This window comes from Mchenga conophoros, linkage group LG15, assembly GCF_057382185.1.
Source record: "Mchenga conophoros isolate Kocher_MC1m ecotype Shallow Benthic linkage group LG15, M_conophoros_male_GT1.1, whole genome shotgun sequence".
NCBI classification, from domain to species: Eukaryota; Metazoa; Chordata; class Actinopteri; order Cichliformes; family Cichlidae; genus Mchenga; species Mchenga conophoros.
This window is the reverse complement of record NC_140540.1, coordinates 34,054,935-34,176,830: the sequence shown is the minus strand read 5'-3', so window position 1 is coordinate 34,176,830 and position 121,896 is coordinate 34,054,935. Positions and strand designations below refer to the sequence as shown.

The 121,896-nt window shown below is 40.4% G+C and overlaps 3 protein-coding genes and 1 long non-coding RNA gene across 9 annotated transcripts; 2 read left to right on the top strand and 2 right to left on the bottom strand.

Moving 5' to 3' along the window:
- Positions 1–472: 472 nt before the first annotated feature.
- On the bottom strand, positions 473–7,104 carry LOC146558720 (uncharacterized). Its single transcript, XR_014888726.1, has 4 exons — positions 6,982–7,104; positions 5,225–5,257; positions 1,020–1,179; positions 473–800 (listed from the first exon to the last, which is right to left on the bottom strand). It is a non-coding gene; the product is annotated as an uncharacterized LOC146558720 (long non-coding RNA).
- Positions 7,105–25,852: 18,748 nt separating this feature from the next.
- Positions 25,853–49,010, top strand: gopc (golgi-associated PDZ and coiled-coil motif containing). Of its 3 annotated transcripts, XM_085246428.1 has the most exons (9): positions 25,853–26,113; positions 29,388–29,552; positions 33,921–33,944; positions 41,779–41,954; positions 44,362–44,527; positions 44,610–44,705; positions 46,586–46,750; positions 46,824–46,989; positions 47,509–49,010. In XM_085246428.1, the coding sequence occupies exons 1-9, from the start codon at positions 25,853–25,855 to the stop codon at positions 47,622–47,624; spliced, it is 1,335 nt and encodes a 444-aa protein (XP_085102554.1). In that variant the 3' UTR covers positions 47,625–49,010. The 3 variants fall into 3 exon arrangements, with proteins under 3 accessions (XP_085102554.1, XP_085102556.1, XP_085102555.1); XM_085246430.1 differs by lacking the exon at positions 33,921–33,944 and having other exon boundaries at positions 41,785–41,954; XM_085246429.1 differs by lacking the exon at positions 33,921–33,944.
- A 4,267-nt stretch (positions 49,011–53,277) lies between these two features.
- On the bottom strand, positions 53,278–72,704 carry cep85l (centrosomal protein 85L). 4 transcript variants are annotated; one of them, XM_085247291.1, is made up of 13 exons: positions 72,284–72,704; positions 70,369–70,457; positions 69,643–70,278; positions 67,465–67,550; positions 65,365–65,482; positions 65,107–65,274; positions 64,843–64,995; positions 63,751–63,905; positions 62,299–62,416; positions 62,169–62,219; positions 61,264–61,371; positions 57,567–57,744; positions 53,278–54,585 (listed from the first exon to the last, which is right to left on the bottom strand). In XM_085247291.1, the coding sequence occupies exons 1-13, from the start codon at positions 72,327–72,329 to the stop codon at positions 54,419–54,421; spliced, it is 2,073 nt and encodes a 690-aa protein (XP_085103417.1). In that variant the 5' UTR covers positions 72,330–72,704; the 3' UTR covers positions 53,278–54,418. The 4 variants fall into 4 exon arrangements, with proteins under 4 accessions (XP_085103417.1, XP_085103418.1, XP_085103416.1 ...); XM_085247292.1 differs by having other exon boundaries at positions 69,643–70,275; XM_085247290.1 differs by having other exon boundaries at positions 69,643–70,457.
- Positions 72,705–78,816: 6,112 nt separating this feature from the next.
- On the top strand, positions 78,817–84,194 carry LOC146558717 (uncharacterized). The gene is made up of 5 exons (XM_085247731.1): positions 78,817–79,348; positions 79,430–79,489; positions 82,693–82,773; positions 83,361–83,426; positions 83,742–84,194. Exons 1-5 carry the CDS (start codon positions 78,817–78,819, stop codon positions 83,993–83,995), a joined length of 993 nt encoding a protein of 330 aa, XP_085103857.1. The 3' UTR covers positions 83,996–84,194.
- The last annotated feature ends 37,702 nt before the right edge of the window (positions 84,195–121,896 follow it).

Here is a 121,896-nt window from a genome sequence, read left to right as displayed (position 1 = left end):
GCCCCACCTTTCAAGTTGTTTTGTGGGTACCATGTGAGTACCACATAGGCTAAAAAGTGGGTTTTAAGTGGGATTGTCCGCGGGTTCCATAATGGCCCCATTTTATAAGCCCATCTCGGTGTTATATAGGTAAAATCTGGGAACTAAATGGACCCCAACTGGGCAAAGTACACTGAAACCCACCTAGGCCCCATTTTTCAAGTTCTTAGTGGGTACAACATGAGGAAAACATGAGCTAAAAAGTTGGAATGGCATTAGCAGTGGGTTCTGTATTTGCATCTTATTTCTAGTTTGAATTGACTAAGTTCTGGCACTGAGTGGGCCCCATGTAGTAAAACAGTCACAAAATCAATTTTTCAGACGGCTAATACGGGTTCTGTGACACAAAGACACCAAATATATTAAAGCTGACCGCAAACAAAATCTAGTTTGTAAATAAAACCATTTCAAAAATCACGAGGGTACACAAAACAACATTTTTCACATTTATTTTGTCCAACAACTGTGATTTTACGTAACTGTATTCCAAAGTGCGTAAACGTTTAAAAACTAGAAATGTCAAACTACAGCAAAATTCCTTAGATATTTGGAACTGTAGCAACATGGGGAAAAAGTCAGATGGAAAACTCAAAAGCTTATCTTGAATCAGCAGGGTTTGTTTTTTTACAGAGCCGTAAGTCTATTTTGTACCCTTGCAGCCCTCGGTCCTCCTCTGTCTTTAGCTCCACTGAACCACTTGGACAGAGCCTTCTCTGCTTCTTGCAAGTTGACTTTTGATGTTAAATAATTCTTCAGTGCCTCTGCAAATGAAGAAGAAGAAAAACGGGCAAGCCAAAGTAAAGTTAATCTTAGCTTACTTCATTTGGTGATGATTTTCAAAGAACAATGTTTATTTCACTTTATTGCCTCAAAAAATATATACAAATTGCATGATAACCAATCTCAGTTACACTTTCAAACACTTTATTAAAAAAGTTTAGTTTTCTAAAGTTCAAATGTCTCAAGTGAAACTAACTTACCATACACAACATTAAAAAGACGCAAATCTCTGAACTTTTTTTCCCCATGTCGGCCAAGCATGTTGTACTCCACAGCCAGCTCAGGTGATATGAGGAATTTCATCATCCTTCTTGTGGCATCGTCTACACTTGTTTCCCCTGTATCTGCTACCATGGCAACCTGAGGGGAACATACAAAAAGGACAGATTAGATACTGGCATCTGGTTAGGATGCCTCCCTGGTGAGGTGTTTTGGGCACGTCCCACCAGGAAGAGACCCAGAACACCCAGGACATGCTGGAGGGACTATGTTTTTCGGCTGGCCTGGGAATGCCTTGGGATTCCCCCGGAAGAGCTGGGCCAAGTGCCTGGAGAGAGCGAAGTCTGGGCCTCTCTACTTAGTACCGGACTGGGTCGAGGGGCAGCAGCCTAAGCTTAAGATAATGGACCGGAATGGAGGATAAATGGACACTTTACATATTACTTAATGTTTACTGTGTGGTGATAAAAAAAAAATGGTAGTAAACACAAGCTAAACTAAAAAAATTAATTGCGCTTCCTTAACCCTTTATCCCCAATAATGTTACGCAGGATAACTGGTAGGTCTGGTAGGTTTTTTCCTCTACTGTATACTATATGAATGTAATCAAGGATTAATAACAGAAAGAAAAAAGAAATTGAAATTTTGCCATTTTTACTAAAGGCAATCAAAATGTACATGAATAAAATATTTAAATTAGTCAATTCAAATTAATAACTCTAAAACACTGAACAAAATTAAGTATTTGACCCTGTGGTTTATTTTCGGACATCTCTTTTCTTCTAAAAGTCCAGGCGTGTTGGGCCCCTGGCAGAGCTCAGGTTTGACGAGACAGGTTTGGAAAAACCTGTCGCTGGCGACTTTTTGGGGGCTAAAGGGTTAAAATAAATAGGAATTGGCCAAAATTTGTATAAACTATGAAATAGCAGAACAAAAGTAAAAAAAAAAATCTTTATCTGTTATCAGAATCAAATATTTGATTAGAATAAAAAATTTAACTTTCTGGAAGATTTCTCGTTACATCTGTCATAAAAGTAACAACATCTCAGAAAAGAAACATGATAGCAACAGAAAAATATGATAGCAGTGTGATGTGATGGTCCCTGGCCAGATTTTTACACATATTATAAGCCCTGTGACACAAAAACCACAGAACTCTGACACGCACAGACTGTTTTCCTTCGTGCTAATGAAGAAAAATGCTGGTCTGGTATGTAAAAGGGAATTTATTCTTCCAGGACCTGAAGCTCCGTAATGCAGCCCTCCAACAGCCAAACCTATCTGTTCTCTGATTGTCTTGATGCATGCTCAATCATCCAGGTAAGTAAATCTCCAAAAGTTGATTCTGTTCATCTGGACGTAGCGCTTGCAGCATTTTCTCCCACTGAAAATGCTACGTCCAGATGAACAGAATCAACTTCTGGAGATGTTCTCTGATTGGATTGTTTAATTGGTGATTGACATGAAATTGACCAATCAGCTGAAAGGAAGAAAAATAGGGTCAAAATTTGGATGTGTAAGTATAAATCCACACACAGCCAGGAAAGCCGAGCGCAGAGTTGTTTGTAGCACCAATTCAGCCAGAGTGGAGCCAGATGGATTTTCCATCCATCCACACTGTAAAGTCTATAGACCAGCAAGTGATAAATTAACAGTGTTGTTGGTATTTTCTAAAACAGTTGTATGCAATAGGAATTGCTGTTTATAGTCCTCCTGTATATCTGCATGTTCCCTCCCAATTAAAACCTGTGATAATGGAGATTCAAATTCATGTCATACCTATACCAACAGTTATCAAGTATCCAGATCGACCTTTACTGATGTGCTCTGTCAGTGCGCCCCAGGGCAGCTGTGGCTACAATGTAGCTTGCCATCGCCAGTGTGTGATTGTGTGTGTGAATGGGTGAATGACTGAATGTAGTGTGAAGCGCTTTGGGGTCCTTAGGGACTAGAAAAGCGCTATAAAAATGCAGGCCATTTACCATTTAAAGGAAAATTGTTATTTCCATGTATTTTCCTGTTCTGCCTTCAACTTTGAGGACTTCCCCCCACATTTCTAGTTGTGACAGTGCACCTACAACAAAAAAAATCTGCTGTGATTTACATTTGTTGAAAGAGCAATTTTGTAAAATAGTCTATTTTTGTATGCACAGTTTACAAATCTGTCCTGTACAGCATGGACTGATTGCATGCTAAAAAGTTGTTGCTTAAAAATAAAACAATAAATTTTTAATTAATAACATCAGCAGAAAGCCTTGTTATTAATTAGATGTACAATTTCTATAGAATACGAAACAACTCAGTTCATTTTTGATCATATCAATACCAGCATATTACACAACTAGTGATGGGATTTTCGTCTCTTTTTAGAAAGCCGGCTCTTTCGGCTCCCAACCGGCTCTTCAGGTTGTTTTGTTGCTTTAATTAATTTATTATTAACAACAATATAAAATTATGAACAAAAGGAATTACTAATGTAAAAAAAGAAACGTGGTTTTATTTATATATGTTTATATATAAATATATATGGTGGCCCCTAGAGACAAAGCATGTACAAACTCCAAAACCCATTTCTAGCGTCAACTGAACTTCCAAAACAGAGCTATCTAGATCACTTAATTTACACAATTGAAATCATATGTGTATTTTTTGTGTATTTATACACAAGCACTCATATATATTCATAAAAAATTCCAAAAGCTGTTCATTTACCTGTTACTACCACACACCAAATCCGGTCGTTGGTACTTCCTGGCTTGTGTAGCCACTAGGTAACAAAATCTCAACACTGTGCCTAGCATCCTGGAGCACTTCTGTTGTGTTTTGTACGTGCTTTGGAGTTTGTACGTGCTATGGAGTTTTTACGTGTTTTGGGGTTTGTACGTGCTTTGTCTCTAGCAGCCACCGTAAATATACTTTTATTTATTCTCTCCACATAAAATGTAATAAATAAATCATATAATACAAAAAAAACAACTATTTACATTTCAACTTTTAACTATTTAAATTTTCAGCTTTTTCCTTTTAAACAAATTTAAAGTGAAACAACACAAAACACTGCAAACCACAACACAATTAAATATAAATTATAATATGAAAACAAAAAGAAGATGCACATTCTCTGTCATATGGGCCTGCATGAATAAACTTTCTGAATCCTTTATCATCCGCAATTGAAAATAGTTGTGGATGATTACTATACCTTTCTAATGTGACGTTGTTGTCCCTGGCTCTCTTGCTCTCTCTCTCCCTCCTGCTCTGTTACTGTGCTACTGTGTGTGTAACAACCGCCCCTCCCCCCTCTTCCCAGCGCAAAGCACAAGGCTCGCGTGCAGAGTGAAGCGGAAAAAAAGTGCGAGAGAGAGGGTGAGAGAGAGAGAAAAAACACGCTTGTGTCGTTCACTTCAAAGAGCCGTTTCGTTTTGACCAACACATCACTAACAACCATGATGAAAAACGCTCATCTGCTTCCATCACCATCAGCTGATTAACATTGAGCTGCTGCAGTCAACACCATCAAACTAATTTAGTGTTTAATGTTATGTTATTGAATGCTTTTATTTTTCAATCTTTACCAGCGCTTAAAGACTGTAGATGTTCACACCTGGTGTTAGAAAACCGAGCTCACAGCAGTATTTTTTTTTATAACAGGAAATTTTAATTTTTATTGGTTACCGTGTTTATTACCACTTTTATCAGTAATGTACTTCCTATAAAATATGGATTTGATAAGTTACCGGTTTATTGAAATCAGCTAGTGAACACATCGATCACTTTATTGAACTACACGCCTTACACTCTTGTGAGCTCTGGTTACTAACAGCAGGTGTGAATGTTTGGAGTCCAAAACGCAGATAAAGATTAGAATAACAAGGCAATGTAAAATCAGTTTAATGCAGTTGACAGTAGCAGCTCAGATGGAAATCAGCCAATTGTGAGGAGAGCAGAGGACCAAAACTGTCAGAGTTGTGGGTCAAGTGAAGAGAACACTGTTGGCATTATTGTTAGCATAAAAGATGAAAATTAAATAAATGTTAAATTTTAAAATAGATCATTGCCTCCTGTGCCTAAATAAATATATATACTTAATACCAATAAAAAAAAAGGATGCCCCAAAGACCATCACTTTTCAAAAATAATAATAATAATAATAATAAGTAATACAAATAATATGAAAGTTACTTACATGTCAAAGATGGTGCTTGTGATCTTGAAGAATCTAAACGTGATAAGGAAATGAAAGAAAGTGCATGAGAAAATACAAACATTTTTGTTTTTTCCCAGGATAATTCAATATAAAAGATTCTCTTACTAATGCACAAAATGAACAGTGTAATTAAAAGTTTGAAAGGCACTGCATGTGTTTATATGATAAACTGACTAATTCAAGCAGCAAACACTAGCAGTGCAAAAATGTATCTAACTAGCTGACAGACTTTAAAGTCACAGGAAGATATATCAAAATGGTGACTTATGCCAGAACAAATGACTTGACAGACATAAATCCTAAATTCCTTTAAGTAAAAAAGGAATTACTTTTTTATAAGTGGTCCCTAGTGGTTTTCAAATTATTACATGGCTTGTTAATTTTTTATTAAATTATTAAGAAGCCAGATGAGTTCAAAACATTTACAAATTACTATAAAGCACTATCCAAACTTCAAATCAAGTGGCAAAATCTCCAAATTAAAAGTACTCGCAAACTATAAAAATTTGATTATACTTAAAAATATGCAAAAACTAATTTAGTGGAATTTTTACCTGCTCAAGAATACATTGAACATGCAATATTTAATTGAAAAGAACAAAATTTGTGTACTTTTAGAAAGGATTATTAAATATTTGGGGATACTAGACATAAAGAGGGTCTCGTACATTTACGGGCATCTAATTTCCTGGATTTAATGGTTTAAAAGTTTAATAGGTCTTTGAAGTTGATAATAAAATTGAGTCCATTATTAGCAAAAAGAATTTAAAAAAAAAAAGAGCAAAAAAATGCTTAATATATAATAATTGTTTTAAACTTAAGCTTTGTAATTGTAGCAGATTTCATTATGTCTGTAATTTTTTATTTAGCCCCACAGTAGTAAAAGCCATAAATGGGAGTTAGATTTATTACTAGTATTTTACACAGCATTCAGCTATAATAACATGTTCTGCATTTTCCTACTTCACCATCTGATCTGAACAGCTGCACTCTCTTAATTAATTAATGACCTAACATTTCTCAGTAACCAATAACTAGATGGAACAGCACAGTATCTAAGAGAGTGATCAGACAGTGTTTGAGCTAAAGAATCTGCGTGTTTCTTTTGGGGGCTTTTTACACACTGATCCACCACCGTTTTCCCATAGTACAATGCATATCTGGTAACATTACCGTATTCAGATCAGAAAACCGTTTCAGCTGCAGGCATCTACTCCTGTAATTTAAACAATCACCTTGCTACACTGCACATGAATATTACGTAACATGGTATGACTAGCTCATGTTCAGACATTTAAGATACTGTTCAGCCATTTTGTTTACTGGGTAGTGCATAATGGCCGAGTTAGCTGAGCAGGAATCCACTAAAGCCAAAAAAATAATATAAATTTTTTTAATTAATTACAAAAACCTTATAGGAAAACCCAAGAAACAGTTGCAGAAGCACAGAAAAAAACTGCCGTGTACATTATAGTGTGTAAATTCAAAAACTGTATAGAGAGAATGGTGCAATGAAAACAGAATAAGATAAGATGAACTTTATTGAGTAGAATATAGGCAGTAAGAGTTTTTTAATTAACTTTAAATTATGTTTGCCAAAGACAATGCAGCAAATTAACCCAGTTCTACCTGCTAGCTAAAGATGTTATGCTTCTCCCCCTTATACCGTTTAGGACGACTATAGAAAGTTACTAAAATAACCATTGATGAAAACGTATCAAACTTTAAGTATTTACCTTTGTCATAGTTTTCGATTCTTTGGTATCCTTTTGTCCTCCACGTTCTTAAACACCAGGGAGAGAAAAGGCGCAACAGACGAAAGACCGCGAAGACTAGATGCTAGGCGGTGCAATCTGCTCCTCCCTCTTTTTAAACGAGCCAATAGTAGCTGCTCACATTAAAAACAACTTTATTTAAAAAGTCGTTTTACACCTGATACAAAAATTTTAAAAGTCAAACAATGCACAAGTTTAAAAGAACAATTTTATTTTTAAAAGTTTTTTAAGCATAGGGATGGTTAATATGTTTTAAAAAGTAATATATAATATTTATCAAAAAGTGTCACCCAAATCAACATCATAATAGAAATATAATTAATAAAAATATAATAATGATAAGAAGAAGAATAACAGTTTACCTAAAAGCTCTTCTAACATTAGACTGGTTTTGAAAAGTTTCAATAGTGTCAATACACCATAAGGACAAGGGAGTTTCACAGTTGAAGTGTGACTGCTTGAAAGACCCCATTCCCTCTCCTTTCCACTAGTTCAAAGAAAATATAAATTATTTCTGGTTATATAATTTGAGGGCACAAGTTTGAAGAGTAACATTTTAACAGATCGGTAATATACTTCAGGAGCTTTACTGGATCTGATTAACCAAAACTTCCATCTTCCATGTAACTAACTGTCTTTTCTCTAATACAGTAGAGTGTGTCTGATCTACTAAAAATCCTCAACTGCATGTTTGCTCAAGTAAATAGTCTTAATTGTTTGAACAACCAGTAATCCTTAATTTGCAAATGCCAAATCTGGATTTTGTCTGTGTAATTCACTTTTATCTTAGGTTTTTTATCCGTATTTTTTGCTTTTCTTTTTTTCTACTCTTGTGTCCGTTTTAATCACTTATTATTGCTGCTGTGACAAGTGAATTTACCTAAGAAGAATCATGAAGTCCTTATTTTATCTTATCTGAGCCTCACCATGCAGCCTACCATGCAGAGTTCACATTAAGTACATAAAATGAAATCTAAAATTAAAAAGTAACCAGTTTCAAACCAGTTATTTGGAATAGTGTGCAGAGTGTTTTGAGTAACATTGAATGTTCAAAAACACCAAAGTTCCTATAGTCTCACTTGACAGCTGGGTTGTAGTGTCTGATAACACATAACATCTTGAGGTCTCAATGTGGACTTTGAGTACATTTGCTAGCCAAGGCTAAATACTGAGAGGGTCAAAAATGAAGGGTCAAGAACATCTGACTGTACGTAAGGGTAGCAAAAGTGATAGACTGAGGTTGTGCCAAATATGTTAAAGTTAGGGTGATTTCTTAGAGAATGGTACCACATGGGTGCCGTCTGCAGGTTATAAAAGAGAGTTATGTTCATACTTTCTTTTGAGATTATTTTTACAATTTGACTTTCAGAACTCCCTGGGTTGTGCGCAATCTGTGATGGGCTTGTTTGGAATAAATCCTCCTTTATTCAAATAACACTTTCTCAGGCTCTTCACAGAAGAAGAATCCTCACATAAGCATGTGCTACCATTTTGAACCAATGTACACATTTACCATCACTAACCCAACTAGGACCTACATTGGATGCCCACCCATATGGATTTGATGTTAGAAACGCAAGTGGGTCCCATATATACTAAACAATCTTGAGCCCATGTAAAATATATGCCCATATTAATTTAACACAACCCATTTGGGGCCCACATAGAGATGTTTTCAGGGTCTGACTTGCATTTGCCCATGTGTGACACATATAGTTTGACCAGGTGGGCCCCACCTATGTCATCAGTACCAAAAAATATATACCGATTACCTCACTTTGCCCCACCTGGGGCACACAGCAAATGCTTTTCTTTAAATGACTGTGTTTGCCCATGTCTAACCCAGGTGAAAAACCCAAGTGGGTCCTACGTGTGTTTCCCATTTTGAAACAAGTGAAGTGTTTCCCATGTTTGACCCAGCCAGGACCTACTATATGTTTCCACTCGGTTTTGCCCATATGGCTTTAATGTGAGAAACCTAAGTGGGTCCCATATATACTAAACAATCTTGAGCCCACATAAAATATATGCCCATATTAACTTAACATAACCCATATGGGGCCCACATAGACATGTTTTCAGGGTCTGACTTGCATTTGCTCATGTGTGACCCATATAGTTTGGCCAGGTAGGCCCCACCTGTGTCATCAGTACTAAAAAATATATACTGATTACCTAACTTTGCCCTACTTGGGGCACACAGAAAACGCTTTTCTTTAAATGACTGTGTTTGCCCATGTCTAACCCAGGTGAAAAACCCAAGTGGGTCCTACGTGTGTTTCCCATTTTGAAACAAGTGAAGTGTTTCCCATGTTTGACCCAGCCAGGACCTACTATATGTTCCCACTTGGTTTTGCCCATATGGCTTTCATGTGAGAAACCCAAGTGGGTCCCATATATACTAAACAATCTTGAGCCCACATAAAATATATGCCCATATTAACTTAACATAACCCATATGGGGCCTACATAGACATGTTTTCAGGGTCTAACTTGCATTTGCCCATGTGTGACCCATATAGTTTGACCAGGTGGGCCCCACCTATGTCATCAGTGCTAAAAAAATATATTGATTACCTAACTTTGCCCCACCTGGGGCCCACATAGACATGTTTCAGGGTCTGACTTGCATTTGCCCATGTGCGACCCATATAGTTTGACCAGGTGGGCCCCACCTATGTCATCAGTGCTAAAAAAATATATTGATTACCTCACTTTGCCCCACCTGGGGCCCACATAGACATGTTTTCAGGGTCTGACTTGCATTTGCCCATGTGCGACCCATTTAGTTTGACCAGGTGGGGCCCACCTGTGTCATCGATACTAAAACATATATTGATTACCTAACTTTGCCCCACCTGGGGCACACAACAACAGCCTATCCTTAAATGACTGTGTTTGCCCATGTCTATCCCAGGTGGAAAACCCAAGTGGGTCCTACATGTGTTTCCCATTTTGGACCAAGTTAAGTGTTTCCCATGTTTGACCCAGCTAGGACCTACTAAAAGTGCTCACTTGGGATGGCCCATATGGGTTTAATGTGAAGAACCCAAGTAGGCCCCATACAAAAAGCCCAGTTTGAGCCCATGCCCACATGGTACCCATCCAGCCCGAGCAAAAACCAGGTGGGGCCCATATATACATGTTGGCTGGGATAACGTGTATGGCAGTCCATTCTCCCAGCAGCACGGACTACACTGAACATGATGCTACATTCTTTAGAGCTATGCTTGTAGCATTCTGCCTGTTAGCTTAGCACAACAACAACAACAACGAAAAGGCGCAGAGAGAGAGAGCGTGTCGCCCTGTAACCATGGCAACCGTAACGCTGCCGCCTGGAACAAAAGAACGTAGTTGTCAAACAAAACCCAAACAGTCCTGACCCGCGACAAAATGAAACAGGAAAGTACCCCAGTGTATTCCATTTATTTCAACAAAGTAACTGTATTCTGAATACCACCTTTTTAAACGGTAACTGTAACGGAATACAGTTACTCATATTTTGTATTCTAAATACGTAACGGCGGTACATGTATTCCGTTACTCCCCAACACTGTGCGAGTGAGGGGACCAGTAACAAATGGGTCCGGAAACAGAATGAAAAGGAAAACAGACAGGTGTTTTTAGTAAATAAAATAGTCTTTATTATAGATAATCTTAACATAAAGAGCCGGCAACGTCGTTTTACCAATAACACTTGGAAAAAGGTTGCAAAAACACGGAACACAACAACCAAACAAAAAAAAAACAAAAAAAACAAAACAAAAAAACTCCACACCACGAGGAGGCACTTCCAAGTAGTGATGGGACGTTCTGTATCGAGGCTTCGGAGCGTGTGTCGAGTAATGGAGGGGGCGTTTCCGCGAAGCGCGTATCGAGGCTTGCTTCATTTATGGGAGGAGCTGAAAATGATGACGTCCGAAGCCTCACTGCCCGGCTGTACCACGTGACTGGTTCATGAAGTGGTTCGAACTTTGCCGCGAGATATGACAGCGATATAAACCCCTCAGACTTCAATCAAAATGTGGGTGTTTGATGGAGAGTTGCGGTTAGTGAGAGTTTGGAGGTTTATGAGAGTGAGGAGAGAAAGTCAGGAGAGAATGGAGCCAGCTAAGAAGAGGAGGATGTCCTCCCCTGTGTGGGAACATTTTGATCTTATTCCTCCCAACAAGGTATGTAAATTTCTACAGAAGATGTATTTTCATGATACTGATGGTGCAATACAATTTATGTTGAGCTGTCTTGACTTTTGTACAAGGTGAAGTGTTTGCTATGTGCCAGGGAGCTGGGATATAACAACAACACCTCATCCATGCTTAGGCACTACACTGCATGAGAATAAGGGGGACACCGATTGTGGAGCAAGACCAGGTGAGCCATCAAATGCAATGATAATATAGCATGCAGTAATGTTACTAAATGATATAACAATATTATACAACTGTAATAAGTTACGTGTGTGATATTTATATTTGTGCTTTATCTTTATTGTCTTTCCTCAGGAGAACAATCTCAAATAGATGAAGACCTGGTCAGCATGGTGATTGAGGACTCCCAGCCATTTAGCATTGTGGAGGACAAAGGATTCAAAAGATTTGTTAAATCATTAAATCCTAGCTATGTTCTCCCCACTAAAAAGGCCATAAAAGCAGTGAAAATTTAGTTTTTACAGAATAAAATGTGAACAGGCAGTGTGTAGCTGTCCATACCTCAACGTTACAAAAGCACAACTACTGTCCACACCCCAACCACACCTCACCTCACAGTAAATGATCATTTCCATTTCAAGCATTTCCAAATAATCATTTCCCATACTGCCACTATAAATATACACAGTATACTGCCATCACTACAATATACATGTTTTACACACTCCTTTTGTTGTTGACATTTACAGGCTGTGTGCAAAATGCCACACTCTTCAAATTCATGCCAGCTATTATTTTTACGTCCAGTAGGTGTCCTGCTAGAGCAAATGAAGCTTCATGAAGCTTCGCGTTGGGGCGAACCAATTGGATGAAAAGCTTCAGTGCTTCATGGGGCTTCATCTGCCCATCACTACTTCCAAGGGCCCACAAGCTCCCCCTGTCACTAGCAGCAGCTAGTTTTACTGCTGCCGAGGCCCACAAGCCCACACTACTCACGTGAAGCAGTTACACTGCACAATGCTTCCACACTATAGGATCTCTCCCAGACAAACCACCCTGCTCACAGCTCACCCCCAGCTTAAATAGCCTCAGAGGTGATTGCTGACTGGATTCATGTGGCCAACGAGACTAATCAAGAGCAGCTGTGTCCTCGGGAGAGAGGAGAGTGAGAGAGAGACAGAGGGGTGTAACAAGAGAGGAAGAGGCGGAGAGAAAAACCACACCCACACAAGGGCAGTTTCAGGAGGCCCAGCTAGGGCCGTAACACCCCCTCCCATAAATACAAACCAGTGGTTTGTCACAGAACGTCCTACCCAACCTTTAAACATATACCTACCATGCACCATAATAACAGTTAGGCATACCCTGCCAAATCTGCCAAGACCTTTTTGATGGGTTGAAAACACTGCACGGGGTTGGCTCAAGTCCCTCAACATAGTGTCTCAAGTGACAGCCAGATGTTTTTTGAGCCATCACATATGGAGAACCCGTAAGGCAGCTAGAAGGCCTTACAGCAACACTTCTGATGCTTTTTCGCTAGGTCATGGCGAAAGGCATGCTGGTTAGCCAGAGGTGCAGGTTGGAATGGTTGTGTCACACACAATCTGTCACACTGTAGGTCATCTGGAAGATGGTCAACAGGTGGCAGCTCAGAATTAGTCGACCTCTGACATTCACCAAATGAGACCACTGAGCAATTATGCTCCAATTGTTGCCTAGGACTGGCAACTTTGTCTGTTTGCGAACCACAGTTCACTCTTTTGAAAGCAGATCGATTTTGCCTTGAGTTGGCTTTCGAACAGTGAGCAATCAGGTGGCCAGGTTTGTGGCAGAAGAAACAGAGCTTTGTTTTGGATCTTGAAACCACACCTGTATCAGCTTTGCTAGCTGGCACACTCCTAGCCCTCGAGACCAACTGTTTCTGTTTGTAGGCCTCACAATTTGCTATCAAATGGCCAGACTTTAAACAGAAAACGCTTCCGTTTTGCTTTGGGATGGGACACAAGTACCTCACTCTTTGGGTACTGTGCAGCTGGCACATCACTAACCTTCACTGAGGCGTCGCGTTGGTCATTCTTAATGACACTGGTTTTATGGATGAGGGCAAACTCATCAGCCAGTGTTGCAGCCTGCTGTAATGAGGACACCTTATGTTCACTGAGGTATACTGCGATGCGCTTGGAGACGCAGTTCTTAAATTCCTCTATCAGCATTAATTCACGAACCGACGCCAGGTCAGTAGCTTTGCTGGACACACACCACCGATCAAAAAGCATACTTTTCTTCCTTGCATAATCTCGGTAGGATTGACCCTGTCCCATTTTTAATCCCCAGAAACGCTGCCTATAGGCTTCTGGGACGAGCTTATAAGCTAGAAGGATGGCACTTTTCAGCTTGTCATAAGTCAGACTGTCCTCACCTGACAATGAGGAACAAACTTCCTGAGCTTTACCTACCAGCTTACATTGTAGCAAAATGGCCCACGACTCCCGTGGCCAGTGTAAGGCTGTGGCTATTCGTTCAAACCACCCGAAGTAGCTGTCAACCTCAGTGTCGCGGAACACCGGAACCAGACGACTGTTTTTCCCTACATCAAACGGTGTGTCTGCCTGCCGAATGGAGGCAGCCGGAGAAAGGGAAGCCTGCTGGAGTTCCAACTGTCGCAACTTAACAGCTGTCTCCGCCTCCACCTTTTTCAATTCAACCTCCCTGGCTCTGGCAAGCTCTGTGTCTAAACGCTTAAGCTCCAACTCCTTTAGCTGGAACTCCCTCTCACGATCCTCCTTTTCCAACTGGAGACGAGCCAGGCGGACACGTAGCCTAGCATCCTGCTTCGAACCTACTGATGACTCTATGGAGAGTGGTTCGAAGTGAGGCAGTGTCATCGGCTTGTCCTCAGGGATCCCCTGAGCAACAGGCGTAGACACTGAAGGAGCTACAGCTTGATCTGGCACCTGTGGAACAGGCTGAGACGTTACACCATGCTCAGGTAGACTGGCAGACCCACTATCCCTTTCTCCACCAAGCCAGACACAAGAGCAGCTTTCAGCTCAGCCTTATGCAGAGCTGTGGAGACACAAATGCCATAAAATGATGCCACCTCATGCAAATCCCTCTTCCTACAGGCGTCCAGCTGGACAAGCGAAGGGTTTTCCTTAAACACGGTAATAGCCATTAAAACTAAAACTACCTGAGGATAACAGTAACAACAAAGCAGCACCACCTCCAATACACAAATGAAAAATAGGTGGGAAATGTGTGGCAACAGGTTAACCAAAAAATAAAAATACCACCGACTCTCTCCCCAGACCTACCTACTAAAATCTTAGCCTGCTTAGCTTCTGAAGTGTACCAGGCTCGAGGCAACTTTAAAGGCTAAGCATCAAGTGCACAAAGCACTGACAAGCCTACCTCCGACAGGGAACTAATCCCCACCCGGGATTATTCCGAAAATAAAACAGGCAAAACAAAAAATGAGTGCCTGAAGGAGGAGTTCACGCTCAGCTAGACACTCCCCTCTGCTAACCAGAGAGAGAGCGCAGCAGACACAATGCAACTAAACAAGCCACCGGCGAACAACACACTAAAACTCAATTGCTGTTCCTTCCATTCATATTCCGGACGAGCCCCCACATTGTTACGTCCCCCACAAAGGGGTCTAGGCGTGCAAGTGAGGGGACCAGTAACAAATGGGTCCGGAAACAGAATGAAAAGGAAAACAGACAGGTGTGTTTAGTAAATAAAATAGCCTTTATTATAGATAATCTTAACATAAAGAGCCGGCAACGCAGTTTTACCAATAACACTTGGAAAAAGGAAAAAGGTTGCAAAACACGGAACACAACAACCAAACAAAAAACTCCACACCACGAAGAGGCACTTCCAGGGACCCACAAGTAGTGATGGGACGTTCTGTATCGAGGCTTCGGAGCGTGTGTCGAGTAATGAGGGGGCGTTTCCGCGAAGCGCGTATCGAGGCTTGCTTCATTTATGGGAGGAGCTGAAAATGATGACGTCCGAAGCCTCGCTGCCCGGCTGTACCACGTGACTGGTTCATGAAGCGGTTCGAATTTTTTCCGCGAGCTATGAGAGCGATATAAACCCCTCAGACTTCATCCAAAATGTGGGTGTTTGATGGAGAGTTGCGGTTAGTGAGAGTTTGGAGACAGTTTGGAGGTTTATGAGAGTGAGGAGAGAAAGTCAGGAGAGAATGGAGCCAGCTAAGAAGAGGAGGATGTCCTCCCCTGTGTGGGAACATTTTGATCTTATTCCTCCCAACAAGGTATGTGAATTTCCACAGAAGATGGATTTTCATAATACTGATGGTGCAATAAAACCTATGTTAGGCTGTCTGTACTTTTGTACAAGGTGAGGTGTTTGCTATGTGCCAGGGAGCTGGAATATAACAACAACACCTCATCCATGCTTAGGCACTACAGAGCTATGCATGAGAATAAGGGGAACACCGATTGTGGAGCAAGACCAGGTGAGCCATCAAATGCCATGATACTATAGCATGCTGTAATGTTACTAAATGATATAACAATATCATACAATGCAATAAGTGACGTGTGTGATATTTAAATTTGTGCTTTGTTTTTATTGTCTTTCCATACTGCCAGCATAAATATACACAGTATACTGCATCACTACAATATACATGTTTTACACACTCCTTTTGTTGTTGACATTTACAGGCTGTGTGCAAAATGCCACACTCTTCAAATTCATACCAGCTATTATTTTTACGTCCAGTAGGTGTCCTGCTAGAGCAAATGAAGCTTCATGAAGCTTCGCGTTGGGGTGAACCAATTGGATGAAAAGCTTCAGTGCTTCATGGGGCTTCATCTGCCCATCACTACCCACAAGCTCACCCTGTTACTAGCAGCAGCTAGTTTTACTGCTGCCGAGGCCCACAAGCCCACACTACTCACGTGAAGCAATTACACTGCACACTGCTTCCACACTATAGGATCTCTCCCAACACCTTCAACGCCCAATGTGGGAACACCAGAGAAAAACCACCCTGCTCACAGCTCACCCCAGCTTAAATAGCCTCAGAGGTGATTGCTGACTGGATTCAGGTGGCCAACGAGGCTAATCAAGAGCAGCTGTGTCCTGGGGAGAGAGGAGAGTGAGAGAGAGACAGAGGGGTGTAGCAAGAGAGGAAGAGGCGGAGAGAAAAAGCACACCCACACAAGGGCAATTTCAGGAGGCCCAGCTAGGGCCGTAACATAAGCAATAGTTACTTTTCAAGTAATTAATTACTTTTAGAATCTTGTAACTCAGTTACTTTTTTGAAGAAGTAACTAGTAATTATAATTAATTACTTCAAAGTAACTTGCCCAACACTGATAAGAACCAGTCCATTTACCATTTGAGTTTCTTTACATTTTTCAAGCAAGTAATAGAAGTGTTATGACTTTCCACCAGGGTTATCTTAAGAGAACGGGCTTATTAGGTGGTGAGATAAGAAAACCAAGTACTCAGGGTAATTTCGAGAAATAACTAAGTGGATGGGCCCTGCTCGGTGAGTTATGGTTTTCAGCTTCCATAATAAACAGCTCGCTATTTGTTAAGTTTTAGTCTAGCCTCCTTTGTCTGCATTTTGGTCCTCACACAAAACTTACACAATCTGCAGCTGCACATCCTGACAGCCATGCTCTTATTACCTCAAATTTAATAACCTTTTAACTATGTCTCAGTTGCTAAAGGGTGATTAAAAAGTCCTTCCAAAAAGTAATTAAAAGGGGTAAGTTTCAATTGGGTTTAAGAGGGAAAAGGCTTCAGTCCTGGCCAAAGCCTCATCTCCAAGGAGACCCACTGGGTAAAATAATTTAACGATGTGAGCTAAGGAAGAGGAGTGTGAGCAAGTGAGACGTGGCCAAGGAGCACTGGATCAGATTACCACCACAGCCCCCCCCCCCCCCCCCCCCCCCCGCCGCCGCCCCCCCAGCAAAAAACGTCTGAAGAGGTTGATGTGGCATTCTGAAACGCAACATCAGCAGGGTCCAAGAAGCCATGGGACCATGGGAGAGAGGGGAGAGCACTTAGTCCAGGGGATCCAAGTTGGGATTTTTGCCAAGTGTTGACCATTGGGAGAAGGAGAATGTGAGTGTGATAGCTTAATGCAAGACCGTAGGGAGAAATTTTGAGGGAGACTGGTCATTTTTTTCGTAGAAATAAAGAATGGAGAGTGAGCAGTTGGTTGAGTGTTCAAAGGAAGATTTACCGGAGAAGCGGATGAGCTCAATGAAAACTGGTGGGTAATTCTGGTAAACATTCCACATTTCAGCCATGAAACAGGGGAAACAAATTAGTTAGCATATAGAAATGACAGGTTTGCAGGAGTAGCATAGATGCGTCTCATTACCACACTAAGGAGCCAGACAATCTGGTAGAGATTGAGTGCTTGAGCTGGTCTTTAAATGCAGGTCAGTAATGAGAATGATTAGAACCAAGTGATCAGGTTGATGTGTGGAAGTAAAAAAGCTAACCTCTGCTCAGCTCCTCATAGAGACTCCAAGGCAATAACAAACAAGGGGAGGCTATGACACACGTTATTGGAAGCATATTTTTGTTGTACTTACTTTGCACAAACACTTTGATCAGTTATAAAGGGCAATAACACTACAACGTGTTACAGTTAATCCAACTTGTTTTTAATGGGTTATTCCTGACTTTCAGGTTTCAGATATAGCAGAGGCTATTCTGCCTATAGCTCTGCTGCCAGCTCTTCATTTATTCATTAAAAAAAGAAAAAGCTGTCACATGTGCAACTCTGAAGATAAACAACTGTCTGGGATAATGAGTTTAGATAAGATAAGATAAGATAGAACTTTATTAATCCCTCGGGTGGGTTCCTCTGGGAAATTCGACTTCCAAAAAAAGCACAGCAACGACCAAAGTTACAGTTACAGAACTGTTATATATATATACACACACACACACACACACACACACACACACACACACACACACACACACACACACACACACACACACACATATATAAATACAGAGACAAATATAAATAAAATATACAAAGGGGATAAATAGAATAAATAGGAATAAAAAATAAAAATACAAGTGAATTGCACATTTCAAGTATTGAGTCTATTGCACTGTTGACTATTTACAAAAAGTATTGCACTTTAACTAAACAGTTTTAAAATGAATGGTGTGTGATTTTGACATGTCAGGATCATAGGAGAAACTGACAGTTGGTCTGTATAGATTAACTTCTAATGAAAACAGATGGGGGGAAGCATTATGTAATGAGATTGGCTCGCCATCAAGCGCAGCAATCTTCCACCCGCTAAATCTAGATTAATTCTGCTTGTGTTTATGTGTGGGTGTGTATGCATGTGTGTGTGTGAGAGACAGAGAGAGAGTGGCGTGGGCAAATCTGTCAGGTTTTAAGAAATACTGGCAGGCAGTTCATTAGTGTTCAATGCAGCAGATTTTATAGCACAGTGCTCTAGACTTGAACACAACATATTTTTTAAAAATAAAATAATGTGACATCTAAAATGTTTTGCTCACAAAATGTAATCTTTTTAAAGTCCTCAAACCCCCACCCCCTAGACACACTGTGCACATACACAGACACACACAGCTGGTAGACTTTGACTCTCAATGTGACGTTTGCACTTTATACACAGGTTTAGCCTTTGCTGCCCCCTACTGTCGGAATCATCTCAGCACCACATTTTTGTCAAATTTATTTGTTCTCACAATTCTTGAAATTTGTATCTTTTTAAAACTGTATATTGTACAATCATTGTGGTACAAGCTTGGTGAGATATTCAGAAATGCCTCATGAGGTTAGGATGTTCACGAGAAATGGTGATCAGCCCAAAAATAAATTGTCTCAGTCTTTACTTCCCTCCGTCTTTCTTCCTTAGTGCCTAGTAAGTTAGTTACAAGTTGATGCCTGTGTTTGTTTGTTTTTTTGTTTGTTTTTTATTCTTTAAAATTACTACTGCCGTCTGTGTTTTAGTTTTGCTACTTCTAGGTCCTAGGGTTTGATCTCATTGCCCCTCATGATATTCTCTGCTCCCTCTGTTTCCATGTCTAGTCATCCCTGCCTGTGTGTTCCCTCTGTTCCAGTGTAGTCCTTCAACATCGTTCAACTTAGAGAAACCATTCAGGGACCATTAGATTCTTCTTCTTTTGAACATATGTGCTTGTATTTTTTTCAGCAATTCATTGCATAGTTTTTATGAAATTCCAAAAAATTGCACCAACCCAGGCCACTCTGGAGCCCTAGCACTTGGCCAAACTTTCATCAAACTTTATATGAGTCACAAGACTTTTATCCGGTAATTCTGTGTTTTTGACATCTTTTTTTTTCTCTTTTTTTTCACAGGAACAGTTTAGGTTTCATGAAGAATTTGATTCTTCATGGAATTTTCCCAACACTGCATGATGATATCATCAGCTGTAAAAACTGAGGCTGGAGAATAATTTGAAAAAGAATTTCTTTTTCCTTCTTTCACACCCAGACCTTTTCCCTACATGTATAATATATACATCAAAATGTAGCTATTAATGTCCTCTTTCATCCAGTGTCATTCTCATTGAGATGGGATTTATATTATTCTCTAATTACCTCCCTCCTCCCGCTCCATCACCCCCCCACCCACACACACACACATGCAGGGCCTTGAGGTACAGGTATGTCACTGAGGTGCAGGGGAGGTATTGCCCTCCCCTCCTGGTCACCTGTGCCTCAATTTTATTCCATAACTTAGACACATTATTTACACTCTCACAACACATTCATATAGGTCCTTGGGGGTAGGCACACTGGATGGCGTGCAGAGAACGGTCTGTTTATTTAGCCTCACCTCTGGTGCCTGTGCCCACTTTTCAATTTTAAATTGCATGTAGACATTTAGGGTATTGGGAGGGGCCGAGCTGTCACCAGCTGTTATCTGGCTGAAGGTTGTTGGCGCCATGCTCCTCCCCTGTTTTAAATGCACTTTAGAACAGCATGCATCAACACAACATATGAGAGGGCCGATTGAGGCATGGGGTTTTCTCACACCCACGTTCTCTGTTCACCATCTGGGGCGGGGGCTTTTGCACCATAGCTGCTGGGTGAACCCCGTCTGGGGCTCTCCTCAGGTCTTTTCTTGGTGGGTGGTGTGACTGCCCCTGCGGTGGTCCTCCTGGGGCTCTCGTGCTCTGGGGTGCCTATAGATGTCTTGGGCCCGGGTCTCCTCCATGCCTGCTTCATGTCCTAGGGGGGCCAGGCTGTGTGGACTCACACACAGGTGTCCAAACAAATGCATACAATCTTGGTTGGCTGCTGCCTCTAAACATGTGATGTGTCATTAACACTGTGTGTGCTCAGTAACATTAAATATTTAATATTTACTGCTACTTATGCATATGATGGTTGCTGTTGAGGTTTCCCTGCTGTGTAGTTTTTTGCATGTTTTTTTTTTACATTTTATTTCAGCAGGTGGTGAAGATTTTTAGTAGGGGTGCAACGATATTCGTATCGATATTGAACCGTTCGATACAGTGCTTTCGGTTCGGTACGCATATGTATCGAACAATACAACATTTGTAATTTATTTTATCAACTTTCCTTCTGACTATGCTGTCTGTGTTGAGCGCTCAGTGAATCTGTGTTCGACTACTCTGCCTAGGCTGCACTGTCGAGCGCAGATCCACTGAGCGCTCAACACAGACAGCATAGTCAGAAGGAAGAGCGCAGGGCACCTCCCCCACCCTCATTCAGATCTGGCGTTTGGAATTATTTTGGTTTTCATGTGACGTATGACCCTGAAGGTAAGCGAGTCATGGACTAAAGTAAAACAGTATGTTGGATGTGCCATGCAATGCTTAATTACATTGGTGTGAACTAGTGTGTTAGCGCAGTTAGCTCGTTAACGTGTTGGCCGTCTAGCCCCATGCACGGGGCGATCGGCGGTAGCTCGTTAACGGAGATTTGCCGTGTTGTGGCGTTAAGGTCATTTCAACGAGATTAACCTGAAAGCACTAGTGGGAACACAACGAATATGACTGCACATTTACGCCGACATCATCCTAGTGCAAAGACAAAAACAACAAGCATGCTACTAACTTTAGCCGAGTCATTTAGACAGCTGTTAGCACCTGATTCTCCTTATGCTGCTGAGAATATAGCCCAGAAGAAGCGGATAGTATAGCTTTTATTTTGGAAAGAGACATTTCTCTGTAATAAACTCTCTTTTCCAAAGATGAGTGATTCCTCAATCAGATACAGGGCTTGCAAAATCGCTAGCCCGACATCCCGGAGCTAGCGATCTTTCCAGTCGGGCTACCAAAATCTATCTCTTCCCTGCCCGTCGGGCTATTGTAGGAAAAATATATGTCAATGCTTTTGCATTCTTTCGGAAATGTAGCTGGGTAATTATGTCATTGGCATCGGTGAGCCACTGTCAATATGTGACATATTGAAATCGCGTTTGAATTTGCGCTTGTTTTTTTGCTTTCACTTTGCAATGACAGCACTGATCTGTGAGTGATGATAATTTGCGCACCAGTTCCTCTGACATCGTCTTATTAATCGTTAGCTTACTATGCAAACATGACAAGTGAAATCTCCCGCAGCAAGCTTAAACATGTGAGAGGTTGATCGCGCAGAGAATCGCTGAGCTTATGTGAGTGCGTGTGTAAAAGTAGCAGAATATATATTTTAGTTCTGCTGAGCCAAATAAGACAGGTCGGGGTGAAGAAGTGACAGCCAAAGAAAAGCTTACCACAAAACGGAGAAGTTATGACAAATCAGACTATAAGGCAAAAAGAAAGTGCAGCTTTATGGTTTCATGGACAAAAGAATTTCTGTGGCTGCAATATGACGAGCTATATAACCAGGGCTGCACATAAGTGGTCCGCAGGTGCGCATTCGCTGTCAAAATAAAAAACTGGCACAAGGGTTAGGGTTAAATTTAAAAACTGTACTTTTGAGTTAAAATATATATTTATAATTTTAATAAATGACAAATTAAAAAGGCATGAACATTTTTTTGTATCGAAAAAATATCGAACCGTGACACCAAAGTATCGAACCGAACCGAACCGTGAATTTTGTGTATCGTTGCACCCCTAATTTTTAGTGCCCTCTCTCTCTTCTTCTGTTAACTTTCTTCTCGTCTTCTCTTTCTTCTTGTCCATTCTGATTGTAATAAATCAAAATCCTAATACAAATCTAATAAAATATGACTTTCAAGTGGACCAGTATAGCAAAAGCTGCAATGGTCCAATTGGGGAAATAAATGTGCATTTTGTTTGGCCTTCGGACAATAAATCTGTTTAGTTCAACTATATTGCAACCTGCCACATTAAGGTTATATGCAGTTTCCACTGCAGATGCTCTTCCAGAGGACTACATCACTACGAGTGAGTCCTGGGTGCTCATGATCCTGTTGCCTCTTCACCAGGTGCCATTTCTTGGACTCATTTTTGTAGGTACTGCATACGGATGAACAAGGTGCCCCAATCAGTCAGTATCTCTTTCGGAATTCTGACTTGGGAGATGACCTGAAACGGTGCCTGTGCCACAGTTTCTGTTGCAGAAATGCTGGCCAGTAGCAATGCTTCAGGATATTGTCTTGCGGTTCGCCACTTGGCATTCTGGGCAGGATGCACATCACTGGCGCACATCCCCTCAATGGTCAGAGTTTTATATCCCATGAAAGGATATTTTCACTAGGTGCAGAAGTGGATCAGTGAAATCACCACACATGAGAACAGCTGACTGTGAGCACACATCATCCTTGGCACATTTCCATTTTTTTTTCCAATTTTCAAGTAGGGTTATGCTTTGAAGCTAACTGCACAAGTTGAATGACCCCTTAGTTTCAACTAGAGTCAACCTGTGTCCATGGTGACATCTGCTGGACAATTTCACTACACCAATACACTACAGTGACACAGACAAGCTCTGCACAGTTCCGAACAAAGCTACTTATTATACCAGACTGTTAATAATTATGATCAACACATATTTAGGAGGCCAGAAACATATTGGAACTGTTAAAGAAAGCAGTCTGTGACTATAGTGATCAGTGTACTTCAGCAAAATTCTCTCTCTTTTAATATTCCTGTTGCTTTCAGTAACTTAATTTACAAAGTAAATCATTCTGAGTCTGCTATATTCGTTGGAATAACCAAACATGTTTCCAGCTGTTGTGAGATCAGTCTGCTTTGTTTTTGGTTGATTTTGAAGCTTTCCAGGTGTTCGTTTCAGCTTCGTGCTAGAAACTTTACTTTATACTGCCGTGGATGCTGTATCTTATAACACTGGCATGATGTTTTACTGGGTCATAGTGAAACTGCATTACTCCTGCTCTTTATGAGATTATTACAGCAGAAGCGTCAGTGGTAATGAAAAAAAGGGATCACCTGTATTTAATGGATGTTTTTCTGACATTTCTTTTAACAGTATAAATATATTTTTATGGTGTTATATGAGTAATGTGTTATAGTGATGATAAAGTAACTTATTGCAGCAAATAAAGTTTTCTGATGAAAGGGAGTAAGAGCTGAAAATTCCTGCTGTTTTATTTTTTCATTGAAAGCAGAGAGGAGGTTTTTGTTGAGATATTCAGTTGTGAGTTTAAGCTACAGATTACACTTTAGATTCCAGTGTTTGAGTGCTTGCATAATCCATATTGGGCTTCACAATCCACGGCAAAAACATAGCGGGGGTGCTGGTTAGTGAAACATTGGAATAATGGTGCCCGGTGTACAGTACCTGTCGAAACTGGGGTGAAGGTCAGTGGCAATGTTCCTTATCCCATAGCCCAGGCAATATTGTGATTCACATTCGTATATACGCAGCTAATCAACGTCGTTGACAGGCTATGACAGCGTCCTTATGTGCCGACACCGGTGTTTTAGTTAGCAAAGCAGCGTGGCTGATGTGGAGTGAAGCCACGTTAATGACAACGTGTACAACCATTGGAGATGTGAGCAGGACAGACGGAGCAATTGACGGAAAAGGTGGACTTTATACCAGGTTTTTAAATTGTGTTGATAGGCCACGTAAAACCAGAGTTATGATAAAAAAAAATATATATATATATATATATGCAATGTTTGGTTTTCTTCCTGAATACTATCGTTGTTTATATTTACTGCGGGACGAAACGGTAAAAACAGCGTTTTATAAGGAAAACGCTCGAAAGCCTGTGAGCAAAAACAACACCACCCCCCAAATGGCATTTAGTTGTTTAGGAAGGGGGGAAGTTTAAGGAGTGACAGCAGTGTTTTAAGATGTGAGAGATTTGCAACGTTTAGCGCAAATCTTGTGTAGTTAGTGTGTAGTGTAGTCAATAGTTTTGTTGTGTGTGTCAGAACAGTGAGGCGACCACTGAATGTTACAGGTGTTACAGGAGTGTTTTTCTCCTTTATCTCATAGTGGACAGAAATAATTTTTGGAGTGGCACAAATAATTTGTGTTGCATCAAATTTGATGCAGAACACCTGATTGTTCTGTAAATAGTTTGAAATGTTTTTGTTTTTTTTTTAAACGCCTTGGCTGCATTTTTAGGTAAACAGCTGCAAAAAACTTGCATAACTCAGTTACTTTTTTGGAGAAGTAACTATATAATTAATTGCCCAATATTGGTCATTATATACTGTATTTTGCAGACAGAGGGTTACAGGACTCTCTCCCAGGCCAGACTCCTACTCATAATACAAGTCAGGGCTTTATTAAAAAAAAAAAAAAAAAGAAAGTTGTGTTTTCAAAATTGGAGTTCAAGTTATTTTTACTTCAAGTTAAGTTACTTCCAATAGTGTTAACATACTACACAGGTCATGAACAAGATTTTTTTTTCATTGTAAGTGGGCTAAAGCAGTTAATTAAAAGTAGTCTAACATAATTGTAAATGCTGTAATTGGATTATTTTAATAAGCCATGTAACTTGGATGGATTCGATGCTGGCGTGACCACAGTGCACACGTCTACTGTTGCTCACAGGGAGTTTGTGTGTTCGCTCAGACACATGAAAAATTAGAGGGAACAATGGTCCGTGGCCTTGGTTTTTCTAACACCTGCGCTTCAGAAGCTTCCCATCCCTACGAGCAATACACCATAATGCTTTTTTGTGCACTGCATTCATGGATAGAGCCTGTTCAGTGCACAACTGCACATCCTCATCAGTTATTTAGTGAGCCAGAACTACACAATACGTGTTACTGGAACACTACACAGTAAGTCATTAAACTTGCAAATGTCACGAAAGCCCCGAGATTACTAAAATTATATTATTCATAAATAATGTTATTTAATTATTTATACAAAATTCCTCGCATTAGAAGACTTTAATTGTGAAAGTAAGAACAGGAACAAGCTCTGCGTTAACGTGTATTTCCGGTACGACGTCGACAGGTCCAATAGCAGTTCCTAGAACACCCACAGGGAACAGTTCCACAGTAGCGGAAGGAGTAGTCGTAGGTCTCTTGTATGCCGCTTTCTGCGTAGTGGCTGCTTGGATGAAATCGTGAATCTGATGTGGGACGTTCTGGTTAGACGTTGCTTCTTTCGGGAATTTTAAGTCTACGGACCAACACAGTGTTCATCACATTACAGCGATATTTTAACGGTGTTGACAGAGATTAATTTGTCATCATTTTTTAAGTTAGCACAAAGCTAACATCAGCGTTACCTTGCTCTAACCATGTCTGCTTCGACTGGATGCTCCCCATCGGGCCAGCACTCGGGCCTTGTCCCCAGTATGTCCATGTTTCGATGGCTAGAAGTGCTGGAGAAGGAATTTGATAAGGCTTTCGTGGATGTGGATCTGTTGCTTGGAGAAATAGATCCAGATCAAGTGGATATAACGTATGAGGGTCGGCAGAAGATGACCAGCCTCAGCTCTTGTTTCGCTCAGCTCTGTCATAAAACTCAGACTGTCTTCCAGCTCAACCATAAACTAGAGGTTAGTATTTCGTCTAAGAAGAGCGGTTAATATTAGGAAGCGGGTTTCCTGTTAATGAAATGATCACGCCGACTCCACTCAAGATTCAACAGAGTGACTAATGCCACAGAGCAGCACTGGTGTTTTCAGGGCTTCAGTCACTCCTGTGTTTTGGTGTCCTCCCTGTGCTTCTGAGGGTTTCTATCCATCTGCGGCACCGACCTGTAAACTGTGATCACATGGGTTATGGTATCCACAGCAGCCTTCGTTTGGTCATTGAAACCAACATAGGTGTTAGCATACTTCACATTCATTTGTCTTCTAGATACAGAACATGTTCTCAGGTGTCTTTGACCGCTTTATTAAATATCCTTTATAATTATGTAGCGCTAACGTTTTTTTTAAATAAATAAATGAATTTCAGCATTTTTCGATTATTACGTCATGGCCTTAAAGTGACAATGATTATCTTTTCTTTAGATGTAATCAGGATTGTGTGGTGTAATGTCTCGTTTGTTTTCTGGAGTGCCCTTCATTTTTTTCTGTAAATGTTAACATAAAACTAAAAACACTATCACTGTCATTCACTTATCCGTATTGTGTCTCTCTTATTAATATTATTATAATAATTTGTGTGTTTTTGTTTCAAGAACACGACCTGTCATTACTAATTTGACAAATCAAAAAGGCTCTCACTATAAAGACATGATTAAAAGCCTGAGACATTTTTGAACAATACAAACCTAAAGCAACAGGCTAATCCGCTCCAACACATATTATTGTTTAGGCCGTTCAAAGCTTCCGTACGTTTCCACAAAGCTGTCAGACTCGGTCTGTAAGTCGGCAGGCCCCAGGCTTCTTTTGAATGAGAGGGGCTTTAAAGACTAAGTCAGCACCTGAACTCCTTGGCATTTCCCCAGCAATGTTTGCTGTGTAATTAGGGTGTGTTGTCATGTCTAAAGAAGCTTTGCCATTTGTGAATATTGTCATTATGGGCTATATGTTTATGTTTACAATGTTTAAATAGGTGATACAGGTGCGAGTGACATCCGCATGAACCAGTGGTATTTCCTGCTTAGAGATAACCCTGCTTCTTCCAGCTTAGCTTGTTATCATGGTGATTCACCCTGCCAGCTGTTAAACTTGTTAAACAATGCATATACACTGTGCCATCCATCTATCAGATGGAGCAACCCTCTGTCCTAGACTTTGAACCTTGTTTCTAAATGTTTTCCAGTGGTGGAACAGAAGTGGATCAAGGAGGGGTCAGGACAGATGCACTGAGAAAAATGACTAAACATAACTTGTGTTTTGACAAAAATGTTGTGATTGTACAGTTTTGTTAGCTCAGCAATAGGGCTGGGTATCATCACTGATTTCTAGAATTGATTCGATTCTGATTCACAAGGTCCCGATTCGATTCGATCCACCGATTTCAATTAGATTTGAATCGGGGAAATTTTTCCTCAGAAATATTATAATTCTGATCATAATGTGCAATAATAACAGTGTGCAATACACATACACTTCTTCTTCTTTTTTTATACTAAGTTAATATACTGTGTTGTTTGTGTTGCGTTGTGATGTGTCATATCGTGTCGTGTTGTGTTATATGTAGTGCCGACGTAGGACAGTTTTCCAATTTCATTGTACTACTGTACTATGTATGACTGTGCAATGACAATAAAGAGTTATCTTATCTTATTTATCAGTACTGACACTTTTGAGACGTCATCAGAGGTGTAAGCATCACAGCAGATGCCTTTGTGTCAAAGTAACTGAGGATAAAACACAGAAAAACATGAAGGAGATTTTCCTGGCCTGGCTTTTTATATCAGTTAACCTTAAAAATATTCAGCAGTAGAACAAAAACGGAAGAAAACCTGCTCGTGAAGCAGAGCAAAGTCACAGAGGCATTTTGCAATTTGTCATAATTTTAAAAACCATTTTTTAAAAGTGTGATTTTTTTTTTTTTTTTTTTTTTTTATCGTGGTGGAAGAAAAACAGCAAAAGTAAGAGGGAATTCATGACTATGTTTAAGTGAAGCGGAATGTAAAGCTTAGTTTTGATCTTCTTTTGCTGCTGATTCAGTCAGTTTCGGTTGGAGAGTGATGAAACAGCAGCTTCAGAACCCAGCACAAAAAAAAGGACGTAAACACAGAGCGTCGACCAGACGCAGCAGAAGCTGTGAGGTGTTGGCTTTCAGGTGAGAAAGCTGACATCTCACTGATTTTGATGCGTCAGGTCTGCGCTTTGTGTTTACATGTTTGTGCGGAATACGTTTACCTGCACTCATTTACTGTTTTAGCTGTTTGGAGGTTGTTGAAATAGTTTTGTGAGCTTTAACCTGAGATTCTGGCGTTTCGGGCAAAATACATTTATATTTAAAAAGCAATTCAGGGTTTTTATGAATTGCTTTATTCAAGCCAAAATCAATTTTAATCGGAAAATTGATTATTGAAACTCACCCCTACTCAACGTGCGTCTGTTACAGCAGAAGGCGCAGGAAGGTCACCGCCTTTTCTGTCTGGAGTTGGCATGTTCTCCCTGTTTTTGCTACAGAATGTCTGTCCATGAATTAATGTCCTGAAGGTCAGGCAGACTTGGCTTGTGTGAAACAGTGTTTCATCTTTTCCGCCTCTTTAATTCAAGTACTAAATGACACATCTGCAGATCTTTTGATAAAGAGCTTTTAATAAACAAATACATCAGGGCTCTAGACTAACTTTTTGCCATGGTTGCACTGGTGCACCTAACTTTTTTTCTTAGGTGCACCAGTGCAAAAGGTAGCAGCAGCACAGAGTCGGTGCTGCGGGGCTTCAGCAGCACATTCAGCTACTCTAAGCAGCACCTTTATGATATGGGCATAATGTTGTCTGCTGTTGGCCACAGAGCCTTTCAGAGGTTTTTTTTTTGTTTTTTTTGTTTGTTTTTTACTCGAACAGCTGGTCGCAGGGATTTTTTTAGTAGCACCATTGAGAAATTAGCCTGCATTTGCGACCAAATTGATTGCACTCTAGAGCCCTGGATATGTAATATGTTATTTTCTTTAAAGACCTTTAGAATACCACATGAATACATTGTTGTGCTAAATTTATGGGATCGTAATGTTTCCGCACAGTAACTAATAATTAATACTCATAAATTACAAAGAAAAAAAAAGTATGTACTGTAAGATTTGGGTTTTGCAAACTACGAAAACAGTGATGCTGTGATCTGAGACCCATGCCCCTTTAAACCACCTAACACATCTGCTTCCTGTGCCCCATCCCTCTGTTGTTTCCTTTCACTCTAGGCTCAGCTGGTGGACTTGCGCTCAGAGTTGACCGAAGCTAAAGCTGCACGGGTGGTGGCAGAAAGGGAGGTCCACGACTTGCTCCTGCAGCTTCATGCTCTCCAACTGCAGCTTCATGTCAAGCAAGGCCAAGCTGAGGAGTCGGATAGCATCAAAGATAAACTGGTAGGGAGAACGGCTGTAATACAGTCAATCAGCCTTTGTAATCATTTAACAATAGTAACAGAGTTACTGATTGGCTGCAGTGAGTGAAGATGACATATTTATTATACAATCATTGAGTAATACACTGTCACTGACAACCTAGTCTTCTGTTTTCAGTCTAAGACGTTAGGTACGTGTATCAGACATGCTTGCTGACATAGCATTACAGTGTACAGCTTAGTGATGCGCCTGTAATTAAAAAAGTCAATGTCATTCTTGTACTCGGACCAAGACACGTATGTTCCTTTGAGGTAACATTACAATTTCAAGAGAAATTTCATTCCTGTTTACTCCTTTCGTCTTTCTACTCCAGGTCTTCTTACTGTTTTTCTGTCTTTCTAATGTCTTAATCAACAATAACACTTCCCGGCAAGCAGAATAACAACACTGTAAGCATACTGTAGTAGTTTCAGTGCTGTGGACAGGTGCCAAGTTCTGCTGGAAAACAGAAATAAACATCTCCGTTAGGGGTGTGTATTGGCAAGAATCTAGCGATACAATATGTATCACAATACAGGGGAGACCATACGATAGATTGCGATACTAAAAGCCAGACACTATTTGTGTTTATTAAGACTGAATTTAAGTGTAGGAAAATTCACAGTAAACAGTCCAAACTGTTAAATGCTTGGCATGAGCTATCTCAACTAAAATAGAGGGATACATTTCACTGGAGGAAACAAAACACTCTCTCTTTAAGTTCAAAATGAATGGTGAAAAATTAACATCTGCCTTATCAGAAGCCATGTCAAATAAACAAACAAAACAGCTTTACTGATATATCGACTATTTCTTTAACATGAAAAAAGTAAACAATGAAATGTTGATGTACTTATTGAGTACTTTTAAAACACTAATCCAAAAAATGCTCTCTGCAGCATCAAAACGAAGCACTTTTTTATGTTACCTTAACACAAACAAATATAAATCAAAAATGAAATTGCATGAAGAATTCATCTGAGTAAACACTGACAATATAAAGTGCTATTAAAATGAAGTGCTAATAAAAGAAAGTACAGCTCTGCAGTGTCCATCAATAGAACACTTTTTGTGCAACCTGAAAAGGGGAATTTGTTCACCTGTGTGACTGACGGTTCCACTGATCAGTTTTGTGATGTGCTGTAACAGTGGCCTACCATTCAGTGGCTCTCGAAGTCCAAGGGTCGCATGTCAAAGAAACTGTCTGTGCTGAGCTGAGACAGTCCAGCACTGTCGCTTTGCCTTCTTGATACAACTTTGGCAGAGTATGTCCGTGAAGTGTTGTCGGGAGGGAACAGTGCAACAGGGCTCCAGTGTTTTAATCATATTACAAAATTATTTATTCTCCACAGCACTCAGAGGGCGCATGTCTTTGCAAATAAAAACAAGTACGGACTGCGCTATCTTTTTTTGTTGCACGAGTTGAAGTTGCTGGTAGTTTCGAAAAGTTAACTTCTTTAATTGTCCGTTAAACACCTCATTTCATTTTAAAATTAAAATTTGACCCTACGTCGCTATTGTGTCTAGACACATGTACTTGTAAATTTGTTGTGTTACCCGAGTATTTGACTCTGGCGGTGAAGATTTTACAGACTGCATAGCTCTTGTCATAGTCTTTACTGCCTTCTTTTGTTCTGAATCCAAAATAAGTCCACACATGTGCTTTCAAAGCTGATGGAGGTCTCTTAGATGACTTGAGCCTGCTAACAGTTGTCTTTGGGCTCTGAGACAACTAACGTCTGCTAAGTGACGCTAGACTATAACACCCCTCAACAAGAATCAGTTATCACAGAGGCTAACGTTAGCCAGCTGAGAGATATAATCTCTCCAGCCTGTCCTGGGTCTGCCCCAGGGCCTCCTCCTGCTGGGACATGCCAAGACTAGAATTATTAACTCCCCTGCGAAAATTTGGCATTTTAAAAACTATTTCCCAAGTGACACTAAAGAGAGCAAAAATGGTGTCATGGTGCAAAACTAATTGTACAGAAATAGAATATGCTCTAGATCTAAAGGGTGCAATGTAGACAAAACATGTGTGTAATAAAACCTGAGTAAGTAAATTTGTTACTGCAGCATGTTAACTGAGCAGTAAGCGGATTGAAGGGGTGTTGTTAAGTAATCCAACATAGCAGGGGAAAGAAACTGTCCTTGTGGCGTGAGGTGTTGGTTGTGATTGACCACAGCATCCTGCAGCAATCTTCTTTGCCTGATTCAGTGTCCTGGAGGGTGTACAGGATTGCAGCCAGTCACCTCTTCAGTGCAGCGGATGATACGCTGCAGTCTGCCTTTGTGCTTGGTAGTGGCAGTAGCGTACCAGATGGTGATGGAGGAAGTGAGGATAGATTAAATGATGGAGGAGTAAAACTGCATCATCATTGACTTTGGCAGCTTGTATTTTTTTCCACCGATGCAGGAAGTACATCCTCTGCTGTGCCTTCTTGGTTAGTGAGCTGATGTTTAGCTCAAACTTTAGGTCCTGGGAGGTGATGGTTCCAAGGAAATTGTCATCTCCCTCCTATAGGCAGATTCATCTCCACCCGAGATGAGCCCGATGAGTTTGTCATTTGCAAACTTAAGGAGTTTGACAGATTGGCAATAAGAGGTTCAAATGTTGGTGTACAGGGAGAAGAGCCGAGGAAAAAGTACAGAGCCCTGAGGAGAACAGGTGCTGATGCGTTGAAAGTGAGACATGCCTGCCTAGACAGTAATTCGGTGATCCTTCTGCAGGTGTAAGCGGGAACATTTGGCTGTGAGAGTTGTCTTGTAGTAGAGCTGGGAGGACGGCATTAAAAGTGGAACTCAAGTCCACAAACTAGCCTGATATAGGTTCCTGCAGAGTCCAGATGCTGGAGGATGAAGTGCAGTGCCATGTTAACTGCATTGACTACGGACCTATTGACTCTTTAGGCAAACTGCAGGGATCCAGGAGATGGGATAGTACCAGATGCTCAAATGTCTAAATGACTACAGAGGGCAGAGCAGTCAGACTGTTTCTAATAACACTTTTCCACTTTAACTGAGCACTCAAAGTGCTCTATACGACTTGCCTCATTTGACCGTTCATATAAACACTTTGTTCTATGTTTTTTTCTAAGTACTTTTTATGGATGCACCGGCAAGCAACTTGGGGTTAGTATCTTGCCCAAGGGTATTTGGCGTGCAGGCTGGAGCAGCCATGTTGCTTAGTCTTAAAAGTAATATGCACCATGTTTGGAGGTCAAAAGGCACTGCCGCAAAAACACCATAGCCAGAGTGAAGTTTGGAGGTGGAAACATCATGATGTAGGGCTGTTTATCAGCATAAAACACTGGCACGCTTCATATAATTGAAGGAAGGATGAGTGGAAAAATGTAGACATTCCTGATTGAAAAAATCTGCTGCCATCTAAGGGTGGAGGCAAGTCAATGATCCAAAACACACCCCAAAGGAAACTGTCAAGTGGTTTCAGTGAAAGAAAATAAATCTGTTAGAATGGTCCGGTCCAATCAGCTGACCTGAATCCAACTGAAAATCTATAAGGAAAAAAAACCTAAAGCTCAGAGTTAATGGAAGTGGCCCACGGAGCCAAAATCACAGAAATGCAATTTCTCCATACGGGAGGTGTCTTGAAGCTGTCACCAACAAAGCTTTTTGGACCAAGTATTAAATACATTTCAGTAAGTGTGTTCAATACTATTTCCCTCTGTCATTTCTCATTATTACACATAATGTCATTTATGGTTTGATTTCTTTGCATATGATGACTGGATGGGTTTTTACCAACATCTGGTGAGAGTTTCATGTCAGTGGGACCATCAAAAATATCTTAACTTATAAAATTGTTCAATACTTATTTTAGCCCCTTTATGTTAAAAAAATTTACACAAAGTATAAATGGTTTAGGACTGTAGTTGGAGAAATGCAGGGCTGAAGGGGTCACAGATCGGATGTTGACCTGGTTCAGAGCAAGGTTATTATAGTCAATTAAAAACTAAAACTAGATGTAAAAGAAACATTATATTTAACTTAAATAAAAACTGCACATGCCCCCCATACAGTAATTAAACAGATTAAAACTAACCTGTGAGAAATGCATATCCTTAAGTTTATACATCTACTATTTACTGAAGCCTTTTCAGAAATGATCTCAGGCAGGCTGGCTGGAGAAAATGCTGATAAATTATACAAGAATTAGACTAAAAATAAAACAGATTTTATGGAGGGATGAATCTAAATTTCTGGTTGAAATTGTACAAGGTTGGTGTCTGCTGCTGTATATCTGATGCTTTGTAACCTTTCTAATGCTTTTTGTACCAATTTCTCTAATCAAAGACTTTTTTCTTTTCTTTTTCTGTATATTTTCCTTTAAAGCCTACACCAACCTTAGAAGAGCTGGTAAGTCGGTGTAATGGTGTCTTTCCCAGAAAATGTAGCTACATGCCTCATTTCAACCATTTACACTTAATAAATAAATAAATAAATAAATAAATATATATATATATATATATATATATATATATATATATATATATATATATATATATATATATATATATATATATATATATATATATATATATATATATATATATATATACACACACACACACACACACACACACACACACACTGTACTCTTTACATGCATCATGTGCCCAAGGATACTTCAAAATGCAAATGCAGTTGTTGGGCTTGACTTTCGAAAATTAAAGTCAAAGAAGTGGTGTGACTGCGCCGTTTTCAACATTTGTTTATGAGGAAGTTCAGTATCCATTTGCAGAGTGTGGGAATCAGGGTCAGAGACAATGCTTAAAATAACTGCTGACAATGCAATCAAAGTGGCTCGAGTTAAACTGTTCTTAACTACCAATGAAAAATGCAAGCTTTTGTTGATTTACATATGATAGGGTGTTAACTAAATCAGAGTTAGCCAAAGAACCAAAGCCTGCAATCAGTGATCAACTGTGAGTTTCAAAGCTGTAAGCAAACTACTTTCTGTGTAGGTGCCTTTCTAGCTAGGAGATGTGTTAAATACTCAAGTCAATAAGCAGCATTGTTATCTAGTGGCATAGTAACAATAGTGGCTGTATTAAGACAGGTGGGAACACATTCTTGTGAAAGTTGCTTGTATAAAGTAAAAACATCAACTAGCCGATTGGCACACTTTTAGTACACAGACAGGGACGTTATCAGGCCTGCAGCTTGACCTTTAGTCACTTTCACAGTAGGATTTGTCTCACATCCATTGTAGAAATCACAGACTGTCATGATTGATCATAGACACTCATGGGTAAACACCTAAAGTGGTATGTCCCTGTGGTATTCCCACCCACCAAGCCCCAAGAACAGCTGGTGTGTTGAATGCGTTGGAGGTGCGAGCAGCTGACCTGAGGAGATGGAGGATCATGGCTACGCTGGAAACCTGGACCCTCCATGTCCAATTACTACGACTACCTGAAATAAACTCTGAAGTTCTTCTAAAAGATGTGAAAGCAGCATTATGGACAATTCCTAATGCGACGGTTATTGAAAGCAGCTGGCTGATCTACACCGCAGCAGCAGTGATCACTGAAATGCTTGGCTACATGATGAACAACCACAAGGAGCAGTATTCTTCACTGAGAAAGGCAAGCTCAAGGCAGCACAAAGGAAACTTGGCAACTATTGGAACTGCAAAAAGGGGTACCTAAGAAATGCTGCAAGTTGTCCTGAGGCCTTAGAAACTGTCAAGCAAAGACTCAGAGCCTTGGGCAGCTGCTTGGCGAGGTAACCCAGAGATAGAAGCCAGGAGAATAAACCAGTTCAAAACTGTTCAGTTTAAAGCCCCTTTTCTATTAGTACCTACTAATTGACTTGCCACAGATCACCACGAGCTAACTTGGATCACCTGGTTTTCCATTACAACCCAGTGTGCGTGCTTGTCGTCATAGCAACGCATCTGGGCGTGGACAACAAAGGTGGACATCGAGGCAAGAACATACCTGCTGCTCAGTGTGTGGCTTTTCATCAGACTTGGGGACCACGGCATTGTTTTTTTTTGTTTTTTTTATAGCCATTTCCCCCCTTGCCAGGTTTCAAAAATGGTGGTTTTAATTTTTGTGATCAAGATACTTTCATGACTCATTGAGTGATGCTGCTGACCAACCAATCAGTGGCATGCAGTGTGACAATGATAACATTGTAGTACCTACTTAGAAAGTACCTGGTACCAGGTACTGTAACCTAATGGAAAACCCAAAAAGCCATGGCAAACGGTGCCGAGTCGAGAGGCGTGGGAGATGAAGGTTTTGCCTCACGTTCTAATTTTAAATACCCTATGAGACACAAGTAATCCTGCAGTCTAAGAGTGAAGTGCTGTAATGGGGTCATGTGGTACTATCAGGTTAGTACTATAAGATGGGGCCTGATTATTCAAGATCTTTAATGTGATGAGAAGGATTTTAAATTTGATCCTGGATTGAAGAAAAGCCAGTGTAAGAGAAATATGCTGTCTGTCTAGTACCTGTCAGTACTCTTGCTGCAGCATTTTAGATGAGCTGAAAGCTTTCCAGCGAGTTTTTAAGACATCCTGATAGGAATGGGTATCGTTTAGGTTTTATCCGATACCGGTGCCAAACCGGTACTTTTGAAATGGTGCCGGTGCTTAAACGGTGCTCGAACCGGTGCTTAAAGAATGGAGAACACAAACTTTGTCCAAAAACCTCTCATGTTTAGCTGTTTTCCACTTTTTCTTTGGTCATTTTAGCCTTTTTGGCCAGGGTGAAGGGAGTATCTGCCATCAAACAAGAAGACAGCCGCATGTAACTACAACGCTGTTTGCTAGTTCACCTTACGTGCATTAATTTATTAATGTGGTTAACTACTAAACGTAAATTACACACGAACAACATTAAGCTACTCACGCAGAGAAGAACGGCTGCTGCTGCCATCATCATCCGTCATCATTTCTGCTGCACCGGCAGGGCTAGCGGCCTGGACTCTCCTCTTCGGGTTTTTGGGGGATGTTGCTCCGGGTCCGATAACAGGCACCACACCCGCAGTAGATGTGCTCGGTGTGAGGTCTCGCAGCAAGCTATCAAATACGGTGCATTTCTCAGCTTTTAAAAAAACGCTATGCATCGCCAAGTTCGTTGTCAGCTTCGAGGTGTTACCTCCTTTGCACAGTATCACCTTAAAGCACTTGTTGCAGGCTGCTGAGTTTGCATCTTTTGCTGTGAAGTACAGCCAGACTTTTGACCACTTCGCCTTGGGCATTTTTAATCTGTAGCTCTGCTCTAAAAGAACATATGTACCTGGGCCCACCTACTATCCTTGGAAAGGTAAAATGGTTGGCTAGAATCCAAAGTGTATGATATCTCAGGAAAAAAAACAAAACACCGAAATAAAGCACCGCTTTTTGGTCTGGTTACTACCGTTTATGTCAGAACCGGATACCGGTACCCATCCCTACATCCTGATAATAATGAATTATAGTTGTCCATGAACTAGTTTTTCAGTGTCACTCTGAGACAGTATGTTTTTAATTAATATTGCACAAATGGAATGGTAAATGAACTGTTTTTATATAGCCTTTTTCTTTTTTCTGCTTTCTATCTAACATTTGCACACAATAATACTCTGATGGAGTCTAATATCATCCACGTCTTTGTCTTTAAGACATTCCCACAGTTTAACTAATTGGTATGTGTTATCTGGCATAAGGAATAGATAAAGTTGGATATCTGCATAGCAGTGAAAATATATGCTATGCCTTCTGATGATACTGCCTAAGGGAAGCATGTAAAACATAAACAGAATTGGTCCTAGCACTGAACCCTGTGGAACTCCATAATTAACCTTAGTGTTTGAAGAGGTCTCTCCATTTACATGAAGAAATTCGAGTGTATTATACAGATGAGATTCACAATACTGCAGCATAGGACTTTTAGTACCTGCAGCATGTTCTAATAGCGGTAATAAAACATTATGGACAACTGTATTGAATGCTGCACTGAGGTCTAGCAGGACGAGCACAGAGATGAGTCCACTGTCAGAGGCCATAAGAAGATCATTTGTAACCTTCACTAAAGCAGTTTCTGTACTGTGATGGGCAATTTTAACTACTTTAAAGTAGTTAAAATGGTTTAACTACTGTTTTTAATAGTGTAAAGACCAGTTTTTTCAGGCTAAATGATGATCTTCTAAATTAGTGACATGTCATTTCTTCTCCCGACCATGAATTATCTACTTTAAGGTGCATGTTTGAGAGTTATACCAAGGAGTCAAGTACTTCTGATTTGAGGTTTTCCTTTTCAGAGCAGCTACAGTATCCAGCATTTTATGCAGTGAAGCTGTGACACTATAAACAAGTGTCATGAAATCAATTCATTACTGCTGTGTAATCCACTGTTGTAAATTTAAGAAATGATCAGACAAAAAATGGTGTTCAGGGAATACTGTTAATGTTCATTTGCTTTGCCATATATCATAATAAGATCTAGAGTAAGACTAAGTGTTGAGTGCGTTCTTTTATTTTTTGAAAGAAGACACTTATTTCTAATAATTGGCCTTGTTGAGGCTGTCATTTTTAATATCTACATCAATGCAAAAATCACCCCCACTAATTATTTTAGCTGAGCTGAGTACCAAATCAAAACATCTGAGAAGTCAGATAGAAACTCTGAGTAAGGCCCATAGATAACAACAAATAACACTGTTTTTGAGGTTTCCAGCTTGCATGGACAAGGCTAACCATCAGGCTTTCGAATGAATTAAGACCATGTCTGGGTCTTTGGCTCATTAACAAGCTGGAGTGGAAGATCTTGTTCTAAGTTTAATAACTTTTTGGACACCACTTAGACAGCCAGAAATTTAACGAGAACATATCACTCCTGGTCCGACTGGGGAGGGGACCAGGAGTCTAACATACAGAAGCTACAGTGGGGCAAAAAAAGTATTTAGTCAGCCACCGATTGTGCAAGTTCCCCCACCTAAAATGATGACAGAGGTCAGTAATTTGCACCAGAGGTACACTTCAACTGTGAGAGACAGAATGTGAAAAAAAAATCCATGAATCCACATGGTAGGATTTGTAAAGAATTTATTCGTAAATCAGGGTGGAAAATAAGTATTTGGTCAATAACAAAAATACAACTCAATACTTTGTAACATAACCTTTGTTGGCAATAACAGAGGTCAAACGTTTACTATAGGTCTTTACCAGGTTTGCACACACAGTAGCTGGTATTTTGGCCCATTCCTCCATGCAGGTCTTCTCGAGAGCAGTGATGTTTTGGGGCTGTCGCCGAGCAACACGGACTTTCAACTCCCGCCACAGATTTTCTATGGGGTTGAGGTCTGGAGACTGGCTAGGCCACTCCAGGACTTTCAAATGCTTCTTACGGAGCCACTCCTTTGTTGCCCAGGCGGTGTGTTTTGGATCATTGTCATGTTGGAAGACCCAGCCTCGTTTCATCTTCAAAGTTCTCACTGATGGAAGGAGGTTTTGGCTCAAAATCTCACGATACATGGCCCCATTCATTCTGTCCTTAACACGGATCAGTCGTCCTGTCCCCTTGGCAGAAAAACAGCCCCATAGCATGATGTTTCCACCCCCATGCTTCACAGTAGGTATGGTGTTCTTGGGATGCAACTCAGTATTCTTCTTTCTCCAAACACGACGAGTTGAGTTTATACCAAAAAGTTCTACTTTGGTTTCATCTGACCACATGACATTCACCCAATCCTCTGCTGTATCATCCATGTGCTCTCTGGCAAACTTCAGACGGGCCTGGACATGCACTGGCTTCAGCAGCGGAACACGTCTGGCACTGCGGGATTTGATTCCCTGCCGTTGTAGTGTGTTACTGATGGTGACCTTTGTTACTTTGGTCCCAGCTCTCTGCAGGTCATTCACCAGGTCCCCCCGTGTGGTTCTGGGATCTTTGCTCACCGTTCTCATGATCATTTTGACCCCACGGGATGAGATCTTGCGTGGAGCCCCAGATCGAGGGAGATTATCAGTGGTCTTGTATGTCTTCCATTTTCTGATGATTGCTCCCACAGTTGATTTTTTTCACACCAAGCTGCTTGCCTATTGTAGATTCACTCTTCCCAGTCTGGTGCAGGTCTACAATACTTTTCCTGGTGTCCTTCGAAAGCTCTTTGGTCTTGGCCATGGCGGAGTTTGGAGTCTGACTGTTTGAGGCTGTGGACCGGTGTCTTTTATACAGATGATGAGTTCAAACAGGTGCCATTCATACAGGTAACGAGTGGGGGACAGAAAAGCTTCTTACAGAAGACGTTACAGGTCTGTGAGAGCCAGAGATTTTCCTTGTTTGAGGTGACCAAATACTTATTTTCCACCCTAATTCACGAATAAATTCTTTACAAATCCTACCATGTGAATTCATGGATTTTTTTTTCACATTCTGTCTCTCACAGTTGAAGTGTACCTCTGGTGCAAATTACTGACCTCTGTCATCATTTTAAGTGGGGGAACTTGCACAATCGGTGGCTGACTAAATACTTTTTTGCCCCACTGTAACTGTGCTCCATGAGCATCTAGCAAACTAACAAATGAGTCAGCTGCTAATGGACCAAACAAACCCAGAATGGCTAACTGAAAACGGGCCAATCCCGTTCAACTGCTGGTCAGTAACCTGCCTCAGCACCACATGGAGCAGGGAAAAGAAAGGACAGATGGGCAAAACACCAGCTCCTGGTAGATAGACTGTAAGACCAGACTGACCAACCTGTGCACTGCCTGGATTGACTACAAGAAAGCCTACTACTCAGTGCCTCACACATGGGTCCTGGAATGCCTACAATTGTACAAGATCAATAGGACTCTAAGAGCCTTTGTCAGGAACTCAATGGGGATGTGGCGAACAACACTAGAGGCCAACTTCAAGCCAATCGCAAAAGTCATTATCAAGTACAAGATTAAACAAGAAGATGCTCTGTCACTACTGCTGTTCTGCATAGGCCTGAACTCCCTTAGCCAGACCAGACAAACTACGGAATGGAGCAATTGTCAGCCACCTCCTCTACATGGAAGTGTGTGCCAGGAGTGAACGAGACATCGATTCACTGAGCCACATCACTAGAATCTACAGCATCATCAGAGTGTTATTCGAACTGGAGAAGTGTAGTTGGATGGCAACAAAGAGAGGGAAGGTAGTCAGAACTGAGGGAATTCCACTACCAGAAGGCAACATCGCAGACATCGAGGACAGCTACAAGTGCCTGGGAATTCCACAGACAAATGGGAGGCTGCTAGGAAAGCTGCAGTCATCAAATACATGCAGAGAGTACAAGATCAAGATCCAGGCAGTCAGCACCTGCCAGTCGTCAGATACCCTGCTGGGATAATCAGCTGGCCTGAGAGAGAGAGAGAAGCCACTGACATCAAGACAAGAAAGCGTCTTATCATGCGTTAGTGAGCGTTAGTGACCTAGACTTGGAGGATGCCTTACCCCAAGTCCAGCACCCTGAGACTGTATACTAAGCGGATGGAAGGTGGCTGAGGACTAGTGAGTGCCAGAACCAATGTCCAGGATGAAAACACAAAGGTCCATGAGTTCATCAGCAAGCCACAACTGATAGTGTGGCTCCTCCATGGTATGTACCACTGGCGGATATAAGAAGTGGATAATATTGAGAAATCCTGCCAGACATAGTAGTGGTGGATAAGCAGGGGAAGTGGGCTGTAGTGATAGATACCAAGTGATAACTGGAGAACTCATTGCAGTGAGCCCCAAACTGGGCGAGCAGGTCCAGCACATGCCAGGAATAAAAATCCAAAAGAGCGCAGCCTGCATTGTGCCTGAACTGGAAGGTAACAGAGGACAGTAGTTGTCAATGAGCAACAGGTTTGAAAACCTCAACAATAAGGCAATCTCTTATCAAACACTGTGCTATACTCCCTCAAGTCCAAAGTTTGATATAGATTCAATTTACAATTGTTGAAAAATGCCACATTAAGAGTCTTCTATTTATTAGTGAGATTGGGATCAGCCTGTCAGCTGTGGTTTATCCCCGTGTACCTAGTTTTCTCATGGTTATTTTTCTGCAAATTACATAAAATTACATAGACTAATGTGAATGTAAATCAGAGTTTAACCTCCTCATATAACATTTGTAATTAATCATGATTAATTTTTGCAAATTTAACATTACATTTTCATAATATTCATTTTAAAAAAAATAGGTTAATATTTTGTACTTACAATGTATGTGTTTGTTCTAGGAACAGGAGCTCGAGGCCAGTAAGAAGGAGAAATTAGCAGAGGCAAAAATGGAGGCAGAAACCAGACTATATAAGAAAGAAAACGAGGCCCTTCGCAGGCACATGGCAGTACTGCAGGCCGAAGTCTACGGCGCCAGACTGGCTGCTAAATACTTGGACAAGGAACTGGCTGGCAGGTAAGACGTTAAAGTTCAAACTATTTTTAGTGCAAAGTTTAGGTTTGCTAAGACTATTATGGTAACTTCTAATAATAATAATAATGATAATAATGATGATGATGATGATGATGATTCTAATAAGCAATTAGTATAATAATTAGGAAGTCATGCACATGAAGGCACGTGGCACAGACTACATGCAGTGGAAGTGACGACTAATGTGAGAAGAGTGAAATGATGGGGTTTAGTGTAGTCTGTAATCATGTTGAGAACATGATAATGGTGACAGTTTTGTTGAGATTAAAATATCAGTTTGGACCTGTGCAAGAGGAAAGCACACACTATAACATGTATACACAAGTATAATAAACAAATACAAGAAATTATTATACGTATGTCTATCAGTCTTTGTACCTATGTTGCTGAAAACCAAAGTGAAGTTTCTAGTGTAAAATAAATTTGAATGAGAAATGGTCTCTTCTGGGGGACCTTGTTTCAGTAGCACAGTAATCACTTCTCATTAGTAGGCAACATCAAAGGGTAGATGAGTATTGCTCTCTGTTTATCCCCGTTAATGGGCTACATACGACAGGCCTTTAAGGTGGCAGTACTTACACCATTTGCCGAGCCAATCTTCAACTCCCATTCACCAAAAATCCTTTAAAGAGTAATTGTAAAACAGCTAACTAATCATCTGCAGAGGATTAGTTTATTTAAAGTCTAGGAATTAAGGCACTCCGCTGCGGTGGTTTGAATCATATCTTTCTATTAAGTCAATTTGTTCGTGTAAATGGGGACAGAAAGCTTAACTATAAAGTTTACATTTGATATGCCTCCCTTAGGCAGTATTGTTGAAAGGCAGAGCCTTTATTGGAAGAATCTTTTAAAGACATAAAGACCTGAATGAATTTCCTGCTTCTAATTTCAGATAAAACTGAGATTTTGTACTTGACCCCAAAAAAACTTAAAAACATGGTGTCTAAACCAATAATAAGAGGCAGCTCCTTAAGTTTCCCGGCCCGTCTTCTGTGGAACCAGCTCCAAGATTTGGGGCACAGACACTCTCTTCTTCACTTTTAAAATTAGGCTTCTAACTTTCCTCGTTGATAAAGCTAATTAGGGTTAGGGCTGGATCAGGTGACCCTGAATCTTCCCTTAAGCTGGGCTTACACTGTGCGATTTTTTTCAGTCGCGTTATTCAGCTTCTGCTCAAACTGCACAATTGACTCGCAGGGGTTAGAAGTTGGTAGGTCACGATGCAGGTCTCACACTATACGGCCCGATGCTCTGATGCGACCTGAGTGCTCACACTGTGCGTCCATAAAATGAAGGTTATAACAGAAATTCTGTCGCTCACTCTCCCTCTCTTTCTTTCACTCACACACACACACACACACACACACACACACACACACACACACCACCATCAACTTTGCTAAATTGCTAATGAAAAAAATTAATCAGGCACCTGTGATTAAGCAGCAGTGTAGATCCGACTATTTTCACGGTTGTTGTGGTCGTGATAATTTTGTGAGGCCACATCGAAAAGGCTCGGATGAGCTTTCCAAAGTTCTACAAGTTGTGCCTCCATCGCTTGTGTCCAGATCACACACTGCACTGCCGTGATGCGCCGTCTTTACACTGACATTTGTGTTTGGGCGTCCGCAGTGTGAGAAGCTGCAGTGACACACTCACGACGGTCGCGATTGATGATCGGGAGCTGGTCGTGAGGAGTTAATCGCTTCCCGTTACCCCACGTATACTACACGATGCAGGCCAAAATCGGGCCGATCGCCAAAACGGTCGCACGACTCAAAATTGGCTCAAAAATCGCACAGTGTAAGCCCAGCATTAGTTATGCTGCAATACGTCTAGGCAGCTTGAGGCTTTCCATTGTGCACTGAGTGCTTCTTCTTTAGTTACCAATCTCACTCATTGTTCTTACTCACCACTCTGTGTTTAATCACTTGTCAATATTAATCTCTAGTTCTTTTCCACGGTGTGTTTTTTTTGTTTTGTTTTGTTTTTTTAATTTTATTTGGTCCTGTTTTCTTTCTCTCAACCCCAACCAGCAAGCTGCCCGTCCCAGCAAGAGCCTAGTTCTGCCAGAAATGTCACCCTGTTCAAAGGGCGTTTTTCCTTCCCACTCTCACCAAGCACTTGCTCAGAGGGGAACATTTGATTGTTGGGGGTTTCTCTGTGTGTATTGTTGTAGGATCTTTACCTTACAATATAAAGTGCCTTGAGGCGACTGCTGTTGTAATTTGGCGCTATATAAATAATATTGAATTGAAATGTGTGATCCATGCATTATACTTACCTATGACCAGTGATGTCACAGATGTCAAATGTTTTACATATTTCAGTAAGATATTAAATGGCACATACAGACAGTAATTAGATCTTTGCTTGGTTTGTCTTTCAGGGTGCAGCAGATACAGTTACTGGGTCGTGACATGAAAGGGCCAGCACATGACAAGCTCTGGAATCAACTGGAGGCAGAAATTCACCTTCACCGCCATAAAACTGTGATCCGAGCATGTAGAGGTCGAAGTGACCCAAAGAGACCTCTTCCCTCTCCTGTGGGACATGTGAGTGTAAAACTACAAAGTAGTGAAAGCTGTTGGTACCTTTAGTTCTGCGTCCAAAAGTTGTTTTTGTGTGTAATTACAGGATCCAGACATGCTGAAGAAAACCCAGGGAGTTGGCCCTATCCGAAAGGTTGTGCTGGTCAAAGAGGATCATGAGGGTCTAGGAATTTCCATTACAGTAAGAAGTCTCAGTATTTTATCTTTTTAATCAGCAGCTGGCCATGTTTGGATCAAACCTTACTTAAGTAAAATGGTAAATGGTAAATGGCCTGTATTTGTATAGCACTTTATCGTATCGAGTATCGAGGTTCTGTTCTCTGTTCACTCCCCATCTGAAGCTAGGGGGTTTTCATCTACTAAGATGATGCGGTCAAAGCATATTTCGGTCATCAGTGGTAATGAGCAGGACCATCTCCTCCAATTTCTTGGGGGTGACATTTACTTGCACCTTGCATTCTCTTTGTCTTTAAGAAGCACTATCATCCTTGTTTAAGCTTCAGTTGGTTAGATGTCCACTTTGTCTAAGGCTGTTTCAATAAGTATGTATGTCCAAACTTTCCAACTGGAGTCGGACATGGACCCACTTTCTACTTACTTTTTGAGTAAGCAATGAAGCCTCAATGAGAGTGCAAGTATCTGTGGGTTCACTGAACACAGGTAACAGTGGTGGATTATTCACAATGTCTGTGACCTCAGCCAAAAATGTTCTCAGCAACTCACACTTGACTTTGGAAGATCCCATCCAAAGAGGCATTGAGTCCAGTGCAAAGTGGCCCTGGGGCCAGATGACGAGCCACTCAGTCCACCCCAATGGATAAAAGAAGACCAAGAGACCAGTGTACCCTGCCCTGAGATAGGGCTACCGAGGACCCATCCTGTAGCTAGTCACGGAGAGGGATACCATCTGGTAGCCAGGCCTTAGCCCATAGGACCTAGCGCGGTAGGGGTTTGGTGCAATGTGTGTCGAGCAGCACTCAGGGGCAGAGGCCGTGGTTGTCTAATCCCCAGCTAACAAGGCTGGCTACTTAAATGGAATGTGACCTCTCTGGTGAGGAAGGAGTCTAAGCTAGTGTGTGAGGTTGAGAAAAATCAGCTAGATATAGACAAGCTAACCTCAACGCACGGCTTGGGTTCTGGTGGGTGGCGGCAGGCAGGGGTGGGTTCTTGTAATCACGCGCTTGCTGCCAGTACGTTGGGGTTTTTCTGGTGGACAATAGGGATGCTTCACTGTGCCTTTGGGTTGGGGAACGGGTCCTAAATGTCATTTGCTTTTATGCAGTGAATGATAGCCGTCTTGGTGTCATTGAGTGGGTGCTTCATCCGGTGACTTCCTACTGGGAGACTTCAACACTCATGTGGGCAATGACAGTGAGATCTGGTATGTTTGGGAGGAACAGCCTGGGTGATCTGAAACGACCAGTTCTTTGTTACTGGATTTCTGTGCAAATCACTGTTTGTCCATAATGAAGACGATAAGTGCATGTGGCACCAGGACACCCTAGGTCGATGATCGATTTTGTACCATCAGATCTGCTGCCGGGTGTTCTGGACACTGATAAAGAGGGGGCGGAGCTGTCAGCTGATCACCATGTAGTGGTGAGTTGGGTCAGGTGGAGAGGGAGGATGGTGGACAGACCTGCCGCACCAAAACGTGAGCTGGGAATGTGCGGCGTAGGCCCCGGTCTGGGAGATCTTCAACTCTCACCTCCGGAGGTTTGACTTCCCACTGTCACCAAGTGCTTGTTCAGACAGTTGTTTGATTATTGTAGGATGAAGGTTACAATATAAAGAGCATTGAGGTAATTTCTGTTGTGATTTGGCAGTATATAAATAAATGAAATTTAATTGAAATACACCTTTGTAGTGAGCAATGTGTCATATCATTAACAAGTTGTTGTGTAACAGCCAGAGTTCAAAGAGCCAATTGCGTGATATCGCTTTTAGAAATGGAAGCGCCATTAGAACACAGTCTGATAGTGCTGTTCATCTGTGTCATTATGACATAGTGCATTAAAGCTGCTTTCAACTCATTTCATTCCTTCGGCCTCACTTTCTCAGGGTGGGAAGGAGCACGGCGTTCCCATTTTAATTTCAGAGATCCATCCCAGTCAGCCCGCAGACAGATGTGGAGGGCTGCATGTTGGAGATGCCATCCTTGCTGTCAACAGCATCAATTTGCGAGATGCCAAACATAAGGAAGCTGTCACCATTCTCTCTCAGCAGGTAACACTGGCACGCACATACACGTGCTCCCTGCATATCGCTGTTTGTGGTTAATTCTTTGTGTCTGTGTCAGCGAGGACAGATAGAGTTCGAGGTCGTGTATGTGGCTCCTGAAGTGGACAGCGATGATGAGAATGTGGAGTACGAGGATGACAGCGGCCATCGCTACAGACTCTACCTAGATGAACTGGATGACAGCATCACAGCACCACCTAGCAACCGTTCAGCATCACTTCAAGGTACGAAGAAATCTGCAGATCAATGAAAGAGCTTTTAACAGACTTTGTCCATATGTGAAGGTGTGCACTGTTTATACCTTCACCTTTGTAGAAGCGGGTGCATGTTGGAAAATTGGATTTTGCGGGTTTTCTGTTTTTCAGAAAAATCATCGTTGTTGTTTTAGTTTCTTTTGTTTTATATATAAAAATTCTGATAACACATTTCCACTTGACTTGTAGTCCCCCTTCAGCTACGATATGGGATGTAACTGCACAGAGAGCCAGACACATAATACACATAAACACATACTACACATAATACATACAAATTGAAACAGCCCTATATTAAAAAAAACAACATAGAATGAGCTAAAAAGCAACATCTCACAAGGTGTCAAAGGCCAGGGTGAAGAGATGAGTTTTCTGAAGTGGTTTGGAAACAGGATAGAGAACAGGAGAAGATCTGCTGCTGGTTGTCCAGGTTGCTTTTAATTGACGATGAGGATGAGTTTGCTTATTGTCTCTGTGTCCATCCTTTAGCACTGGAGAAGTTATCACTGAGCAATGGAGCAGAGTCTGGAGATACTGGGATGTCCAGTGAGACACCTTCAGGGGAAACTCCTTCAAAGCCACCAGAAACTGACTGCTCTTCCTAGAAGCTGCTGGAATGTGGAAAGGAAAAGAACTGAAATGAAATTCAGTGACAATCCTGTGAAAAGGGGAACATCTGTTTTCCCTTTTCTCCTTGGAGTGATGTAATTTTCTGGTCATGCAACAATGATTTTTGGGTTTTAAAGTCCATATTCTTAAAGTGGAGGTATGTGCAGAAGGGAGTGATGCTGGACTCTGATAAACTTGGTGATATACAGGATAATAATGCAGGTGATGGATGTCACCAAGTTATCGTGGAGGTGTTTAGTGGAGACACTTGTTTTGCTTTACTTTGTATAGTTACTCCTCAAAGAATCTGTTACCAAACTTCTCAGATCTAATCCGTTCATGTTCATCCAAATGAGATGTTAAAGAATAATTTTATATATGATTATCCCACCCGAATATTTTAACACGACTATGTTACAAAAATAACACTTTGTAATTGAATACAATTCTTTGGGTTCCCTGTTGATTTGTCTATCGCTGTTCATTATATTTCATTATTGCTTCTGTTGTGCCACATGTACTTTATGAGGTGTTCCTCACAATGTAATAAAATACAACAAACTTGCAAACTGTTTTTATCTCAGCCCCTGACCAACAGGCCTCACCACTGTGCAGAGATATTTAGTTCAATACATTCTTCTTATTTCTTACTACTGTTAATATTATTATTATGGCCCAAAGAAACAGAAGTAAGTTAATCCCACCCCCATGAACAACACTGTCTAAACACTCTCAATGTTATGTTATGCATTCAGGTCAGTCTTTTTTTTTTTTTTTTATTGTCTTGGTTCCAGTCTTGTTTTTATCTTTGACATAATTGAAAGCATTCAAAAAAAGTCCAAAACATATTTTCCCATCTCGCGTTAGCAGGCTTACAAAACGTGTGCAAAAGACAAATCAAATACAATCAGTGTACACAAAATAATAATATATTAAGCGTTCTTCAGCAGTAAAGACTCAAACAACTGTAAACGTGAAAACCGCAGACATCACAAAAATGTTTGATCATTCATACTTAAAATGGTAAAAGATAAATGAGTATATTTATCCGTATTTATAAAGGGGAAACTGCTGCTGCAGACTCCCTGAGCTCTGTAGGTAAGGCTCTCTGCTACAGTGCAGGCTCGCATCAAAAGCACTGAATGATCCCTGTTCTTATAGAGATGTTATCAAATGAGGAGGATGGTGAGTCGTAATAAAATGCAACACTTGCCAATAAGATGAGTGATCAATGTTGCAGAAAATGTATAAAAATGATTTTATTGCTGCAGCTGTATTTCAAATGTTGAAACTTCAGAATCATGTAAACATTAAATATTACTGTTCCATGACCTAAAACAAAAAACCATAATTTTCTTGATTAAATGGACGCTGTCAGTGTGTGTTCTGTGTTCCAGGAATCTGTTTAAAACAGACTGAGCAGTAGAGAAGAATTGTTTATTTAAATACTCCTATACATTTTCTTCCCATGACAATGCGGTGCAGTGTTTGCACTTCATTCGGTGGTTTTTATTGAGGTACAGCTCAACTACTTGCATATATAGGATGCATTCCCCCAGTAGAACCATTCTGTAAATAATAGAATCAGAGGAAAGATGGTGGAAAAGCCCTTAATACTTCACTCGTTCACCCAAGAACCAGTTTATCTGACATTTACACTCCAGTGGATGCATCATAGAGCAGCGTGGGGTTAGCACCCAGGGATTGAATTACCAACCACTGCCATTAAGTAATGACCTGCTTTACCCTCTGGGTAACATCAGTATTAATCTAATAAAAGTAAGTGTTACTGCCCATTAATCTGGCTACAGTTGCAAGCCCATTTCTAAACAATATGAAGCTCATTGTTCTGCAGCGAGAAAGCATATTCACAAGTGGAAAACAGTCACGTGCCAACCCTCCTATGAGTGGACATCTCAACAAATTCAGTGTCAAATTTACTGTTCAAAGCTCGGAGAAGTGCGAAAAATAAACCAAGATCTGCAAACGTCAACAAACAGAACAATGTAGTGGCAATATGTGATGACAAGTATTCAGTTTTTAACACATGCAGAAGTCCTACACACATCAAAGTATTTATCATCATCTGGGAATCACGTCAAGCCGGTGGCCCTGAAGTTCTCACACATAAACTCTGTGGTCCCTGAGACTTTTAACCCGCTACAGTTCATCTAAAGCTCCAAAGGATCCGTGTACAAGGGCTCTCCACTGCAAAATACAACATCTAGACAGCAGCAGAAATCTATGCACTTCCTGGTTACACTTCTGCCTTTGATACAGTCAGACTAGGAAAGTTGACTGGCTGATTCTACCTGCAACTGTATTTTGGACTTCCTTGCTTTCTTCCTTCCTAACAATATGAAAACAACCACTTAAGAGTAAAACACTGAAGGTGTTGGTGAGGATGTGACCAAACTCCCAGCTGGCTACAGGGCTGCTCTCTCAACCCTTCACATTTCTCCCTGGACACCCACAACTGTGTTAATATCCAGGATAACACAGTCATCAATAAATATGCTGTACGTGATCATCCTGAGCCGCATACAAAACAGTGTGTAGAATGAAAATATATTTCCCAGAGGGGCCTGCTACAGTTTTTTGACATAAAATAACTCACCTACAGATATCGGGGCTCATCGGTGTCAGGAGTGTGGGTGTGAGGGAGTGGGACAGCCTGAGTCGGAGGCGTGATGTGGTGGCAGGTGGGCAGATTTAGGAAACAGTGATTTATACTTGTGTGCAGAGGTTAGCTAAACACACAGACACAGTGTTTTCTGTTAGAAACTACTAATAGGAGGAAAGTCGAACAGTTTCTTTCATGTGGACTTCTATACAAGTTTCATTTCCACCCCTCTCTTTTCTTGTTTGAAACCCAAACTTCACGTTTAACTAAGGCAATCCTACAGTCTAACCACTCCAGCGCTCAGGGGCAGATGGAAGTGCTGGCACCTGGACCAAGGCTAACTGGATGTCTCCTTTGTTGTGTCAGTTGACGTGAGGTCGAGAGTGAAGCCCACCCCGCCATCACAGCTGAGATCTTTTTATGTGATTAAAGATCAGACGGCTAATGTTTGAGTGTTGTGACTGTTAAACCCGTGAAATATAAATACATAAAAAAAAATAATAATTTAGTTTAACCAGTATAATGATTCAGAAAACAGAATAACAATGATAACAATAAATCATAATATCAGCCCCAGGATATGCAGGATGAGGGTGACACACTGGAGTCACTGATCTCCGAATGGCCGACTGACGTTTGATTTAATAAAAACAAGTTGCATTAAATAAATGGTGAAGTAGAAGAAAGTATTCCTCTGAATTAGTTCAAATGCATGTTCATGTGTCCTGAATGTGTAAACACGATGGAATTTTCTATGTTAAGAATGACAAAGAAAATGTAATGAAGGCGTTTCAAAGTTTGAACTTTGTGGTAAATCATGTAAATCAGAAGGATAGAGAGAGAATGGTGTGGGTGAACATCAGGTAATTAGACGTTCCCGGAGTGAGAAGATGTAACGTCCAGTCTTCCTGTTGGGATGTGTGTCCTCAGGCTTCTGGGGGCGTCGCTGCAGCTTCCCACCCTCATTATCAATGACATTTGTGACAAAGACACAGGCACACTCTCTACCTCACACACACACTTATTTGTGTATAAAGTTTTGTGTTGTGGGTGCTGTGTCTGTTGTCTTCAGTTTTGTCTCCTACAGGTGCAGCAAGTGGTGATACATTGTGCTTTTCTAGTTGTTTCTATCCCCCATATCTACGCACCCCCCTGTGAGATCAACAGTTCAGGCAACAGGAGCTAAGACGTTCGCAGTGGAAAATACAGTGGAGATTTTGTAGTTTTTGGCTTTTCATCTGCTTTTTTTTGCAGTGTTGGATGGTTCATTCAGAAGGATATTGATTTAGATCATACTTCCAGCTGGTTTTTACACAGGGATAAGTGCATTTTCTGACCCAGTTGTGATGAGATTACTTTGTTTGGGATTATTACTCTTTGCTCCTGCTAAATTGCCTTAATAAACTTTTCACTTTTTATTCTTTCTAATGCAAACAGCTCGTACATGTTACTCTAACCTTTTAAAGTAAGCCTTGGGGCCCAGGCTCCAGGGCCCGTATCCCTAAAGAATCTTTGTGCAAAAAGTGGCTCCTAGCGGCCAAATTCTAAGAAAATTCTCAGAGTCATGACGTTTTCTTAGAATTTCCCCTAAAAGTGACATGACAATCCCAGTTAATATAAAAGCTATTCCTCAAGATTCCTAACGCTTAAAAGGGCTCCTAAGGCGAGATCTGCTAAGAGCAGGGAAGAGGACTTTTAGTGGCTTAGGAGTTCCCCTAAGCAGCTGCACAAAATGGCCAACAGAAGAGGCAGGAGAGATGTCCTGCAAACACTGGATGACAGGGAATTATTGAGACGCTACAGATTGGATCGTGCAGGAATCATGTTTGTGGTGGATCTCCTTAGAGATGCAATTACTTCACCAACTCGACGCCACAACACTATTACACCGGAGACGAAAGTAATCACAACCCTGAGGTATTTGGCATCCGGGAAAATGCAACAATGCAGCAGTGATGACTTGGGTCTGCAATCACAGACATTGCTAAAAGCTGAGCCGTGTTACCCTCGTTAAGACCACACTGGACTTGTAACGTTGTGATTTCTACTTCATTAAGGACAGCCCCTTGAGATAGGCCATCTTGTTTTCAACAGGGTCCATATGGGAGTGAAAGTACAAAATATGTCAGCTAGGATATTAATATGAGCAAATAAGACACAAATCATTATTTGAACAGGGTGTAATGAGTTTAAGTTTTCACATATTTTAGATTCTAATGGCTATAACCCCTACAGCTTACTATTCATTTTCCAGATATTTTCTTGAATGTGAAATATTATTTACAATTACAGTCAGCATAAGATTAGAGTGTATAATTATGTTTATTGATTTGAGGGTACATCCTTTGCTCATTATCACCAAAAGCTCATTTCCATCAAACTTGTAGGTTCAACCAATCACGGCTTTTTAAATGATGACTCATACCTAGCAACGGGGTCAACCACACCTCCTCACTAAGATAGGATTTTCCATCCATTCCTTGCTCAGAGTTCACTGAAAATGTTCTGGAATCACTTCTAAGCTAAAACTCCTGGCAAGGAATTTTTAGGTTAAGTTAGGAGCTCTCTGAGAGGATTCTCAGAATCTTTAGGGATACGGGCCCAGGCCTCTAAAAACATCCCAGATAACAAGTGCTGCAGGTGTAACAGGTGTGACTGATACAATTTCACCTGCAAGGCTTCTCAGGTTTTTTCGTATCAGGGCAGGCAAGGCCCTGAACACCAAAGCAGCCAGTCTGGGCGAGTCCACTTACCCGCATTGGCTCCGTTGGCACAGGGTGAAACTCACAGATCAGAGATTAGGAGTGAAACAGGCTTCATGTACACAGAAGAAAGCTAATGCTAGGAAACAAACACGTTTGTAAGTTCTTTGTGAAGCCATGGTGATAGATTAATATTTTCATTAAAAAACAAACAAAGAGACACTAAGTGACTTTTCTATTTTCTAGGGCCGTGCTAGTGAAGATCCTCACATGGGCGTCACTGTCTGCTGTGAAAATGGAGATTCATAAAGACCACACATCGAAACAATCAACAGACAGTTTAATCACACACATACACACACAACAAGCTTGCACATTTGCGTCTTTCCTGCCATAATCTGCCTTATTCACAAGTGCAGTATATATTTCAACAAGATCACTCAGAGAGCACGTACTAAATCTGTTTCATGATGTTTTTATTACATTATAATGATGTAGACCTATTATGGAATCGTTGTGATGTTGTAAGCCATTGTACTGAAAAAAAAAATAGGAGGTGTGTTGTACAGTTCTCTCCTCATATATATCATATACTGCTCATACGGTCTCATTTGTTTCTTTGGGGTCAACTTTGACCGTAAATGAAGATCAAGGTCAAATGCTTAGCCAGCTTAGGTACTCATGTCCCCAAAGGCCTCGTATGTTGTTGTGAAGTTTGAAAACAATCTTTAAAAATTGTGAGTGACATAAAGTTTTACTGATTTGGACATTTGATGTCACCTTTTTGTTCTTGCTTTCAATCAGCTCGAGCTGTTGGTGTCTATCATCAGATGCTAGACTGCTAACAAACAGACAAACAAATGGAACCGATCACCTACTCAGTGCTTTCAGGGGGACAATAATATTCTTTTCATACTTTAAGTGCAATACAAGAATTACTGTTATATACTTACTTAAATATTGTCCCCTTACTTTATCTCAGTGTGCAGCTTGCTTTATATTTGTATATACTCTCTTTAACACATGTTTATAATAACTCAATTACATTCAGTTCCTTCGTACGATCTCTCTTTATTGACCTGACATCAGAGAGCTCCTGCCATGTATTAAAATACAAGTTGCATCCAGCAGCAGCAACACGATTAGCTGACTGCTGGAGAAACTATACAGATGGGCCTTTGGGATCCCAGTGTCTTTCCAAGCAGCTGTTTTTCCAAATTAGCGGATCCTCAAAACTGATTTTTTAAAAGCTTATTAAACAGTTTAGGAAAACATTAACAAACATTGTCCTTGTTCATTAACATGCTCCACCTGGATACTTTTTGACAGGAAGTTTGGGGTTGTCCCATATATATGTGAGCGTGCTGTCCACTCAGCTCCAAAGGGAGATGTCAGTTACTACACAGCAATCATACAAGTATCATTTTGCATTCTTTCTCTGCGAAGTACAGAATGTGAAAGGAAGTCACTGAGAAATGCAGTCACCCATAAACTGATCGTAGCAGTCTGAGATGCTTTTCCTCAGCGCATCGATGTCTTTCCTCAGCTGGCCAACTTCCAGTAGCTTTAACCTTAACTTGTCTTCCACTGCCACCACTTTGCAGTCACTGTCCTCTGCTGAAAAGGTCAGCGCTGAACAGAGAAAACAAAGGAGAAAATGTTATGAAAAAGTCAAGGACAATATTTAGTGAGCCAGATTATGACTGCATGAAGAAATGTGAAGCAGTGCCTTGAAAAGAAAATGATTAGGGCAGAAGGCACCATACACATGTCTCTCATGCAGTGCAACTGTGCTCTATCGCATTGAGACTGTCGCTACACTCGGGGTATGACTCCATGATTAGGGCATCAGGGCACATGGAAACTTCTTTAAGACACTTATGCTTGACTGGTCACGCCCACAGCTGTGCAGAGTGTTGGGAGTCTGCATCAGTATTACGACTGAGTTGGTTTACAGTATTTAGTCCACCTGCCTGTTTAATGGGAAGCATATGTTGACTTTCTGGCTGTGACCCCTTGCCTGCGTATTGCTCATGGTTTACGTGCTGGGTGGGACCTTGCTGTGTCAAGGCCCTTTTAAATAGGACTCCGCCCAGGCTGTGCTGACCGCTAGCTAGAGTGAATGGCCCAAAATTTGTGATGCACTGGCTGCCTGGCGAGTGAGTTTAGAACAATGTGTTGCTCACGATGTCACGGGTTAAACACTCAGTGCTTTGTAAAACAAAAAAAGAAAACTCAGCTGTAAGTTGGGTGTGATGCTTGCTCGCGGTTCATGAGGTCACATGCTTGATGCAACCTTCCTATGGCGCCTAATGGAAGAGGATGGCGAGTGAGTTCTCTCCAGCCAATGCAGACAGCCTTGCGTGTTGCTCACAGAGCCATGAGTTACACGATTGGTGCTTTCTTCATGTGAGTTGGCTGTGACTCCTACTAACATATTACCAGTGCGAGTTATTGTGCTTGGTAGGTCCCTGCTGCATGCAGACATATAGGAATCATATCATTGTTGGGTTTTCCTCTGTATGTATTATTGTAAGGTCTACCTTACAATATAAAGCACCTTGAGGCGACTGTTGTTGTGATTTGGTGCTTTATAAATAAAACTGAATTGAAATGAATTCAACTGTAAGCTACCTGTGGTCCTTACTGGTGTATTGCTCTGAAGTTTGCCACAGTGAGGTCCCATCCAGTGGCTTCAACAGACAGCTGATGGTCCAGCAAGTGAGAACTTATCTTATTTTATATGTTTAAGCATGTTTATTGTTACATTTCTTCTCTATCGGGGGAAAGGAAAGTTAGAAATGACTATCCACTTTTATGCATAATCATTTCTAACTTTCCTATTAGTCATGTTAACAAATACATTTGTTAGCTGGAATATCTGTGGGTTTGGAAATCAGGCACAAAATATTAAACATAGGGACATCATATGTGGATTTACGTCTACTGCAAGAAAACCACTTGTGCAAACAGAAGGTGAAGAAGTTTGATTTCATGATGAGTCAAACACAGCTCTGAGTGGTTTCCACAGATTTATAATCTTTTTGTGGGGTAGGTCAGATGTGAGGAAGACAATCTTTCATAAATAACCTAAAAAGTTCAGAAGGATGATGTTGTAGTCTGGGGCTAGCATCTGTTTATATACGTAAATCTTAAAATCTGTGTGTGGGGAACACTAAGAAAAAAAAAGTTGGGTCACAGCTAGTTTTGTTCATCCAAGTTATAAATAATGATTTTGTGTTTGATAGAAAAAAAAAGATATTTCAATGCCCTGAGATATGTTGTTGAAGTTCAAAGGTTTCTGATAACACAGGTCTCCAGAAAAAAGAAAAACAGAAAGAAAATCAGCTGCGTAGTACGGAAGAGGATTAAGGCCACTTTTTTTTCTTCGTTTCCAGAATTCTGAGAATCATGAGAAAAAAAAATTCTGAGAAAAAAGTCAGAATTCTGACTTTTTTAAAAGAATTCTGGAAAAGAAGAAAAAAAAAAGACATACTCACTATCTTCTTAATCCTCTTCCGTACTTCCGTAGCATGGGATACTTTTGGTAAATTTTATGTTTTTAGGGTGTTGAATCAAAAAATGATCTCCATCTCCTCATGTTTTGCAAAAAACATTGATGCTTCTCTGAACACGCTTTCGCTCTTAGAATATATATTAAATTCATGTAAGAAATCATTAGTGGATATGTTTTTTTTTTAACTCAAATATAGGATACCAGATTTCAGTTTAAAAAGGGAAATTGTATGCTTAATTAAACTTAAAAACATGAGTTTTGCAAGAAAACCTGACGTGATGGAATTTTAAAAACATTTTTCCTGGTTTCAGTGAGTAAAAATCTACAAGAAACAGTCAAAAAACCCTATGCAGATTTTTGGTTGCAAACCTGTGTAATTAATCAGATAATTATAAAATAGTTTTTGCAGCTGTTTATTACCATTTATTTATTTTAAGTTAGTAAACATTAAAGTGATACGCTTTAACAACCTCACTTTACCTCAGCTGTCAATACGTTAAGTAAGAACCATCCACATGTATTTTACTCTGGAAGAGGCTGTAAAATTTTGAGTCTGATTCAGATCCATGAGTCAGTGAAACTCACTTCTGTCAGATGACACCAACAGTATCACCTCAGTATCGCTAAGCACTGTTTTTGTAGTTGTTAGCTCTTCCTTTCCGGCATTACCAAAGCTTTCTTTGAATTTGAGCTGACATTATTGAACTCTGACAGTTATTGAATAAACTCTTGTGATTTTTAGGACATTAGTGGGTATAATGTTAGCTTATAATCAGCAGCTATTGTCGTTGTTGTTGGCTCCAGACAGCTGACAACTGAAATCTTGGAATGGGATTTAAAATTAAATCAACAGCTCCGAAAATGAGTTTGAGAGCCCTATTCCAGGAATTTTACATGCGCACAAAGAAAACTGCTAACTGATTACTAGGTGACTAAAATAAAAAAATATATATATTTTTTTTACAAATGCTACAAATCTTATTTGTATCAAAAAAATCATAAATGTCTGTATTTGTGTTCGCCCTCTAACTACAGTAGGTTACAAGTGATACATAAAGAATAAGTATAAATAAGTATAAAATGTATGCCTACATACATGTCATTCCTAGAAGCAAAGACAGGTTGGGCTCTTTCCCCTGCGCTCTCTGAGCCAAGATGCTGCAGAGACCCTGGAGGTCCAGTAGACAAAGGGACATCTCTTTCAGCAGCTGGTCCACTTCTGGAATTTCCACATGGGCTAAAGAAGACACCAGCAACCCTTCGTCCATCACCTGCTGCTTGTCAGTGAAAAAAAAAAAGAAAAAAGAATTTTTTTTTTAAATATCTTGGAACAACATGTTCCCATGTATCAGAAAACCCACCTCTCAGGGATCACTGCAACTTTCAATCTAGCATGAGTGCTATTTTTTTTTCCTATTTAACATGCACTGACAGCTAGGGATGGGAATTAATGGCAATTTAGCGATTCTGATTTCAATAGCGATTCTCATTGGGTTCTCACTGGCTCACTTTGAAAGTAACCACAATCTTTAAGCAGCATATCAAAGAAATTACATTCATGCAAACTAACTGCATGCTGTGGGATCACAGATTTGTGTATGTTGGAGGCATTTCCCCTGTTTATTGGTCATTACTCAGAAAAGTAATGTGTTACACATATTACACAAAACACTTTTCTTGGAAGTCATGCATTACTTTTAAGAAGTACTGCACTTAATTATTTTTATTACTCCCATAAGAATGTAATTTGTTATACTACTCTTCACATTACTTTTGCATTTCAAACATATTATGCAGACACACATTTTTTCTCTCAGTATTTAGGTATGAACACAAAAGCACAAATGTAATCCAAATAAAATCCAGCACACAGAGACTACAAAGTGAAAGCCACAGTCATGTAGAATATACACGTCTGTTCATGCTTAGATGTACATCATTTAAATGTGAACAGACAAAGACGGAGCCTGCAGCACTGCTCATCGGTGCCTTTTTTACCTATTGAAATTCAGGGTCTCGCTGCTGGTTCAACATGATGGATTATCAGAACAGTTCACTCCACTATAGCTCTCCCCACTTTCCAACTGTTTCCAGACTCTCTCTCAAACCCACACAAAGACTGTTCACCATAGGGGATTCTCCAAGCAAACCTGAGCACAGTGAAAATACAGACTGGCATCTCTCTCACAGGCAAGCTGAAATATTAACTCAAGGGTTGGAGGTGAGTTGCACTAACTTATTCAAGACAATGATCCAGTGAGTATTAAATAACGGCCACTCCCACTGCTCTTGCAACAGTTGTATAAAGATCGAATGGCCAGACACCCCATACTTCCGAAAGACCTCCCACAGAATACTCCAAGGGACATGGTCGAATGTCTTCTCTAAGTCCACAAAAGGCATGTAGACTGGTTGGGCAAACTCCCATTAACCCTCAAGTATCCTTGAAAGGGTAAAGAACTGGTCTAGTGTTCTGCAACCAGGACGAAAACCGTATTGTTCCTCCTGTATTCGACTAACGGATAGACTCTCTTTTTCAGCACCCTGGCATAGACTTTGCTGGGGAGGCTGAAGAGTGTGATCCCCCTATAGTTGGAACAGACCCTCTGGTCCCCCTTCATGATGATGGGAACCACCAGCTGGTCTGCCAATCCAGAGGTACCGCCCCTGACAGCCCTACAACACCCGAGGGGCCCTGCCACCAAGGAATGGTAAATGGACTAGTTCTTATATAGCGCTTTTCTACTCTGAGCACTCAAAGTGTTTTACACAACTTGCCTCATTCGCCCATTCACACCCATTCGTACAAGCTATTTTTTCTATGCTCCAAGAGCTTTCCATATAACATTCACTCGTACTCATACTCCGATGGATGCACTGGAGAGCAACTTGGGGTTAAGTATCGTGCCTAAGGATATTTGACATGCAGATGAGAGTAGAAGGGGATTTAACTACAAACCTTCCGATTAGAAAGTGACCTGCTCAACCACCTGAGCTACAGCAACAAGGAGTTGTTTAACTTCAGTGACCTTACACCAGTGATGGATGAGTCATCCCCCTCGTCCCCAGACTCTGCTTCCTCTACAGAAGATGTCCTAGTGGGATTAAGGAGGTCTTTGAAGAAGAAAGTCTTCCTCCATGTCCTCTCCGAACTCCTCCCACAACTGAATTTTTGCTTCAATTAATGCCCGAGCCACGTTCCACTTGACCTGTCTGTACCTATAGGCTGCCTCTGAAGTCCCACAGGCTAACCAAGCCCAATAGGACTTCTTCACCCTGATGGTTTCCTTCACCTCCGGTCTCCACCATCTGGTTCGGGGGTTACCACCACGACAGGCACCAACCACCTTGCGGCCGCAGCTCAGTGCAGCAGCGTCAGCAATGAGGTCCATTCGAACTCAATGTCCGCAGTCTCCTGTTGACAACCCCACAGGTGGGGGCCTCTGCCAGGCGTTCCCAGCTTACCCTTAATATCCATTTAGGTGCCCCAGGTCTGTCGAACATCCTCTCCCGCCACCTGATACAACTTACTACAAGGTGTTGATCAGTTGACAGCTCAGCACCTTGCTTCACCCGAGTGTCCAGAACATACTTCTGCAGATCTGATGATACAATTACAAAACTGATCTTATGAACTGCGGCCTAGGGTGTCCTGGTGCCATGAGCACTTATGGACACCCTTATGTTTGAACAAGGTTTTTGTTACTGTGGTTTGCACAGAAGTCCAATAACAAAACACTGCTCGATTTCAGATCTGGCAGGCCGCTTTTTCCAGCCACGGCCGTCCAGGTCTCACTGTCACTGCCCACATGAGTGTTGAAGTCTCCCAGTAATGAGAGAGTCCCCAGGAGCAGCACCCTCAAGCACCCCACCTAGGGACTCAAAGGCAGCCAGGTACTCTGAACTTTTAGGCCATGTTATGGAGTAATGCAAAAGTAATAAAACAAATTCAATTCAATTCAAAATCCTGCTCCTCACATACAAGGTTTTAAATAATCAGGCCCCATCTTATCTTAATAACCTTGTAGTACCATATCACCCTATTAGAGCACTTCGATCTCGCACTGCAGGCCTACTTGTTGTTCCTAGAGTATTTAAAAGTAGAATGGGAAGGAGAGCCTTCAGTTTTCAGGCCCCTCTTCTGTGGAACCAGCTTCCAGTTTGGATTCGGGAGACAGACACTATCTCTACTTTTAAGATTAGGCTTAAAACTTTCCTTTTTACTAAAGCATATAGTTAGGGCTGGACCAGGTGACCCTGATTCCTCCCTTAGTTATGTTTTTCCTTCCCACTGTCGCCAAAGTGCTTGCTCATAGGGGGTCATATGATTGTTGGGTTTTTCTCTGTATCTATGAAGCGCCTTGAGCGCCTTCATAGATACATTGTTGTGATTTGGCGCTATATAAATAAAATTGAATTGAATTGAATAGTGTTTTTACAGGGAGTAATTAAGTAACACACTGCCACACTTTTTAAAACAGTAATGAGAAATATATAATAATGGATTATTACTTTGAGTAACAGCACCACCACTGTTCATATATCATTGATAGTTGGAAAGAACTTAATCTCAAAAATAAAGCTGTTGGTAGAGAATCAAGTTTAATAAGTAAATGATCTGAAGACTAAAATTAAAGTAATTTCAGTAAATGATATGCTTAATTTTCCTCTCATGTGATGATCTGAGTTGTGGCTAAAGGTTTGGGGCAGAGGAGATTCAGCACCTATCAATGACTAACCAAAAATCAATTAGACAGGCAGAAGAATTAAGCTAATACTTCCACCACAGATACCTGAAGGAAGGCTGTACTGGGTGTATTCAGGCTTTTTCCCTTTTCTGGAAGGTAAGAATATTGCTGACGAGAAAGGCCTCTTTTCTTCTGCAGTGTTGTGCTGGTAGACTAGCAAAACAAAGAATGTGACAGATGAGCTTATGTTTTCTACAGAAAAATAATATACAGTCATTGATCGTCTTCTTCTTTCAATGTGTTTAGTCTTTGTCACAGTGGATGAGCTCCATCTCACTAGATCCAAGAGCCTATGAGGTCTTCTCCTGTCTAATGCCTTCATTCACAACTGTCCAGTATATCCACTATCCATCCACTGTACATGTCCAAATGATTTCAACTTTGCCTCTAACCATTTATCACATCCCTCGATTATTAAGTGAATTTCAGGCTGAGAGGTACCATAGCTGATTTTGGCAATAAATCAAAAAGTAAAGACTTGGATCTCAAATTTTATGACTGATGCCTGAGCAGGAAAACTTTCTGTTATGTAATCTCACTTATACTGAAGCTTGGAACTGTTCTCAAATAATATCAGCAGGAAGTTAGCCTGGTATTATTATTATTATTTTCTTTAATGAAAATTTTTTTTTTTTTTCTCAATACAGTTTTCTAAGTTTGCAGATAATGCTTTGGTAGGGTGAGGTCGAGGTCAGTGTCTGTTTTGCAGGATGACCACAACACTGCATCAGCCTTTCACGGCTGAGGATTTAAAAAAAACAAAACACAAATTGTCTTCATTACAAGTTTCTTCAGGCGACATTTTTCAAACAAAGTAGCTCTTTTGCTGAGTGATTTTAATTCATTCTCATGTGTTGCTGATCATCTGTGGTCCTCCTGATTATCAGATGTAAAGAAATACAGCATATACAAGAATTGTACAGTGAGGGTGTAGATTTATAACAACCTACCATGAGTTGTGAGGTCAGTCTCTCAATCTGTTCTCGTTGATGCTTAAACAGCTGGAGGTGATCAGACACAACACGTGAATGGCTTCTTCATGTGTTTTGTGTATGTGCATAAATGTGTTTAGAATGCTACCTTGCTGCTGTGATCTTGCTGCTTAATAAGCTGATGGTTTTCCACTTCAAGCCGCTTCAAGTCTTGCATAGGTAGCCTCACTCCATCATCCAAACACTGCTGCACCTTTTGCTGTAGACTTTACCAGAATAAGACATGAACAAAACAGAGACATGAATGAAATGAAAAGAATATCATAAATAGATCATTTAGTATCACTTGTGTCATCTTTACAGTAAATGAAGATGTGTGTTTACAGTTAATGCACGTGAACTGTGTAGTTAACGACAGGAAATACTTCAGATCTGCCAGTGCGCATGTACCATATGTGATCATAATCTTCTGGAACTGTACCCATAAAAATTACAAATACAGGTGGCTCCAAGTGGTACCGCCCTGACCTTCTAGCAGATTCACCTATGGTATAAATGTGAAAGCCCCAGGCAGTTTTCTGAAAATTTGCCATCTGACCTTTACTTTCAGTTCAAGCTCACTGGGATTTAAACTCTTCTGAAATTTTTACTAGATGCATCACTAGAGGCTGAATGTGAAATTCCTATGTGAGTTCCTTCTTGAGATATGGCATTCCCAAGATTGACTTCTGACCTTGATAGGGTGACAGCGATACACTAACAGCGCTTTACGACTAAGGGGTAAAAATGTGTACCCAATTTCAATTTGGCTCCGTCTTCTACAACATTGTCTTTTGAGCAAATGAAGACTGATTGCACCACGCTTGCTTACATACTTCTAGAATGCTCCTTAGACTATTCACTGTGACTGCTTGGATATATGCTGCAACCTTATTACAAATATTAGTGTAAAACAACAAATATCAACTTCTGTGTCAAAGTGCAGATGAGGACAGACCATTAACCCCCCCATGAAAACATATTTTTTAAACTATTAAAAAGAACAGGGAATCCAACTTTGGATTCTTTTCTTTTGATCCAAAGTTTTATTTTCAATGCCCCAAAATTCAACAAATCTTTTCTTCAAGTCTAAACCAAAGTGTAAGCTCAAACCCTTGTCTTATTTTATCAAAACTGATCTAATAATGCTCTCTAAAGAAAACTTGTACGTTTAGTAATGCTATTTTGGACATGCCTTGCTCTGTTGAAGAAGCGCTTTAAAGAGGCAAGGAAAATTGAATTTAATAATTGTTTAACTCATTTCAACTGTTGATGACCTAGGCTAAGATATGAATCTTTCCTAAATTAAAGACGAATTATTTTTGCACTATGGTGATGAATCAGGAGATATCTATCATCCTTTAGACATTCACAAGTACAGCTAATAATAAGACGACATCCAGAGAGCTGTCTAAAAATATCAGCAGTGAGAAAATGACCTTGAAGAACCTATTTTAAATCAGGCACTGTATATTTTCTGATTTTAGTACAGTCCTCACAAATCTGTGAGAAACGACGTACCTTATTTGCACACAAACGTATCATATACACATAAATATACCTATGTACAGATGCAATCAATTCTTTCTCTCTCTTTGCCTGCATCTTCATCTCGATGTCTTTGTCCTTCATCAAAGTACATCCTTCCTCTAGGCTCTTTTTTAGGTGAGACACTATCTTCTCCAGTTTCTTGCATTTCTGCTGTGCCTCCTCCTGCTGAAAATAGAAATATGCACAGTGAGATAGTAGAGCAGTACGAACAAAACCTAATCCTCTCTCTGACTGACTAAATGGGGTCTCACAATTTTAAATCCTGGACCTTAATCTGTTTATACTCTATATAAATAACATACAAATGTCTAAATTATTAAAATATAATTTATTTCTTGATGACATCACCTAATATTGTTTTGGGAAAAGTCTGGAATGGCTTCTAAATATAGTCGAATTGGAATTCCAAGAAATTGTTTAATTTAAATGAGAGCAAACAAAGTATCTAATATCAACAGGCAAATAAAAAATAAAGTCATTGATGAACAAGGTTGAAATGGAAAGACTGTATGAAAATACATTTTTGGTAATTGACCTTCACTTATATTCAAAATCATCCAAGAGTTTTAGTAGATACACCTGGGTTTTAATTTGAAAATCCTAGGTGACATTTTTCTCCAGTTATCGTGTTCAAAAGGTCCACTGCTGGTGGACCATCTTTAGGAGTAGTCTGGGTTACACAAGCAATGTGTACACAATTTTACACATTGCTTGTTCCTTTAAAAGTGATGCAGCACATTAATTGTTTACTGCCCAGAGAAGGTAATGTTGAATAAAAACAGAGCTTAAATGTAGGCTTAGCCTACCTCAACAAATTTTATCTTGTTTTAGGAACATATTTAGACTGTACCCAGTCTAGGGGTCGAAAGCAGAAGAAAAGAGGAGTATATGGTGAAAACAAACAGGATAAAACAAACTCAGGGATTATATTGTAAAACTGTCCTGCAGAAACCCATTTGCACTACGCTCGGAGGACAGAGGAGTCCCTGTCCCATATGAAACGCCACTTGCTTAGAGTTTCCAAGTCTCTAGGATGAAAAATGTCTCTGACTGATCAACCTGACTCACCTCAGGGTGTATGTATGCTCATATATGTGTTTACCCTGTTGGCCTGGACCTGTACTTCATCTAATGTTGGCAGGTCAGAAAGGTATTTCTCCAGTGTCTCTATGCGTTGCTGGTTTTCTTGGTTTTGGTTGTTCTCTCGCTGAAACTTCTTTTTTAGACTACAGATGTAGCGATCCCTCGTTTTTATCTGTGGATGAAGAAAATACATATTCAAACATATGTTTACGTTACTATACTTTCAAGAGTAAAGTACACTTTAAAGAGTAAAAAATGTTATATATATTAATTATTACTGTACCCTTTCCTCCAGTTTTCTGATATCCTCTGAATATTTCTGAGTAATTTGCTTGAAGACTTTGCTGAAATGGATTGTGTCAAGTTCAGCCACAGCTAATTTCTTAACAAGTTCTTCATCACAGGACAACTGATCAGGTGGCTGCTTGCGTGAAGTTCTCATTGTTGAGTCCTTAAAGATGACCAGAACTTGTGCTATAACTTTAATTATAAAAATGTTTTATGTGGTTATTAAATTTGGATATGAATGTTCATTTATTACCTGGATGTTTCGGGTGTGAGAGTCATCAAACAACCTTCTCTGGCTCTTTAAGACCTGATGTATTTTCTGTTCATTATCTCTGATCCGCGCATGTAGTAGCAAGATCTGTAGCTTTTGTCTGAAAGACAGAATTCGTTCCTACTTACAAAGATTCCCACCTGTATTGTTTTTTCCATATGCAATAAATAAATGACTAAAATAAAGTTTATTCGAGAACTGACAGGGTGAACAATTTGGATCTGCAAAAGATACCCAAACATGCCAGATGAAGAGTGAAAGTAGTGACAAAGAGAAGCACCAATGTTTGGAACACTTCAGTGTACCATAGTATTGTTGTGTGTTTTTAGGATTTTTCGCAAGCCTTTTTATACTTCAAAGTAACAAGACTTTTCCAATAAAAAATAAAAAACAACATCAAAGTTGTACATGTAAAAGGTTAGAATTTTGCTTTTGTAACCTTCAGGATGTCTGTGAAGGTTCTCAGTCATCCAGGTCATCGTAGTCAAAGGAGCTTGTAAAGAAAAGCGTCTGGACTTCTTTAAGTTGCTTGAAGACGTTTCACCTCTCATCCAAGAAGCTTCTTCAGTTCTAAGGTCAAATGGTGGGGAGTCCTTGACCTTAGAACTGAAGAAGCTTCTCGGATGAGAGGTGAAACGTCTTCAAGCAACTTAAAGAAGTCCAGACGCTTTTCTTTGCAAGCTCCTTTGACAACCTTCAGGATGCACTGGTGTGGTTTGTAGTCAAATCTCAAACAGCAGGCACAGGAATCACAATATCCACATCTAAGGCCATGATTCTCTGCCACAAAGCGGTAGTTGTAGCTGGTGTTTTTATTTGTTGTTCTTCTCTTATCAAATACACAACTCCTTATTTGCTACCACCATCTTCACTTTTTACTTAAAACTCTGTAAACTAACACAAGTTTTATATTTCCAATGCTAATGGAGTGAAAGCAGGAAAACAAAACAAGTCAAATCAACAAGTGTAAGCCTGGGTGAATAACAATATACACAGTTGCAACTGATCGCAGCTTGTTCCACAATAACTTTCACATATTTAGTTTGAGATAAGTATAGGTATTGGTGGACTGTTCTTATATTTTTCAAAGAGTACACTGAGTACAGGCTGTGGGTCTTTTCTTGGCAGCTTTAAGGGCTCAGGTATGGACAGCTTGCTGCACTTAACCTAGCTGCAACTCTGATTTTTGGCTAACTTCCCTTTTCAGTGCCTTGAGTTTGGCCTCTAGTGTCCTTCTACATGGAGGCTAGTGCTCCTTGAGGCTGTTCACCTTACAGCCAAGCATCACTGCTGCCGTCGTGTAGATCAGATGATTAGATTCAGTGATGGTTGCACTAGGGATTATCAGTAATGCTGCATTCACATCTTCGAGTACACCTTCAGAGGGTACAATCGCTTCTTCCGAATGTTGGAACACTGAGCGAAATGACGAAACTGACAACGAAACACTGAGTTGTTTCGTTGTCAGTCTGGATGTTGGGTATCAACGATCCCATAGATTCCACATCCTCTTCATGTAACCTCCTCCGCCGGGGTTATTTGCATAGTATAATTCCAACAGCTCCCTGTTTTCATCCCTTGTTGACTTATGCCTCTGTCAGTGCGCCACAGGGTGGCTGTGGCTACAATGTAGCTTGCCATCACCAGTGTGTGAATGTGTGTGTGAATGGGTGGATGACTGGATGTGTGAAGCGTTTTGGGGTCCTTAGGGACTAGTAAAGCGCTATACAAATATAGGCCATTTACAATTTATGCCTTCTTGTTCTAGTAGCCCACTTCTCATCAGTGTGTCCTGGTTCCTCAACACCTCATGCCAACCTTGGTTATCTAGACAATGTTCGAGCTGGTATGGCTTCAATTATCTCTTTCTTGCTCATATCCCTATCCAAGGTAGGCATGAGGGGATCTGGTCTGGGGATCCTTACTGGAGACAGACGCTCTGGTCGGGAGTCAGACCCCCAACCTGAAAGTGGGTAGTGTTACCCCTACTCTAAATGTATATATGCATGCATCTGCATGCAAACACACACACACACACCCATATAGGGCAACTAAAATATCTGTCTGTTTGGCTTTCAGTACCTATTTATCTGTTGCTCTCTTTGTCTCAGTAGATCCTCTTTTACCTTAACCAGATTGTTGACAGGCAGGGAGGTCCCTCTCAGCATCTGGTAACACACAAATATAGAGAAGACAAAATCTAATTTATGCACACAGCGAAATCATGACATAATGTAAAAGCCTTAGTTGAAGTCAGTTATAATCATGTAGTAGAGAAAGTTTTCACAGGACTGCCCAGTGAAAAACTAAGTACACCTCATGATTCAGCAGCATGTAGTTCTCTTAGGGTCCTGACAGAGCATTTCAGTTGCGTTAAGGTCCAGACTTGAACTGGGTCATTGCAACATCTTTATTATTTTTTGTGCATTCTTGTGTAGATTTGCTTTTCCCTGTTGGACAGATGGCGTTATATTTACAGTGATGTGAAAAAAATACACTTTTCCTGATTTCCTAACTTCTGTATGTTTGTCACACTTAAATGTTTCAGATCATCAAACAAATTTAAATATTAGACAAAGACAAAACAAATAAGCACAAAATGCAGTTTCTAAATGAAGAAGTTTATTATTAATGGGGGAAAAAATCTAAACCTACATGGCCCTGTGTGAAAAAGTGAAATCACCCCTAAACTAATCCTAACTTGTTGGGCCACTATTAGCAGCAACAACTGCAATCAAGCCTTTTTCGATAACTGGCAATGAGTCTTTTACAGCGCTGTGGAGGAATTTTTGCCCACTCATCTTTGCAGGAATTCATTCACAATGAAGGGTTATTGAACATGAATCGCCTATTTAAGCTCATGCCACAGCATCTCAGTCAGACTTTGACTTCATTTGGGGGGTTTTTAAGCCATTCAGAAGTGGGCTTGCTGATGTGTTTTCTATCATTGTCCTGCTACAGAACCCAAATACCCAAATACGCCTGAGGTCACAAACAGATGGCCGGACATTCTGCTTCGGGATGTTTTGGCAGTCCATATTGTCCAAAACAACCCCACCATCACACTACCACCGCCATATTTCACTGTTAGATCCAAGATAGCGCCGATGTTTGTGGCTCGCCATCTACCTGTCTTACCTGTTCTGTTTTTCGTCTTATTGATAATGTTAACTTTGCTCCAGTTTGTTCTGTGTGTGTTTGTTCTAGTTTTTACCCTTTTGCTATGTAAAGCACTTTGGTCAACCTCTGTTGTTTTTAAAAGTGCTTATAAATAAATTGAATGATTGATTGATACTGTTGGTATGATGTTACTTTTCTGAAATACTATGTTACTTTTACGCCCGATGTAATGGGACACAAACCTTCCAAAAAAATAGACAATCAGAAAGGGGACAAACACTTTTTCACACCACTGTAACTCTAGAATACTATAATACAATGATTGCAAGATGTCCAGTGCCTGCAAAAATAATTACTGGTATGAGCTGTTTGTGCTGACTGTGGTTTTTGAGTTTGGTTTTTGTCAAACATGGTGAATTTTATATCCAATCATCTGAATTTAATTTGGTATTATTTTATGCCAGTTCATAACAGTCATTTCAAAACAGCTTGTTGTACTGTACGGTAAAACAAAAACTTTAAAACACTGGAGACTGTGTGATTGCCCCAGCAGTCTCACAATGTGTTACCAAGGTTACAGTTACAGGGAGTTACAGGGAGGACAAATATCTATTGGGTCATTGGTGACCAATCTAGGTTTTAGGTTAGCAGCAGGGTTTGGGTTGACTTAACAAGCAAACCGTTTTCATATAGCCAAAAACCTAATAACAAAATGTATGAGATTCATCTGAAATGTAACACATTGTAATTTGTGAACTATTGCTAATTGCATCTAAAACAACACCCAACCTTATCTCTAAATAGAGAGCTACATGTTATGATGTTAACAGGGAGAAGTTCATTGCCCCCAACCTAAGACCTCTGTCAAAACCAGACTCAGGGAGGGGTAGCCAACAGCAGCTGCTTGGTGAGATTAAAGACAAGACATATTTGAAAGCCATAGAAAGACAGTGATCAAACCACAAGTAACTACCTCTCTGAATAATAGGGTTGCTGTGTCCTAAATCATCCTTTCTCAATCTATGAGCATATTTACCTACACAGGATCAAGTCGTGGTCTTTTTATTTCCATACTTTTTCACTTTCCTCGTTTCTATGTTTATTTTCACTTTTATATGATAGCTGTAAAACCCCACTCACCTGTTTAAGCCCTGGATCACATTGATGTCGCTGTTGCCATAGTGACTGCTCATCTCCACCGCAGCCCTCTGTTCCAGTATCACTGTTATGACCAAGTTCACCTCCACACTTTCCTTTGAGCCTGTGCTCCATGTGCTCAGTCAGCCACATCTGGGTGCGTGCTTCAAGTTGAACTGGGGACGTTCTATTAGTCTGATGACCCAGTGGAGAGTCCATTTGGTTGTATGAGATGGGTTGATAAATACTGTAGTCCATGTATTGTTTCACTGGTGAAGACAGAGGTGAGAAAAGGGACATATCTGCCTCCAAACCAGTGGATAGCCTGCAATTGTTGTACTGGTAACCTGTGCTGGCACCTGGCGAGTGCTGGAGTAAGCTACTGCAGGCTGTGGGAGAAAGTAGCGGTAAATATAAGTCGACATCGGAAACTTGAGGTACCCTTCTATGCCTATGCTGTAGAACTCTATCTAGGGATCCTTGTGCATTTGGGTTGTACCGATATCCTGCTGTGCTAGTATTGCACGTATCAGTTCCTAATGATAAGTTGGAAAGCGAGGAGCACCTCCGGATAGACTGATGGTCCTTTGTGTCTAGACAACTTTGTGGGTCCAGATGAGATGTGGCTGGCACATGCTGCTGAGAAGACCAGTACGAGTAATTTGTGCTGTGGCTTGAAGCTGGCATTTTAAAAGTGGTTTTATGTGAGGATGAAACAAATGGCCTTACATGGACAGTAGGAATGCCATTATCCTGGCCCAAGTGCTGCTGCAAGAGTGGCTGGGAATACAGATGGGTGGTACTGGAACTGGAGTCATCTAGGGAAAGATATAAAAGGTTAAAGAAAAAATATGGGAAGGATCAAATAACAACACCAACCTATATTTATTGAGAACTGTAAAAAAAAAAAATCCCTTCAAGAAAGGGTTTTAGCATAAAAAAAGAAAAAGAAAAAAGGTACTGTATCCATTTACATAAAGACCGCAGTGACAAGATTGTGTATAATGCATGGATGGCTGTAGCTCAGGAGGTAGAACAGATCATCTACTGATCAGAAGGCTAGTGATTCAATCTATGGCTCCCCCAGTCTGCACGCCACTTGGGCAAGATACTAACCCCAAGTTGCTCTCCATTGCATCCATCGGAGTATAAATGTGTGTGAATGTTAGTTAGGAAGCACTGAAAAGCACTGAAGACAGTGAATGTGGTATGTTGTATAGAGCGCTTTGAGTGCTCCGGGGAGAGTAGTAGCTATATAAGAATCATTACCATTTACCATATATGCTCCTTGGGAAATCTATCTTGTAACTTACGACGCAACCCAAAACTCCTTTTAACCCTACGCCATAATCTTCCAGGGTTTTCAGAGACTTAAGCGCGTGTGCTAAAAGAGTAAGACATTTTCCACCTTTGTCAACTTCTTTGAGATGCCAAATGAAGACTGAACTCAGAGCTGACCTGGAAACTTCAGTGCTGAGATGTCCAAAAATATCCAAACACACCACAGCTGTGCACAGAGCACAGCACAGCTCCACTGTCCTTTCTCAGATTCATCCATAATCAAGATATTTGCTATGAACTTGTCATGGGCCAAGACCACCAAATTCCTCTTTCTTTTTTGTAACATGGTGAGATGACAGGACCTATCACACAGCATTAACTTTCCCTTTGTGAGCTGCTGGAAGCTGGGGTGGAAAGAGAATAAGCTTTACTAAAATCGCTGTGATTACATCAGAATATGAATCTGTTGAGTGCACAGTTGAAAGCTCGGCGGGGCTTTGTGTCGGGGTCCTCCAGTAGGCTCTGTGCAGCAGACAGGCTGACAGAGAGAAACACTTCTCTACCAGACTAAATCTGTAAGAACAGCAGTGGAAGTGTCTCCCACTGATTGTACAAATATAGATATATTTTTACTTGTTATTTATCTCACGAGTCGCTGTGATTTGGACGACAGAGATATGCTGCTTCAGTTTGCTCTGCCCTGCCTACTGAGTAACCCGACTCCGGCTTATTTTCATACTAACATTGATCGGGTGTTTAGCTGGGGGGCGGGATCTCTGCCGAGTGCTGCGTGAGCGTGGGCACAAACAGAGCGAACCAGAGGCGAAATAGTCTCATTTGTGCCTTTTCCAGTGGATTCTTCAGCTACTGTAGTAAATCCTGTCCATATTCAGTTTGTGGGTAATCTTAATTTTCTTTCACAACTTCTAAAAGTTTGACTCTTGGCCCAGAGTAGAGCCCCGATGTGATGTATATTATATTTATATGATACCTTAAGAACTCTTTGTTTTCACAATATGACTAAATTATGTACAGTAATAACGCTTGTTATTCAGGCTACTTCAAAAATTTACCATGAGAATTGTTTAATATAACGGTCATTTAACGATAAACTATAAAGCGTGTTTACATGTATTTTACAACATACGATCAAATATTTGAAGAATATTACTAAATGGACTATGCTGTGGCATCAGATGTCTGTGCTAAAAAATAAAAGCCACGGATGACTTCTGGCTCGGTAACAACGGAACCAACCGTGCCGTATACTCGATATGTTAAAGGATTTAACAAGGACACAGCACTGCAGATGAAACGGAACCAGCTCCTTACTTGGCTATCATGTATTTCCAAAGCTCCTTACCTGTTTTATTAGATTCCATCTTTAAATTAGAAATGATTGGATCCATCTTCAAAATCACTTCTGCATCGCATTTTTTAAATAAAGGTCTTTTTATATCAGAGTAGGGAAAATCACGTTAAGCTCACTAAGATGACAAAGGAGAATAAAAGCAAGACATTCAAGACGCGACAGTCTCCAGCAGCAAAGCTGTCATATATGCATACTTCCAGTAAACGAGGCCGTTCTGGGTTAACCATGAGTGGAAGTGCACCCAGTAATCTCTTCCTCCGACACCCGCATGCGCCTCATAGTAATTCTTCGGCTGGGCTGAAACCGTTCCTGGCACAGTAACGAAATTATTCAACAAAAATGTGCAAATAACGTGAGAAGTCTCGTGCTTTCAGTCAGCCTACAAATTGCTAGGGTGACAAACCGCGGTCAAATTTCTTGCGCTTCTACAGTCACCTTTACGGCAGCGCCTGTTCTCTTTAATTCCCGATCGCATGTATGACAAGCCATTAGTGCCAAATATCGCCCCTTTTCTAACCCGTGGTTTTCTGCCACCCGGATGGCGCCTTGAACGCACCATCCGAGTGGCCAATAAACACGATTCTGATTATGAGGTATTTCCCTCTGGACTGGATGGCACACACGAGTAAATTAAGTAGAAAAATGTCATGTATATAGCCTCTTTAAAAATTGTTTTTTGGAAACCACAAGAAGAGAAATATGTTGCATTCCCTTATGTCATTTTACATCTTCACTGTCAGTAGACAATTGTGAACATATTTTGATCTGGCTTTTTTTCCTTAACTCACTAGACCTGGCACACATTCTACAAAGACAACTCTCTTCCTCTGCTTCAAGCTCTTTGCTTGTAGCTTGAACCTATTCGCTGGAACGTTGAGGACAATATAATTGCACAGCAAAGCAAGACACGGGTAGGCAAAATTCTTCATGTTTCTCGTGCACGGGAGAGACCGGACAGACGCCGTTCCTTCGCTTGACCCCAGTTGCTCTCTCCGTTCTCCCGTAACACTGCTCTTTTATTGAGGTTAAATGAATATGCATAGGGCCATTAACATATAACATCTCACATAGGTATACATGTAAACAAAGAATACTGTGTGTGTGTGTGTGTGTGTGTGTGTGTGTGTGTGTGTGTGTGTGTGGGGTCAAAGTGTGACCCCATAAACGACTTCCTTAACCTGCTGGTCTGGAAAATCCAACAGTTCATCTAAACAAAAAGCACTTAGACTAGAACAGACGTAGCTACGTTAATCCTACCATAAAACAATAAAACAAGGTACGACCTCTCCATGCTCCTAGGATGTAGGTGTGCATTCCAGTGTGGAATACACACCAAGCCTTTGCAGCCTGCTAAAGATCACAGTCCTATCACTACACAATTGATTATACACCTCTAAGCATATATGGTTAAATATTTCTAAGCATAAATGACAATCAACAATACAAAACCTAACAGAAGCGCAAATACTTATCTCAGTCAGAAAGCAACGCGTCCTTGACTGATGGACCCTCTTTAACTTATCAATTATGCATTTAACAACTAAACTTGTATTGGATGTTGTGTTTGTGTTGGTGCTTAAAAATTATAGTATAGTTCATAGGCGTGTCACTATAAATGTTTGTTTAATGTATGTTTCCAAATTTGCAGTATTGATGGAGCACTTGAAGATGGGTCATTTGGGTGACTAGTAAACGATGAACACAGGACACCAAATTGCAGAATGAAGTTGATTGAAGCAGAAGGGAAGCCACATCTCTGCCTTTTTGCACTGAAGGAAAGTGAAATTACTTATGACTATGGTGGGAAAGAATGGCCCTGGCGGAAAAAGGTGGATCTGTTATATAAAGATAAAGCAAAATGCACAAGTGTTTAATTATATTTAAGAGAGTATCAACATGTATGAAGTAAACTGCCCTCAAGTCTGTTTGTCATTCTGTAATTACACATATACACACAAACTTGGAAGATGATGTTTGATGATAATAAACCCTTTGAGTAAACATTGTGAACCGCACCTAGTGCTCCGATTACCACGGGGACCACCGTTACCTTCACCCTCCACATCCTCTCGAGCTCTTCTCTGAGCCCTTGGTATTTCTCCAGCTTCTCGTGTTCCTTCTTCCTGATATTGCTGTCATTCGGAACCGCTACATCGATCACTACGGCCGCCTTCTTCTGTTTGTCTACCACCACTATGTCCGGTTGGTTAGCCACCACCATTTTGTCCGTCTGTATCTGGAAGTCCCACAGGATCTTAGCTCGGTCATTCTCCACCACCCTTGGGGGCATCTCCCATTTTGACCTCGGGACTTCCAGGTTGTACTCAGCACAGATGTTCCTGTACACTATGCCGGCCACTTGGTTATGGCGTTCCATGTATGCCTTGCCTGCTAGCATCTTGCACCCTGCTGTTATGTGCTGGATTGTCTCTGGGGCATCTTTACACAGCCTGCACCTGGGGTCTTGCCTGGTGTGATAGACCCCAGCCTCTATGGATCTTGTGCTCAGAGCTTGTTCTTGTGCTGCCATGATTAGTGCCTCTGTGCTGTCTTTCAGTCCAGCTTTGTCCAGCCACTAGTAGGATTTCTGGATATCAGCCACCTCCTCTATCTGCCGGTGGTACATACCATGCAGGGGCCTGTCCTTCCATGATGGTTCCTCGTCTCCCTCCTCTTTCTTGGGTTTCTGCTGCCTGAGGTATTCACTGAGCACTCGGTCAGTTGGGACCATCTTCCCAATGTATTCTTGGATGTTCCTTGTCTCATCCTGGACTGTGGTGCTGACACTCACCAGTCCCCGGCCCCCTTCCTTCCGCTTAGCGTACAGCCTCAGGGTGCTGGACTTGGGGTGAAACCCTCCATGCATGGTAAGGAGCTTTCTTGTCTTTATGTCAGTGGTTTCTATCTCCTCCTTTGGCCAGCTTATTACCCCAGCAGGGTATCTGATCACGGGCAGGGCGTACGTGTTGATGGCCCGGATCTTGTTCTTACCATTCAGCTGACTCCTCAGGACTTGCCTGACCCTCTGCAGGTACTTGGTGGTTGCAGCCTTTCTAGCGGCCTCTTCATGGTTCCCATTTGCCTGCGGGATCCCCAGGTACTTGTAACTGTCCTCTATGTCTGCAATGTTGCCTTCTGGTAGTTCAATCCCCTCAGTTCTGACTACCTTCCCTCTCTTTGTTACCATCCGACTACACTTCTCCAGTCCGAACGACATTCCAATGTCATTGCTGTATAGCCTGGTAGTGTGGATCAGTGAATCGATGTCTCGTTCACTCTTGGCATACAGCTTGATGTCATCCATGTACAGGAGGTGGCTGACAACTGCTCCGTTCCGTAGTCGGTATCCGTAGCCAGTCTTGTTAATGATCTCACTGAGGGGGTTCAGGCCTATGCAGAACAGCAGTGGGGACAGAGCATCTCCTTGGTAGATCCCGCACTTGATGGTAACTTGTGCTATGGGCTTGGAGTTGGCCTCTAGTGTTGTACGCCACATCCCCATTGAGTTCCTGATGAAGGCTCTTAGGGTCCCATTGATCTTGTACAATTCTAGGCATTCCAGTATCCAGCTGTGGGGCATTGAGTCATAGGCCTTCTATATATATATATATATATATATATATATATATATATATATATATAGTTTACTAATTAGTCTGTTTTTAAAATAACAATGTTTTATATCTCAAATCTGATGAAAAAAATTGATTATTAGGATGATGCAGTATATCATATTCATAAGTTTAAAATGTGTCTTAAACTTAAAAAAAAATCTGCTTTTTATTCTGAATTATGCGTTGGTTTTAAATTCACTTTATGCTTGTTTATATTTAGTGGTCTTAGTGAATATAATTTGTGACGTGTGGGATCGCTACTTTTTAAATTATAACTTAATGAATCATCGGTTGTTGTCTAATGCTGTGGTTTCTTTGTATTTGTAGAATGCCGTTGTGTGTGGCATAAGATCTGCCTCCAGACATCTTCAGAAGACTGGGATATGTCCGATGTAAGTGTACAGTGAAATTCAACCTGGAAAGACTCAGATACGGAGAAAGAATTAGACATGCTTTATTGAACATTAAATATTTGGCGGTCAGACCCCGGCGGGAAAACTGTTGATAAAAGCATTGCTGATTGAAGTAGGAGGTCTTCCCCCGGGGTCTGGACACTGGTGGTGGTATGGAGGCAGGGGGCAAGCATGGGGGTGCAGGGGTGGTGGAGGGATGCGAAAACGCTGAGAGGCCGAGCTATGGGTGAAAGAGCTTAAATGCCCGGAAGCTGAATGGAGGCGTAGGTGCGAGGGAGCTCCGGATTGGCTGCGCCGGAGTGAGCAGCTGAAGGGAGTTGAGATGATGATGATGATGGAGACGATGTGCAGGTGTGTCTCCCAGGTTGAATTTACGCAGGCTTCATTATAATATAGTTAATATTGACGTAGATGCAGTTCGTGAAGATTGCCACATGTTGCTTGCTCTTCCTTTTTCTTTCATCACAAAATTATAAGGATAATCAGTTTTGTAAGTGTTGTCTCAGATAGAGAATTGAAAGCAGAGAGATTTTGGACTGGATAGAGTGTAGAAGTTATGTGAGAGAGGCCAGAAATAAATAAACACATTGTAAAAATATTACTTAGATTTTATTATAATCCTTTGTAAAAAAACAAAACAAAAAAAAAACAAAACAGTTTCATACAATCTAGTCTCAAAGGTTTTACAAATTTTGATCTGTGGGGGTCATTGTGGGAGGGGCTCTGGGACCAGGTTAGGGCTGGTGTCTTAGTTTTTTTGTTTTGTGTTTGTTTTTTTTGTTAATGTCATTGTTCAAAAAATATAAATTGGATATTAGAAATGGGACAAATATCAAAAAAGTACTGAATCGATCACAGATTGCAAATTGATCAAGCAGAATCAAAATACTTGCACAAAATACATATCTGCTGCACATTTTCTTCTTTAAATCGGGAGGTATTTCTTAGTACTTTTAAGACATCTAGAGACTTTGGTTTACGTCCCGAGCTCTGTGACGTGAACAATTTAGCATTTATCCTTCCCATGTTTATTTCTGTTATTTAATCTATGCTGTATTTACGAACAGGGTGATGTCTCATCTGATGAAGAGTACATCCCAAATTCTGCATCAGATTCAGAAAGCTCAGGAACAGAGTTGTCTATTGAGTTACCTGGACCATCAAAAAACTCCCATGCTGCTAGCATGCCTGATTTATGCGTTACTTTTGCTGAAAAAGAACAGACCATGGATGTTAAGAACAACTTTGAGCACATTTTGAATGATCTTGAAACTACTGATGATCTTCATCCCGACCAAGAACCAGACAGCTCAGAGTCATGCCAGCAGAAAACAAAAGATGCATGTAGCGAAAAGAGTACTGTGGATATTAGCCAAAATGAATCCCCAACCAAGTCAACAAAATTAATCAAAAGCACAGTCAATTTTTGTTTTGTGTGTGGAAAACCTCAAACAAAATTTGCACGTCATCTGGAGACGCATGTAAATGAAAATGCTGAAGTCGCCCAGGTGCTTCAGTTACCCAAATCATCAAAGGACAGAAAAGTTCATCTTGAAAGGTTACGAAACCTTGGTAACTTCAAGCACAACTCTGCTGTTAAAACCACAGGATCAGGTTGTCTTAAAGTGAAAAGGATCTCAAAAAAGAGCAGCAGCAGCGCTGAGACATACGAGTACTGCTTATACTGTAAGGGTATGATATCCAGAAAAGAAGTTTCTCGGCATATGAAAAGATGTGCTTTAAGACCAGAGAATAATGCTGAAGAGAAGCTGAAAGATAGAGTCTTTGGTATAGCATCTACTCAATCCACAATGTCTCAGCCAATTTCAAGTGAACTCTACTCAGTACTGGGCAAGATGCACAAGGATGATGTGTCTAGTGCAATAAGGAATGATCATTATATTATGCAGTTGGCTCAGTCTCTTTTTAATAAGCATGGAAGTGACAGATCAAAGCATGAGTATATAAGACAGAAAGTAAGGGAACTTGGGAGATTACTTGTGACTTTGCGTCACACAACAAGAATCCATAATATGGAAGAGGCAATAAAACCAGCCAACTTCTTTATTCTTACTAATGCTGTCAAGAGAGTTTCAGGTTTTGATACTGAAACCAGCACATTCAAAGCCCCAAGTTTAGCCCTGAAGCTTGGACATTCTCTCAGAAAAATAAGTGATATTATCATGTGTCGTGCTCTCATGGAAGAGGATCAAGAGGCTCAATCAGGAGGTTTCACACACTTCATGAAACAAAGTGGTCTGAATTAGTTTCCCATTCAGCCTTATCAAACCTGAGTGAGGCAAAATACAACACGGTCGACAGCCTTCCACTGACCAGAGATGTTCAGAAGCTGCAGTTATATCTTGGTCAGCAAGTGGAATCGGCTAGGGAGAAACTAGGTGATAACCCAACAGCAGGAACTTATGCAGCACTAGCAAAGGTGATCCTTTGTCAAGTGATTTTGTTCAATAGGAGGAGGGAAGGTGAAGTAGCACGTATGACTGTCAAAAATTTTGAAGATCGCGACATGTCCAAACTAAACGATGACATCAGCTCTGGGCTTACAGAAGTTGAGAAAAGGCTTTGCCAACAGTTTGCCAGAGTGGAACTGAAGGGGGAAAAAGGACGAAAGGTGGCTGTGATCCTGACTTCTGATATGACCGATAACCTGTCACTCCTCGTTAGTAAGAGGAAAGAGTGCGGGGTATCTGAAAACAATATGTACCTTTTCGCCATTCCTTGTAGTGATGGTCACTACAGAGGGCAGTTTGGTCAGTTTGCAGATGCTTGCGGAGCAACAACAACTAACCTTCGCAAACAGATTGCCACGATAAGCCAAGTCATGAACTTGAAAGATAATGAACTAGACCAGCTGGCCGATTTCCTCGGCCATGACATTAGGGTCCATAGAGAATACTATCGACTGCCCCAATCAACAATTCAGCTGGCTAAGATCTCCAAGTTGCTCATGGCCATGGAGAAGGGAAGTGTGAAGGATATTCAAGGAAAAACTCTGGATGAAATTGGTGGTATGCATGGTTTATATGTTGTTAAATTGGCTTGGTGTTTGTGAATATGGTTGGTCTAATAACATTTTTTCAATTTTATAGATGACATAGATGGGATGGCTACTGGATCACAGCAACTCCCTGATGCTTCCACATTGCGAGGTACTGAAATTATTGTATTCTGTGTTATAGACTTTGCAGTTGTATTGATAAAGTATTTAAAATTTACATTTTTATATATTTAGATAATGTTATTGCAGTTCTGTTTGTACTTTGCTGTGTAGTTAATACCATTTACAGTGAGGAAAGTAAGTATTTGCTATTTTGCAAGTTCTCCCACTTAGAAATCATGGAGGGATCTGAAATTTTCAGCGTTGGTACATGTCCACTGTGAGAGACAGAATCTAAAAGAAAATTCCGGAAATCACAATGTATGATTTTATTAAAATATTTTTGTATATTACTGCTTAAAATAAGTATTTGAACACTTGCTTATCATGCAGATTTCTGACCCTCAAAGACCTGTTATTCTGCTTTTAAACAGTCCAACTACACTCTGCTCATGATTCTAATTTAGCAGCACCTGTTTGATGCCGTTAGCTTTCATAAAGACACATGTGCACCCCACAATCTGTCAAAAGTGTTGCAGCAACATGAGTAAAACCAAAGAGCTGTCCAACGACACAAGAGACAAAACTTTAGACCTTCACAAAGCTGGAAAGGGCTCCAGAGCCACTGCCAAGCAGCTTGGTGCGCGTGCACCAAGCTGATTTTTGTTAGAGAGACTTCTGGATGTTATTCAGGATGTCGCCATAGACAAAGTTGAACAGCGCCTCCTTTGACTTGGTTCCGTCCAGCTGCACAACATCAACAGCTGATGCCTCCATGATGTTCTTATGTTTCAGGTACATGGGCCAGACGTGGCCGTCAAAAAGGCCAGGTGGGTCTGGTACCAGATGGAGCGCGTGCAGGTGACTGTGCGTACCCTCTGCAAGACTCCTGCAGGCGCCCCTGAAGGGAAGAGGCTAATGTCTTCCTCGGACTGGAGCCCCACGTAAGATCTCAGCTCGTGGGGTGTCAGTGATGCTAAGAAAGGTGAAGAATCAGCCCAGAACTACACGGGACGAGCTGGTCAATGACCTGAAGAGAGCTGGGACCACCGTTGGCAAGGCTACTATCAGTAATACACTGAGACGTCATGGTTTAAAATCATTCATCACACTGAAGGTTCCCCTTCTTAAGCCAACCCATGTCCAGGCCCGTCTGAAGTTTGCCAGGGACCATCTGGATGATCCAGAGTCATGGGAGAAAGTCCTGTGGTCAGATGAGACCAAAATAAAACTTTTTGGTCTAAACTCCATTGTTGGGGTTTGGAGGAAGAAGAAGGATGAGTCTCATCCCAATAATACCATCCTACAGTGAAGCATGAGGGTGGAAACATCATGCTCTGGGCTGTTTTTCTGCACAGGGGACAGGACCACTGCACTGTATTAAGGAGAAGATAAACGGGGACATGGATTGTGAGATTTTGGGCCAAAACGTCCTTCCCTCAGTCAGAGCATTGAAGATGGGTTCTGGCTGGGTCTTTCAACAAGACAAAGACCTGAAGCACTCAGCCAGGAAAACCAAGGAGTGGCTCCGTAAGAGTCATTTCCAGGTTCTGGAGTGGCCTCACTAGTCTCCAGACCTCAGTCCAATAGAAAATCTGTGGATGGAGTTAAAAGTCTGTGTTGGCCCAAAACATGACAGATCTACAGAAGATCTGTGTGGAGGAGTGGGTCAAAAGACCTTCTGCAATGTGTGCAAACCTGGTGAAGAACTACAGGAACTGTTTGGCCGCTGTAATTGTTAACAAAGGCAATATTAATATAGTTTGACTCAAGTGTTCAAATACTTATTTTACAAAGAAATATACAAAAAACTTGTTATAAAATCATACAATGTGATTTCCGGAATTTTCTTTTAGATTATGTCTCTCACAGTGGACATCTACCTATGATGAAAATTTCAGACCCCTCCATGATTTCTAAGTGGGAGAACTCGCAAAATAGCAGGGTGTTCAAATACTTACTTTCCTCACTGTATGTATTTTATATATCTATCTATCTATATATATATATATATATATATCTATATATCTATATATATCTATATATATATAGATATCAATACATGAGCGGGACACAGAAAGGAATTGGCAAGAATACCAGAGGCGCAAAACACCAGCTACTGGTAGACAGAACAATCAGCCGAGACTGCAAGACCAGACTGACCAACCTGTGCACTGCCTGGATTGATTACAAGAAGGCCTATGACTCAATGCCCCACAGCTGGATACTGGAATGCCTAGAATTGTACAAGATCAATGGGACCCTAAGAGCCTTCATCAGGAACTCAATGGGGATGTGGCGTACAACACTAGAGGCCAACTCCAAGCCCATAGCACAAGTCACCATCAAGTGCGGGATCTACCAAGGAGATGCTCTGTCCCCACTGCTGTTCTGCATAGGCCTGAACTCCCTCAGTGAGATCATTAACAAGACTGGCTACGGATACCGACTACGGAACGGAGCAGTTGTCAGCCACCTCCTGTACATGGATGACATCAAGCTGTATGCCAAGAGTGAACGAGACATCGATTCACTGATCCACACTACCAGGCTATACAGCAATGACATCGGAATGTCGTTCGGACTGGAGAAGTGTAGTCGGATGGTAACAAAGAGAGGGAAGGTAGTCAGAACCGAGGGGATTGAACTACCAGAAGGCAACATTGCAGACATAGAGGACAGTTACAAGTACCTGGGGATCCCGCAGGCAAATGGGAACCATGAAGAGGCCGCTAGAAAGGCTGCAACCACCAAGTACCTGCAGAGGGTCAGGCAAGTCCTGAGGAGTCCAGATACAGACGGACAAAATGGTGGTGGCTAACCAACCGGACATAGTGGTGGTAGACAAACAGAAGAAGACGGCCGTAGTGATCGATGTAGCGGTTCCGAATGACAGCAATATCAGGAAGAAGGAACACGAGAAGCTGGAGAAATACCAAGGGCTCAGAGAAGAGCTCGAGAGGATGTGGAGGGTGAAGGTAATGGTGGTCCCCGTGGTAATCGGAGCACTAGGTGCGGTGACTCACAAGCTAGGCGAGTGGCTCCAGCAGATCCCGGGAATAACATCGGAGATCTCTGTCCAGAAGAGCGCAGTCCTGGGAACAGCTAAATTACTGCGCAGGACCCTCAAGCTCCCAGGCCTCTGGTAGAGGACCCGAGCTTGAAGGATAAACCGCCCGCAGGGGCGTGCTGGGTGTTTATATATATATATATATATATATATATATATATATATTTTCTTTTTTTTTTTGCTAGAAAAATCTATCAATGACAATGAAGAAATATTAACTTCTGTGACTTCTGATTTGCCTCACTTCTCCGAGACTGCAGCTCAAGGTACATTTTCAATGTCGTACTCAAAGTTTGCCCAACATATCTTATGTAATGAGCTGGGATCTGTGAGTTAGTCCTGTTCAGAGACAAATCCAGTGAAATGTGCAGTAACGTATTTTAACAGCGCACATCACGTATGATAACGATGCTCTCTTGTTTCATTAATGCCACTTGCATCTCTGTTTTTCATTGCATTAAAAATGAAATCAGACTTTACTATTAACACTACTATGCTGATTACGATAACCTGGGATTGTGTATAGAACAATATTACTAACCATCAGTACATTTTTACATGGTCGATTGTTAGTTGTTCCATTCCTAATTGTGACACTAATGCTTTATGACTAGTATTTTGATGCTTCATCAGTTTTGGTCAAGCAAGATTTGGCCTGTGCAAAATCTACATCATTTCCCAGTAAACTCATTACCCAAGGTATTGTTGACTTCATCCAGTTCAGCAGCATTGCCATGTGTATAGTTAGTATAATAGAACTGGCTGTCACTGTCCCCTCTGTGCCCATGGTGTTTGATTGGTAGGCAGAAAGCCTCTTTAAGCCCATACATTTATACTGTGCAATATTTTTTAGATGACCAGGGGAATGATGCCTGTGTGACTTCTGGTTCACCTCCTGTCCCTGACTCAGTTACTAAAGGTATGATATAAATCAGATGCCATGTCCATCACTAGGCACTATGTGCAGTCAACACCAACATCATGTGGTTAGACATTATATAACATATAAAGAAGCTGAATGTATTTTGTGTTTACCAAGCAGTGTGATGAACTATCATGTTAATGAAAACAATCAAACTTTAAATTTTATCAGGTCTACAGTCTATTTATTATCACACACAATTTGTTTAGACAAGTACCAGCTTGTTTTCACAGTTTTGAACACCATCTCTACCTACAAGTGCATCTCACATGATCTTTTTAAACTTCAAATTTGTTTTGTTTTATTGAACAGGTTTACGTGTTTCATCAAGGCGGTGTGTGAAGAGACCATGGTCTGAGGAGGAGATAGGAGTGGTGATGAAACATATGAAGCCTTTTATTGAAAACGGTATCACTGTCACCAACCAGCAGTGTCTGAAGTGCAAAGAAAAGGAACAACCTATCTTGGAGACGAGATCTATTCAAAACATTCGAGATTTTGTGCGCAACAGAGGACTGGCCTTTAAAAAAAAAAAAAAAATGTTAAACACTAAATGCACTTTTTGACAGTCTGAGCCTTTACCTTTCTGGGCCTGATTTCAAGGTTAGTGTTCTCCATTCAAAAAGTATGTAGTTGACTTCACTGTGCTCACAGGCAGTGTTTTGTTTTGATGTGTGGTTAGCCTGAGTCTTTTAATGCCAGGATTCACTTTTATTTTCCTTCAATAATTGTTACAATGCTGTCCTTTTAAGGAATTGATTATTGAGTTGGTTATATTAAATATAGTTCAGTAATTCAACAAATGTGTTGTGTGTTGATATAAGTCTTATGTTTAACCCTTGTATGGTGTTCGGGTCTGTGAGACCCGTGTTCAGTTTTTTTCAAAAGAAAAATTAAACAATTAATTATTTTTTCACGTGTAAATGTGTTGTGTCTTTCCACTCACTCCACTTGATTATAACTGATTTATTTATAACATTTTATATAAAAGAAAAACGAGAAGCACATTAATTCATAAATGTGATCTAACAAAGGTAAAGGGAAAAAATTAACCATGTTTGCTGTTCATATGTCTTGTAATTGGGATGAAGTAAACATCTGTTGAGTAATTTAACATAAAATTGTTTGATAGTGTTAATTTGGAAAGCCAAAACTCTAGCGGGTCCACCAGACCCATGAACACTGGCTGAGTAACAAAAATACGAACACCACACAAGGGTTAAGTCATGGTGTCAGCCCGACTCACCCCTGGTATGCAAAGGTGCTGTTTTATTGGTCAGCCACTCAGTGCCAGTTTCTTCAGGACAATGAAAAACTCTATAAAACATAGTTTGTTCTAGTTGATGCAAGCACTGTTGTGTTATGCTTCTAGTTGTTTTAATGACACTTTGACCACCTGTTAGTAGATCACAACAGATATGATCTGTGGTGTTTTATGTATGCTTGTATGTCAGATTGTAATGCTCAGAGAAAACCAAAATATAGTCTTTTTATTATTATTTTTAATTTATTCATCCATCCATCCATCTTCAACCGCTTATCCGAGGCCGGGTCGCGGGGGCAGCAGCGTAAGCAAATTTATTCAATTTTACTATAATGATGTATCAGTCACAGTCTTATAATACACGTTCTTTTCTAAGAAGATTATACTTAGTGCATGTGTGCGTATATGTACAGTGAACTGGCTTTACACACCATGTGTCCTTTTAAACCAGATTTACTCAGTGTGTGTGTGTACAGTAAACTGGCTTTACACACCATGTGTCCCTTCAGAACAGACTATACTTTGTGTATATGTATGATGACATCACTGACCTTGTACACCAGACTGTCCTTATAGACCGAGCTACAGAAAAGTCTCTACAAACCACCAGAATGTCTGAAAAAAATAGCCTTTTTTATATCTCAGTCGAGCAAAAAAAAAAAAAAGTTTAAATTTTAAGTTGTGTATAGGTTTGCTGATTTTTTTCATGATTTTTGATATGCATATTGTAGCTCTAGCACCTCTGGAACCCGGTGTCCCCATAGCCCTATGTCCAGTCTGATTTGCCAAAAATTTCAGAAATTGTCCCTCTAACCCAAGAAACGTGTGTGTGTGTGTGTGTCTCCTAGATGGCCTGACGCAGCAGTTAGGGGCAAACTCTATGTCCGAGTTTGTCTTTGCACAAGCAGTGCAGAAATGGCTCCGATACGCCCCAGATCGTTTGGGTGGTGCAGGACGCACATCATGCATCCCCATCCCGGAGTAAAAAAATTACAAACTTCTGTGAAACATATAAATGTAAATAGGAAACAGTCTTTTAATAAAGTATTTAGCAAACGAAACATGTCTATTGACCTTTTGTTTATTTTTTTTCTCTGTTACATCACATGCAATGCTTTCTTATTTTAGGATATTAATATTGACATGATACATTGTGAGACATTTGTTTTTTTTTATAAAGGGTGTCCAATTTGAGGAATAAGTACAATTATGTGTTTAGGTGGTTTAAGTATTGATGGAAACATGCAGTAGTTTAGTACTGGTTAAAATACCTATAAAGAAAGGTAGATGGTAGATTTCCAGTCATGATTTAATTGTTGTTTTAATAAAAAGCAACTGTGCGAAAGAGGTGGAAAATCAACACCATAGCTCAACAGTGTTTCAATATCAGAATCTGACATTGAAACAATGTCAACAGTATTAGAAAATATAACGTTGAATCAATGTCAGGTTTCAACATTGATTCAACATCAAAACCTGATGTTGTTTCAACGTTTAAAAAAAAAGGGTGCAAGAGTGACGTTAGGTCAACGTCACACTTCAACGTTGATTCAATGACATCGCCTGATATTGACTCATTGTTTCCTTGCTATCTGGGCAGTAGTGATGGGTCGTTCGCGAACGAAATGGCTCTTAGAGCCGCCTCTTTGACGTGAACGACGCGAGCCGGCTCCTTATCGCGAGCCGTCACGTGGGTTTTTTTTTTTTCTCTCACCCTCTCTCTCTCTCGCACTTTTTTCCCCGCTTCACTCTGCACGTGAGCCTTGTGCTTTACGCTGGGCAGAGGGGGGAGGGGCGGTAGTTACACTCAGTAGCACAGGAACAGAGCCAGAGGGGGAGAGAGAGAGAAAGAGAGCCAGGGACAACAACATCACATTAGAAAGGTATAGTAATCATCCACAACTATTTTCGGTTGCAGATGATAAAGGATTCAGAAGGTTTATTCATGTGGGCCCATATGACAGAGAATATGCATCTTCTTTATGTTTTCATATTTTAATTTATATTTAATTGTGTTGTGGTTTGCAGTGTTTTGTGTTGTTTTCACTTTCAATTTGTAAAAGGAAAAAGCTGAAAATTTAAATAGTTAAAAGTTGAAATGTGAATAGTTGATTTTTGTATTATATGATTTATTTATTACATTTTATGTGGAGTGAATAAATAAAAGTATATTTATGGTGGCCCCTAGAGACGAAGCACATCTAAACTTCAAATCAAGTACGAACTCTGAAGCATGTACAAACTCCAAAACACGTACAAACTCCAAAACACGTACAAACTCCAAAACACGTAAAAACTCATAAGCACGTAAAAACTTAGAAGCATATAAAAACTCAAAACACGTACAAAAGACAACAGAAGTGCTCCAGGATGCTGGGCGCAGTGTTGAGCTTTTGTTATCTTGTGGCTACACAATCCAGCAAGTACCAACGACTGGATTTGATGTGTGGTAGTAACAGGTAAATGAACTTTTTTTTTTTTTATTATTTGAATATATATGAGTGCTTGTGTATGAATACACAAACAATACATACATTCTTTCAGTTGTGTAATTTAAGTGATCTAGTAGCTTTGCTTTGGAAGTTCAGTTCATGCTAGAAATGTGTTTTGGAGTTTGTACGTGTTTTGTCTCTAGGTGCCACCGCATATATTTATATATAAAAATATATAAATAAAACCACTTTTTTTACATTAGTAATTCCTTTTGTGCATAATTTTATATTATTGTTAATAATAAATTAATTAAAGCAACAAAACAATCTGAAGAGCCGGTTCGGAGCCGAAAGAGCCGGCTCTTTTTACTTTCACCTGAACCTGGGGGCGGACCTTCTGCTGGCTAAGGGCCTTTCATTTTCGGCAATTAAGGTTTATTTAGCAGCTATATCTGCTTGTCATATTGGGTTTGACAGGGTGACACCAGGTGCACATCCCCTCGCCATATGTTTTCTGAAAGGGGTTCGACGGCTGAGGCCCGTGCTTAAGTCCAGTGTCCCTGCTTGGAACTTCTCTTTGGTGCTGGAGGCCCTTTGTAGCCCCCCGTTTGAACCCATTGAGTCTGGATATGAAATTTCTTTCATATAAGACTGCATTACTTCTCGCTTTGGCTTTGGCAAAGCGAGTGGGTGACCTTCATGCGCTGTCTGTGCATCCCTCCTGCACACAGTTCTCTCCTGATGGTCACAAGGTCGTATTGCGTCCAAATGCTGCCTATTTTCCCAAGATCATGCCTGCGTCTTATAGCTCAATGGAGTTTGAGTTGCTGAGCTTTTGCATCTGAGGAGCAGAGGAGGATGCATTCTCTTTGTCCAGTGCGTGTGCTACGCACCTACATTGAGCGCACTCAGAATGTGCGTTTATGTGACCAGCTGTTTGTCTGCTTCGCTAATCCAAATAAGGTAGAGCTCTGTTCAAATAGAGGCTGTCCCACTGGATTATAGAAGCTATCTCACTGGCATACGGCACCAGAGGTCTTGCTTTGCCCCACGGGGTGAGAGCTCATTCCACCAGGGGGATGGCAACCTCATGGGCTCTTTTTAAAGAGGTGCCTGTAGCTGATATTTGTGCAGCAGCTAGTTGGGCATCACCGCACACGTTTATGCGGTTTTATCGGTTATACGTTACAGCCCCTTCGGTGGCTCATGCTGTCCTTTCTGCTGGGTCTACCACTCACTAAGGATGTGGTGGTCCGATTCCGGTTCGGTGGCTGCTCTGTGGGGCGTGTATATATGTCCCATACTTATGTGTTGTACCGAGTGAATCGACTGAAAGAGAACGAATAGTTATGTCTATAACTTCTGTTCCCTGAAGGAGAGGAACGAGGTAAAACACAAGGTGGCCCCACTGAGCAGTTTGGCTCGGTGAAGAGCGGCTATCGAGCTGAAGGATGACTGTGATGACAGCGGCTATATGTGCAGGCGGGGCCGTGCACGTGTCATCACACGTCATCTGCCTTAAAGGCGTGAATAAAGGTTTCGTCAGGCAGGACACGCGAGGGCGTGATATCCTATACTTATGTGTTGTACCTCGTTCCTCTCCTTCAGGGAACAGAAGTTATAGACATAACTATTCGTCTTGTACAGTAGAGCGGAACATTACATTTACTCTCAGCGGAATTCACGGAGAAGGCATACAAGTTCATGCACTGCACTGGCCTGCACCACGATTAGTATAAGGTAAGAATGAATTTTCTTCTATTCGTTATTTCCAGTACAGTAAAAAAACTCGTTAATATACAGTTTCGGACAAAATGTGGGAGCCCGAAATTTTGTCTACTTTCATCTTACAGTCCAGCAACAAATAAATTGCACTGTGAACACAGTCCAGCAACAAAGAACACATTTTCGTTTCATACTTGTTATATTCCGTTACAAAGCTAGCCTAACGCGTTGAGGGTTCCTTTGTTAGCCTTGCCGTCGCCTCGGCCACCATTGACCCAGACCGTCGCTCTGTGGTTGCTTTTTTGCATAGTACTAAAAAAAAAAAAAAAAATAATAATAATAATAATAATAATAACTCTGTGATATATGATTGGTAAACGTAACTGTATAAATGTGTTCAATGACTTTGTTACCTTTGATGATTGGAGAGCACCCGCTTCAATTCGCACATGAAAACTTTAGACTCAGTTCGATTGCTCACACAGCATGCCCACGTGACTTTACTTTGCATGCTCACCGGAAAATCAATGCGCAATTATGTGGCTCTAATATTAGAGCCACGTAATTGCGCATTGATTTTCCGGTATGGTTGTGCGTAAGTGCTGCATATAATACATTATGTTCAATGGGAGAAATTTAGTCATTTAACTCTACAGCCAAGTAATTATCCCAAGAGCCGTTTTCCAGTAAGCAGGATTAACAGACTCAACCCATGAAGTCATAGTGCAACACCGAGTTGTAATTTCAGTAAACTCATCTGAATTAGATCGTGACAGATGTTCAGAATTTTCAGCTTTTGATGTCCATCCTGATAAGCACGCATATGCCTTTTTAAACGCATGCATAATTGTATCTACAATACAAGGATTTAGTAATACAGTGGGGTATACAAAGAGCCAAATGAGACTGTTAAGCAGTCTGTAAACCCGACACTGCAGACTGAAAGACAAACTCCATGAACTGAAAACTGACCTTAAATATGAGTGCGGGAAATCCACAGTTTAATTATTTATATAGCACATTTAATTACAACAGGAGCGTTGACCAAAGTGCTGTACAAGAATACAACATACATAATAAAACTTAGAGTATTAAAAGCAAACACCAAATATGAATTAACAAACAACTCTCATGCTGTATTAAAAGCCAGTAAATAAAAATGCGTTTTAAGATAAGATTTAAAAAGATTGACAGTATGAGCCTGTCTGATGTGTAGGGGTAAATTATTCCACAGCTTAGGCGCTACGACTGCAAATGCTCGATCACCTCTATGAACCAGCCTCGACCTTGGTACAGCTAAAAGCAAAAGATCACTTGATCTAAGAGATCTAAGGGGGGTATAAGTCTGCAAGAGGTCAGACAAATACCTGGGAGCCTGTCCATTCAGGGCTTTGCAAGTCAACAATAAAAATTTAAAATTAATTCTGAAGCGGACAGGGAGCCAATGAAGGGAGGCAAGAACCGGGGAAATGTCTTCACATCTTTTAGTACGTGTCAGAAGACGAGCGGCAGCATTCTGGACCAACTGCAGCCTTGCCAGGCAGGTCTGGCTGACTCCAGCATATAAGGAGTTAAAATAGTCCAGCTGGGATATAATAAAAGCATGAATCGCTCGTTCAAAGTTTTTAAAAGATAAAAATGATCTCACCTTAGATAAAAGCCTCAGTTTGAAGAAAGACTGCTGTACAACTGAGCTAATTTGTTTTTCAAAGGTGAAATTGCTGTCAAATATAACCCCCAAATTTTTGGCATGTGATTTGACAAAAGGCTCAAGACTGTGCAGGTTAAAATTAGAAGTGTTGGGATTGCCGCTTGGTCCAAAAATGATCACTTCGGTTTTGTTCTCATTAAAGTTAAGGAAATTAGAAGCCATCCAGGATTTAACTTCACCGAGACACTGAAGTAAGGGTTCTAGTGAGGCAGGACTGTTTCCCTTCTATTGAAGATAGATCTGAGTATCATCGGCATATGAATGAAAACAAATGCTGTATTTTCTAAAAATTAGACCTAAAGGCAGCATATAAATGGAGAACAATATTGGCCCCAGTATAGATCCCTGGGGAACACCACAAGTAAGGGGAGCTGAGGAAGAGATAAAATCGCCAAAGCTAACAGAGAAGGTCCTGTCAGACAGGTATGACCTGAACCACTTTAATGGGGTGCCCTTTACGCCACAATGCTCCAGCCGTGAGATTAAAATGCTGTGGTCAACAGTATCGAAGGCAGCGGTCAGATCTAAAAGCAGAAGCACAGCTGAGTCACCTGAGTCAGTGGCTAATAAAAGATCATTAAGAACTTTTAAAAGTGCAGTTTCTGTGCTATGAAGAGTTTTAAAACCAGACTGAAACCTCTCAAGAACATTGTGTCCATTTAGAAAAGATTGCAGCTGAACAAACACAATCTTTTCCAAAATTTTTGACAGGAAGGGGAGCTTTGAAATAGGCCTGAAGTTAGTGAGGACGGAGGAGTCAAGATTAGGTTTTTTTAAGTACAGGCTGTACAACAGCATGTTTAAAACAGGCTGGCACAACACCTGAGCTAAGGCTGCTATTAAAAATAGCTAAAATGTCAGAACTGACAACCTTAAAAATCTTTTTTAGAAGATGTGTTGGAAAGATAATTGAAGATGAAGTGAAGACAGATAATAATATTGACTATTTAAAAAAAGTTCCAAGAATCCAAAACTAACGCACAGGAAGCCACAAGGTAGACAAACAAAGTGTACAACTTGAAACAGAACAAAGAGTAAAGAGCTGAGGAAAGCTGAGAGCTTAAATACTTGCGCAAGTTGATTAGGGAGAGAGGACGCAGCTGGGAGAAACAAGACACAGGTGAATTGAATCAAACAAGTATGACCAGTGGAAGCAAAAGCAAGTGCACAAAAGACTAGAGGTCAACAATATAAAGCAGTAACCAACTAAAGATAGGACACAGAAATGCAGACTTTGCACTAGGAACACAGAATGCCAGGAGAACAGCTTCAAAGTAAAGAAATGAATAAAGAACAGTATACGCAGAAAATAAAGAATAAAGTTAAAAGACAGCGTGGTCTTCAAGAACCCCGAGTACGATACAAAAATGTAGTTTTATTCAAGTGAACAAAACAATGTAGACCATGTTCATTTTGTTAATAAGTTGGAAAAAAAATAAATACTAAGGACAGCATTTTCAAAAAAAAAATAGATGAATAACATAGATGGGAACATTTGACAATGGAATTGTAACATTATCAAAACAGATTTTTCAGATATGCACAGTAAAAGATGTGGAGATTCAAATTTTTAACCTGGGTGTGTATTTGAAATATGAAAATATTGGTTGAAATAGTTGACATACTGTTATTAAAGATAGGAATATGTATGAAGAGTAGATTCAAAAACTCTATTAACAGAAATATAATCTGTTAGAATCTGATATTTATTTCAGATGTATTCTGTAAATGTTCAGTCTCAATAATTACAGTGATGACCGAGTGTTTCCAAAAGTGCTCAGTCACAATTTTCAGAAGACTGACGTGGAATTTTAAATATGTAAACCTGTTGAAAATAATAATTTAAATTTTTGTCTTTGTAGGATCACAGTAATGTATAGATTTCTAATACAGTCCAAGTTTGTCTACGAAAAAACACCAGCAAGCAGGGTATGTCCTACAACTATTGTATCACTGTAAATGACTAAGACTATAATCGAACTCTCTTCCTTAAACAACGAGAAACATGAAGTGTACTCAGGAGCAGATTCGGGCACAGGCTCCGAGTGAAGTTAACAGAAAACGTTCTTTCCGTCATCATTTATTAATATAGCACTTTAAAAACACACCTGATAGACCAAAGTGCTGTACAATAGAAATATAAATATAGTAATAAAATAGAAAAAACCAGACAAGTATGTGTATGTGATGCAAAAGGTAAAATTAAAAACAAGGCTAGAATGCGTTAATGTTAACTTTGAGTTCTACAACTAGGAGCAAAATGCTATGAACATGGACTACGGTAGTTCATATTAGAGGGAACAGTAACATGATCTGTGGCCGCCGGAGCTTGGCAAGTGAAACAGTGGTGTGAGAGTTGATGGTGGAACAGCACTGTGGGAACCATTTTTGTGTTGTTACCTTACGTGTGCCGCTACAGGTCACCTTTTGTGTTTTTACGTATGGTGTGTTTATGGAAATGTATTTAAGAGAACCGTAACTCAAGCCAGGTGGTTTTGGTCAGAACAAGCAAACAGTTTGTAAACTCTGTGCCGTTATGATAAATGACATTGGTCAAAGACAAGCAAATAAAACTGATGACTATAAAAACAATCTTAGCCGTACAAGACAAGTATAGCTTGGAGTTGGGCTGTTACAAGTTTAATTCATAACAGTTACATTGCCTCACCCCTGCCATCAAACACTTCAGTGGCTTCAAGTGTAGGCATAGCCTCTACAGGTACTGCAACAGAGGGAGAGCAGAGTCAGGAGGGTCTTGGAAGAAGTTCAGAAAAGATCCAAATAGGCAGTCTGAACAGTCTTACTTGTTTGCAGGTGGAGTAATGCACGAATGGATAAAAAAGAGTGAGAGGTCATCAGCTGTTGAGGAGCAAGTGGAGATCCGCGTCCAGGGGAGTGAGGCTATTGCGAGTGTGAAAGGTTGTCCAGGAAGTAACTAAGAAGACATGAACAGAGAGGTAAGTACTACAGCAACGTGAGGCCAATAACTAACATATGTTAACAGATAATATGGCAAAGACTGGTTGTGAACGGTGGTCTTAAATACAGCTGGCTTGATTTGTCTAAGGTGGTGATCCTCAGTTAACGTTAAGGAGGTATGATCAAAGCATGATCGAAAACATTTAACATTTAAACTTGCATAAAATGTTTAAGGGGGATATGGCCTGAAAATATAACATGAATTAAGAAGAAATTTTTTGATATCTTTGAGGTTGGAGACAATGCAGAGAAGCCTTCGGTGGGCAATAGGAAGACTGATCAATGTAACTGCAGCAGATCAACTTCTGTGTGACTTGGCTGAATTGATTCAGGAGGTCGAACTGTCTACTCAGCATGGCCAACAAGGTAAGCACACACATTCCTTGATTCATCAAAAGTGTGAAATAAATTTTGACTCTGTCTTAACCTATTTTCCAAATACACCAAACATATATTTTCCGGCTGTTTTGGATACCAGGCACCTGTGGTTTTCAACAGAGGTAGAGGTAGATCCATTTTCCTTATCACTCGGGAACAGCTTTCATTCCTGAAGTCATGTGGATTCACTGCACCTCAGATGGCTGATATTTTGAATGTTTCACTTCGTACAATTCGAAGACGTCTGCTGTCAGTGACTTTTGAAACCAGTGTGACTTTCAGTTCTTTGTGACACACACACACACACTCACTGTTTATTCAAATTAAATGGTATTGTGAAATTGTAAAAATTTGTATATTTGAATGTGCACCACTAGTCAAGTAATGAAGTGTGTTGTTATTGTAGTGATACATTACTCATGTTTTTTTGCCTGATTTCAGACAGTATCATTTCACCCGTGCATCAATGTATGCGGAACTGACTGATGAACATGTGCAGGACATTGTCGCTGGCAATGAACAAATTTGTCCTAAGGCTGTCAGAGCCTCCCTGCGAGTACGTGGACTATGTGTATAGCGAAGGAGGGTTCGAGCAAGCATGTTACAGATAAATCCTGGAGCAGCTGCCCTTAGAGCAGTTTTGCGGAGACCAGAATGAAGACCATATCAAGATGCAGGTCCAAACTCACTGTGGCACATTGATGGAAATCACACGCTGATAAGGTAACCAAACACACTGATTTGTTGAACACCTATTTTGACCAAAGTGAAATTCAGCATTACATCAAATATAATTGTTGAACAGTAAGATACGTCCAATAGAGCCAGGCCCTGGGATGGGCAGTCCTCTAACACAACTGATTATGTTTAAAGGAGAAGATGAGAGAACAGACAGCGCAAGCAACATACAGAGAAAAATTCTAACTTGACTTGCAATAGTGCCATGTAAATTAATTAAGAGTGTGTTTTCCATTGTTTCAATAACAAAGCAAATAATATTTCTCTTCTTATGGACCACTGTTTTTAGGTGGAGGATAGTCATTCATGGGGCTATTGATGGATACAGTCGTCTTCCTTCATGCCTCGAACAACAACCGTTGCAAGTGGAAAGACTTCAAAATATCTAGGTGACTGGATACATAATGTGAAAAGTTATAATACGCATTTACTATGTACCATTGAGTAGTGGAGATACAAGAACAAGCTGTGTGACACTGACAATAAAAAATGTTCAGTGATTTTTAAAGTGTGTAAGATGGAAGTTGTGAAGTTGAAAGTTTACAACTGAAACAATCTCGATAAAGTCAACTTGATTAATCTAAAAGTTACAGCTGTTGATATTGATAAATACAACTAAAGCATTGAGAGTAAATAATTAAAAAAAACTGTATAGTAGGTCTTGAAGTGGCTCAGTATAGTGTAGTAGATATAAAGTGTGTTGTGTGAAGGCTGTGTGCAGGCAGGAGTGGTAGTAGGAGGACCCAATGTGCAGACACTTGGAGGCGGAACGTGAACTCAAAACAGCTTTAATGCTGAACTCAAAAGGGTAACAAAACTAAGACTCCAAGGTAACCTTTACGCAAACAGACTACACAGCACGATAAGGGTAGATCGCAACACGGACACAGAGAAACACAGGGCTTAAATACACAAAGGGAGTAATCAGGGAATAGGTAACAAGAGGGGCAAATCAGGCCTAATGAGACGCAAAACCACGGAAGCAAAACCAGATGCATTTACATGAGTCATGGACTTTCAAGGTAAAACAGGAAACATAACACAGACTCACAGGCAGGCACTACAACAGAGGGAACAGAGATGTGGGACCAGGGCAGACACAGACACTGACTGGACACGGGGATATAGCAACTAAGGATTACACCGAGACATAAACCATAAGACAGAACTCTAAGAAACCAAAGACTAGAAATGATAAATAATATAATAAACTCAAAACCCTGGGTCAACGACCCAGGCATTCTAACAAAGTGGTTTAGCGTGTGTTTAATGTTGCGACAGTTCACAGCAGAAAAAAAGTGTTAACATTAGTGAGCAGATTATGTTTTGCTTTGTACAGATTATGCTTTTTACAAACATAGTTCTGAAAATACTGGACTCCGGTGTAAAATGTGAGTAAAAAAGAGCAAGCAGTGATTTGCAAATGTCAAATGTTTACACCGAGACAACGTTGTTAAAAATAAGTCCATTTTAATTTGATGGCAGCAATATGTTTCAAAACAGTTGGGATGGGGCAAGAGAAGGCTGGAAAAAAGTGGTACTAAAAAGAAACAGCTGCAGGGATATTTTAAAAGTAACAGGTCAGTTACATGATTAGATATTAAAAGAGCATCTTAGAGAAGCAGAGTTGCTCTGGAGGAAATATGGGCAGAGGTTGATCAATCTGCAAAAAAACTCCATTAACAAATTGTGCAACAATTTCAGAATAATGTTCCCAAGTGTAAAATCTTAAAATATTCCATCCTCTAGAGGCATAAAAATATATTTTATCAAAAGATTCAGTGACTGGAGAAATCTCTTTGCGGAAACAATGAGGCTAAAAGCCATAATGTCAGTGATTTTCAAACGCTCATAGGAAAGTTATCATCATGGAGCATTAAACAGACATGATTCTGTCATGGAAATCAGTGCATTTCCTGTATCCTTTGGGGCAACAAACCTGAGTCACACTTGTAGAGAAGTACCTGGTGAGGTGGATTGAGAGGAATATCCATGATGCATGGCAGTTTGTTCACTCACTTCCTCTCCACCACAGCTTCCGAAGTGCAGCCAATCACAGAGCTTGCTCTCCTGATCCAAGAAGAACACATCAAAGTGCACCACTCACCTGAACTAACAGAACATCTGTCATTAACATTTTGATGCACACACAAGCTTGCTCACAAAAAACAGCCTGCCCATCCACTTCTTGTGTACAGCCTCTGTTTTGATCTTCCAGTTCAGCAAATGTATATATGTGGGTGTCCAGGTATTTGTACTCCTCCACCACATCGTATCAGCGGGTTCAGTATCTTATACTTTTGTCAAGATAATGCAGCCGATTGGTATCGACAGTTATCAGAAAGAAGCCATAACCAAGTTACATGGATTCTTTTTTTTTTATAACTTCATGTCATACAGGTAAACTAGTTATGTTATGTTCAATGCTGTCATGTGCCACTCTCTGGTTTTATGTTTCAAATTCGTGTAAGACATCCAGAGTACTCTGATGACATTGACAAGGACATCTCCAATTTACATGGGAAACTATTATTTCATGTTCTTGAGATTACTTATTTACATCACTTTTCAGAAAACGTACATACAGATCTGATTCAAAACTGCATATCTATTTTTTTAATGCATGTTGAAAGGGCAAAAATATTCCTGAGATACTATTAACATTATTAAATTTGAAGGCTATTATACAGTGGTATCAATTTAAACTGAGTAAAACGGTATTTTGATAAAAGTTAAGGTCTCCGTTTGTTTCAGAAAAAGCATACTGTCATTTATTTGCTTTTATTATTTATTTATATGCCCTCCGCGGACCATCTCTGCACTGCGTGGGTGATTGGTGGCTCCCTGCACACTAAGGGCTGCACACAGGGACAAGGCGCTCTAGGTTACGATCAGATCTTCCCTGGGCAGGGAGAGGTGATGAACTGTCTGGCACTTTTTCATTGGCATACATTTAGTACAATGTTTTATTGCCTATGGTGGGGCAGGTCACATACTGGGTGAAGGTGGGCAGTGTGGAGTCCAGCGAGACATGATTAAAGTCCCCTGATATTAGAAGAAGAGCTCTCGGAGATTGCGTTTGCAGTCTGCGGACCACAGAGAGTCACAGGCTGCCTCCACGGATGCTAACGGCTAATAGCTCAATGTCTATGTTGCAGAGTTGTTCTTTCGCAGCGATGTGCCCAGGGATACCACAACTGTCTTTAACAAACACTGCCAGTCCCCCTCCTTTCCTCTCACCGCTGTCTCTCGTCTTGTCCGCCCGCAGCAGCTGGAAGCCGGGCAGCCTACTCACAGAGGGATTACAGGGCAGTGCCGGGGTACTGCCACTGTGACCGGGTTAGCATCATTAGCTCCTCAGTCATATCAGGGAGCGATCTAATATTTACAGTAATTACAGGAAGGAGAGATTGTGTGTAAGGTGTCCTTCTCGGGAGACATCAACCCCGTCTCTTCCCTCACTGGGGATGTAGGGTCTGTCTGCCGGTAGCGCCTGCAGGGCGCAGCGCTAACAGCTGATCCCTAACGTAAACAAAGGAGCCATGCACCGAGTGTCCAAATACGGGTGAAAAAAGTGGAGACAAAAGAAGAGAAAAGTCAACATATAGCACGAAGCGGTAATGCATGATGGCAGAATCTGATTGTTAAGACACAAGTTAAAGGTTAAGAGAAGTAAAGAGGAAAATAAGAAAGAAGCTCAGAAATGAGCAGAGCTGCTATAACAGGTAACACAGTTAAGGTTTCAGAAAAAGCATTCTGTCATTTGTTTGCTTGATCATGCTTTAAACACATCAAAATGCATAGTGGGATTATAATACAAGTCAATACTGTGACAAGCACTGGTACTGAATAGGCAATCACTCAGCAGCAAGGTGAATTGGTGATGCATTAGTGTGGTCTGCACTTCCTCTTCTTTGATTGGGTGAAATGAGTTGAAAGTAATTGGATGAGGGAACCATGGGGAGTGCCCTGCATAATTTCAATAAAACGCAGTTTTAAACGCCTTTACAGCTGACACAGAATGCCGTAAAAAACGGCGTTTTCTGCCGAGTGACGTAAAAAGCGGTGTCCAAAGACAGACGATAACGCCTTTTTTTTTCGGTTTTTTAATTAATTAAACGGCATTTTTTTATGCCATTTCTTAACCAAACGGGTTAGAAAAGGGGTGATATTTGGCACTAATGGCTTGCCATAATGGCTTGCCATACACACATACACCTGCGCGCGCACTCACACGCGCACACACATTGCATTAGGACAGCCTGGTAGCATCATATTCAAAAATTAATTAATTATCAGCACAAAAAACGAAAACAAAACAAAAACCAACCAGAATCACATGCATTTAAAGTCATTACCCCCCCTTTACCATCTGTTCACCCACAGATTTTAAAAAGAAGCTACAAAAGTGAACTCCCATCCTTTGTGCTCACTTCCTACTGGAGGCACCCTAAAGACAACCGGCCCCTCTCAACAGTTGGGAGAAATCATCTGGCAAATAAATAAGCAAAGGAGACCAAACACTGAGGAATAAATCCTCATTTCCTCCTAAGACAGATAGATCTTTATTGTCAATGTTACCAGAACAATGCAACACAGTGAAAAACATGAGGTGTAATCTTATGCAAAACATTAGACGCTATATATAGGCGGTGCAAAATTTTGTTCAGTTCAGTTCATTTTTATTTCAAACATGTGCCTTCACAATCATTACAAAATATCATTCCATTATATGTTTGAAAAGGAGTAGGCAGAAGTATTTACTTATTTGTCCCTACCCCCTCAAGTGCAAAATTTTGTATTGGGTTTCTCCCAAGTGGTTGCAAGTAAAACTAGATCTAGTTATGTTAATGGCTCCTTTCCAATCCTCATCAGTATATTGATTATTCAGATCTCTCTCCCATTTTTAAACAGCACTCATTGTACTGCTACTATGAGCATACAATAATGAATAAAATGCAGAAATAAAATGAGTTATGTCTTTTCACTTAATAAAAAACTGTCTCCAAATTATCATATAGCTGTTTCTGCAGATTGTGAAATTTTGGGATGAACAAATTTAGGAACCTGAAGAAAGCCAAAAAAAAAAAAAAAAGTTCTGTAGGAATATTAAAATGTGACTGCAATTGCTGAAAGTTCATCAGTGTGTTGTTTTGATACAAGCCCCAAATTATCCTTAGCTCATTGTTATGCCACATGTCAAACAGACTGCTAGGCATTCCTGGAACAAAGTCTCAGTTTCTTAATAAAGGAGTCAAAAATTAAGTGCAATCTTCTCTACCCAACCTTTTACACATCTCCCTTCAAACCCTAACTGTATTATAAATAATTGGGTTATTCTTAATCTCTGTTTGTGATTTCTTTTTGTCACAGACAACCAAGCTCCAAAGTGAAGAAGTTAAAACAGACCAAGAGTGTAGGTGGGAAGAAGAATTGAAATAAGCATGTTATCACTCCCATAGAAAACAGGCATGACATGCCCAGTTATAGAAAATACATTTGGCAACCCTCAGTGCTCAGGAATAATAGAATACATGTACCTTCATTATGTATTTAAAATACAAAATATGCGTAACTGTATTCTGTTACAGTTACTGTTTAAAAAGGTAATAATTAGAATACTTTGTTGAAATAAATGGATTACATGGCTTTTCCTGTTTCATATGTTAAGCTATCCTCTCGCTATCCCCTCCTAATTTTGGTAAATCCACACATTGCTGGAAACCCAACCAAAACAAGAAATAAGAGGCTCTAATGTAAGTGTCCTGTTAATGTTGGTGTTCCATTCAATGCAAACTTTGCCAGGAACCAAGCTGCTCTCAGCGTCAAAAGACTTTTTTTTTTTTTTAAAACTAATGTTAGCCAGTTAGTGGTAGCTACATGAGTTATGTGCAATTTCAGTATCTTCAATGTCCTATTGCTGTGTGACTTATTGCTATTACTGAAGGCTACTAGCCACCGAGCTACAATTGTTAGCTGACATTAGCTGAGGTTAATTCATAGACCACAGACTGTTAGACTTGATGGATAGCATTAACAACCTGCTAGCTGCAAATAATCCTGTGCAGTTCTGAAGGTAGTCTATGAACTAACCTCAGCTAATGGCAGCTAACAATATGAAAAAACTGTTCATGTCAATAAAATATCAAAGACTGAGAATACTCCTGCCATGGCACTCAGGAACAAAATGACTAAGTGGAGCATCCAGCAGCAATCCCACGAGCACAAGGGCTATTATTAAGACATAAGGGACGCCTTCCACACACTGTCTTATTCGCCTGCACGATTACTTAGTGTCTCTGTGTGTTGATCTTGCTGAAGACTGTTCTTCCATTGAGTCTGTTTATCAAACTGTTTGTGTTTCAATCCAGGGTCAAATTATGAACTCACTGTGACCGATTCCAGGGACTCTTATGTTGTGGCTAACCCTTGTATAAGTAAGGCTACGTTCACACTGCAGGTCTTAATGCTCAATTCCAATTTTTTGATCAAATCCGATTTTTTTGTCTGGTTGTTCACACTACAAATAAAATGTGACAGCAAGCGCGCTCTAGTGTGAACCCTCAAAGCGGCCCGCATGCGCAAAGAAGACGTCACACACAACACGCTCTGTTTAGACCCAGACCAAACAGTATTGTTTGACTGATGGCCCTTAATATAAAGACTTTTTTCGGACTTTACGTTTCCCAATTTTGCTTTAAGTTATAAAGTTATTTATATATGGCCTAATAATTATCCTTATTGCTGTTTTAGAGAGGAGCGGTGCTTCAAAGGATAGCTGCAGATTTCTGTCAGAATCTGCAGATTATACAGTACAAATAAAATGTTCACGTTTCTCCAACGCTGTCTTCCCAACAGTTTCACTGGATGGCCAGGAAGCGTTCATGATGTCTTCTCGGGCGCTTCTCCGGCGCTGATAATTGGCGTCTGTCTTGTGTCAGTGACATAAAAGATGGATTTAATGCGACATGACCATTTAGACAGCAGTCGCTTTCTGAAACATCAGATATGTATCGGATTCAGTACCACATACAAAAGTGACCTGGGTCGGATTTGAAAATATCAGATTAGTGCTGTTCAAACTGTCATACCATGATCGAATATGGGTCGCATAGGGTCAAAAAAGTCAGATTTAAATTTGAAAATTTAAGTAACGTGCCCATAAACACTGATATGAGTGTTTTTCATGAGGCTGAACTGATTAATTTCAAGGTTGACACTGTCAGAGTCATGCTGTGAGACTGAAAGAACTGTGTTTAACTGTTTAGAGGGAGCATCTGAGGAAAACATGGACCATGTCAAAGACTCAGGAAATTCAAAGACTGTTTCAAGTGTTGCTCCCATATCAGCACCTCAAGAAGTTAATGTTCTGGACTCTACTCCTGCTCCAGGGCGGACCACTTGACCTCGCACCCACGTCTGATCCTTGGGCGGGAGGCAGTGGCCATCTGCCTGTGCCAGTTTCGGCTCCTAGGGTCAAAGCAGCCATGAATCAGCCATCTCTTGCACCTGTATCGATACCTCGGGTGAGAGTGGCTGGTGTCCGGTCTGTCCCTGCACCCACGCCAGTTCTCAGGGCGAGGCCAGTCAGGACACCAAGACACCCAGTCTCTCGGGTGGGAGCCATTGGTGCTCAGCAGGCGTCTGAACCTGATCATGTTTCAGCTGGAGTCTCTGGTGAGCTCTCTCAGTCACCAGCTGTCTCTGCTGGTGGTTCGGGGGAGTCCACACAGCCGCCTAGGGCTTCCTAGCCAGCCGGAGGCTCAGCCGAGCCCGTCAAGCACGGCCTGCCTCCCCAAATCCACGTTCAGTACCGCCTGTCAAGACAGCACGTTCACGGAGACCCAGTTATGTTTTTGGACTGGGTGCTCCAGATTGTTTTGTTTTGTTGGCTGTTCTAAATTTAATATAATAAAAAATATTTTATTTTTAAAATAATCTTAAAATGTTACTCTACAAAATTTGCAGCAATTTGTTTATTATTTTTAGGTGCGTCTGTGGGACCCAGGAAGATCGTATACCTGCATCTCTACCAACTTGCATTGCACTTTCTGTGCACTCCAGCCTCTTCTGTTCGATGTGAGATTATTTTCTCTAAGGCAGGAGAAATTATCTCCCAGAAAAGAAACAGACTCGGCCATCGCACAGTGGAACAAATTCTCTTAAATAAAACCCCAACATAATAACTTTAAATGCATCATGTTTTTACTTTACAAGTTCATAAGCATTTTCCCTTTCCAATTCACAATCAATTCCAGGTTCAAAAATATGTATAAGAAAATGGCCTAATATAATATTATTTATAAACATAGTTGTCCAGCTGTCCAGTGATTAAAGTACCTGGAGTCAGGACCTCACAGCAGAGGCATACTCCAAAATGTGTTGTACGTTATTATTATGTATTTTTTGTCTATTGTATTTACCAACATCAAGAAATCACAGCTCCCCCAAGAAAAAAACCCCATTCATATTCTTTGCCACCAATGGTCACCAGAGAGGACTGTATTGAAAAGAGAGTAATGAACCTTTTTTTTTTTTTTTTTTTAAACACAAAATACAATGGTAAATGGACTGGTTCTTATATAGCGCTTTTCTACCCTTCTGAGCACTCAAAGCGCTCTATAAATGCTTCAGAAAACTTTGTTTGGCCAGAAATACCTAATACCCCCCTTCCCTCCCCAAATAAGCTGATCTTGTGATCCATAGGAAAAAGGAAACTGGGCCCCGTGAAACCAAGCTAGAGTCACCGACAGAGGCAAAAAGAGAAAGAAAAAGCAAATAAAATAAAAAATTCCCCTCCATACTTCCGCACACTACTGTGAAAATAAACAAACCTCGTTATTCAATTATATTTCTACCTTAAACATTCTAGTTTATGACAAAGACGTAAAAAAAAAAAAAGAGGGATGAGGGGGGGACGTCAAACTTTTGACACAATCCTCCTCCAACGAGTCTACATCTGGGCCAAGTTTCATCTCTATCCGCTGCAATATTCATCGAAATTTATAGAACAATTATGTGTCAAGGCTTGCTGTGTGCCTTTCACAGTTGCACTCAAGAGCAGAACTCGGGCACATCAGGGAATAATCCAAACGGTGATTTTATTAAACCACAACAACATACAAAATACCACGAGCAACAATACAAGGAGGAGGGGGGGGGGATCAAGCCTTCCACTTAACTCATTCACTGCCATTGACGTCTATAGACGTCAATTGAAAAACTTACGTTGACTGCCATTGACGTCTATAGACGTCAATTGAAAAACTTACGTTGACTGCCATTGACGTCTATAGACATCAATTACGTTTTTCAATGGGAGGGGCTAGAATACAACCTCAGGCAACTTGAAAAACTGAAGCCCACCAGCAGTAAAAGTAGACCTGCAAGGAGGTGCAGGGTTTGCGCACGTAAGGGATTGCACAGTGAGACAAAAATGTGGTGCAAGTCTTGTTGTGTGCCCTTGCATCCCGGAAAGTGTTATAATGATTACCACACAAAAGTGAATTATTCATTGTGAATAAATGTTTCACTATGTACATTTTATTTTTTCATATATTTGTAAATAAATTGTTTTGATATAACATAACCTTTCTCAGTGTTATTTCTGTTTTATAGAAGTGAAAAACTATTTTATATGTTAGAGGTGTCACAAAGCAAGAAATATTAGTGTCAAAGGCACTTTTCTGCTTGAAATGTATTTTTCACAAAAAGCTCGTTTTCTCCCTTTTTTTGGTCAAAACAGGCATTTTTGGTGGAACCCACCTCTCTTCTACAGCTGATTACTAAAGAATGGAAAATGGTAGAAACAAGCTTTTTTTTTTGGATGAAAGAAGAGAGTCTGTTCTTCATTTTGGTAGGTTCAGCGTTTATATGATCATAACACACAGTTTTCTGTGGCTCTTCAAAAATGAGTAAAAATGCTCAAAAACCCTGGCAGTGGGGAGTTACCTGATTTGAAAATGGCTGGCAGTGAATGAGTTAACAGGGAAATCATACTGTTAGTGTGAAAACACCCAGGAGGAATAACATGATCAAAAAACAAAAACTCAACAACATATATACGCCAGGTTATTAGGGACATGAGAAACACCAGGGAACATAGCTGAACAGAATCTTACTAACGAGACAAGGAAAAGCAAAACTAAACACAACACACACAACATATACAACATATCAAATAATAAAATTGACAACATAAATAAAACAGGAAGTAACAAACATAGACTAGGACTAAGACATATGAACTGAGTGGAAAAAAAGGGACACTTAGAAGCACAATGAAACAATATTATAGTGAAAAGACTAGAGACAGCCCAAATATAATCCACATCTAAAACTCCAAAAGAACAAGTCATAAGTTTAAGTTAGAATGGAAACGTCCTAAAACTGAAAATGCAGGGTCAAAGACCCAGGACATCATGTTCATGTTCTTTTATGATATTTATTGACTCAATGTCATAGTGTTTAGCTTATTTGCATGACAGGTCTAAAGTTCCATGGCTTTGAACAGCCAGAGAATCCAATTCCCAGCCCAGAGCAGCTAAACGTAACTTTTAACATTCTGTCATTCTGCTTCTATATCAAAAATCCACTTAAAATAGTCCAAAAAAAAAAGAAAAATATTATTTGTCACTTTCTGATAAAAACACTTAAAGTTAAATGAAATTATTCAACACTATATACATTATTCACAAGGACACAAAGACTTCAAAATGATAAAGAAAATGTTAGAAAACCCATTTGTTGTCTTGACAACATACATTCATCTTCACACAGAGAGCGGTCCCATTCTCCAGCCTCTGCTTTCCAAAACTGCTCTGTGTTCATCTGGAGGCACTGTGTGTGAAACCACCTGGAATAGCTGTCACACTGGATGTTCAAAAAAACAAGTATCTTATCACCTCATTTTAGATGACTATATTGATTAATCTGCCGTTAGTAGGTGTTGGACACTGTGTTCCTTATCAAATATTCAAAAGCCAAAAAAAAAAAAAAAATTACATGCAAGCTAAGGGTGAATTTTCCCTTTTGCTCACTTACATCACTACGAAAAATAATAATAAAGGCAAGTATACAAAATAGACTTTCTAAAATAAATTCCTCAATTATAAATAAGTCTTACCCATTTGGTGATTGAAGGCCCTGGAATCGGTGGTTTTCGAGTAGAACACATGGAACAATTGTTCTCTGCCTCAAACACTATTAGAAATATCTTTAAGTTAGGAGCTAGGACATATTAACATACAAGTGCTTTCTTTCTGCTTTAACAGTTCACACACCTGAGGCTTCCAGTATTTTTGTAGCAATTGCTCCACGTTGCTGTACCATTGCCTTCATCGTTGTTCGAAATGTAAATTTGATACTTGTCCACATCCTCGGTGTGGCATCCTTCACATACAAAAGCAGTAAATGTAAATTAGACTATTAAGCAATATCACAAAATAACCACCACCAATTACTTTTTGATACTCAATTATTATTACATAGGCCCACCTACAGTACTTTCCCAGTCCACCAATGGACCCTGGCCTACATATTTGGGAAGCACTGCTGCTCTAATGGAACATTTTTATTTATTCACTATACTACATTTACGGTATTTTTGAAAACACAGAGTCACCTGTGCAATATACAGCACAACGATCAAAACCTTCTTCACATATGTGGAAAAAAAAAGGTTAAGTCATTCAGTCACATCCACTCTGTGATGGCTGTATAAAAAAACCTTCTCCACTTTTTAAAGACTCAGTCATCAACATGTTTTTCACTTCTACCAAAACCTTACTGACTTTGGAAAGGGTACTGCGAAATTTAGCTGTAGAGTATGAAGTGATTGATGAGGTTCCAGTGGTTTCACCTCACTGTGGTGAACACCCTTTTATCTGTGATGGAATCACAGTAACAACAACTTCTGTTTCCTTTCTTTTCCACAGCGCAGTGCCTATATGCCTACTTTTAGAAGATATTTAAAATTTCTGTCAAGTAAAAGTGCTTTCATTCTGTTTTATCATATGGAAACACATAAATTACTATACTGTAACATACCCTCATAGAAACCTAAAATATTTAAAGGCCAACTAATGCATGTATGGTTTTTGTGCACAGCATTGTGACTTTAACAATTTAAAGTTGGGAACGTGTCACGAGTTTCGTGTGTTTCATTTTGTATTCCGATTTATATTTAAGTCCACTTTGTTATGCTAAGGATTTATTCTATAGTGCCAAGGTTGTTCTTTTTAGCTTTTTGATTATTAGAGTCCCTCTTGTGTTTTTGCCCTCTGTGTGTCTGTGTTTATCTTTGTTGCGAGTTCTTGTGTCTCGCTTCCCTCGTGTTTCATTCTCTTCCCCCTGCCTGTCATGTTTATCGATGTTTCCCCAGTCATGTCTGTGTGTCTGTCTGCATCTATGTGTTTGTGTTCCCGCTACTTCCTGTTTTACTTTTGTAGTCTCCTGTCTGTGTGCACCATGTTTTGCTTTGCTTCTTTTACTTTGAAGGTACCTCGTCTCATGCGTTATGTTTAGCTTTCCATTCTCTGTCTCGTTGTGTGTAATTGGTCCCAGCTGTGTTCACCATCAGTTTCCCGTTCCCTCATCATTGTCTGTGTATTTAAACCCTTTGTTTTCTTCTGTTCAGCTTCGCGATCTCCCTCATGCCCGCCTGTGTGTTCTTTTCATAGTTTTCCAGTTTGGTTTTGTATTGACTCGTGCCAGCAATAAAGCTGAGTTTTTTGAGTGGAAGTTTCATGTCCTGGAGTCTGCATTTGGTCTTCCCTTCCTGCCTGCTGCACACAGATCATAACAGAATGCTAATTTCCTCAATTTGACATCTGTGTAACCTACCGCAATGAAAAATTAATCAGCAGGGGAAATCTATTAAAAGGAAGACTACTAGAAATGGAAGAGAAATAATTTTCAGCACAAGAGAACACAGTGTTGCACTTTGTTTAATACACAGCTTTCTGACTTAAAAATGCTCAGGTTCTTGTGATGTAACCGTCTCCTTTCTGAACTGTGTATGAAAGACAGAGCTGCACCTCTAGTGATCATTATGTTAGGACTGATCATTATGTTTTCATTAAAGTTTATAATGATTGATTTACCTGTAATTTATACACTGTGTTGCCCTTTCTCTCCTTGTGGTCTTCTCTGGAGGTGGCTCGTATATTTGATCCTTCCGTATCTTCTGGGCTCTATAAGACATGCTGTGACTTTAATTCAAGCAACAGTTGACCAATAAAATATTGTTTAATGAAGTGGTTCTTATACTTTTCTTGCTAGGCCCCCCTTTGGTTTTGTTTTCAAACTCCCGTGCAGTTTATTTCGTAAACAAATAAAAGTAAACTGCAATAAATTACAGGTAGCAATAAAATAAACTACTAACTCTTTTATGCTACGCTCACACCTACATGGGTATTTTTTTATAATGCAATATTTATTTGCTTTTAGAACAAAGGGAAACTGTCTTTTACAGCACACCAAAAACAATATATTAGGTTTCTCGAGAACATTACAGTACATGGGTATTTTTGAAAACGCAGCTTTTTCTGTGTTTGGATCTTGCGTCCACACATAAACAGCGTTTCGAATCACTGAAAACTGAGATTTTTTTTTTTCAACTCAGTTTTTGCGTTTGTGGACATCACGCAACGTCAAAGCTGTGCGCCACGTTATTGTTTACATGAGATAAATTTCTACAGTGGTAGATGGCGACAAAATACTGTTAATCTTAATATCTGCAGTTTTTTGTTTTTTTTACACACACACACACACACACACACACACACACACACACACACAGTACCTCTATTTAGAAAGACAGAGGCGTCATGGTGTAATTATTTTACATGTAGTTGCTTTTTTTCCTGTGTAATAATATTCAACATTGCTATCAATACGTTTTTCAAAAAATACCTCTCTGTGCAAAATGGGTTCAAAAACATGAACAACTGTGAGATACTGTTTGTCTGTAATTTGGGCTGGAGGAACAAATTGTGACGGATCAGACTGATATTATTTGTATCTTTACTGTATAAAGAGCGAACATCTCCAAAATGTCAGGAGTAGTTAGTCAAGAAGTAAGAAGTGTTTATAAACTAAAAATCAAGAATGTGGGATACGGACAAACAGTGATTTGGACAGCCCACCGCGTGCTCCTGCTGTAGGGGAAACTAATTCTGTCGGGGAGACCTACCTCGGCACTTGTGCAGGTGAAGCTAAAGGCAAGATATGCTTTATCATATTTTCTAGTATTTGACTTGGAAGGAAGTTTGTTTGGAAACATATTTGGCGATGCTTCATCTCTTGCTTTGCGTTTGTGTGGGAGCCCCATCAAAAACCTGTCCATTTTTCATACTGCATCCCCCTTTGCAATGGCTCTGCGCCCCACACTTTGGGAACCTCTGGTTTAATGTGTGATGTTTAATGGTATATTGCATTTCATGGTTTTCAAGTGTTTAGTCTTGCAACACTTTTATGTTACCATATTTTTCGGACCACAAGGCGCACCGGATTATAAGGCGCACTAAGCGAAACAAAACAGTCAGATAAGTCAAATTTTGCTCAACTCATTCTAATTGCTTTCTCCACTTCCATACCATTGATTCATTAATGTTGAATTCTCTCGCAGCTGCATTATTCCCACGTTGTTGCAGTATATTAATGACTAACCTCGTATTGTGGATGGATTATCTCAGTAGTTCTCCTGACTGAAGTTTACAGCATCCTGCCAAGCAATTGCATTTGTGCCCAACCATCGGGAACCCTCACGTAACTTTATCAAGTGGAAAAAAGTTAGCAATTATCCTCCAGCTTCATTGTGGCTACGTCCACACGTACCCGGGTATTTTTGAAAACGCAGATTTTTCTATGCGTTTGCACCATTCGTCCACGTAAACGGCGTTTTCGGTCACTGAAAACGGAGATTTTTGCATTTACGTGTGGACGAGAAAAACTGAGAAAACGCAGCGTCAAAGGTGTGCGCCTTTTTTGACGTCACACTGTGCCGAAAATCTCAGTTTTCAAAAATACCCGTGTACGTGTGGACGTAGCCTGAGTTTATTATGCTAACATAGTTGTGTTGCTAGTGATCATTTGGACTAGCTTGTATATAATGATGTGCTACATGTAGCACATCATTATATACAAGCTAGTCCAACTTCAATAACCCTACAAAAGTCATTGCTGTTTAGTTTTCCGTCTTTATTTATCCTGTTAGTGATAGCAGAGCTGTATGTTTTAATTTTTTTTTTTTTTTTTTGTTGAGAGAAGTCTCTCAGTCAGAACATGGTATATTACGTTTAGGTGGAAACTATTCTGTTTTCATGGATGCGTGGATGTTAAACTTAATTGTTGCACCTGTTAAAGCAGCAACACAGATCATTTTATTAAAGATGAAGGAATTCAGACAGTTAACTCTCAGTGATGCCGCAGTGTTCGTTTGACTTTGGGACCTGAAGCAGAGTTTTCTCCCAGATTACTCCAAGGCTCCTGACTACGGTAGCTGTAAAGCTCCAACAATCCATCAAGCGGTATGGCTTCATAGCTTACCAAAGTCGTACTAAAACAGATTCTTGAGTGCCGTGTACCACGGAAAATCTGTTCAAGGTCAGTAAGCACAACCAGAATTCATAAGGCACACTGTCGATTTTTGAGAAAATATAAGAATTTAAAGTGCGCCTTGCACTGCGGAAAATATGGTAGTCTTGACATCAATGGAAACTGAATTGCCATAATTAGTAAATTCATAAACCAAAAGCAATGATTACCTTAGGTCAACTTCTTAAAGTTGTAGTTGGATCCTCTGTCAGATTTCCTTGTCCTTCACTATCTGCAAATGAGTCACACAACAGTTCTCTGCATGCCCTCTCAATTTCCCCTATAGTTTCTTCCTCCTTATCAATAAGACAAATCTGAAACTGCTGATTTTTTTATTTATTTTTTTAAGTCACTTTTACATTATCATGGTAGTCTCAACAATGACATCAGCACATGCCCTGGTAGAAAAGTTGTAGATTGCAATTGAGTACAAAAATACATATGCCACAATGAGGATATACACAAATGTTTTAAATGGAGGTCCAAATGCTGTTTCTCGGGTATACCTGAGTTTTGGATCAGAGAGAGCGCTATGTCCAGTCTGAGCCTGGCAACCCCCTCCTCGTCAACAGGGTAGAGTATATTGGTCCCTGAAAGTATTTGTTCTGCAAGCTGAACATTGTCTACTCATTAGAATCTGTTCATTCAGGTACAATACACCATGAGCATTTTACTTACCTTGCATACAAAGACACCACAGGATGTTAGGTCCTGCTGTTTTGGATGGGCAACAGTTGAACACGTCCATTTGCCAATGGTTGGACATTTTCTCCTAACCAGAGCTGTGTAAAAAAAACCCAAAAAACAACAACAAATACACCAGGTACTGAATGTTATTCAGTGCAGCAGCCTTATGTAATTCACATGTAGAAAAATGACTGCTGTGGTTAACATTAGCCTTTTTTACTTACCTTGTTACATTCCTGCACTTATCCATTTGTGCTTGTGTTGCCCCAAATGGGTCAACAAAGACAACCCGCATCTCTTTTAGATACATTATCTTGAAAAACAAATGGAGATCATGTTAAACCTAGTAATTTCATTTCAAATTCTCATGGTTGTGTGATGTCTTATGTTGTGAAAGCAGTTTCACCCCGGTTCGTTGATTCCTCAGGCCTCCAGAAAGAACACCGGGACTCAGTCAATTCACAACACTTTTATTAATCCACACTCATTGATTACACCTTCTAGAAGGGAGATGTACAGGACCCCGGAATTCCTCTGCAGATCTCAACTCCTTTGTCTGTTAAACAGTTTTGTTTATGTGACCCACCCCTTCTAAGCCCTCTGCCAGGTGCCATAAAACTAAGCACTATGTTTACATGTTTGTGTGCGCATTCGTGTGTGTAAGTGCATATGTATACAGTGTTGGGAAGGTTACTTTTAAAATGTATTCCATTACAGAATACAGAATACATGCCCCAAAATGTATTCTGTAATGGAGTAACGGAATACGTTACTCAATGACAGTAACGTATTCTGAATACTTTGGATTACTTAATATCATGCTTTTTACAACAACGTGAATGTACTGTTGCTGTGTGATTTATTACTATTACTGAAGGTCTGCGACTCCGAACTGTAGTAAAGGGACCTCTGACTAATACGGCGGGGTCCCTGTCGGCTTGTAGCCGAAAAATAGCTTTACTTTGTTGTGTGGGTCAACTTTTCTTGCGAGGGACAGAGAGAGGCGTTGAAAGGCTGCTCCAACGGAACTTATTGTTTTCGGAGGAAAACACGAACACGGTGTACAGTCGAGTCTTAATAGCTTACTTACAACTGGGCTCGTCAGGCACTCTTCTTGGCTGCAGTGGTTGTTATTATATTTACATGCTTCCAGCTGCCGTTTTTCCTCGATGACAACTCGTACCTTTCCACTCCCCTTTTTCTCCCTCCTCGCGCTCACAGACCCACAACGTGTATGGCAGTCCATTCTCCCTGCAGCACGGACTACACTGCCCATGATGCTACATTCTTTAGAGCTATGCTTGTAGCATTCTGCCTGTTAGCTTAGTAATGAAACCTTTCCATTGCCCAAAGACAGAGGTCATCCATGCTTCCAGCAGGTTATCCACTCCCGAATGCTCATGCATTGTGATGGACAACGTCCTCAGGCCTTCCAGCGCTCGGGTCACAGAGCCATCGGGAGCTGTATTATTTGGAATAAAGGTGCAACACATATCCCCAAACATCGCACAAACACCCCCTTTTCCCCCCAACAACATGTCTAACGCCATCCGATTTTGTACTGCCATTAAAGATGTTGGACCCAACTGCTCAGCAAGCCCTTCAACTGCGTCCCTGGTAAGGTTTGCCAGTCTCAGGACATTATAGTGCACATAATTAATACGATCCACATTCTTGCTAGGAGTTACTGGAAAGAATGCAGAAATTATTGGGTGATTTTCAAACCCTCCAGCAATTTGGTCCACTGACTTAAATTCATTAGGCACACCCCTAGGAACCCCAATGGCATCTATATATGTCGGTGATCCTATTGTAAGGTCAAACGATCCTGGTGACTGTTTGGCCAACACATGGCGTCTCCGCCTGGCTGTCAGATGAGCGGTGCCGGGCTTACCCAGCCGCACCCCCTTTCCACCTATTAAAACGAGAGGTGCACCTAAACGTACCATGGCACAGAGACCAGAAATCCCACTAGGAATTCTGACATACAATCTGTACCCATCACAATAATAATACAAACCAGCACGTGCCCACAGGCCTATGTCGGTACCGGTGTCTCTTGATGCCTTTCCTCTGGCCAGGTACGTCCAGAGATGGGCAGTAACGCGTTACTGTAATCTGATTACTTTTTTCAGGTAACGAGTAAAGTAAGGGTATTACTATTGCAAAAACGGTAATTAGATTACTGTTACTTTCCCGTAGGAACACTGCGTTACTGAAACCGTGATTTTTTTTTTTGGCGACAATGTCTCATGACAGTGACGTAAGCGGCTCACTAAAAAGAGCCGGCTCTTTCGGCTCCGAACCGGCTCTTTGGGTTGTTTTGTTGCTTTAATTAATTTATTATTAACAATAATATAAAATTATGCACAAAAGGAATTACTAACGTAAAAAAAAGTGGTTTTATTTATATATGTTTATATATACATATATATGCAGTGGCCCCTAGAGACAAAACACGTACAAACTCCAAAACACATTTCTAGCATGAACTGAACTTCCAAAGCAGAGCTACTAGATCACTTAAATTACACAATTGAAAGCATGTGTGCATTGTTTGTGTGTTTATACACAGGCACTCATATATATTCAAATAATAAAAAAAAAAAAAGTTCATTTATCTGTTACTACCACACACCAAATCCGGTCGTTGGTACTTGCTGGCTTGTGTAGCCACTAGGTAACAAAAGCTCAACACTGCGCCTAGCATCCTGGAGCACTTCTGTTGTGTTTTGTACGTGTTTTCAGTTTTTCCGTGTTTTGGAGTTTTTCCGTGTTTTGGAGTTTGTACGTGCTTCAGAGTTCGTACTTGATTTGAAGTTTGTATGTGCTTTGTCTCTAGGGGCCACCGTAAATATACTTTTATTTATTCACTCCACATAAAATGCAATAAATAAATCATATAATACAAAAATCAACTATTCACATTTCAACTTTTAACTATTTAAATTTTCAGCTTTTTCCTTTTACAAATTTAAAGTGAAAACAACACAAAACACTGCAAGACACAACACAATTAAATATAAATTATAATATGAAAACAAAAAGAACATGCACATTCTCTGTCATATGGACCTGCATGAATAAACTTTCTGAATCCTTTATCACCTGCAACCGAAAATAGCTGTGGATGATTACTATACCTTTCTAATGTGACGTTGTTGTCCCTGGCTCTCTTTCTCTCTCTCTCCCTCTGGCTCTGATCCTGTGCTACTGAGTGTAACTACTGCCCCTCCCCCCTCTGCCCAGCGTAAAGCACAAGGCTGGCGTGCAGAGTGAAGCGGGAAAAAAGTGCGAGAGAGAGAGGGTGAGAGAAGAAAAAAAAAATACAACCCACGTGACGGCTCGCGATAAGGAGCCGGCTCGCGTCGTTCACGTCAAAGAGTCGGCTCTAAGAGCCATTTCGTTCGCGAACGACCCATCACTATTTTTGATGTACTGCAGATTATTTTTATAAAATCCCAGGCCAGGAAAATCACCTTCATGTTTTTCTGTGTTTTATCTTCAGCTACTTTGACACAAAGGCATCTGCTGTGATGCTCACACCTTTGATAAAGTCTTGCGTGTGTCAGCTTCCTTTTAATAGATACAAAAATATGTAAATGTATTGATCTGAATTATAATATTTCTGACTGTCAAAATTTCCCAGATTCAAATCGAATCGAATCTAATTAAATCGAATCGATTCGGGACCTTGTGAATCGGAATTGAATCGATTCTAGAAATCAGTGACGATACCCAGCCCTAATTTTGACCTATAAACACGGACCCCGAGACAGGCGCGCCCATGAGCGCGCACAAACACACAGCCTCAGGCGCGCTCCCGTACACACATACACGTTTTTCCAGCCACGTGGGCACTTCCATCTAGGAGGTTACGCATGGGGACACAACATTTCTAAATGTAATAGAGGTATTATTAAGGCATAACTTGAACTCTTAATTTTTTTTAGGGCCCAAACATCTATTTTGGTACCACAATTTGTTAAATTTACAAAATCCAATTTTTGTCAGGTTTTTCTACCTGGTGGGGACACAGCTTTTATGTCTTTTCACAAACCACCACCAGGTGACACTGTTGCACGTTTACAACCCAGAGTAATCAAAGCTGGTATAATGAAAAAGCTTTCAAGTGCTGGTTGGATTTCAGAGAATGGTGTCTGCTACATATTTTCATTTATTGATTTTTATATTGTTTTTGTTATTTTGTCATTACCCCTTGTATTTGTGCACTGGCCTGCTTTCAATAAAAAAAAAAAATAAAAAAAAAATGTTTCAACTAAAGAGCTTAGCTTCCCAACTTATCTTTCAGATATACAGTATAAAAAGAAATACTGAAATATCAAAATACCACAAGGGGATACAAAATACTGAAGATTTAATATGTAAAATGTGCTCATACATTTAACATTCTGCTTCATGTGGTCTACCCTTTTAAAAAACAGTGAATGTGAGAAGACATTAAGACAGTTTTAATCACTTTGGTATTTTAGACCCCAGCCTAATCAAGACTACTTCAGTACCACAATTTTGCCTTAATTGTATGATTAATGTGGCCAATATTATCCAAATGTAATTTATCAATATTTATTTATTTTAGATTTTGCAGACCCCTACTAATCATTATAATTAGCCTCCCAAATTCAATAATAATTTAAAAAGACACCACCAATCAAAAACAAATTCTCCATCTCATGCTTGCATAAACTCAAAGTATTAATACACTAAACCTAAAGGCACACATGGACTGAAAAGAAAATTTAGTATAAACAAGTATGGTCACATGTTATACTCGCATGGTTATAGAAAGGGTTCACAGACCCTTTAATTCTGTCCACAGCAAATTATATAGCTGCAGTTAAATGTGAGAGAAAACTCCCTGCTCAAACTTAACCTGAACAGCAAAGAAAACATTTTCAATACTAATGTACCATTGCAGTCATGGCTGTGTGTAGATGGGCAGGAAATGGTGGACCCAAAATGCAGACTCACGGAGACGAAAGTGAACCGAAAAAGCAGCTTTATTGCTGAACACAAACTAACTTAACCTGAGAATACAAACTGAGGAAATAGCAGGCAGGATACACGGGCAGAAACACAGCAGGGTGAGGGTACGATGCAACACGGAACTGAGGGAGATGCCGACATAAATACACAGGGGAATAACAAGGAGCGTCAGAACACACGAGGAACACAGCTGATACAAATCACAAAGACGAGGGCAAAGCAAGAGGCACAGAACTTCAAAGTAAAACAGAAAACACACATGTGAAGACAGACTGAGAGACATGGGCTTAACAAAGGGACCTGACTAAACTGGAACAGAGGGAGCCCACAGGCAGGGATGACAGGACACAGAACAGAGGGGTCACAGCATAACACGAGCCCGCAATAATAACAAAGAACACTGGGTCCCCGACCCAGCACCGTGACAATTGCCTGGTTGAAATGAACAATCCTTTTTTTTTTCTCTCTCTAAACAGGAGAAAATTTTAACTGTAACTGGAGCTGTTTATGTTCCATTTGTTTGACATTAGCTTGTTTTCACTGACTCTCACTATATAGCATTAATTCGGTTTTTCACGTAAAACTTAACTCCCTCCCAACGTCTCTTTCAGTGCTAATGGTGAAGTCTCAATAAATTTGAGACACTGTCTTCCCAGGAACCTTTCCAGAGCTGATGTACTCCATTAGTGTCTTCTCCACAGCCTTTATTTCTGCTTCAGTCCACTTCCTTCTTGTGGTTTGTGATGCCCCTGAATAAAGTAGACAGTAACCGTGTTATTCAAAAAGAAGAGCATCAAGTTGGTGTGTAATCACATGACTCCCCTTATGACCAGATCTGATACTTGGAGTATGTCGACAAGTATAACAAAAGCTATAGGTACATTTGGACTATACTTTGTACTTGTTGGTATTCCTCAAGTACAAGAAAATGCCCATAATGCATTGCATAAAAGCTTCACCTCTGACATTACCTCCACAGCTGCATTTGTGACAGACTGACAAGTTATAGCGTGAATCCATGATATGACTGCAACCTACATCTGGTATCTTTCTTGTGCTTAACCTGCAATAGCCCTTATGTTAATGGTAATACTTTAGCAACAGCAGAGTAATCCACAAGTTAGCAACATACCTGAAGATTTTGTCGATGAGAGTGCAGCAGCAGATGAGAGTGCAGCAGCAGATGAGAGTGCAGCAGCAGATGAGAGTGCAGCAGCAGATGAGAGTGCAGCAGCAGATGACGCAGCATCTGTCACACTCGTGTTATCCTCATCTTCACTGTTTGATGCATCACTGTCAACAGCTACGTTCTCTGGGAAACACAGCAACCATTTGGAAAAAAAAAACAAAAAAAACAATATTACGACTGCTCCTAAGCAATGTTAAGAAGTATCACACAATAGGGTATAGGGAGAGGAGGATAGCTGTAGTTAAAGCTCTGTATACGTATTTGTCTGAAGGTTGTCAGTCATCCAGATAAAGTTTTCTAGAAACTGCATCAATTGAACTTCTTGTTAGGTTAAAGTGTTTTATTACTCTACCAGAGAGTTTCTTCAGTCTGCAGAAAGTTGGTAGAACACAAATGTATCCACCAGGTGGGTTTCATTTCGCACATGACCTGAAAAGGCTTATTACAAATGAGCCCTTTTCAGTCTCCTATTTGAGGCCTCCTACCAATTTTCCTCAGAAAGCTCCTTTCATGAGTAATAAAACATTTGTAGACAGTGTAGAAGAACAGAACTTATCATCCACCGTGCTTACGGACGCACAGTCTTAGCTACTCTACACCAATGGGAGCTCTCATCCCTCATGGGCCATCTGCATAATACTGCATGATTTTTGAAATACTTCGATTTTAAATACACAATTTATTAACACATTTTTTTTTTTTTTACCTTGTGGATCAAGATTTCTTCCTTTGAAATCTGACAGCTGTCCTCGTTCCATGGCCATAAGGACTTTGCTTATCTTGGCCAGCTGTAACGTCCCCAGTCGGTAATATTTGCGATGCACTCGAATATCATGGCCAAGGAAGTCTGCCAGATTATCCATTTCATTGTCTTTTAAGTTAAGGATCTTGGACATGGTGGCCATGTGCTTCCTTAATTTAGTAGAGCACAACGCTTCTGGTTGTTTTGCTCCACAGCTCTGCGTGATCTGTCGAACAACATCTGACCCTCTGATGTGAGTAAGTGCTTTCGGTCTCGCAAACATGAAAGGATTTTCATCTAATACTTCACAATTTCAGCGAGTGTTCACGAGCAAATCCATTGATGTCATCATATCAGGTGTGAGGAGTATGGGACTTTTCTTCCACGTTTGCCTTTTACGGAGCCCCGCAGGGGACATGGGAGAAAAAAAAATTAAGACCGACTTTTGCGAGATCTCGCTTTTGCGAGATCTCGCAAAAGTCTTAGCCGCAATCCTCGCGTTAGCTTCGAGCTAACAGGAGGTCGAGACCTACTACAGCCGGGAGGAACACCGCTTTCCCGGCACATCGTGCCTCGACCTCCCGGTCGGCTTCGAGCCGGCGTCCGAAGAATGCGGCTAAAACTTTTGCGAGATCTCGCAAAAAAAAATCTGACACCATTTTCAACTTGCCATTTTTCTGTCCTTGGAGCACCAGTCGCCCTGTCTCACGCATCTTCTGTCTGATATAATCATGTTTAGTGACATCATGCCAATGCTTATTGAAAAGATGCTCCCCAAATTTCAGTATGCAACTCTGTGCGGACAACATTTGTTATCTCATCATCATGCATGACTTGTACCAATTTCCAAAATTGTACATTGGGACTGGCTCTGCATATTTACATGGAGCCTGGACTGTAGATGTTCCTGGCCTTAAAGCTTTGACCTTCCTGCTGAGATGACATCTCTGCATGTGCCTCCATAGTGACCTTCTCTTGAAGCAACCCTGACAATTAATACAGTGCAAGTAATCACTGGCTTTCACAGGTACACTAGATTGTTGACGAGGTATCAGCGTTCCTCGTCCTTTTTTAATCACCTCATTGTGGGCACGGTTCCCTTGATTTCTTAATAAACTCAACTGTATTTTCTGCTCTTTAGACCCTACTTGGAAAGCCATTGCTTTTGCCACTTCTGGTTTATCTTTGTGTTTTGATTGCAAATGGCGTGCCATCTTGCTGAAAGGTTTACAGCAAAACTTACAGTAGAACTTTTTGTTGTACAATCAGCCACCATGTTTCTTCTTCCTTAGTGTCATAACCGTCACGTCAGAACAATCAGGTGAAGAGGACTCTCTGGTGTCATCAAATGAAGCAGATGTGTTTGTGTCTTCTGCAGCATTTGAATTTGAGGAATTGCATTGAGTTAGGGTACACCTTCTCTTCAGTTGTCGGACATCTTCCTGAGAGTTACCTGAAGTAGTTTTCCGTGCTTTTTTCTTCTTACTTTTGTGTCGTATGATACTTTCTGCAGAACTGTCACTTTCTTCAGCAGTTTGAGGAGCATATTCTTCCTCACTGATGTCAGGACTTGATATAGATAGGCATCCAAGCATTTGTCTGGTAAGCTAAAAAAAGAAAGAAAGAAAATAGTTAAATTTTTCCACTCACAAGCATTTAAAGACCAGAGGTAGTACAGTAGTAGTTGTAACAGCTGTACTGGTATTGACAGTGGTATTAATACCATTTACCGTACCACACATGTCACAACTTAATTTGAACTAGTCATATTAAGTAATCTTTCCTCTGCTGCATCACATTTACCAAACAACCCTGGGTGGCTTTGTCTGGATATGCTGTCATTACCCAAAGACTGTCAATACAGCTGTGGTGTCACACTCATTAACAGTCACTTAGTGTTAGCTTAGAGATTACATTGTCCCAGATGTTTAAAACTAACCTGTTTCTAGGAAATTGCTGAACTTCGTTTTTTGTGTGTGTGTGTGTGTGTGTGTGTGTGTGTGTGTGTGTGTGTGTGTGTGTGTGTGTGTATATATATATATATATATATATATACACACACACACACACACTAATGTTTATAGAAATTGATTTTCTTTATTTAAATATATGATATAATTTTTTTACCTGGACCAATAACCTTTGAAGAACATTGTTTTATGATTGTAAGGTAGAATAATATCTACTCATCTACTGTGTTCCAGGTAAACTGAAGATTTTAGTAGTGCATTGCATTTTAGGATTGTCAGGGGATGAGACTGACAAATGCTTAATTAGTAGGCGACAAAAGCATGACAGTCAGTTGTTGAGCTCCTTTTGTCAAATTCAAAGAAATAATTTTTAGTCATAGCGCATAAACAATAAAATGGGCATTTTGGAACCACCTCACAAGAAATAATGATCCAAACGATCCTATCACAATGAAGAATCCTGTTGCCTCACTACACAAAAGAGACTTTAAAATGTGTCACAGATAAAATATAAGTAGGCTTAAAAATAACATGTATCACCTTTTATGAGAACATACAGAATATACAGTTGATTCATTTTAAGTCATTACGTACTTTAAGCTATTCCTTAAAATCTTTTATTGCAAACTAAATGCAATCATACATTACTACCTATGCAAATGCAATGCTAATTGAATTTAAACTGCTGTTATTACTGTAGCTGTAACACCTTGAAAACCTTTGAACTTGAAGCACTAAAACCTCTGAACTTCAGACACTAGAAAAGACATTAAACATCAGTGTCCCTGACAATATTGATAAATGAGAAACCCCTTGTCTCAAGCTTACAGTCGTTCTATCAAGGCTTGCTCTTAATCCAAGAAGGTGACATGATTGTACAGGATAGTTATTGTAATTTTTTTTTTTCACAACACTTAGTTGTTAGTTTTAAATTTGACTGTTACCATCTATTCACTTTGTGCTCTGTGCACAAGAATCTGAGATCTGTTGTGGAGTTATACGAATAAACTTACAATAACACTGTCTGTCCTTCTGAGCTCAGGTACACTTGTATCCATGTCAGAATCAGCTGAAGTGGGTTTAATGATAATGGTACTGTTGCTGTCACTGGACAACTGCTGTTCCATCTGAAAAGTAAATAGAAAAAGATACAAATAACAATTACAGATTAATATAAATTCCAGAATAATTATTGCTACAACACAGATTTGTAAATGTGTTAATGCATTTTTGCAGCAGTTGCTCTAGCAATATCACAGTTGTTGTCAATTTCAGATAAGATGGGTCACAGTTTTGATTTGGCCAGCAAAATATAAACTCTAAACAAGGGTTTGTTTGTTTTTGTCATTGTGAAAGGCTCACTTTCCGGCAGGGTGGAAAGACCTTTCTGAGTATTACACTGTTTAGCATGTTGAGTTATCATAAAACTACTTTCTCCTTGTGCTTCTGCACTGTACATAAAGCACCATTCTTAACTGCACACTTTATTATCAGCAGTCTGACAAGCTGTCACCACAATACACTACTATGTTCACCTTCCTCAACCTAAGCAAGTGAAGCAATAAAATCATACTGTAGCGTATGAAAATCATCTTCTGTGTGACTCAGTGTAGCACATCTAAGCTATACTACTGCAAGATGTAATATACCTAAATCAATAAGTACACATATCAGACAACCTCCTCTCCTTCAGCTCAAACCACTGCAGTGTATTTATTTTCTTTGTTAGAACCTGGAAAAAGTCTTACAAAGCTAAGACAGACACTGCAGCTGAAGCCAGAAATAATCTTTACCATGACAGAAAAAAAAAAAAAAAAAGGAAATATTTCAGCATTACACCATTTTGTCTAAAGTACATTATTAGAAGATGTAGTAAAACTCAGCCACAGGGGGGTGGGAGTACGGACTCTAGGGACTATATAATTGGTAAAGGGAGAGAGCTGGAAGTCATGATGGAAAGAAGGAAGGTAGATTAATTGTGTGTGCAGGAGCCCAGGTGCAAGGGAAGCAAAGCCAGGAGCATTGGAGGTGGATTCAAGCTGTTCTAC

What these genes read in the sequence shown, in the direction of transcription:
- gopc (XM_085246428.1), top strand. Translation starts at nt 25,853, where the DNA reads ATGTCTGCTTCGACTGGATGCTCCCCATCGGGCCAGCACTCGGGCCTT. An exon ending in AGCTCAACCATAAACTAGAG is followed by an intron (nt 26,114 to 29,387) that starts GTTAGTATTTCG and finishes CTTTCACTCTAG; the next exon opens with GCTCAGCTGGTGGACTTGCG. An exon ending in CCGTTCAGCATCACTTCAAG is followed by an intron (nt 46,990 to 47,508) that starts GTACGAAGAAAT and finishes TCCATCCTTTAG; the next exon opens with CACTGGAGAAGTTATCACTG.
- cep85l (XM_085247290.1), bottom strand. Translation starts at nt 72,329, where the DNA reads ATGGATCCAATCATTTCTAATTTAAAGATGGAATCTAATAAAACAG. An exon ending in AGAGAGCAACAGATAAATAG is followed by an intron (nt 65,483 to 67,464) that starts GTACTGAAAGCC and finishes TCTGTCTTTCAG; the next exon opens with ACAAAAGCTACAGATCTTGC. An exon ending in GACTGACCTCACAACTCATG is followed by an intron (nt 61,372 to 62,168) that starts GTAGGTTGTTAT and finishes TTGTTTTGCTAG; the next exon opens with TCTACCAGCACAACACTGCA.
- LOC146558717 (XM_085247731.1), top strand. Translation starts at nt 78,817, where the DNA reads ATGACTGTCAAAAATTTTGAAGATCGCGACATGTCCAAACTAAACGAT. An exon ending in TGATGCTTCCACATTGCGAG is followed by an intron (nt 79,490 to 82,692) that starts GTACTGAAATTA and finishes TTTTTTTGCTAG; the next exon opens with AAAAATCTATCAATGACAAT. An exon ending in CCCTGACTCAGTTACTAAAG is followed by an intron (nt 83,427 to 83,741) that starts GTATGATATAAA and finishes TTTATTGAACAG; the next exon opens with GTTTACGTGTTTCATCAAGG.